The sequence below is a fragment of the Ochotona princeps genome, chromosome 29 (genome assembly GCF_030435755.1).
Source record: "Ochotona princeps isolate mOchPri1 chromosome 29, mOchPri1.hap1, whole genome shotgun sequence".
Taxonomy (NCBI): domain Eukaryota; kingdom Metazoa; phylum Chordata; class Mammalia; order Lagomorpha; family Ochotonidae; genus Ochotona; species Ochotona princeps.
In genome coordinates, this window is record NC_080860.1 from 6,730,015 (window position 1) to 6,873,678 (window position 143,664).

Sequence of the window (143,664 nt, forward strand, 5' to 3'; positions counted from 1 at the left end):
AGAGTTAAGCCTTTTTAGCCCTTACACTTGGCAATAAATCCTGCATGAGCCTACAGCGACCCTCCCAGTCTTGTCTTGAACTCTTTACTTAAATCTCTTTGTGTTTACCTTTCAACATCCATTTTTGTCCCTTCTAGGAGAATATGCACACATTTTCTGCCTGCGAATTGCAGGATGTAGAGAGGAGTGGTTTGCTCTTGTTGCATGCTACAGTCAGCTTTCCACACAACCTTCAGTGATCTAAGATACACCTGACCCCATCTCTTTCCCCACCGGAGCCTCAAATGACTGGCAACTCAGAGTCAAATCCAGGATTCTGTTTCTTGCTGACTTTGCTCCTGCAACCCCCACTCACGTCATGCCATGCTAGGAACATCGGCCTCTGTTCTTCCTCTAGCATGTTACTTATGCTCCCCTCTCAGGGCCTCGGCACTTGCTGTTCACTCGGCCTGGTATGTCCTGACTCAGATGCCGATGTGGTTCATTCACTGAATTTCTGTGAGTGCTTGCTCAATATCACCTTCTTTCAGAGACCACCCTTGACACCGAATGCCCTTGTCACACTGTTTATCCTGCTCTTTACAGCCCCTGTGGTTACCAGTAGACCTATTGATGTCCTTCTGGTCTGTGTCCCCTACTATCCCAATACCCAGGCCTGCTTCCTTAGAAACCATGTCTGTTCTATTCATCACTCTAACACTAGCAACTGAAACTGAACCTGACGCATAGTGGGTGACCAATGGGTATAAGTGGAGTTGATTTAACAAATTTTCCCTCTGGGTAATGACTGAGCATCTACATGAACTGGTCTCAGTGTCAATGAATCCTGCCCTTGAGAAACTGAAAGCTGGAGAGTGGGGCGAGATAAACAGAAACCACATAATGGTCTGTAAGTGTGTTGAGCAGAGTACAAGATCTGCACACAATGATGGGTTCCCCTAGGGGCCTGAGGGTCAATTCTGTCTGTTCTAGTGAGCTTGTAGAAGAGGCAATGCTTGGGCCTGGCGCGGTAGCCTAGTAGCTAAAGTCCTCACCTTGCATGCACAGAGATCTCATATGGGTGCCGGTTCATATCCCAATATTCCAATAGTTGACTCAACTATTGGAAGTTTCCATAAGCTTTCTATTTGCTGTGGATCCACAGGTCAGTTTTGCTTTTAAGTCACTAACATAAGATATGTCCTTGTATTGCATTTGACTGAGTTACCAGGTGGTGTGATGCAAGTTCACATTCGTTTGATGTGAGTCAAGTTGCTACTATAGCGTCTACATGATTATCACCCAGTGCCTTGCCTTAAAGACAGAACGCTGTAAGGAAAGGGATCTAATGTAAGTTACTCACCATAGAGGTGTGTTAAAGACAAACAGGGCATGGATACAACTCAGATTTGCCAGAGCAGGAAATTTCTGTGATACTCAAATAAGCAGGACCAAGGAAGGAAGTAATGATTTTTTTTTAGTATTGGGGAGGATGTTCACAGACATGAAAATATTGCCACATGTATTTCAAATGAAAATGCAGGCAGAAAAATAACATATGCTATGCTATGCTTCTCTAACTCAATATTTATTTCTGAAATAAAGTACTTCTAATTCACATTACAGTCAAGGGTTTAATGCTCCAGTAATCAAAGAGTTCAACAGATGAGAATTAAAATTTCATAGTCCAGTGTGCAAATAAATAGGCAATGGCCATAAGCCATAATCAAATGAAAAGATGTTCAACTTCACTCATACATTCTCAAAGTTACAAAATCATCGAAACTTTTGTGTACATAATTCCTAGAAATTTGACAAAGATTTGGAATGAACTTGGGTGTGCACCCAAGCTCAGCAGCTGGGTATCACCCATGAGGGCAGAAGGCATGGAGGAACATAAAACTGTAACCACACAGGAAACACAGCCACTACTGGGCTCTCCACTGTTCCCAGAGAGACCCCACCCATGTAAGAGCCTGTGGAAAGTGGCAGAACAGTCTTCACATCTCCCATCATTCCATGCTTCTCTCCAGCATCCCTCTCTAGAGCCTCCCCTGAACAGAGCCTAGCTGGAAGCAAAGGATGCTGGGAACTGTAGTTTGCAGATTCAACCATCTGCTACACAGAAGAGAGCAGAGGCCAGACTGGTAATACAGTGGAGAAAGAAGGCAATACACTGGTGGAAAAGGAGTGAGGGGTTCCTCTCTATAAGGAACTTCCCCTCTGCCGTGGTTAACCTCCAACATGGCGACTGAAGTGTCCAACTTTGTAGGGTTTTTGACCCCAAATGTGGCAGCAACCTCAATTCTTGTCTCACAGGAAAGAATTTTCATGTGAACACAGTTTAGTTTTAAAGCAAGATTTATTAGAAAAGCCGAGAAAAGAGCCTGCCCTCCTAGTGACAGAAAGGGGCTTTGAGATAGAACCCGTGCATGGGAGCGGGAGGGGGGTTGGGATCTTTTAAAGCTTTACTTCAAAGGGGTTTCTCCAAAGAGAAATTCCTGATTCCCATGGTACCTGGCTTTGAGACAAAAGGCCAGAAAGGTGTCAGACATGCTACTTCCTTGGTCCCTTTTCAATGATGAGACCAGTGTGAGGCTGTCCCCAACAATTGCAGGAGACAATGACTGATGCTTCAGGTGGGGAATTGGTACATTAATGTCACCCTTGTCCCTTGGAAGAAATGTGCTCAGGTGAATCTAAGACATGGTGGGGAAAATGCCATTTTATCTTGGAGAAGAAAATGGCTCGGGAACCCAGAATGCCCTAATTGCCTACTATCCAGTCTAACTCCTCACACACAACCTCAGGCAAACGGGGAAAATACGGTCTTCCTCGGCACTCACCTGATGCCATTCTGGCTTCTTCCAGGAAGTCCATATAGGCTTTTTTATGATGCTCAATCTGAGGCCCCCGACTATCCATCCAGTGCATGAAGTCCACTGATAATCAGCCACTTGGTTTTGTCGATGTCCCAAATAACCAGAGGTGACTTCTCTCAGAACTCTGTGCAGTGCCAAGGCAGCCAAGCGCCAAGCCCTTCTCCGTCTGGTGGTTGATGACTCCTATAATGGTCGCTTCCACCCTCAGAATAAAAAGCTAGTGTTTGTGCAGACTAGCCCATTAGCATGCTTCCCTGGTGACGGAGCCTTCTCCGCCTCCGCCCCAGGCCCGCCTTCCCCAGGCCCAGCTAGAGAGCTGGCTAGCCTGTACTCTGAAGGGCATTTTGGAGTAGAAATGAGGAAGTGGGGCCAAAGCTCACTTTGTGGAAAGATTTTATTTCCATCTGAGTCCACTTCAAGGAACAGCCAGGGATTAGTTTTGTTAGCTTTTTTTTTTTTTAACCTCGAGAAAACATTGCTGGAGCCTTTCTGAAGCAGATTTATGGAATTGTTCAGCCATCACATTTCAAATTACGGAGCCCGGAAGCCCCTTTTGGGAGGATTCTCCAAAGGGGCTGGCATTGCTCAATTGAAGCCAAATGGAAACCATTCGCTGAGCTTGGCATGGGCGGTCTATTCCAAGACAGGCTTCACAGAACCTCAACTCTGCTAATTCCCTCGATATTGGCTGGATTGAAGACAGCAAGAACTCATCTGCCCTCCAGTGTGATGGAGAAAAGGAAGGCAGATACAGAAAGCCTAAAGTACAAGGCTTTTCTCCATGATCCCGGGTCCAGTGGCTCCAAGTTGAAGGCCACCTGCGGGTTCTGATTCCATTGATCCAGACTGTGGCTGGTTTGGAGTTCCAAATGTGGCTGCAGCTGGTGGTTCAGACAACAGTCTGGGTAGCAAGCACCTAGGCCGTGGGGTCTGGAGCAGAGCGCCCTGAACATTCTTTTGAATTTTTCTTTTCTGGCTCATTCTTTTCATTTCTAACTTTTCAATAAGGTTATAATGTTTTATGTGTGTATATATATTGACACATAGGGACAGAATGGACAGCAACACAGGATAGAACAGTCTCAGTACAGCAACCAGCAATTGCCAATAGGCTCATCCTCATCCTCTCCTTCAGCATAGTCTGCTGCTGCCGCCTCACAATCCTTTTCCATGGCAGCCATGTCCTTGAGAGCCTCGGTGAACTCTCCCTCCTCCATGCCCTCACCCATGTACCAGTGCACAAATGCACGCTTGGCGTACATTCTATCAAACTTACAGTTCAGACGAGTCCAGGCTTGGGCAACGGCTATGGTGTTGCTTAGCAAACATGCAGCTCGTGGAACATTGGCCAGGTCTCCACCAGGCACACAGAGCAAAGTTGGTAATTAATGCCAACCTTGAAGCCAGTTAGGCACCAGTCCACAAAATGGATTCTCCACTTGGTCTTGAGTGTAGCAACTGAGGCATTGACATCTTTGGGTCCTACATCACCACGGTATGACAAGCAGGAAGTCATGTATTTTTTTTAAAAGATTTTATTTTTTATTACAAAGTCAGATATACAGAGGAGAGGAGAGACAGAGGGGAAGATCTTCCATCCGATGATTCACTCCCCAAGTGAGCCGCAACGGGCCGGTGTGCGCCAAACCAAAGCCGGGAACCAAGAACCTCTTCCGGGTCTCGCATGCGGGTGTAGGGTCCCAAAGCTTTGGGCCGTCCTCGACTGCTTTCCCAGGCCACAAGCAGGGAGCTGGATGGGAAGTGGAGCTGCCGGGATTAGAACTGGCGCCCATATGGGATCCCGGGGCTTTCAAGGCAAGGACTTTAGCCACTATGCCACGCCGCCAGGCCCAGGAAGTCATGTATTTACTGTAGTGAGGGTCACATTTTACCATCTGATTGGTAAATCAGTATACAAAGATATATAAATGTGTGTATATAAGATACTTGAAAGTTCAGAATGACAGACATGGGGAGACAGAAAAATTTTCCATCCACTGGTTCATTCCCCAAATGGCCACAACAGCCAGAGCTGGCCTGGGTTGATGTTAGGAGCTTGGAGCATCTTCCAGGTCCACCAAGGCCTTGGGCCATCCTCTGCTGCTTTCTCAGACCATTAGCAGGGTACTGGATCAGAAGTGGAGCATCTGGGGCCGGAATCAGCACTATATGGGATGCCAGTGCCAAAGCAGATTAGCATACAACACCACCGTGCCAGCCTCAATTTAAAAAAAAACATTCATATATTGATTTGCTTATATTTGAAGGGCAGAGATATAAAGAAACAGGTCTTATAGACACTGTCTCGCCAAAGGCTAACAGCCAACACTGGAACCAGCCGAAGTCAGAACCCCTGAACTCAAGGTGCCCCATGCAGGTGTTCCAAGTCATCCCTGCTGCTTACTGGGCACACAATAGAAGGAAGCCAAAGAGACAGGTCACCGGTGCTTAAACCATGAGTCATGAACTTGAGGGGAGTGGACTTCCTGGATATTCCCAGGCCCCCATCCTCCCACACTGGAACCATCATTCTGTGACAGGAAACCGGTCATCAGGCACGTGCTATATGCCTGACACTGTGGCAGGTAATTTATTTTCTTATCCTGCCAAGCAAAACAGTATTCCACCCATTTTACAGGTAAGGAGAGTGAGGCCCTGACAGAGGAAGGAGCTGATCTAAGCTCCCTTCTCTGACAACTAGTAGGACATCAAAGATGATTTCATTCAAGCAGCAGATGGCAGCCTGGGCAGAACGCTGTGATCTCCAGCTGGCCCCTACTAAGGAAGGGTGATGAGAAGAGCCCACATTGTGGTGCTTCTCTGGCTTATCCATGTCCATCAAACAAAGCAGCCCAGAGGACCTGTCCTTGACACGCCTGAACAGCTTCTCGAGGTGAATTCCCACTCTCACAAAGCAGCCAGGTATTGAGACTGAGAGCTTGTCTCACTGATAGCTATTCTAGCCAAACACCCAGGTGGTGTCTGCATGGATCCTGTGGCCAGTAAAGCAGGTATTCTGCCTTCATGAGCACTGTGATGGCTTCTTTGGAACCAGAAGGAATATAAAGCTTGGAGAAACCAGCAGAACCAGGGTGCCTAAAGTGAATGAGTATGCGTGAGGGAATTAGATGGGTGTGAACACTTCTAAGCGTGGCTGGCAGAGTCGCAGTGTGAGAATAGCAGCGAGAGGACAAGGTGCCCACATGGCCACATGAGGTGTGAACACACCTGAGCAGCTGATGCACCTGAGGAATGGGAGACTTCCATATTGACGACTGAATGCTTCTCCCATCCCACCAGACAAGCGACGGGAAGTAAGCAATGCCTGATCTAGAACACTTCCTGTTCTCATGTGAACAGGCTACATGTTGAACTTTTCAAAAATGATCTTAAACTTTTAAATATGAATTTCTTTTTCCAGAACAAGTTTTCAAGTGTGCGGTTTCAAAAGCTGCATGACTTGTCAGAGCCTTTCCTGTAGCAGTGAGATTTCTAAGCCTTCAATACATGGGTTCTGCCTGCAATAGGTTCTCATTATATTGCTGAAGGTGGACATTTAGCCTGGCTAGGAAGGGAGCAATGGAAGGACTGTGTGTGCTGTGGTTATGCTCAGGGAAAACACATGTTTACGTGAAATGCACCCTCCAGGATGTAGTGAGCCCCAAGTCCCCATGAGGAGGACAGAAGGAAGGAGAAGAATCCATGGGCAAGTCCAATTTGGAGATGCGAGGGACAGGGTAGGATGGACCCCAACATCAGCTAAGGCAGAACTGGAAAGGGAGTATGAACTCTGCAGCAAGGGGGATGTCAGCCTTCATGGCTCAAAAAAACTAGACTAAGCAGAAGCCAAGCAAGCATGGAAATTCCCCTCACTGTGTCTGCAAGGGCGCCCATAGCTGTTTGTGTGGCTTATCTGCTAGCCGCATGCTCACCTCTTCCCAAGTTCCCCTAAGCTGTCGTCCTCCACGGTGTCACCCCGACTTCAAAAGTGTCTCCACCCTTGGGTGTGACTAGTGGACAACCCCGGGCTCGTGTCTCTTGTCCAAGAAAGGAAGCACAGGCCAAAGGCCAGAATTTTTCCAGTGAGCCAGCAGAATGGCCTGTACCCATGGTGTAGAGCTCCACACAGGCAGGCCTCCCTGTCCTGAGGGTCATTGTCCCTGAGCCACATTTGCCAAGTTGACAGAAGTGAGACGGTGGGCTCTGAGAGAGATAGCCGAGTTTGAATCCAAGGAATCCAGGGTTCTCTTCCCTCAGGCATCCTTGTCCTCACTGGGGAAGACAGAAATAAAGATCTCTGCCAGTCCATTTTAAGGTCCCAAAGGAAAAGATAATGCCAGGTACCAAAAAAAGCATGGTGCACTAAGAGGCACACAAAAGCAGGGCACACAGTAGGTGCTTCATGGCTGCCAACCTTGATGGATACAATGCCCGTGACGAGTTCTCCAAAAGGCCCCTTAGCTGGTTTCGCTCGCTAACCTTAATTCCATTTTCTTGCTTTCCTCTCCTTGCCTCACGGACGAGAGTAAATAATTCATCCTGCTCCCCTCCCAAATCCTTCCTCGCCTGAAAGGCGCTCTTGGGGTGGGGGTGGGAGAGTCCTTGAGCCCCACTCACCTGGAAAGATCCCAGACACTTCACTTGGAGGCAATGAGGTCTTTCTTTAAGGAAAAGACGGCCATAGCAGAAACACAACAAAAACCACATTGGAAGCCTCTTACATGTGGTCTGACCACTGCTCCCTCAGACCCCAGAACAATGTGCCTTCTATGGAGGCTGCGTCGTAAATATCTTCCTTGCTTATCCTAGGCTGGGAAGTAACTTTCAGGGCCAAGAGATTGCTTTCTTTATTTATGGGGGTGTCTTGGAAAAGCCCACTATTGGGGTCTGCAAAGCCCATTATTGGCATGGGAGGTGGCAAGGTTTGGCAGGGGCAAGTTTTCTTGTGGTGCAATGCTTTACTTTCCTCCTGCTGTCTTGAAGGGTGATTCATAACGAGGCCGCTCGCTATCGTGCATAATAATAGGAAGAGTCACGCAGTGTTTGGTTGCTGGGGGCTGACTAGGATCCAGGGCTGTATTTCACTCATACTACCAATTCATCCCAAGAGGCATAAATCATCTGTATCATTCCCACTCCTCAGATTAGGAAACAGAGGTTCAAACAAGTTACTGCCGTAGAACCTTGGCTCAAGTCATGGGAGATGCAGCCTAATGCATGAACCACCCTAGCAAAACACCACTTGCCACCATGGTCACTGAAGCAATCAAGAATCCAATAAGAAAAACCCATGAGGCCAGAACATAGACCCTTGGGTGACACGCAGTGTGAATTCCCTTCTACTGTTTTGGTTGTAAGATCAGAACACCCTAGCAACTGCCAACCCTAGAGCCCCAACAAGCAGTCACCAGGGCTTGCCGCATGTTGCTATGTTCAGCCGCACCCAAGAGCTAGTCGGGAGCCTTTCCAGGACCCTGCGCTCCCTCAGAGTTCCGAGCAGGCTCATTCCACTCCTAAACACCAACATGGCAAGCTGGCTTTCTGATGTGGAAGCAGGGAAGAGCTCATAGAGCTTATTGGGGAGCCCAGCCTGCTTGGAAATGCCCCGAAACAAGCAACTGGCTCAGGGAAGAGGGGGTCCCAGGAGGACATGTCTCTGTCCTCCCCAGGAAAGCTCTGGAAGAACTAGCAGACAGAGCCTTGCACACTGAGTCAGAGGAGTCCCCATTGCCCCAGTAGCAGTTGGCCTGGGCAGCTGTTGGGCTGGTCATCAGTCTCCACTCCTAGTGTCTCTGCCTGTGGTTAGAGGCTGGCCCCTTCATCAGCAGCCTTATAGCCAGCAGTCTCGCTACCAGGTCTGCCTGTAGATATCCCTCCTCAACCACCAAATCTCAGCTCAGTTGCCACCTTCCCCAGAAAGTCTTCCCTGACTGCCTGAACTAGAGGAGTCTCCATCCAGGTACACTGCATCATCTGCCCCTATCTGTTTCCTTCTCATTAGGAGAAATTACTTTGTTGGTTTAGATATTTGATGGCTTAGTAATCTGTGTCCCCACCACCAGAGGGCAGAGTCCCTATCTGCCTTGGCCTGTAAATAACATACAATGAACAGGTGAATCCAGCAAGTGAATGTGATCCAGTGAAATATGGAAAATGAGCAATATCCATTGCCATTTAGTGTTGAAGGAGGAGGGCTGATGAAGACAACATGACAGTGATCAGTTAGCCAACCCTTGAAACCCATGAGCGCTCAGCTTGCTTCCTCACACGCCATCCTTGGCCCCTTTTTCTGTCTCTATTGAATGTCTAGGTCTCCACCACACTCTAAGCTTCTGGAAATTACCAAGTTGTTTCTCACAGTGAAAATGGAATAGGAAGGTGTTTTGTGGCATTCCTGGAAAGAGGTTACTCTGGGTGGTCATGGAATATTTCTTGGAGGAGATGGTAACTTGAGCTCGATTTGGTGGTTGGGAAGGAAGACATTGCTTCTTGTGGGCCATGTCCCCAAAGCCGACTGAGAGTTAAGCTCAAACAGGGCTGGGATGTCAGACTGTCTGGATTGAAACATCACTTCCTTGCCTGTGACTTTGGACAAGTGACTTATTCTCTGAAATCTGGTAGTAAAGGGTGTTCGTAGCAAACTTCCCTCCTAGGCTCATGTGAAGATTAAACAAGACAGCTGGGTAGAATTTAGACCCAGCTCAATAATTACAATTATAGTGATAATTATCGCTAAATGTCTTGATGTCATGAAGCTTAATAACTAAGTGATTTAATGCACCTAAATGTGATGTAGATGTTTTAAATGTATTATCAAGTGTTTCATGTTATAAATGCATTGTCATGAAATGTTTTCATGTCAAACATTTCATGAATGGTTTGACTGTTGAAAATGTCTTGCTATTGTCACAATGTTTTTGATGCATTATTTTTAAACGTTTGATGATTAAATTTCTTTCCATGAATCCCTTCATTTCTCGCTGTTGTGTCCCCACTCCAGCTCCCTTCCCCTCTAGAAACGGAAGACTTGGCCTCCCAGACTTGAACCACAAAGTCTCTGTTTCTGATTTTATTCTTGGGCTTACATTCTTTTTCTGGCAAAAATAGTTAAAATGGGCAGTCTTTTAAATATATACAAAATCTAAAAGGCAGAGAGGATCAAAGAGGCATGGGGTGTCCATCTGCAGGTTTACTTCCTAAATGCCAGGAACCAGGGCCCAGCTGAATTCAGGAGTCAGGAGATCCACCTGGGTCTCCCACGCGGGTGGCAGGAAGCCAACCATTTTAAGCCATCACCTGCCGCCTCCCAGGTCTGTGTCGGAGAAACCTGGAAGCAAGATTGAAGGCAGGACTCCAGCCCAGGCACCCTCATGTGAAAGTTCCAGGGGGCATGGGAACCACCACACCTAGCATGAGCATTCTTATCTTCACAGTCTGGCCAAGGGCACTGACCACAGACTGAAGTTACGTCCTGCTTCTGCCATTTGTCTTTTCTGAGCTTCTCTCACAGTATTCGCTGAAAGAGGCTCAGGAAATCTACCTGCCACACAGTCCGTGTCGAGGGTTGAATGTGAAAATCTCTAAGACGGGGATCAGGTACATCTACACATGTTGACTGATCACCTAGACTAGGTGCTGGCTGAAGGACTGGACACTGGGGATGGCCAGGAAACAAAAGGAACAGAATCCCTGCCCTCGGAGACCTCCATGGAGGACATGGGTACTGTCTGCCTGAGCATTTGCCTTCACATTCCAGAGAAGCTCAGGATGTTCAAGTTCTTGTGTGATCCACATGCTGTTTGCCGCCTCTTGCGTTCTTGTCTCCCTCCATCTCTCAGTCCTGTCCTCTTCTTGATCCATCAAGAGGCAGACACTTAAGGAACAAGCAAAACAGAGCCTGTCAGGTGCTGAAAACTACAAAGATTTTTAGGGGCATGGTTTGGCACACCAGGTGAGATGCTGCTTGGCATGCCCACATCCCACAGTGGTGTGACTGGGTTCAAATCCTGCCTCTGCTCCAGATTCCAGTTTCTAGGCCAATGTGTAGAAGGCAGCAGGTGAAGTTTCAAGTAAGCAGATTCTTGCCTTTCACACAGGAGAGCTGGATTGAGTTTCCAGTTCCTGGCTTCAGCCTGGCTCAGCCCCAAACATCCCAGGCATTTAGGGAGTGAACCAGTGCGTGAGGCAAGAACCTTACTGTGTTCATTCCCGTTGACCTTGACAGGTAGATATTGGGGCCAACACTGTGGCACAGTGGGTTAAGCTTCTGTTTGTGACATCCACATTCTATACCAGAGTACTATTTCCAGGCTGGCCACTCCATTTCCAACCCAGTTCCCTGCTAATGCACCTGAGAGGACAGCAGATGACAGTTTCAGTACTTGAGTCCTTGCCATTCATGTGGGAGGCCCAGACTGAGCTGCTATCTCCCAGCTTTGCAGGCACTGAGAGAGCAAACTAGTGAATGGAAGGGGTGTGTGTGTGTGTGTGTGTGTGTGTGTGTGTGTGTGTGTGTGATCTTTTTCCCTCCATCCCTTCTTCCCTCTCTCCCTCTATTTCTCTGACTGATTTTCAAGTAAATAAGTAAATGTTTAGAATAGAGGCATTTGTGATGTTTTTCACAGACGAGTAAGCTGAGCCTCCCTCAGAGAGGTTAAGTAACTTATGGCTACACATGGCTATACAGCTAACAAGAAGTGCAGCCAGGGCTCACCTTCATGTCTGTTCAGCTCCAAGACCCTTGACCTTCAGCATTAAGCTAGTACTGTGCACGTCAACTTTGCAAAGCTTTGCAAGCCAAGGCCAAGGCCAGCTTATCTCCATTTTGCAGATGAGAACCTGAGGTATGGATAGCAGCAGGGAAATTTATCACAAGTCACAATGTGTTCAAACAGGCCATGAGGATCAGCCAATCTCCTGTACCAACATATGTTCACTAATTCATAAAAGTTGGGCATGGTGCAGAAAGCAACAAGCCTAAGGGATGGTTGCTCCTCCCAGAGATGTCTGGGTTCAGATGAATGTGTGTGTGTGAATGAAGCACTTGGCACAAAACGGACGCTGGATCCGAGTGAGTTGAAGCCCGAGTGATGGACGCTGGCAACCTTGGAGGGCTCCTGGGAGGTGCAGGATTGCATGTGGGACCATTCATCCATGTGGTGAACGGGAGGCAGCAAGCCTGAACCATGGAATTCCTAGAAGCCAGCATCTTGGGGAAATCCATGTCCCACAGCTCCCCATTCCAACTGCATTTGGAGCCGCACCCCCAGCTGTCAGACTCTCCTACCCCTTCAAAAACCATGCCCCACTGTGGACCCTTATCATGCATTACCTGACCCCTGCAGGACGGTCCTCACATCTCCTGGGCTCAGCCTACCTTCCCCCACAGCCTGCACACACCTTGACTTCACCATCTCCTCCTCATAAATCACACAGCCACAGAAACTGTCTCTCAATCAATCTCTTCCAGGTGTTGGCTCAGACAGTCTCTCTCAAGGAGAGTGTCTCCCCCTCGGGGCTTAGGCGCTAAGAGCCTTCTCGTCTGGGAACAGTTTAAAGCCAGATAATATCTCTTCCTTTTCGGGGTCTCTTGGTTCAAACATGAGCCTCCTCCCCGCCAACTCCACCCCACCCCCGTCTCCCCAGAATGTATAGGCTGCCGAGAGCTTTGAAAAGCCTGGGAGAGGCTCCAACAGACTCAGGCAGCAATGAGACAATGGTCTTTGTCAAGACTCAAAGGCTTGGTAAATACTGCAGCACCTGAGTTTCACCCCAGCATATGTTTCACGTGGAGGATCTAAGCCCCAAAGCTGAGGCTTAAAGCTGGAAGTGTTGGGTCTTCCAAATAACACAGCAAACATGACTTTCCTTTCAAGCGTTGTTGTCTCACACATCCACTCTATTTATTAGACACTTGGCCATCTGTGGCAGAGATAGTTCATGCTCATAAAAGTGTATGTCAATCTTTCATATCCCAATATCCCCTGTTAGGATGAAAACAGTAGACTAGCTCATGACCAGTGGAAGGCAGACAGATGCAGGTCCACTACTCTGAGGTTTGGCCACAAAACCCTTGCCTTTTGCCCAATGGTCTTGGGATGTGTGTGTTCAACATGGAATCTCCATTTGGAGAAATGCTGGGGGTGACTGCAGAACCCGCATTAGACTATGATGATGGAAAGAGTGTGAACCTGTTGGGTTTGGGGTTTGAAGCTACAGCATTCTCTAGCCTACCCTCTGTACAAGCAGACTCCAAAGGCTGTCCATGTGTGAGGTGGGACTGCAGCCTACTACCCTTTCACTCCTCTTCACTTGCAAATACCACGGCAACCTTAAGCAGCAGACCATCCAGAGGCAATGAGCTTCAGCTGTCAGTGTCACACTTACTGCAAAATTGGACTGTTTTCTCCACACTTGGACTTGCAGTGTCATCGGGGAACCCGAGAGCCATGGTTAAGACTTGGGTTTGAAGTGGCGTGATCACACACCTAAGTGCAGACTTGGGCAAGGCAGGGCCTTGGACGTCCTCATCCTCAGAGGGGGTCCTCATCCATCCTTGCAGAGGTGTTCATGGCTGCACACTGGTGCAGTGGCTGTGTTCGGGAGAAAGATGGACTCCCCAGCAGAGAGACTGTTAGTGTACATCCCTCAGCTGTCAGAAATAACTCATTAGCTGAAACCCTCCTGGAAGATCACAGTCGCCTCCCAGTGTAGCCCTTATCCTGTAATGCATGATAGAGTTAGGGGAAATCCTTTGGCCTCCTTGCTCTTTTCCAGCTTCAGGGTTTGTGGTGTACACACTCTAGGATGGGCATGTGATTCTCATATCCTTGTCTACTCCTCTTATGAACCTCGCTAGGACCTGTGCTTACCTCCAGCCAATAGAACAGAAAAGGAGAAAGATGTCTGCTATGTGCTTATGTCCCACCAAATTGTCCCTTGTTGGTTTTGATTAAGTAAATGGCCATGATGAGGAAGCTCCAGGGACAAGAAGTTAAGTGCAGCCTCCTGTTAACAGGCAACAATCTAAAGCCCTTGGTACTATGAGTTACAAGACACTGAATTCCTCCAACACTGAGAACTTAGCAGAAGCTGTTTCCCTGGCAGAGCCTTGAGTGACACCCCAGTCCTGACCAACACCTTGATTGCTCCTTTTGAAGCCCCGAATCAGAGGACAAGTGAAGCTATACCCAGACTTCTGCCCTCTAAAGCTGTGAGATCCAATGTGTGCCGAGTCCGTGATTTACTAGATAGAAATTGGCAACAAGATCACATTCACAGCCCTTTTCCTTACTGCTTTCACTGTCTGTTTGCTTTACTTATTTTCATGATTGTTAATCCCAAGAACACTCCCCCAATGAACCTCTTGTACATTCAATTCCATCTTGGGGTCTGGTTCTCGAAAGTCTGAACTGACACCTATTCAACAGTCAGTAGGCCCCTTTTCTATTTTGCTGAAGGAACTCTGATTTTGTTTGTTCTCTTCAAAATAACCTTAAGCTTCCAGAAAAACAGGTTCCAATGCCTGATTCACCTAATGAATTGATCAATTGACTCATGGACTCATGAATGAATGGATGGGTGGTTGAAGGATGGATGGATGGATGGAGGAACGGCTAGTTGGCTGGCTGGATGGATGGATGGTATTGCATGAATGGGTGAATGGATGGATTAAGGAGTGATGGATTGCAGCATGAATGAATACATGGAAGGAAGGATGAATGGATGAATTGATGGATGGACAGATGGATGCATGTATGCATGCATGGATTATAGACATGGATGGTATGTGAGTAGATTTATAGATGAATGGATAGTTGAATGAGATGTGCATGTATGGATGAATGGGTTAAAGGATGGATTGATGGATGGATTAATGAATGGACAGATTGACAGACGGATGACGATATTTTCTTGCTTGCTACCTAATGTCTTTACTCATAGATCTGAGACATGTCAAAACCTGGGCTATAGGCCTAGTTAATCTGCATGGCTACTTTGAAGACTATATATTTCCTCTATGTCAATGACAACACAAAACATAGGATCTCATTGTTGCCAGAAGCAAAATGGAATGATTAAAAGCAAAGGCTTTAGGACCATGCTACATGGGCTCAATTGCAACTATACCACATGCTAGCTATGTGACTTTGAGCAGGCTCCTTAATCTCCTTGTGCCTCACTCTCCTCCTGTGTGTAAAGGTAAGAATTAAAGCTACTTCATGAGGTTGCTGTGAAGATTACAAATGGACAGGTATGTGGTGCCATGGTTAAGCTGCTACTTGGGATGTCCCAACCCACATCAGAGTGCCTAGTTCAAATTCCAGCTACTCTGCTTCCTGCTAATGCACATGCTGGGAGGCGACCAGTTACGGCTGAAGCACACACAGGAGACCTGGATTGAGTTCCATGGTCCTGACTTCCATTTAACCCAATCCTGGTTATTGTGGCCATTTGGGGAGTGATCCAGGAGATAGAAAATCTCTCTCAGGTGCTTAGAGAACTCCAAATAAACCTGCCATGTGACCCAGCTATCCTGCTCCTACAAATATATCCAAAGGAAATTAAAACTGCATATGAGAAATGGATCTGTATTCATATATTCACGGCAGCACAATCTACAATAGCAAAGACATGGAAAACCACCAAGATACCCTTCCAAAGAGGACTGTTCAAAGAAAGTGTGGTACACCTACTACATGGAATACTATTCAGCCATTAAAAAGACTTAAATTATACCATTTGCAACTAGATGGCCCCCAACTAGAGACCAGCATGCTCAATAAAGTAAGTTAACCCCAAAGGAAAAATATTGTATGTTCTCTCTGTAAGCCAGCTTCGTGTGCATGCAAATTGTAAGATCAATAACCCTTTCCATACTGTTTTTTGCTGCAACCCATTGGCTTTGATATTTTTTTTATTTTTATTTCTTCCATTTTCTTATCAAATTCTTCACACAGTAGCATCATTTTATCCAAGAAGTCTTTGTATTTTCTTTTTGTTTCTTCATCGATGCATTGGTTATTTAGTAGCATGTAACTTAATTCCATGGTGCTATAAATTTTTGTTTCAACTTCATTCCTGTTGTTGACTTTGTTTCATGGCTTCTCATTTAAGAGACTGCATAGTGATGGCGTAATAGAGACTATCGTATCCAGATGTGAAGACACAATGCAGTGTGCATCCCTACTTCCAGATCAAAGATGGACTCCCAATGAAACTGTTGGATATATCTTGACAATAGGATGCTGGACTGTCTGGTATTGTCTGTACCAGCAATATTAGAACACACTTAAATAACAGACTGATTGCTTATTGTAATAATATGGGAAAAATTAGTCAGGGGAAGGGAGTGTGGGGAGGAGGTAGAGAAATCCCAGACACCATGGAATTGTACCATAAAATTCAAAATTTCAAAAATGTAGCAACAAAAATAAATAAGCCTTAAAGAATCTCAGGGACCAGCATGGTAGCCTATTGGCTAAAGTCCTCGCCTTGTAACTGCCAGGATCCCATGTTGGCTCTGGTTCATGTCCCAGTGGCCCTGCTTCCTATCCAGCTCCTTGCCTGTGGCCTGGGAAAGCAGTGGAGCACGGGTCAAAATCTTGGGACCCTGAACCTGCGTGGGAGACCTGGAGGACACTCCTGGCTCATAGCTTCAGATCAGCGCTGCTCCAGCCATTGCAGATACTTGATGAAGGACCTTTCTCTCTCTCCTCTCTGTATATCTGCATTTCCAATAAAAAAATAAAATAAAATTTAAAAATAAGGAAAATCTCCATCTGTCTCTGCCTTTCAAACAAAAATATGAAAATAAAAAACCTTTCTAAAGGCTTTTTTAAAAGCAAGTGAATGTATAAATTTCATGTATTGCCATAGGATATGTAAGTATTATATTAATGTATAGTTAATTGTTAATAATATATCAAGAATCATGAATCATTACATGTTATATAACAAATAGTATATTAATCATTACATTATGAATACCTTCCAATGCCCTGTACCTAGCAGGTATTGGCACACTATGTGCACAATAAATACCTGTGAAATAGACCTATGGTTGTCTCAGGTAGTTGCACCTGCTTGCTTGCTCATCTGCATCCCTTGGAGCAGGACATGGCCCGTAGCAGGTGTGCAGTACCTAGGGATGGATGCATGCAGGACAGTCAGAGTTATCCCCCACATTGCTGACAACTTTGAGCTCTTCCCATTTCCTCCTCCACCAGTCCAAGTGGAGCTTTGCAGCCTCCCAGCCCAGGGCAGAGCCAGGACCCCAGCGTAGCCTTCATCACTGCCTGGAGCCGCCTTATAAGAAACAAAGCGGGGTGGCCTGGCAATGGAAGTGCTCTGGACAGGGCACTCACAGCACGCACTTCTGTCAGCCTCCGCTTCCATCAGCTATCCACTGCTTTGGGACTGTCAGATGGCACAGAGCAGTGGTGCCCGAAGAGATGGCAGGCTGGGGGGAAAGTCACTACCTCCGAACAGGAAACATGCCCCTGCCCAGGCCCTCAGCACACCTGGATCCCCACTTTTCTGCTCTCTTCCTATTAACTTTTAATTAGGCAGCTGATTCAAGTATCAGAACATGGTACTCCAAAAATATGTACACTTTTTATGTGTGAAAGCTTTTTTAAAATTAAAAAATCTGAAAATTTTTAAAATCTGGGGGCTGGCACGGTGGCATGGTGCCAGCATCCCATATGAGCACCTGTTCATGTCCCAGCTGTTCCATTTCCAATCCAGCTAGCTGCTTATGACATGTGAAAGCAGCAAAGGTTGGCTCTAGGCCTTGAACCCCTGCACCCACATGAGAGATGCGGAAGAAGCTCCTGGCTTTGGATCAGCCCAGCGCTGGCTGTTGCAGGTACCCGGCTATGGAGGATGCGCACGGTGCACTGGAGCAAACACTGCCCTGAGGTGCCTGTGTTGACTTGCAGTCCCTACATTTCCAAGCCCGACTGAACAACGTTCTGTCTTGTTACTGCTGTGGGAAGAGAAGGAACTGAATCGGTGACCTTCGTTTCATCTCCCTGCAATAGTGCAAATATTTGGATTCCTACCACCCATTGGGAGACCTGAACTGAGTTCCAGACACCTGGCTTCACCTTGGCCTGCCCCAGCCAATGTGGACATCAGGGAGTGAACTAACAGGTCACGGATCTATTAAATAAAATTGTTTTGAAAAACTTAATAAAAACTAGCATCTGTACACTTCACAGAGCTTTACTGACAATCTCGTGACTGTGTGGATCTCTTTCTGTTCTGGCTTCCAGAAAGTTCAAAGGCAAATTCCAGGCCCACGCATGATGAGCACATAAAACACCTGACATGCAACAAGCAGGCTTGGGAGGCACCCTAGGTCTTGGGCCCCAGACTGAGATGATGCCAAAGGGAGTGAAGTCATTGGCCTTTCCTCTATGGCTCTGGCCACAGCAGCCTCAAGGCCTTGCGGTAGGAACTGTGAGTTGGCTATGTGAAGCATGAGTGGAGATCTCCCTAAATACCCTCTTTTTGTAAGACCCTGGATCCCCCAAATCAAGAAGTTTGGGCCAAGCATCTTCCAAGTCTTCAGCTCATGGTCACCAAGCCCAGAGGCTGAGCCCCACTGCTGTGCACATGGTTGAGGGCTGTTGGATGACAAAGGCGGGAAGGGCATCTTGGGGGAAGAGTACCAGACACAAGCTGTAAGAACCAGGCCTTGCTTTCCTTCCCTTGGATCACTTAGCACCAAGTTGGGCTCTTCTGTTTAGGATGGGATATGGCCAGTGAGTTGAGAGGAAGAGAGAGCCTCATATTTGCTCTTTGCTTGCTCTTGGAAATATCAAGAATACTTGGCCCTCCAAACAAACTCCGGCTCTGAGGCTGAAAGCTAAATCCAGATATGTTATATATTTATTCAAGGCAGCAATTGGCCAGGAAACGACTATAAAACACACATTTTGAATAAAAGAGGGAGATTTATGGTGCATTTGCGAAGCTGAGTCATATCTCTCTGCCTCCCCGGGCCAGGATCCCTTAATCACTAACATACCCCCAGCTTGTACACTCGGTGGGCACAGAATTGCTTCCTTCTGGGCCCGTCCCAGTGAAAGATGGGATGGGGATTGCGCTGCTTTATCTGACAGTCGGTAAATGAATTACCAATTCATTCCGAGCTTAGGTGGGGGCGGGTTCTTTCCTGGGGAAGGAAAAAAGAGAAAGAGTGGGGTCCTTTCATATGTATCTTTGATCAGTCGGAACTTGACAAATTATTTTCCTAGGAATTTCTCTATCCTTAATGCCACAGGGGGAAAAATGGATTTAGTCTAAAAGAATCGCTTTTATGTTTCAGAAATTAAAGCAACAGAAAAGTGTGCCTTGGTTCCTTTCTTTCTTTCCTTCCCTCTCTTCCACATATCTCTCTCCAAAGAGACAGGGGCACAGACATCTGGAAAGAGCTGCTGGTGATAGCTGGGCTTCTTGCTGGTAATCTTTACATTTTACTTAAAAAAAAAAAAAACTTGTCCTGAGTTTATTCTTATTCATTGGAAAGGTAGAGTGAGTGGACAACAGAGAGAGGGGTTTGGAGAGAGATCTTCCATCTGCTGATTCACTCTCTAAATGTCCACAAAAGCCAGGGTTGGACCGAGCTGAAGCCAGAAACATGTAACTTCATTTGGGTCTCATAGGTGAATGGCAGGGACCCTAGTGCTCAAGCCTTTACTAGCAGGGAGCTGGACTGGAGCAGAGCAATCAGGATTCGAGCCAAACACTCTGATACAGGATGCAGACATCCCAGGTGGTGGTTCAACCGGGGCATCATGACACCGTCCTTTGGCTGGCTGTTAAAATGCATTGAAGTCACAGGAACAATAAATTGAACTCCCTGTAACACTATTGGCATGTGAAATGCAAAGCCAAATGTGTCCTAAGTTCATGTGGTGATAACCAGTCTTTTTCCTACTTTGACTTCTCTGCAGAAGCAAGCTAAAACCTGAATGTGTGGCAAAATCCAACTGCAGCACTACTACCCCAGGTCTGTGTCTCAGGTGATCACCTACCTGAGGCAGGAGGACTGAGACAGGATGTCACAGTTGGCTTCCTCCATTAAAGTTCTTAGCAGTTACAGTACAACTTGAAAGGAAGGAATACACTGGAAGTATAATATTGACTCAGAGCCTCCATGAACATTCTACAATTCTAACAGGCACCGATCAAGTGGACTGTTCATGTGGATGGCTTAGCCTCAGAGTCATGTCTTCTGTGCACCAGACCACCAAGGGTGGCAACTTTGAGAGGAAATTCAAAGAAGAATCCTAACAAGGGGCTTCTCTTGGAGATCTAAGTGGAAGGAACACAGAAACAAGTGTTTTAGGAACTCGATTGAATGAGCTCCGAGTTCTAGCTCCTTGATTCCTGCACTCAAGACTGGAGTCAAGAAGACTCCTGTGGGAAACTCTCTCTAGGGAGCTGCTTCACTCTCTCAGCAAGCAAATCTCAGGACAAGGCTTGGGTGTAGGCATTTATTTGCCTGGGTGATGGAGTGGGAGGGAGAGGAAACCGGTGTGTTAATGTCTTCACAAATGTGTCACTTCCATTGGCCACAGGAGCTTAATCCTACTGGGATCTCTGGGACACTGGGACTTCAAATTGTCCCAGTGAGGAGTAAGAGGCTGAGGATCCATTTACCAGCTCCTATCCCTGCTTGTTCAGTAGAATCTCTTCTCTCTCGCACCCCTGGCTCACCCTGAATAGGAGTACGCAGAAATGAGAGCTTGTGAGGATTGAACAAGGAGGCAGCTCTGCATCCATAATGCAGGGAGAGAAACCTGTGAGGCTGACAAGGTAGACTATTCAGAGACGGTCAAGACCTAGACTTGCTTGGGGCTCACCCTGAACCTGGGGGTTGGGAAGGTTCAGAAGGGCCAGGTAATGGGTGGTTGACATGATCAGTACTGCGGACAACCAGGGCACAAGTCCTTCCAACACCTTCTGAAGAATTGTGTAGCGTGCACTTCCTGTTACCTCTCCAAATGACTAGGGGCTGGAGCCTTTGTGCCCACTCTGGAAGATGTCCCTGGAGTTGTTATGTAGGGGCTATGCCTACATTTAGGGTAAGGGGAGTCCCCACTTCCAGAAAAGCTGGAAGGCAGTGGATGCCCGAGGCGGGACATGGTCAACACACATTGAAGTGTCCACCTTAATCATGTCTGAAATCAAGAGGGAGCAGAGCAGGGGGCACACAAGGTGCAGTAGCACGAGGATCATCAACTCTGGAGCCCTGGAAATCCAAGCAAATAAAACAAGAACAGCATTGCATTGCCTCAAACTCCTGTCCCTCCTGCTATTGGCAGTAGGACAGCAGTCAAACCTTGAAACTTGCCTTGCACCAGGCTGCTTCCCCTCTGTCCAGCTCACAGTTCTAGGAACAGGGACCGAGGATGAACACATAAAGGCAGAATTTGCAGGCATGGCAATTCTTTGAAGAAGAAAAACATGCATTGTGAGATCAGGAAAGAAAAGGGATTGAATAGTCAGCCTTTGGGAGCATAAACATCATTCTCACCTCTTGTCTGATTTAAAGTGAGCGATTGAAATTGCATGCAAGATATTACTGGCCCAGGAAAGCTGTGTTGTACTTATTGTTGAAGATGATGAGGATGGTGGTGACGACAATCTCTTCCTAACTCCCCACCAGGCTCTGTTCTGATATAAAACAATACATCACAGGGCTGAGCTTCCCAAAAAGAAAGGGAGGAAAAGAGGAGGAAGACAGAGGAGAATGGAAAATAACACATGATGATGAACCTTTTGAACAGTGACTGGTTTCTGAGCCTTTTCTCCAAACCAGGCTCTCTGTGTGAAGAGCTTCGAGCCCCTTGTCTCACCCAGCTCTTTCTCCCTAGGCCTAGAGCTCCCCTGGGGTAAGTCCTCACTTCACAGTGGATTCAATGCAAGGTACCAAAGGTTACAGAAGCTGCAAGCAACAGGTCAGTTAGGGAACAGAGGCAAGACAAGACAGTACCTGATTCGTGTGTGTGAGCGTGTGTGTGTGTGTGTGTGTTACAGTTCTTTACAAGGAAATGACAGCTCAGCCTTGGACAGCAGCCAAATATCCAAAGAACCGAGGCTGCAAACAAGCGGCAACCCCAGGAAGCGACAACAGACACAAACACCGAGGCACCTCTTTTTTTTTCTTTTCATTGGCGAGACACACAAAGAACATTCCTGTTCACACCTTGATGGTGACTGGCAGTGGGCAAGGGCAAAAGCAGGACCTGCAAACACAGAGTAGGTCTCCCACGTAGGGTGGCGGGAAGCCAGTCACTTGCACCGTCACTGCTGCCTCCCAGTGTCTGTATTAGCACGAAGCAGGAGTGAGAAGCAGCTAGTGCCTGGCAATGAAGTAAGGCTCTCTGGTGCAGGATGTGGGTACCTTAGTTAGCATCTTAATCCCAGGCAAACGCCTGTCTACTCGCCTTGTTTCTGCGCTGAGGGGCAGTTGGATGACTAGCACTGGTCCTGGTTTGGTCACTGACAGGACCGTTGTCACTCATTACAGGATCTGCCTCCAATGTTTCCTTCCTCATGAACATTGTTCCAGTAGATGGGAAACAATTTTATTTGACTAGTTCTATTCCTAATTACAAAGATCATCATCACACAACATGGAAACTCCCGAAAGCACAAAGAGAACACATCACTCCCAATGACATGACTGTCATTATCATGCTCACATCCTAACAGCATCTTTCCTCTAAGTGTGAGTGAATGAGGTTGGGCACATCTCATAAGACTGAGAAACTGCAAATGACCTGCAGCTGCTTCTTGCACTTACAATGCACTCCAAGTATCTTCTTTTGCTCTTCTTCACCAACGTGTTTCCAAATGACCATGTGGCAGTCTATCCTGCGGGCATACTCTAATTTCTTTAACCAATCCCATATTCGTAAACATTAATACTAACTCTAATTGTGCGTGATTAGAAAAAAAAATCACAATGGTTTCCCAGAAAACACTTAAACATAGCCCTAGTTATTTCCTTAGGACCAATTGCTCACAGCAGAATGATCTGATTAAGTGATTAGCACGTTTTGAAGGCTTTTATATAGTTTGCCAAACTTTCCTCCCAAAAATATTATCTAATTTTTATTTCAATCAACAGCTTATGAGGTCGTTTCCTATTTCCTCATTAACAATAAGCATTTGCCAAATCAATGAACACAAACACTGTTTTCCACTTGCATCTCATGGACAGAAGTCTTTCTTTCCCAGTGTCTGTGGAGTCTCTGAGGGATTGAATACTTTAAAAGTCTCCAGTGTATTCTCTCAGTGGAACTCACAGCAACCCTTTTAAGCAGCAGGTGGAAGACTTTGCTTCAACAGAGGAAGAAACTAAGACTTGGACAAACCCAAGCTCTGTGCTGAGCTACCACCTGTGGGACCTCTGGGGACATTCCCAACCTCCCTGAGCTCAAGAGTACTCATGACCTGACTTTTGGAATGTTCTAGAATTCTCTCTGCTCCCATCACATGCAGTCCCACACTCTAGTGAACCAGGAAGCTAGAGGGATGCTATAATATCTCCCCCAAATACAATGAAGTCTGCAGTCTACACTTCCAGGGTCGGCTCTCCACTGCAGTGGGAACTTGCTGGAAAGGGGCTGGATACAACTGATGGCACCTCAGAAACCACACACACACAATAGGGCCTCCATATGTGCTCGTGGATTCGATGTATGAATACACACTGGCTGGAGAGACCACTCCTCTCTGAACCCATTGCTCATATACCCATTCCAATGTTTGCTTCAGGACCTTTACATAAGCTATTTTTCTTCCTGAAATTGTTTTCCTCCTAAATTTTTTGGGCATGGAGCCCTCAGCACTGGGGCTCAGGTCAAAGGTCACCTTGCTCAGACAAGGCAAGGAACCCTGTCTTGTGCTTTTAGGATATTGTGCCGGTTGCCTTCATAGCTCTTGCCACCATTGCGATCCATAGATGATGCAGAAATTCAAGGCCTGTTTCTGCCATTAAGCTGCAAACACGAAGAAGACAAAAGCCCTATATTGGTCATATGATGGTCTTGTCTGTCCCTGTCACTTACATGTCCAGCCCATGTGCTCACCAAACACAGCGTAGGAATCCAGCAATGTGTGCTGTGCCTTTTGATACCAACCAAATGACAAAACCCCATGAGCACTTGAATATTGCATCCTTAATCCTACCAATACAGTAAAATGATTCATCACACCATTGTCTGGAACCCGTTGTGAACCCATGTTTCTGTGATTTTTCCCAGTGGTGACAAATGTTGCAATGGTGGAATTAAGATGTTTTGGATAAGGACACTGCATGTGTATTTGAACTATGTTTTTCTGAAAGAATAGAACTAATCAACTCCATGATTGATAAAAATCCGTTTGGGAGATAATTTCTTCAAAGGCAATCTATTTTTTTAACTAAACCCATCAAACTAAATTTCTGTATCATCAGAACTCATTCGATGGAACTTCATTAATTCAATCCCTTGAGGCAGGAAGGTCACTGACCTGGTTTTTCCATTGCACTTGAAAGCAACTGAATTGTCATTTCTTTATAATTAATTCACACTTTGCGGAGGTCTTTGCCTAGGCAAGATCTCCAGGGATGCAAATCCGATGAATAATTTGCAACCAACAAGCTAACTGTCTCTGCTTCGAGGGAAAGGGGTATGTTGGTTGGCTTTTGATAACTAAGGGAAGAACTGCAGTACTGATGTCCTCACCGTTTGCTAACCCAGAGGTGTACCACAGGAGGAACATACATCCTAAACCCCTGGCCCTAGTTGTTTGCACTGCCATCCCTCAAACACATCATTCTTACAAGGGAGTCAGAGAAAGAGATTCATGGGAGAACAAAGCACTGGGTGCTCTAGTACAAGGGCCCTCACTTGTGAATCAGTTGCTTTGCCAGAGCATTTTCCTTTGCCAAGGCCCACGCACACTCAGTTCAGATAAGTAGTTATATTCCAGGGACAAAAGCCATGGGGTCACTGGTGGTTGTTTGCAGGCTCTCCTGCAGATGCCCAAACAGTCAGGCACTGAACTCTCTCCTAAGAAGGTGGTGTTTGCAGCAACGACACACATGCCCCATGTACCTGAGATCACCCCTAAATAACAGGATGAATTCTCATAACTAACATGATGCATGTGCTGGGTACACAGTTCCATACTGTGTCGTTCAGTGGGCAACATCATGTTCAGTACAGGTGCAAATTCATGTCTGTGTATATCCTTGTATATATATATATATATATATATATATATATATATATATATATGTGTGTGTGTGTGTGTATGTACAAATTTACATATGTAAATTTGGTCTACGGTTGGTTGAACCTGTGGATGCAGGGCTCACAGACATGGAGGCCACTTGTATTGGGCTCCATCACTTTCAAGTGCAATGGAGCCTGCAGAGCCCTGAGTTGAGTGGGAGGAAGCTACGTAAGGTTAAACACTGGCAGTTCTTTTTTTCTCCACCTAACATCCTCACCCTTCTGTCAGCAGAAAGAGCAGGGGGAAAAAGAGGGCATTTAGGTCCCTTGGACTTTTTTCAGCACATGGTTTTTATTAGGCATTAATTGGCACACAAATATAAGGAACAAGTACTTAATACTGTCCCTCCCCCCACCCGCCCCTTAGCAACATAAAAGGACATAATCGTGTAAGGACACTCACGAACAAACATACTCACACTCACACGTACGTGGACAGACTCGGCCTCACATATTACCCTGTTCTCTTTTTAGGGTCAGTTAATTTTTTTTTTAATAATCAAAAAAGCAAAGCACATTCAGAAGGAAGAAAGAAAAACACAAACTTGGTTTTGAGTATCAATAAAATTAAAGAGCTCTTGGCCAGCTCCCATGCTGGATTGCATTCCACATTATTACTTAATTAGAATTCCTATTTATAAATAAATAGTACCAGTAAAATATTACATCTGAAGAATCCTACAATAATGTTTTACTTACACGCTTTTTTCTTTTTTTTTTTTAATACTGTTTTCTGCTTTCGATAAGCATAGTCCTCATTGGCATCGTATTGGCGTGACTTCTTCGGAGAGAAATCCACGGTGAGCAGGTAGGTCTTGCCTTTTCTCCAGCAACTGTGGATTTGGGTTTGCATCCCACTGGGTCATTGGCAGTGGAAGATTGGAAGCTTGGAGCTGGCTTTGTTTTTGTTTTTGTTTTTATCAGGAAGAATATTTGTTTTGACTTTTTTTTTCACAGCCCTTGTCAGCAACAGAGCTTGCTCCCCACTTATCACAGTCTGGCCCTACATGTACAGCAGGGCCTTTTATGTTGTTCCAAGCAAGCTTTCCGGACAGGAAGCTATAGGCCACGCTGGAGCAACAGACAGCTGGAAAGACCCGAAGCCATAGGGCCGGCTAAGATAGGACACCAGATGCAACCCCTTGTTATCCAGACTCTAACAGAGGGGACAAAACTGGGCGCCATGGTGATGTGGAGTGCAGGACGGGAGGAACAGGCAGCGAGGGGCCTTTCCAGAAACATCCCCCAGCAGAGGTAGGTGCTCTTGGGAGAGGGGTGGCAATCACCAAGGGGAACCCCACAAGTACAGATTTGGAAACCTACTTGCCTCAAGACCTCCCCTCCCCGCGCTCCCCAGTAAGGGACTGGGTCCCATCAAGAAAATGGAAAGAAAAAAATATATTATGATTTATTATATAACAAAGTCAACATCAATGCCAAGACATGGAAGCTTCAACTATGCACTAAGAGACCCTTGATGAGACAAAGTGTTTGGATCCCTCAGGAGGCCACCAGGAGGGCATCTGGGCCTGGCTGGTAAGTGGTGGCCCAGGAAGAGTGCACTGTGGGTGGAGGATTCATCCAATCTCATTTGCTTGTTGAGTTTGAAGACAAAGCAATGAAGTTACATGGTTCAAACCGTGGTTTTGAGCAACAGATTGGATCCACGTCCAACAGCCTAAAGGGCAGAGGTGGTCTTGGGGGCACACGAAGTCTCTTGTCCACGGAGTTCTCTTTGTCACTGTTTCTCTCCTTCTGTCTCTTTTTCTTTCTCTTTCTCTCTCTCTGGTAGGTGTCTATGGTGATGCAGGTTCCACTTTAGCTGTTCTCACTCCACTCTGGCACCATACCAACTCCATGCACAGAGTGGTACTGGTGTGGGGACAGGGTCCTAGGCACGCCGTGAGAGTAGAGGAACTCGGGGGGCTGCAGACTGCCTGGGGACTGCAGGCCAGTCTGGGGCCCACACTGCCTGACCACAGGTTGGTGGGCCACAGAGGTCTGGTGCTGAAACATTCCCTCTCCAAGCTGTGCAGAACCGTGGTTGGCCATGCCAGCTAGCCGAGGGACCAGGGGCCCCGAGGTGAAGTGGGCGGAGAAGTGCTGGTAGGGCAACCGGTCCATGGGCTGCACAGTGGTGACCGTGCAGCTGCTGTAGGAGGGCATGCTGGGCCATGTGTTGCAGCTGATATCCTCCAAGTTGGGCACCGGCTCACTAGGGGGTGCAGAGCTGGCGTACATGCAGGCCTGCCGCTGGGCGGACTCTGTCCTGTAGGAGGCGCTCAGGCCCTGCTGCTGAGGGTAGCTGGGGCGGTAAAAAGGGTCCTCATCACTGGGAGAGGTCTCCATGTAGGGTTTTTTATATGGATGGTCTGTGGTGGAACACTCTTCATCTGCTAAGACAAAAGAAGGGACACCAATGAGGTCAGGACCACCACGCCAGAGGTCAGGGCAGGCTGGCCAAGGCACTGAAGAACTAAGTCAGGCAGACTGTTAGCTACAAGCCCTGTTTGATAAAAACAGGAGGGCTGTGATGGTTAAGATCTTGAGCCACAGGACCATTCTATGCTGAGCGTCTTCATCTATGGAAGGGAACTGGGAGGCAACAGTGAAGAGGTCCCTTGGGATACTCATATCTCATATCTGAGAATCCATGTCCTGGGTCCACTTCCAGTTCCAGACTCCTGCCACTGTACATTCTGGCAGTAGCATGGACAGAGAGGCAGATGGACAGAAGGACATGAGTCCCTGTCGCCACTTGAGAAACTCACATTGCTACGCTAGGCACCTGGGCACTGAACCACTAGACACATCTCGCTTTTTCTGTCTGCCACACCCAGCCCTCCAAGCCTTAATAAATAAATAAATAATTTTGAAGTGCAAATGGAAAGGGTAATAAAGGTGTCCCCACACCATGAGGATGAAATATGGAAATCTGTAGTAAGCATTCCGTCCAAAGCCTGGCACAAGGAAACACTCCATAAATAGCTGTGACTATCATCTTCCATGTAGGCAAATTCCCTGAATTCTGTCTTAGACATCACTGTAGATCCTGAACCTGGTACATACCTAATAATTAACCAAAATAACAGCATCAACAATCACAGTAAAAACAGTGTTGACTTCACATAGCGCTGTTGTCAACATTTGCCATAAACTAACCCACTTGATCCTCATAACAATCCGATGAGGTGAGTTCCACCACTGCCCTCATTCATAGATGAAATTAAAAGAAGCACACAGAGGTTGAGAAGCCCTCCCGGGCTCTAACTGCTGCAGCCAGAGTTAGAGTCCAAATAGTCCAACCATAAAGACCTTGCTCTTCAATGTCCGCTCCATGGAGAAGAGAGAAACATTTGTACAGTTCATGAATGCACAAATACGTTGATGGATAGACAAATGGATAGATGGATGGCCAGGTGGATGGAGCTTTAAATGAACCCCCAAATCCTTTCCTAGCACCAACTGCTAACAGGTACCCAGTCAGCATTTGTTGATGATGTGCTGCTGTCTCCTGACAGAGCCAGTCACGTCCCTGCTCTGTGCACTGGTGATTTTCTAATGCCAAGCAGTTCTGTCCCTGAAGGAAGACCTACTTTAACCACTTCAGAGCCATTGGCCCCGCTGAGAACTAACAAAATTGTCAGGCTGCCTCCTCGAGAGCACACTGTGAAAGCTGCACATGCACTTCAAGTCCTGCACGCCACTGTAAGCAGTTCAAGGATGCCCTAAAACTCAGACTCCAGCTGAAGAAGTTTATGTTTGGATTTGGGCTTGCATGGTATTTTCACAATAGGCAAGACCCCCTTATGTGCATGATTTTAAAAATATTTTTGTACTAAAACAAACCTCTTTTAAATGCCATCTTCCATGAAGGTTTTGAAGTAGCATCACACTTATTTCCTAGGAGAGCTAAGAACTAAAGACCGCACATGCAGACCTCCCAATCATCATTCTCAAGAGCAGCTCTTACTTCAAGGCTAACACCACCCATCCATCTCATGACAGATCTAATCTGCAACAACGCCTTCCAGCTGTTTCCCTCAGAGGAGGCACTAGTTAGAAATACTCACTAAGGTGTAAACCTGAACATGGATTCATTCCTTAGCTGGCATCCTACCCTCCATACGGATGACTTTCTTGACTCCTCTCCCAATCTTTTCCTAATCAATCAATGATGAGAAATGGTGTCTTGCCTTTAGGGTGGTTAGCAAGAAAGATGAAACAACAGCGGTATCCATGCAAACTGCTGTGCTGGCCAAGGGCCATGAGGGCAGAGCACTAGGATAAGTTATAAGTAAGAAATGATAAAGAGCTATTACATATAGTGTACCTGCTAAGGAACCTTATTCCAATCTTGTCCATTGCAAAACCTCAAAGTATCTGCTCTCATTTCTCTTCTATAGAGGCAAAAATGGAAACCCACAGAGTGACTTGCCCAAGGTCACACAGCTGGGAAGGAGCGGAGGCTGAAATCCGATGTGATTTCCAGTTTCATCCTGCTTTCAGTTCTGTGGATTTCTCAGGTTTGATGTCCCCACCCCTGTCCCCCAATAGGGCTTTACTCAGCCCCTTCTAAGTGCCAGAGACTGGGGTGGGCACTGTAGGTAAGGAGTGGACGGTTGGATAGGATCCTGTGCTGCACCTGAGGTCCCACTGCATGCTGCCTGGAACATGAGAAAGGCACTCTAGAATGGCACATCCTTTGTCCTGGACTGCCTCTACAGCCACTCTACAGCCCCGATGGTGTACGTTGGGCTTAGGTTCCACCAAACACCTCTATTCGCATCTTTGTCCACGGGACACCCATGGGTAAGTCAAAACTTTCTCCAAAGTACATTTATGTTAAGGTTCTACCCATGTAACATAGCCAGCATGTTTATTTTTAGCTACACTCTTTCTGGAACACATCTGGGACCCATAGGACTCCCAAAATGTTGTACAAAAAAATAATAATAATAAAATAAAAGTGAAACATGCAGTCGCTCTTCCAGGTGTTCTATCTGCAGCATGCCAGCCATCCAGATGCTTGAAGCCCTCCAGATGATCACGCAACCACATTATTCTCCTTTCGACTGGGCATACTTTTGGAGTCTCAAAACCGTCACTACACTGGACTTGTTTTTGTCCCTGCCACCTCCTCTCTTGGTTCCTTCTCTCTCATTCTTCCTCCTACTCCACCTCCCCTGCCAGATCCATAAATCTGAATGTTTCCATTGTTGCTGGAATCATAACCTTTGGGATTTTTATTTAACCGGGGCGTTCCCCTTTTCAATAATAGAAAGTACAGCTGCAGGGTACCCTTGGCAAGAGAAAAAAAAAAGAAAAACAAGGCAAGCTAACCATTCCCCACTTTCTGATCCCCTTCCAAATTGGTTACAAGTAAAAAGGAGAATAATAGGGAAAGGGCCGGAACACATTTTGGAAAATCGTAAAATTATACATTCCAGTCTTTAATACCCCAAAGATCTAATGCAGAGCCCTAAGAAAAACTCAGCGCTGGCTTGGTAATGAAAGCAGGTCTCAGATTCTCTAGATCTTATCACATTGTAAAGAAATTCCAAAGCGGGGATCCAAATCGCAGGTCAGTCATGACATACGTTCTGAACCTAACCTCCCTGTTTATTTTGGTTATGGTTTGGTTCCTTTCTTGTTACTGGGAGTCTAATAACTGTTTCCCCAGAAGGATTGTCTGCAGCCAAGTCGTGCCCAGCTTCCCTGGCTGGTGAATGGGCAGCAGTCCAGTGTCTGTCTCTTGCTGACTTGAGTCATAATCGTGTGCTAAGAGTTGTCGAGCCCATTCTGACGATCCTGACCCCAGTGGTGGCTCTTGGATAAGTGACCCTCTCCTTGGCTCTGGTGACCCATTCAGGGACAGGTAGCACTGTGAAACCCTGGTCCCTGGGATTTTTCTGAATTTTGATACTGGATATGGTGACGAGTAATGAGTTCAGGACACAGACTCAGAAGGCATAGAACTGGGGCTCTGGGGCTCACTGGCTATGAGATCATAAATGAATCCCAATCCTGTAATCTTAGTTCCTGATGATAAATGGGATAATACCTAAATTGCTGTGAGATTCAACTGAAATAATGCTCTCTGCAATCTAATTTCTATCTTCCTTACCCATAAAATCAGCACAGAGCTTTTAAAAATCCCTTAGTCCAATGATCATCTGTGTAGAAAATGTTAATAGAATCTACCAAAAAAGACCCACAACCCTATAGATTTTAATGAGTCCTACCTCTTGATTCAAATGTTCATTGTCCAAATCACCCAGTCCTTCTCTTCTCTTCCACCCCCTTCTCTATCTCTGTTCTGTTTCGGAAGCCTGAACAGATGGCTCTCTGAAGGTCATCCAATACTTGAAGGTATTTGGGTGGGTTCCAGAGCTGGAAAGCTCACAGAGCAGCTTGCAAATCACTAATCCTATTGAGCAAATATTGTCACAACTCCCAAATGGGTCGTTTTCTTTGGCTAGGAGTTGGTTCAGATGAAAACCCAGTGCAGATTACACACACACACACACACACACACACTCTGAAACCCAGAGTGGCCACAGGCCTTTACCTGGCTGAGTGACCTTCAGCAGGTCAAAGTGGGAACAGAACTGAGGCCTCTCACAAAACACAGTTCTTCCTCTATTTGTACCCAACATGGCTTAGCCAATATGGATGGATGGACAGGTGGAAGAACGGGTGGACTCATCTGTGTGTGTGTGCGTGTGTGTATGTGTGTGTGTGTATATACATGTGTATGCATGTGTTGCTACACCTGTCCAGATTCTTAGGGACTCTGAGAAGCTGCTAAACTAGGAACCAAAGGATTTAGCCTCTAAGCTCACTTAGTCACTCTGCAACCATGAAATCTTTCAACAGGCTAAATCTCCAGCTTGCCTGGTGTAAGCAGCCCTTACTCTTTAGTGTGTGCTCAGCCCCAAACACAATGAGCATGACACAACAATGAGTATTCATATGATGACTCCATCCCACATCTACCTCTGGTCGACCACGTAATCTGACTAAAGCTCAGGCTCCTAGTGCTCTGTTTGTCCCCTGCAAAGTAGGAGTGGCAGATCCAGGGAAGGAAAGGGTGTGAGCCTGCTTTAAAAAAAAAAAAGACAGAGGGAAGAATGTTTGCCACAGTAGTTAAGACCCCACTTGGCATGCCCACATCCCATAACAAGAGTACAGAGTAGTGGCTAAAAGTCCTCGCCTTGCACATGCTGGGATCCCATATGGGCACCCGTTCCAATCCCTGTGGCCCAGCTTCTCATCCAGCTCTGTGCTTGCAGCCTGGGAAAGCAGTCAAGGACAGCCCAAAGTCTTGGGGACCCTGCACCCATGTGGAAAACCTGGAAGAAACTCCTGACTCCTGGCTTCAGATCGACTCAGCTCCAACCGTTGCGGCCACTTGGGGGAATGAATCATTAGACGAAAGATCTAATGATCCTCTCTGTCTCTCCTCCTCTCTCTATATCTGACTTTCCAATTAAAAAAAATAAATAGATCTTAAAAAAAAAAGAGTGCAGAGTTGCCTGGATCCTTGGCTTCTGATCCAGCTTCCTGCCAATGCGTATCTTGGGAGGCAGCAGTGCTGACACAAACAACAGGGTCCCTGCCACCCACATGGAGACTAAGAAAGACTTCTAGATCCTGGGCTCCAGCCCTATAATGAGCATTTGGGAAAGCAGCCAGCAAACGGAAGATATTCTTTCTTTGTCTCTCTGTCTCTCTGTCTCTCTCTCTGTCTCTCTGTCTCTCTCTCTGTCTCTCTGTCTCTCTCTCACACACACACACACACCACCACGACCACCAAGAAAATGCATCCTGCAAAACCCTTCACAATATCCAATCCCAACTCTATTCAATCTTTAGCTTCCCTTTGGATTCAGCAAAGGGTACTGCTACAATCTTTGTGTTGCATTTGGTTTCTGATGGGAAGAGAGTGACAGTCTGGGTGGGAGGGGATAAGAAAGGCAGACAAGTGCTCTCCCAGGCCCTGGAGTCCTAGGTTTGATTGAGTGGCATTGATAAAAGACCTTCCCAGCTTTTTTGGCTCAATCCATTGGGAGAGATAGTTTGGAGACAGCCAGGTCCAAACACAAGGGAGCCCCCGTGGCCTGCCCGGCCCTTTGACATTTCACTGGGCCTGCCTGAGGGCTGCTTGGAAAGCAGACAGACAATGAGGGGAAGTCAGATAGCAGGGCAGGCAGGGGCCAGCAGGGAAAACCACCCATGGAGTTATCACTTAACGAGAATCCCAAACTGGAAGGAAACCTGGCCGATTCCTTATCACTCTGCAGTGTGGAGACTGATGATGAATTGCCATATGCTGTCTCCCAGGCAAGACAGACAGAGCTCAGCTGGAATGCTCCTTGTCACTGAGGAACCCCCTTGAAGGGGTGGAGAGAGAGATGAGAAGGACAGAGAGTTCTGCAAAGGGAAAGGGACTTCTGCAGGGTGCACATCCCATGCACCCCGAGTTCACAGGCCTTAGCTTGGCATATCTTAGGCTGCCCTAAGATGACTGGGTGGATGACTTCTGAGCAAGCACCCAACCTCCCCACGCTTTGGTTTCCGAACCCGTGAGAAAGGGGCCATTTTTCACCTTGTTATCTTCTATCAGTCACTAAGTCCTGGCTCAACCCCCGTCTCCAGCTTCTCATCACACCTCGGCCTCTCTAGAGGTCACTGGTGTCAGTCCTTGTCCCCTCCTGTAACAGTGACTTCAGGGCATAAGCCCCTCCAAGATTGTCTGTTAGTGTGAGAGAAAAATCTGAAGTCTTGATTGAAATGGTGTGCAAAGGGTTGATGCCAGCCCTAGCCCTGCTGTTGTCTTTGGCTTCCTTTCCCACCACCTTCCTCGTGCTCAGGCTCTTGAATCCTGGCCTTTTGTTTGCTCTCTGGAAAGGAGACAGCTGCTGGCTTACCCAAGGGCGTCATGTCATCCTTCTCTCTATGCTTGATACCCACTCATCTCCCCTTCCTCCTAGCCAACTCCTTCTATCACCAGATCCCAGCTTCCATTCTTCCTCCATCGACAGTACTCTAATATGGTAGTTGTTGGCACTCTTTGCCCATTTCCTTGATAGCATTCAATCACAACTCTATCACAGCAATCATATATACAATCGTTAGGGTAACACTTGGCTTGTTTGCAACCAGGTGTGATCCACAAGAAAGCTATAGCGGTCACCCAGTTCTCACCTCTGCCAACACTGTTCCAGGAATACCTCAGATGTTATCATCTAATTTCCTACCATCTCATTCCTAGGAAGCAGGTGTCATTGCTGTCCCCACTTTGAACACAAGGTCGCAACACCCGCAAAGGGGCAGTAATGTGTCCATACAACACAGCTACAGAGCATTGGCTTCTTCTTCCTGAAATGACCCAGCCTCCAACTCCTGCTCCACCAGAGGCCACCCCAAGTTGATGTGAAGTTCACTTGAGGGCCATGTGATGATCTGTGAAACTCAACTACCCATATGGTCCAAGAAGTTGACCCAAACCTCCCATTGGGAGCCTTCCCTTACACCCTTCCAGAATGCATTTATAAGGATGCTATTCTAAATATTAAGCCTTTTTTTAAAAGTGCCTTGATTTTTTTTTAACTTCTTCCTTCCCTGCTTTTGGTCTGGTATTAATTTAATCGACAGAACTCCCTAATTCAAACCTGGTGGGCTCTTCATCTGCCTGAATGACCTGGTCTCCAAAGCACCTTTCCAGTTGGAGGTGAAATTTTGAACGTGTAGCTGAGAAGAAAAGCAGAATTGAGTGGTGGCTTCAGAAATGCTGGCTATAGCATCTGTGGAACAGCAAATGTGAATTTGAATTCCACTCTCAACAACTATGGGAACATTTTCTTATAAGAAAAAAATAAAAAATGCTTTGTGAGCCTCAGTTTCTCTGTGTATAGACTGGGTTAAGAAAAGCACCAAGTAAATGGCCTTGTTGGAAAGGCCTGGGTGGAAGCGAAGAACTACAACATGAAACAGACAGTCTGTGCTGGGACCTGCACTCCATGTGATGCCCTGAACCTCTTGCCTGAGCCGGGAGGCCGACACGTTTGCAAGCATCTGGTCTCCAGCCCATCCGGCAGCGGACGTGCTGGGAGTCAGGCCAGGGGGGTCTGTTGGGCTGATATTGTTCAGGCCTTCAAGAACCAGGGAGCTTGGATAGACTTCAGGTAAGTTTGGAAGTCAGGCCTCACTGGGGTCAGTTCCTCAGGCCCATGCTCAGATCAAGGACAGCTTTTCAGAAAGTAAGACAGGTGGGTGCATGTCAAACTCGGCTGCTTCCTTTGGGGGGCCCCAAGAATGCTGCCAATGGTTCTTGTGAGCAAGCTGGTTTGTTATTTTTTCCTAAGATTCAGGCACTAGGCACCAGACTTCCAAAGGCAATGCACTGATCCCTCTAGTGTTAACTTCAAAGCCCTTTAGAGTAAAACAGTTGCCACTCACTGAGTCAGCCCTGAGCCCATATGTGACGCCCGTAGTTCCACGACTTCGTGCCAAGCCTAGAAGAAAAGTCCTGCTGTGACCACAAATCCACAGTTTGTTTAAAACACGAGGCTAGTGAGTTGGCTCTGTCCTCAAGTTTCCAAATGGCAAAAGCAGGATTCACCCAAGTTGTTCCAAAGTCCTGCCCAATTCAGATAACATGTCCTCTGAGAAACGGGCTAGAACCAACACAAAGGAGTCAAGGGCACCTTCAGCTTTACCTGCATGGTGGAAACTTGTGTCTGTGCTGCTGACACATCAACAGATGTTGCCGTGCACAACGGGCCACCGCCAGGAAGGGAGGAAGAGGTTGGTGAGGAGGCTGTGTCACTCACCTTTCCTCTTGGTGCAGTGATAGATCTGGCTGTGCTCCTGGGGCAGGGGGTACGGGTTGGGCGGAGGCAGAAGATCCTGTGAGGGGCCGGAGACACCGTTCTCACACTGGTACTGGGACCCCAAATTGGAGGAGGTGGACAGAGCCCGAGGCTCACTGCTGAAAGGGCTGTGGTTGGAGGCTACCTTTTGTCTCACTGTGCTCCTGGGAACCACGGGATACTCTTTACTGAAAGAGAGAAGATGGGAAATAGTGTTTATTAGTACCCTGGAGAGCTGAACCATGGTCATAAAATCTATCAGCGAAGTCACAGAATGAGAAGCCAATGGGGGGTGGTCAGTGATGAGCAAAGAAATGCAGTTCCACTCTTGGAGATCACATGCTGTAGATGTCCATCTAGGCACCAACGTCTCCTGGCTTACAGTCAGGTGAGTAAGTTAATGAAGGTTTCTAAACATGGGCAGAAAGGGAAATGAGCTCCCCTGGGTTAAGAATTCCTTATGGAGGGTCTCAGCCATGGACCACCCACCCAGGTAATGTGGCGCAGCGACAGCATTCTCAATAAAGAAGCACCAGAGACAGTTATGGTGAACTTGTCCATTTATTAGAAGTTAAGCACAAGCTTATACAGGGCGGGTCCAGGGTAGTAACAATTCTTCTATTGGATATAAACACATATTACATGTTATAAGCCTAGCCAATCAGTACAACTGCCATGTACTTTGCCAGGTGGCACTGTGTAGCCCACCACCACATATGTAACTCACCTGCATCCTGGAGTTGTTTATTACAGACGATCACTAGTTTACCACAAGATGGGTATGGGCCAGAAAAGGCAGGAGGAGGTGACCACATTACTGGAAAGTACCTAAATTACCAGAAGAGGTTGAAGGCGAGGGAAACAACTGGAGGGTTCTCAGCTTCTCGACAGCTCCATGGGTCCACAGGGATCTCAAGGTGCAATGTAGACAGAAAGATCTCAAGGCATACGCCAAAACCAAGGGGAGATCTTGAGTCTCTAAACATACACCGCAACCTTGCTCCCGCTGCCCCTTGCATGGGCTTAGTAAGCTGAGACCCCATCCTGGCACTCACTCACGCACAATCCCTCAGGGCAGGCATAGTGGCACAGTGGCTAAGACACCACTCAGGACGCCCATGTCCCATACCAGAACACCTCCTCTTTCTCCTCCTCGTGGCTCAAGCCTGGCTCTGCTGCCACTGACCCAGCTTCCTGCAAATGTGCTTGGGAAGGTAGGAGATGATGGCCGAGTGCTTGGTGCCTGATGGCCACAAGGGAGATGAGAATGATGCTCCTGCCTCTTGATTTTGGCCTGTCCCAGCTCTGGCTCTTGTAGCCATCTGGGAAGTGAATCAGTAGATGGAATACCTGTTTCTTTTTATATGTGTGTGTGTGTGTGTGTGTGTGTGTAATTCTGATTTTCAAATGAATAAATAAATCTTAAAGAAAACAAAAAGTCAGATCAGATGACTGGCTGTCACACTTCACCCTCAGATATCCACCCTTAAGCCAAGGCTGACACTGTTTGTAACACCCAAGAAATGGAATCAACCACGGTGTCCATCATCAGATGGAAAGGACAAAGAAAAGGTGGTTTAAATACAGTGGAATATTATTCAGCCATAAAAAATAAAAGCCTGCCATCTGTAGCCTGCCTTCTGTAGCAGAATGGGTGGAACTGGAGGACATCATATTAAAAGCAATAACCTATACACACTCATGTGTGGAAGCCAAAAAAAAGCAAACAACAAACAAACAAAAAAACCTAGACAACACCTCAGTGTGAACATAGTATGCACAGAATGGTGATCACTCGGCCCTGGGAGAGACAGTTGGGATGTAAGGAGCCAGATAACAGGTGTCAAATTGGACTGGGATCAAATAAATCAGTGCTAATGGTGTAGTGGGGGGACTACAGTCTACAGTAACCTAGGATGTATCTCACAAACAGAAGACACTCCAAGCCTACAGACTGAAAGGAATGTGGAAGAAGCCTGAATCAATGTTTTACTTGCTCTGAAATGAATGGTGCACCATAGCCCCCAAAGGCCGTGATGATTGTGAACTTTTAAGAAGAAACTCTTACATCAGGGCAGAAGTCTTTGTCCACAATTAGTACTGAAAGGCAGCCAGCCACCCAGAATGTTCAGGTGTGCTCTGGGCTACCTTAATCTGAATGCCTGTGCCAGCGCCTGTTCTCTGCTGAGCTGTGATGTCCTGAACTTACCCACACCACCACAGGGATCATATGCATCTTCAGGCCAAAGGACTGTTGTGAGGACAAAATCATGGATGAGATTTGGAAAAGATCCGGCACATGGCAAGCGCATAACAAATGGTAACCTTGGTGATGACTGTCAATCTAGGAGAGTGGAGGGAGGAAAGGATGGGAAAAAAAGACAGTAAGGGGAGGGAGAAGGAAGAGAGAAAACATCATGGGCTCTGAACACAGTAAGAATACAGCCACATCACACCATATGGAACCCCCAACTCTCACGGACAGTCTTCTGCCTTCTCTGACCTTCGGCTCTCCCATTGGCCATGCCCAGGCTTGAGGCACGGTTTCCAACATACAGACTCAACAGCAGCCTCCTCTGGGGGAGTGGGGGTGTCATTCAGTACCAAGAACCCCAGAGGAAACACACGGGGTGGTGGAGGGTGGGTTGTATGAGGCAACAGTAAAGGATGTGAGTGGAGGAGCAGTCCAGAGACAAAACAGACAGCGGGAGTCAGGCATCCGGCCCAGCAGTCAAGATACCACTGGGGATGCCCACATCCACTATCAGAATGCCTAGTTCAAGTCCCAGCTCTGCTTATTCCAGCTTCCTGCTAATGTGCCCCTGGGAGACAACAGAGAATCATGGCTCAAAACCTGGGGTCCCCCCCCTCCCACATGGGAGACCTGAAGTGAATCCTAGCCCCCAGGTTCGATCTGGTCCAGCTCCAGGTGTCACAGGCATATAGGGAATGAAGCGACAGGTGGAAGAGCTCTCTCTACCATTCTGTTTCTGCTTTTTGAATAAAATGCATGCACACATTTCTTTTTTAAGAAGCAAATGAAACCCTTGGGCTCTTCTAGGTATTTTAGAATACATCAAATGATATCCCATAAATATGTATAAATATTATGCATCCATGAAACCATTTTAATTGATAAAATGAAAAGATAGGAGTTAATGGAAATACCCACATGTACAGGAGGAAAACAGATTCAGCTGTTAATATCCTATACCCACGCAGGGCTGGGAGGGGACCTTGAGCGGGGCATTTATAAAGCACATGTATTGCCAGTCCAAAGTCAAGATCCTGCAGCTTCTTCAAATCTCCCACATGGGTTCAGGGATCCAAAGGCTTGAACTGGCCTGTGACACTTTCTCCAGCCATTAGCAGGGGGCTAGATCAGAAATGGAACAGCTGGGACTAGAACTGGCACCTATATGAGATGCTGACCCCATACCTGAGTGCCTGGGTTTGAATCTCCACGTCACTCTCCATTCCAGCTCCTTGCTCATGTGTATGTGCTCGGGTGGATGAGGGGAAAGAAGGCACAACAGGTAACGGTACAAGTACTCATGTAGTAAGTCCCTGCCACGTGTGCGGAAGACCTGGAATGAATGCTTGTGTCCTTGCTTCAGTCCGGCCCAGCCCCAGCTGTTACAGGAACTGGGGAAGTAAACCAGCAGATGGAAGAGTTCTTTCTGTCCCCCTGCCTGTCTCTGTTTCTGTGTTTCTCATTCTCTGGCATTCAAATAAATTATTTTAAAAGATAAATTTTGTGATACATCAGGTTAAACTGCCATAGCCTAATCCTCCATCTGTAGTGTTGGCATCCCATGTGGGCACCAGTTCATGTCCCAGCTGCTTTACTTTTGATCTAGCTCCCTGCTCATGGGCCTTTGGAAAGCAGTGGAAAATGGAGCAAATCCTTGGGCCCCGCACTCACATGAGAAACATGAAGAAGCTCCCAACTTGCAGCTTCGGACCAGTTCAGCTCTGGCCATTGCAGCCATTTGGGACGTGAACTGGCAGATGGAAGACCTCTCTGTTTCTCCTTCTCTCTCTGTAGAATCTGTCTTTCCAATAAAAAATAAATCTACAAGAAATAAACTGCCATTTGTGCTGCCTATATAACAGAATGCCTGAGTCAGAGTCTTGCCTTCACTTTCAAGTTAGCTTCTTGCTAATATACCCAAGAAGCAGGAGGTGATGGCTCAAGTACTTGGGTTCCTTCCACCCATGTGGGAGACCCGTCTGGAGCTCCTGGCTCTTGGCTTCAGGCTAACCCATCCCTAGCTATTGCACGTATTTAGGGAGGGAACCAGTGGATGGAAGCTCCTTTATGCACACTATTTTTATTTGATCTCTCTCTCTCCTTTTCAAGTAAATAAATCCTTTATAAGGTACCTACATTTTGGCATAACTATCTTCCCTAAAACCTGTGCATTCCACGTCATCACTTTCACCACATTGCTCTGAAAAGTCATGCAGCTGCTGCATCCATCAGGTGAGAGGGAAACATCTCAGAAAGTCCCAAAAAGGAGCCAGTTGCAATTTTTGCCCTGACTCAGAACCATCCAGTTTTCATTACATTTTTAGATCATTTTCAGGCCAATAATGTTTTAGAAGGCCAAAACCTGTACGCATCTGAAACATCCAAAAAATTACAAGTTTGTGGTATAAGTTAGAGTCCCTATAATGAAATGAAATAAAAATGGAGTCATTAAAATTGGAGCAAAGCACACTGGAAATGTCCGCACAGAAAGAGCTACATGTGACACATGTCGAAGGATGTCTTAATGGCCCATTTCATCCTTGCCTGTACCCCTGCAAGGTGGGTATTCTTTTGTCCCCATTTCATAGACATGGACATGGAGTCCCAGGGAGATTGCGCCAGTTGCCCAAGGTCACAGAGCTGAAAAAATATACAACCTGAACTCCTGATCCCCTAAACGCTTCTCTAGAGTCCCCTACTCGCTTCCTTGGATTTTTTTTTTCAAATACAAGAAGGAAGAACTGAAGGCTCAAGTCTCCCTTCCCATATCTCCCACCCCTCCTGGGTGTAACCATCTCCACCCTGTGCTCTTGCCTTTGTCTGTCTTGTCAGAGCATGTCAGAGTGGCTAGAAAGGGGACACAGGGCACCTGCCAAGTTTCCATGAAGTTTCAGATGCCCTCATAATACCCAGGGATCCCCTAGCCAGGCTACCCTGTGGCATGTGTCATCTCAGAGCCAAAGCTGGAGCCATCCTCAGCAGCCAGACCAGTGAGAATCTTCCCCCTTGGGCTGGGAGGCTAAAAGGAATGAAATTAGCTTTATGGCTCTGGCTTTGTGGCTCCAGCCATGTAATGGAAAAAGGAGAAGAAGAAATAGAATAATAATAAAACATTAGCCCAAGCTGTCACATCCTGCTCTCCAGCCCCTTTAGATCTGCTAGGTGGCCCACTGGGCTTCATAGCTCCAATAGGAAAGGGGCAAACTCCTTTTAGGTTTTACATTTTTTTAATGAGATGGGTGTTTTCTTTCTTTTTAATTAAAGAAAATAACCCTCCCCCCCAAAAAATGTTGGCTGTGGAAATTTACAACAGAACCTATCAATGGACTCTGGAATTCTCCATTCTAGCACTGCCAAATTGCAAAATTACTCCCTGGAAGGCCAAATCCTGCTTTTGATTACTGACACTCCCAGAAGTGGGAAGGCTGCATGAGCTCGATGACTACTGGTCCCCCACAGCGTAGGCTTCCTTCCACAGAGCTGGAAACATTGCCCCCACCATCCATCAAGGACATCTCTGTTAGTGCTAAAATGCCATGGCCCCAAGCCCCTCGAACAGGTGTTTAGACATGGGAGTTAACAGGTGAAGGAAGTTCTCAATCAGCACTGCAAGAACTGAGACAAAGTGGAGAAGTATCAGAACCAAGCCACACTGGAGCAGTTTTCACTGGGTGCCTCGATGCACCAGTCAAAGGAATCTGATCAGTGTCCGCCTTACACAAACCTCCAAAGTCGCTGGGAGGAGCCACGCAAGGATTGGTCTCTACAGCTGCCAAGCATGAGGGACAGAGCCAGAGCATGAGAGAACGCAAGGGACCGGTGCAATAGCAACAGACAGCTGGCTGTTCGTCGGCATGCTACGCATCCTCCTCCTCTTCTTCCTGATCTCTTGCGGCCTCCTCCTGCTCCATCATTATCCCTCAGGATCCTTCACCATCTCAGGATCCGTTATGTTCAGACACATAATCGGTGGACTCAAACACCTCCCCTTGTTTGATTATGGAAAGAAATTCACTTTATGCACAGGATCAGAATTACTTCAGAGGTAAGAAGATGCAAGCACAAGAGGGATTAAGTATATTGTCCTAGATCACACAGCTCAGAAGAAGTAAAGCTTGGCTTTGCCCCAGGTCATTCCTATTCCAAAGCTGTTGCCGACCAATGTATACTTGATAATGGGGAGGTGACTGCCTGCACACCAAGACAGCCAGCCTATTATGCAAAACAGCATATGGGTGACAGAGGTCAAGACTGGCCAGAACCAAGCAATGTAGCCATCTACCGGCAAAGCCTCAAGCTCACACAACCTTTAGTCTTGCAATGTCACATCCTACTACTACATGCTGCACAGACCAGTTCATCAGGCACAAGCCAGGATCCTAAAACAGCCTACCTTTTCCGTGAGGTTTGGTGCCTGCCCAGCAGCTCCTCCCCAGCCTGGCCCCCTTCTCCTGTTTGGTTCCACGTGAGCGAGTGCCGTGAAGGACGCCATTGTTGACAGGTCTGGTTGTAAAACGTTACAAGGGAATATTGACATCCAGGGCCCGGCCGCACCCTCAGCCCACGGCCAGCCAAGCAGCAACCCCCCTGAGAACGTTTTTCCACCACAACCCACTCAATCGGCCTTTTCACAGGAGCAGGTGGCAGGCGCGCTGGAGTGCTGGCATTTAGTGTTTGCTTTTGTTTTCCCCTGGTGATGCTTATTCAATTCCTGGCGGTCGTTTCCCAACAAGGAGAGTGGTGCACTGGGGCAAAGCCAGGGACTGGAAAATCCAGCTCGTGTGGAGCAAATTCCTCTCCTCACTAGCGCTTTAATCTACAAATTAAAATCTACAAAGTGGCCACACCAACCCCTAGGGAGCGTTCCTGATTTATTAACCTTCTAATACGCTAGGGGAAGTTATTCTAATCTAACCCTGGGTGGACACAGTGGGAGCCTTGGAGGGCATGCCCCACATGGGATGTAGTCCAGTGCAAATAAATAATCGCACACTCTATCGGGTCTACAAAGCACTTTCTAATCATTTTATTACTTATTTCACACCACACCAGCAAGCTGCACAAAACCATGGTATTATCTCGCTAGGGAGAACAAGGAGGCTATATAAATTTCCCAGCATTGATTCCATGGGTGTTGTGTGATTGGAGAGGGGCCAAGGAACACAATGACACCTTTCTCAATGACCCTGAGCACCCATCGTTTGGTACAGCTTTGCTTTGGGGCCCCTTGCTAAATCTACAGGTAATGCCTTGTAGGGTGTAGTTTCAGTTTCAGACTCAGTTGGGCTGATTGAATGAGTCCTACGTCAGTACCCTGCCATGAACTTGGCCACTGGCAGTCTAGTCTCTTTCCTTCTCCAAGCTTCAATCTCATACCTGGGATATGTCCTGAGGTTGTAAAGCGACACAATGCAAGGATAGGCTTAGTGTACACTGAAGGTGTCTTGCACAAAAGCCACAAGTCTGCGGTGGTAGAGCAGCTAATCTTCTACCTGCTGGTGCCAGCATCCCATGCGGGTACCGGTTCATGCCCCAGATGCCCAATTTCCCATGCAGTTATTCACTTATGGCCCACAAAAGCAACAGAGGATGGCCCCAAGCCTTGGGACATCATACCCATGTCAGAAGCCAGGAAGAGGCTCCTGGATCCCAGCTACTGATTGCCTCAGCTCCGGTCACTGAGGCCATTTGGGCAATGAACCAGTAGATGAAAGACCTCTATCTCTCTGTCTCTCCTACTCTTTAAATAAAATCTGTCTTTCAATTAAAAATTAATCATAAAAACAGGAGCTACACAGTAGCCTAGGGGCTAAAAGTCTTCACATGCAAGGGATCTCATGTGGGCACTGTTCGTGTCCTGGTGTCCCTGTTTCCCATCCAGCTCCCTGCTTGCAGCCTGGGAAAGCAGTTGAAGATGGCCCAAAGCCTTGAAACCCTGCACCTATGTGGGAGACCCAGAGGAAACTCCTGGCTCCTAACTTTGGATGGGTTTAGCTCCAGCGATTGCGGCCACTTGGGGAGTGAGACAATGGAGGGAAGAGCTTCCTTTCTGTCTCTCTTCCTCTCTGTATATCAGAATTTCCAATAAAAATAAAATAAATCTTGGGCCCAACATGATAGCCTAGCAGCTAAAGTCCTTGCCTTGCATGCCCTGGGACCCCATATGGCTGCTGGTTTGTGTTCTGGCAACTCTGCTTCCCATTCAGCTGCCTGCTTGTGGCCTGGGAAAGCAGTGGAGGACGGCCCAAAGCCTTGGGACCCTGCGTTGGGGCTCTGGGCTTTGGCTTCAACCAGACCCAGCTGCTGTAAGAATGTGGGAAGTGAAACAGTAGATGCAATCTCTCTCTCTCTCTCTCTCTCTCTCTCTCTCTCTTTCTCTTTCTCTCATTCTCCCTCTCCTAACCTCTCCCCCACAGACTTTCAAAGAAGTAAAAGAAATTTTGAAAAAGAAAATTCAATACCTATAATGAACAAAAGCTGTCTGAGGGGAAGGAGGAGTCAGGCAGTGACTAGAAAAGGGGGAGGAGGGAATTTTCAGGGGGCGGGGTTATGTCCTATGTTTGGACAGGAGCACAAGGTTGTGTATTTGTCAAAAAGCGACAGGTTGGCCCCAGCGTTGTGGCCCAGCAGCTAAAGTCCTCGCCTTGAACATACTGGGATCCCATATGGGTGCCGGTTCTAATACCAGCAGCCCCACTTCCCATCCAGCTCCCTGCTTGTGACCTGGGAAAGCAGTCAAGGACAGCCCAAAGCCTTGGGACCCTGCACCCTCATGGGACACCTGGAAGAAGATCCTGGCTTCTGGCCTCAGATCGGCTCAGCTCTGGGAGCAGGGGTTGGGCACAATGGTTAAGATGCCACTTGAACCACCTGGGTTCATGTTCCAGCTTCACTTCTAATTCCAGCTTCTTGCCAATGTGCACCCTAGGAGGCAGTAGGTTGACAGCTCAAGTACATGGGTCCCGGCCACTCACATGGGAGACCTGGTTTAAGTTTCTGGCTCCTGGTTTTCTCCTGGCCCAGACCATTACTGCAGGCTTCTGGGAGAACAAACTAGCAGATAAGAAATCTGTGTGTGTGTGTGTGTGTGTGAGAGAGAGAGAGAGAGAGAGAGAGAGAGAGAGAGAGAGAGAGATTGTATGTGTGTCTTTCAAATAAAGTAAATGAATAAAACATTTGGAAAAAAATCAATGAAACAAAAGAAATTCTGTCAATTGAAACAACTTGAATGAATCTGAAGGATGTGAAGCCAGACACAGAAAGACCAAGCCTGCCTCACTTCGCTGGCATGTAAAACTGAAAATCGTCGAACTCAGTGGTAGAGAGTAGAAAAGTTGTTGGCAAGGGTTGTGAAGGAGAGGGAGTGGAGCAGTTAGGCAAGAGGTTCAAAGTTTCATTTCTGCAAGATGAATGAGTCATGCAAACACAATCAGTAACCCTGCACCAGGTGCCTGAAATTGGCTAGGAGGGCGGCTCTCACATGTTCTCAACAGAGAGAAATTGCAGGATAAGATGAGGCACCCACTATACTAACAGGTTTCATTGTAAGGTGCATGTCACCAGATGGACACGTTCCTAAACACTCAGGTGTACATCTTAACTCTGTACAACGCTTCTTCCTTAGTAAAGACAGGTGGCATGATGTGAACAAGGGAGCTGCTGGTCACGCTGTGAGGTGGACATGGGAAGACAGGATTGCAGCTAACGCTACAGTTGAACGAGAAGGGCTGTCCTGGGCATCTGTGGGCTTGATGAACAACCATGACTAGAGAGGTACTTCTTCAGACCAACTCAACATCACAGTTTCTCTGCATATGCCGGCTCAGCCAGCCTCCTGCTGGCCCTAAACACTGGCCTCCCTGGAGCCAGGCTGAGCCCTAGAGTGATGGATGCAGCTCACGCCATCCCCAGAAGTGGTCTGGTGAATCGCTTCCCACTCACCAGGCCTGAGAATTCTCTTCAACCACAAGCACAGAGAGGGAGACACTCTGCTTCAGGGTTGAAAAATGAGCATCTGTGGTCAGGAGCTGAGAATGAATTGCAATTCAGGAAGGAGGGAGTTTTATCCTTTTAGGAGTCTCAGACCCATGAATTCCTGAAGTACTTTGAAAAGTTGCCCTTTTCATTTATTGGGATTTTTTTTCTATAGGGCTTCTTGCTCTAAGTGGGTTTGCAAAATGAGTCTTCCACCCATATTAAGAAGCAAGGGGAGAAGAAGAAAGGGGAGGGGATGTGTGGGCAGGTACCCCGAGAGACAGGCGAGATGGTTGGTTTCCAGCGAAGGTGTATGGAATCTTCTGGAGTTTGGGCATCAGGACTGTGTCATAGGTAAGCTCTGGTCCAGCCAAGCCACCATGGCTCCAATGCCCCCCACCTTACTCTGTGGCTGGGTAGTTCGGGATCCAGGCAAACCAACTTCCTCCGCACACCAGCTGCAGGAAGAACAGGCAACTTCCTTCCCTCTCTGAGGTCACCTAGGTCAACAAGCGTGACCCGGTCACATTCGGCCAGCCTCCTCAAAATGCTGTAGAAATTACATGTCTGAGCACCTCCAATGCCAAAATCCACAGTGGGAAATGCTCTGAAATCCAAAGCTTTTGGACCACCAACTTGACAACACTGGTGGGAAATTGCCAACCTGCCTTTAAGCATGAAACTTGTTTCCTGTACAACATTTTTAAAAATAGGGAGTAAAATTCCCTTCAAGCTGTGTGCCTAAGGTGTAGAGGAAATAAGCATAAGCTGATCATCCAAAAACCCCCAAAACTTTGAAATCTGAAACACTTTCTGCTCCCAAGCGCTTCAGATAAGGAATCCTCGGCCTGTGGGATCCTTGCTCAAGCCACGTGGTGTGTGAGAACAAGGAAGAATGCAAAGTGGAAGCTCCGTGCTACTGCTTGTTAGTGTTCTGCAGCTGACAGAAGGCAAGCTGCAGCCTGAGATTATGGGAAAGGGATCTCCTCCATCATCTACATCCCAGGTCCCACCTGAACCAGCCGTGTGACCCTGGGCAGGTCCGTTGGCGTTTGGCTTACCAGAACCCAGACCACGTCTCAACACCCAACAGCAGTGATGGAGCATCGTTCCAGCCCAGATGCTGTGCCGTGTGCTTCTGCACCTGCTGGGCAGCTTTGGAATGTACCAGCTCATGTCTGGACAAAGGAGAGATCCTTTGACTCTGGACACGCCCTAGGGAGTCGCGTTCAGCCAACAGGATGCAGAGAAAGTGACTCCCGAGGTGAGTCAGCAAACCACACCTGGCTTTCACCACTGGGTAGGCACAAGGGTCCCCTAAGTGTACCTGAAGACACAGCACTACACGGATCACATGCAGCGAGCCAGCTGGCCCATGCTGCATCATGTGAGAAGGCCATCCTGGGCATCCAGCCTTGACCTTCCTACTGCCTACAGTCCCAGCAACTGCCAAGTGGGTCCTCCCAAATTCCTGACCCACAAATCACGAGCCAAACAGAAGTGCCTCCTGGTGCTTCTCCCTTCACACGAAACCCACAGGCCACCTACCAGGCCTGTTATTTTCACTGCAGGTGATATGCATAGAGCATTCATGGTGGCTGAGTTTGGGGGGAACTGGCTGCCTGCACGATTGGTTATGAGAGGACTGAGGTTAATGGCCTCTTCTTGTCTCCTTACTAAGCTGAGAAGGCACTGCAGTGAGAGCTGAAGTACCTCACAGTCCCACTTTGGCTGGCCTGGATTTAAAGGTTTGGATGGTGCCCGGCATGGTAGCCTAGTGGCTTAAGTCCTTGCCTTGTATGCACCAGGATCCCATGTATGTGTTCATGTCCATATATGCGTCCAGGATCCCATATATGTCAGTTCATGTCCTGGCTGCTCCACTCCCCTTCCCGCTCCCTGCCTGTAGCCTGGGAAAGCAGTCGAGGGCGGCCCAAAGCCTTGGAACCCTGCACCTGCATGGGAGACCCAAAAGAAGCTCCTGGCTGCTGGCTTTGGATAGACTCAGCTCTGGCTGTGTGGCCACTTGGGGAGTGAAACAATGGACAAAAGATCTTTCTCTTGTCTCTCCTCTTGGTATATCTGCCTTTCCAATAAAATAAATATTTTTATCCTAAATGTCTTAGTCTGGGAAGTTGTTAGGAAATTGGCTATTCTCCGATAAAACAGTATTTTCAATAGCAAAAGCAAAAAAGTTCAGAGAAAGAAACATTCTACGACAAACCAGGAATAAACCATTTCCAGCAGCCAGGGAGCCCCAACTATTTCTTTGCAAACTAAGCTTTCATGCATATTTCTCAAATGTCTGTTATTTGTATATTATCTTGACTACATTCACCAAATCTGGACACCAGTCGTACTATTTTCTTTATGCTCCCCTTCAATTAACCTTAAACTAACTCCCTTTTCCTTCTCCTTTTGTTTCTCTCTCCCCCTTGTTTCATAAAAAATCAACTTCCTTCTAAGCAATGACATCCATGAAGTCATAGGTTCAATGGTTGCCCTTGTGACATAATGAATTAAACCTGTAATCCCAGCATCGCATATAGGTAGGTGCTGGTTCAAGTCTCAGGGGCTTCACTTCCAAACAAGCTCCCTGCTAATGCGCTGGGAAAGCAGAGGATGGCCCAAGTGCTTGGATCTTCGCGTCCACTGTGGAAGACCGGAATGAAGCCTGGGTCCTGCCTTCATTTGGGCCCAACCATTGTGGCCACTTAAGGAACGAACCAGTGGATGGAAGATTTCTCTCTCTCTCTCTCCTGCTTTCTGTAACTCTGGTTTTTAAATTGATTTTTAAAACGCTTTTAAAAATAAAAGAAATCACATTTTCTATGTACCTGCACACCATTAAACCAACTCCTGGGCTAGGCGTTTGGTACAGCTGCCTGAGACATCTGCATCTTGTGTCAGATGGCCTGTCTTCAAGTCCTGACTCTATTCTCCACTCTGGTTTCCCACTAATACACACCCTGGGAACCAGCAGTGATGGCTCAAGTCCGTTGGTCCCTGCCACCCACATGGGAGACACAGATGGAGCTCCTGGCTCCTGCCTTCAATTTGGCAGAGGCCCAGTTGTTGTGGACATAGGCAGAGTGTGCTAGAAGATGGAAGATTTCTCTCTCTATCTCTGACTCTCTGCCTTTCGATTAATTAATTAAAAAGAGATGAGTCTCATCTTACACATCACAGGTCCAATGTGTTCATGAAATCATCTCCTTTGGCCCTGGTCTGGGGGCAACCAAATAATAGAATCTTGAATTTCAGGCTAAGATGTTTTTTAAGTTCCAGATAAACCTTTCCAAATCGCCTTGGCTCATATCTTCCTCAAAGGATGGATGTTTGAATGATTTCATTTTTTTCGCTGTGCTTTGCCATAGCCCTCCCATTTTTATCATACGTAGTGACTGGTTCTATAACCCAAAACCATAAATGAAGGTTGGAAAATGACCAAGACAGCCTCTGCATTTCCTTGCTGGAGAGACGAGATGAGGATCTTAAGGCCACTGACTTATGCTCTTAACTCTGCATTACCCCACCTCCCTCTCGCTTTCTGCATGTTGGAATTAGAGCAAATTTCATCTCTCTGCCCTCCTCCCTGAGCCAGCTGTCACCGGGCGTGTGGGGAACAGGAAACAGCATTACACGATTAGCAGGGAGCCTGGCTGTTATCACACTGACTCGGAGAGCCACTGTCCTCGTATGTCACTACCTGCTGCAACCAGGGGGCTGGGACTGGGCCTCAAATAAACTCTGTGAACAAGAGGGAGAGGCCCAGTTCTGCTGCGCACAGACGTAGCGTTGCCATTCTGTGGGCACTTGCTCCTGTAGCCTCAAAGAGCAGATGAGAACAGTGAGGTTCTGTGAGATGCAATCACTTGCCTCATGTGGGTAATTGAGGCAAAGAGGGGATTAACTTCAGAACCTCTGTAGGCGCCACTCTGCTTCACTGCCTCCCTTTTCCTAAGGACAACTCCAAAGGACTAGGCTGCAGATCCTGCCTGCTCCTACTGATCCGGGTGGCAGTTCAGCCGCTTGGTGGCCCAGCACAATTGCTAACATGGGCTGCAGACACACGAGGCTCTCACATGTACTTCTGACAAACATGCAGGTTACTGGGCACCTACTGGCACCCAATCACCGTCGGCCTCCTTCCTGCCTTTTGGGGACCTGCAGATACTGAGCAACCGGTGAGCTCAGCCAGATCACACCTCCGACTCACCTGCCTAAACAAAAGGCTGTATTCCCAGAAGCTTCTGGAAAGACTCACAGCTGTGCCGCCCCACCCATCTCGCCATCTATCATCTGTCCAATCAGCAACCAGAGCCCAGGACCTGGGACTGACCAGGGGATGTGCCCAAGGGGGAGCCTGGTGAGGGACATAGACTGGGCCTCAATAAATTGGGAAGCCACGGTTGGTGAGGGCATTGGTGGATCCAGGTAGCATGGCAGGAGGAATGCAGTGAGATGTGAGATATGCTAAGAAGGCCAATCAGTAGGGCCTGGCCAGCTAAGTCCTACCATTGCGTCCTTGGACACAGTGGTGCCCACTCTGCCCCTTCTGTACAGTACAGACTTTCCCCTGGAGGATGGGCAAGTGACTGGGCAACAGCATGCCCTGGTGCAAGGAGCCATCAGAACGGCAGGAAGTCTGAAGGCCGCAGGTGCAAGATCCTGGCATGCTCAACTAAGGACCACCTCCGAGCTAAGATGGTATTTTGTCCTCAGTTTTTCCACTCACCATAGGACCCAACTCCGAATCTCAAAAGCAGACACTTACAGCCAAAAACACTACCAGCACCACTTTAAGAATCATGCAATAGGGCCCAGCGCGGTAGCCTAGTGGCTTAAGTCTTTGCCTTGCATGTGCTAGGATCCCATATGTGCATGGGTTCATATCCCGGCTGCTCCACTTCCCCTCCTGCCCTCCGCCTGTAACCTGGGAAAGCAGTCGAGGATGGCCCAAAGCCTTGGGACCCTGTACCTGCATGGGAAGAAGCTCCTGGCTTCAGATCGGCTTAGCTCTGGCCATTGTGGCTGCTTAGGGAGTGAACCAGCAGATGGAAGTTCTTTCTCTGTGTCTCTCCTTCTCTCTGTGTATCTGCCTTTCCAATAAAAATAAACAAATCTTATGCACAGGCACCCCTGAAGCCAACAACCTCTTTCATTGTTAAAAGCAAGAAACATTAGGGTTAGCATTTGGTGCCAAGGTGAGGACCCTGCTTGGGATACCCACATTCCACTATGGAGTGTGTGGGTTCTGGTCCCAGTTGGACTCTCCTTTCTAGCTCCCTGCTAGTAGGCACCCTGGAGGGCAGCAGGTGGTGGATCCCAAGGCAGACCTGGATCAAGCTCTGAGATCCTAGCTTTGGGCTGGCCCAGCTCTGCTTGTTTTGGGCATTTGGACACTGAACCAACAGGTGAAACATTAATCTTTCCGTGTTTGTGCCTTTCAAAAAATTATTTTTGAAGCATGCATAATTGGATGTGGTTGACCCACTATCTAAAAAAAAAAAACAACTTGACATGGCATGTTTTTCTAACCGCCATGTTGAAACCACGAAAGTGCAGCCTTTCTCCAGCCTAGGTCTCTGACTTTCTGTGAGTAAAGATGTCCATTTGCCTGACTCCAGTTTCACATCTTTCCGAATGGATAAGGAGACTCATCCTAAATGACCTCACTTTATTTTTGAAACAGTAACCAAGAAAAATGGGGCAGGGAGAAGAGTAGGAGGAGGAGGAGGGCGGGAACACTTCTTGGTCAAAGGAATCAAGATGTATCTTAATTCTTTTGCCATATGGTTCGTTATTTGGAAGCCCATGAAGAGGTAGAGAGAATGCTTGACAACATTGGCAATGCTTGTACAATCCTTCCCGATCAGACTGAATTCCCACTGTGGACATTTGCTACAACCCTTCTATCTGTCATATCAGCAACTGCGACCACAGGAGATGTAAAAATACCGAGCCATTTTTAGCGCCAGCTTCAAATCCCCCAGGGCCCTGGACACCACATGGTGTCAAGTTTGTATTTCACCCCCAGGAAATCAAGTCATTAACTTCTCTTTCATTTACCACGAGCTGTTGCCAAAAAGAATAGCATTCATCGGCTGTGACTTATGGGAAGAAAGGGGGAAGACTTCAACAGCAGAAAGGCAGCAAAGGAGAAGCAGAATGCGGTAGTTGTTGCTGCCTAGACAGATGGTGAGCCCCGAACCCCCTTGCACCCCTCACACCTTCTCCCCGCTGGAAGATTCACCCTCCAGGTGGCCCACCATGATGTCACCCACCCAAGAGGGTCATCAGAAAGTGGGACTGCAGGAGGCTCATTTTCCCCACGCCTGTCTGTATTCCTGGAGCCCTGTGGGCAGGAAGCTGGGGGTGGGGGACGGTGCAGGCTCACCTGCAGAATTTGGGGGATGCTTGCAGAGGAGGGGATGGGGAGCCCCTACCTTTGCATCCTGGACATTCTGTGCAGCTCCATGTCATCACTGCCCCGGAATCCTTTGGCGAAGGGATTGTTCTCAATCTTCAGTTGCGTGATCTGAGGGAAGGAGAGGGGGCCAGTTGGTTTTCACTGGACTGCCACGAAAGGACCTCGGGACATGTGCTAATGAGAAGTGTCATGGAAACGCAGTCTCCAGCCGCCAAAAGCAGCAAATTAAGCCAGGCCCGTCAACGGACCCAGCACTTCATTCACGAGGAGGCTTTGAAAACATGCCCCACATCAGACTACTTTTTAAAATGGGGAAAAAAACCTGGATTTGGTTTGCCCAATAATTGGAGTCATACTCTGAATCATTCCAGCCTGGGTTTTTTTGAGAGGTTTGTTTTGCTTTTTTTGTTTTTAATCTTGGGCATTTTGTGTTTCAAACATGATCTGAGCCTCCACATTTGGTTCCCCCTCCCTTTGGAGCCTGCGCACACTGGCCCAGCTCCTGAGCATCCGGCTGTAGGGTGGCAACCTCCACGTGGAGAGGCTGGCCCCAGCATGTGTTTCTGGGAAAGCATGACTTAATTATTGCTTTCAAACATTCTCCCCTGCCTCACTGCATGCTCATTTCATGGTTTCGCAGGCAGAACTGGTGAGCTCCAATGGAAAATAGTGCCAATACACCCCAGGGACTTGGTCCTGGCGCAGTAGCCTAGTGGCTAAAATCCTTGCCTTGCATGTTCCAGGATTCAATATGGGCTCCAGTTCATATTTTGGCTGCTCCACTTCCCTCCAGCTCCCTGCTTATGGCCTGGGAATACAGTTGAGTGTGATCCAAAGCCTTGGGATCTTGCGAAGAAGCTCATGGACCATGGCTTCAGATCAGCTCAGCTGTGACTACTGCGGCCACCTGGGGAGTGAACCAGCACATGGAAGATCTCTCTCTCTCTCTCTCTCTCTCTCTCAACCTGACTTTCCAATAAGAAATAAATATTTATTTAAAAAAAAAAACGACTTGGGACACCTGCCTCCTGTATTATAGGAGTCTCAACTACTCCACTTTCAACCCAGCTTCTTGCTCAATGGCATCTCGGCAGGCAGCAGGTGGGGCCCCAGCTACTGCGTTCCCTGCCACTGATGTAGCAGACTCAGATGCAGTCTCGGCTGCCTGGCTTTCGCCTGGCCCAGCCCTGACTGTTTTAGGCACTTGGGGAGTGTGTCAGCAGGTGGACGGTTTCTCCCCTACCCTTTCCTCTCTCTCCCTGTAAAATAAAATGAAATTTATGAATTGTAAAGAAAGTCCATTATGTGATCCATTATAAGCAGATCAATAAACCCCAACCTACCAGAACGATCGCAATCACAAGTACTTCAAAACTTCATGAAAGAATGAAACTAAGAGAAGTTCACTTGAGTGCACAAAGTTTGGAAAGTCTTGTGTGTCTTTTCCTGAATACGCATCACCATGAGCTTTTGGGAGACTCCTTGCAGACAGTAACTATAGGTCCAAGCCCCCTTAACTACCCAGGCAAGAAGACAGAGTATGGCCTTGGAAGTTTGCATTGCCATGTAACCCAGCTGAGTCATTGAACAGGCCTAAACTTTTAATTTAGACGACACATATTGTATCAGTGTGGATACGGAATAGCAGGCCCAGGTGACAGAATGTGTGCATGTGGAGTGTTCTAGAAGCATTTGCAAAATGCTGCCGAGAGGGAAGTGGAGGGGGGGGGGGAGTCTGAATTTTTGCATCAGGAATTTCAATGTGACTCAAACTTGAGTCCTTCCAGGCTGCTCTTCCTTATCATTGCCTACCTGCCAAACACCTGTCCAGGATCAGCCTGACAGCCATATGCAAATCAAACCACTTTTAGGTAAATTCATTTCACCCAGGAATAGGAGATCAATTTGCTGTGTGATGAACTAGAGTCACTTGCAAGTCAACAAAAACAGAAAGCAGTTGTAACACATGCCTTCTTCTGATGGCCATGGAAAGCTCCAAACACAGTGCGGACCTTCTCTTTGCTGCAAAGAGAGGCAGGCACTTTTAGAGGCGTGTTTAACACAAACTAGTCCTCAGCTAAGACCTGGCACTGAAAAGAGAACAACTTTGTAGGACTCCCATATTCAAGTTCCCCTAAAAATCATCTTCGCTGCTTCAGTAGTGTGAATAAACTTTCAGAGTTTCCGTACAAGGATAACTAATGAATGTTATCTCTCATTTGCGCATTTGAGGCATGCTTGTATTTCCTGATTTCTTCACGAGATACCTGTAAGGATTCCTTCTTAGACTCCTGCATAACAAATGTAAAATCATTATATGTACAGTCATAGCAAAATATATGTCCCTAATATTTTTTAAAGATGTATTTATTTCTATTGGAAAGGCAGATCTACAGAGAGAAGTAGAGACAGAGAGAAAAATCTTCCAACTGCTGGTTCTCTTCCCAAGTGACCTCAACAACCAGTGCTGAGTCCATCTGAACCCAGGAGCCAGGAGCCTCTTCCAGGTCTCCCACATGGGTGCAGGGTCCCCCAAGGATTTGGGCTGTTCTCTACTGCAGCTGGAACATAAATTGGTACCCAAATAGGATCCCAGCACTTGCAAGGAGAGAATTTAGCCACTAGTCTATCATGCCAGGCCCACTATTATTTTTTGAAGATTAGTTTATTTTTGCTTGAAAGACAGAGTTACAGGGATGAGGAGAGAGAGAGAGAGAGAGAGAGAGAAATCTTCCATCCACTGATTCACTCCCCAAATGTCTGCAATGGCCAGAGTGGGTTTGGGGTGAAGTCAGAAGCCAGGAGCTTCTTCTGGGTCTCTCATGCAGGTATAAGGGTTTCAAGCATTATATCGAATGCTAGCATTATAGGCAGAAGCCTAGCATGCTACACTACAACACTGGCTCCATCACTAATACTTTTAAATATGTGATCTCAGGAGTTGGTGTTGTGGTGCAGCAAGTTAAGACACTGCCTACAATGCCAGCATTCCACATTGAAGAAGCAATTCGCATCCCAGCAGCTCTACTTCAGATCCCTGCTCCCTGCCAATGCTCCTAGGAAAGTAGCAGAAGATGGTCCAAGTGCTGGGGTCCCTGCACCCACGTGAAAGAACTCAGATATCTGGTATCATCGTAGCCTGTCCTGTTGTTGTGGGTACTGCAAAGTGAATGAGCAAATGCAAGAGTGATATATTTATCTCTCTTTCTGTCACTCTGTTTTTCAAATAATTACAGCTTTAAATACTTTATATTGGGGCTGGCATTGGGGTACAGTGGGCTACATTGCTATTTGTGATGTCACCATTGCATATGAACCCTGGTTCCAATCCTGGCTGTTTCACTTCCCATCCAGTTCTCTGATAATGTGCCTGGGAAAGCAGTGGACAAAAGCCCAGGAGCTAGGCCCCTGGTGCACCCAAGTGGAGGTCCAGGCTCCTGGCCTGCCCCAGTCCTGGCCATTATGGACATCTGGGAAGTGAACAAACAAATGGAAGATTTCTCTTCTCTCTGTCTCTTCCTCTCTTTCTGTCAATCTGCCTTTCAAAAAAAATTTAATCAATCTTTTAAAAAATTAAAAACAGGATTTGAACTAAGTGGCACTGTGGAAGGGGTAGAACTCTGGAGGCAGTGAACAGAGCCCGCAGTTGCCCAGCACCTGGAGGAGAGGATGAGAACAAGAAGAGTCACAGAGGACTTTGAGGACAGTGAGATGACCTGCATAAGACTGCATGTCATATCCTATCGTCCAAACCCACAGAAGCACAAACCAAGAGGGAACCCAACCGCCAACTGTGGAATGTGATAATGATGTGTTAGTGTTGGTTCACTGAGTATGATGAACATCCCTTCTGGTGGGAGATGCTCTGCTTGTGGGGGTTGAATGGCAATGGGACAAATTCTGTTTCCCACTCGGCATTCCGCTGTGAATGCAAAAGGACTCATTTCAAAACCTATCTTTTTTTTTTTTAAATTATTTATTATTTAACTTCAGTAATTACATTGTATTATGTGACACAGTTACATAGATACTTGGGTCAAAACCTATCTTAAAATAGCTTTATGGGTGGGTGCTGTGATGTATGGGCTAAGCTATTGCCTGGGATGCCTGTGTTTCATAGTGGAGTGACTGGAACTGATGGAAGCTGCATTGGAAGCAGCTTCTTATTAACATGTGCCCTGGGAGGCAGCAGGTGATGGCTCAAGTACTTGGGCCCCTGCTACCCAAGGGGGAGACCTGAATAGAGCTTCTGGCTCCCACCTTCAGCCTGGCCCAGTCCCAGCTTTTGCTGACATCTGGGAAGTAAACCAGTGAATGGACAATCGTGTATGAGTGAGTGTGTGTATCACTCTGCCCTTAAAGTAAAATAAGTCTCTAAGAAAATTATTACCCTTGGGAAATGTTAGCATACGGGCTTATGTGCACATGAAAATGTCCGTCTGATTCTGTGTATGTTCTCTCCCACTTACAAAATTCCTCCACCCCTTCTCTCGCAAATACACACCTGGCCTTCCATGTTCTGCCAAAAGCCTTCACTAGGTCTGACCTCTGTGTGCCATACAAATGCACTCTCTCCAAATCAACATAAAACCGGATATCCGGCAAGGGGAGGGAGGGATGGAGCTGGGAGAAACAAATATATAAATGCCAGCTCCAAGGGGTGAGACAGAGGTTGTAAAAATTAATGAGAATAATTGTTGGGAATTCTTGCTTTTGAAACAAAAAATTAAAAAAAAAAAAACCTCATGAGGGCCAAAAATCTTAATTATGTCTCTCCATTAAGGGTTCATTTCCTGGTCCCCACCAGCAAGCTCATACCTCATAAATACAGGCTCCATGCACAATGATTTAAGCAGGAGGAAAATGGCGTTTAATGGCAGAGCAAGTTATATTGGGGGGATAGACCTGTGCGCATACACGGCCATTGTTGCACGAGCCGGGGAAATGAAGCGATCACGTGGCCCGCTTTTTAACACCTAAATATTTCTAGGGCTTGCCCCAGGAGCTGCTGACAACCACCGTGAAAACCTTACAGAAACCTGTTTCACAGAGCGGCTGTCGCTGGGGAAGATGCGGGTTTTGAAATATCTTTTTCAAGCTGTCAACCATCTGGGGAAATAACTCCCAAATCCAGCTTGAGAATCACAGCTGCACTGGGGCGAAAAATGTGTCTGGTTGTTCAGAGCTCTGCCATCTCTGGGAAGGCAAATGTAGACGAGTTCCCTCATGCCTGCTACCCCCACCAGGTACCTGCACCCAGATGCAGAAAAGATGGTTCTGAAGGTACAGAGTTCTCGGGCCCAAAACATCGGTGGTTTGCTTTGTCCCAAACTGTGCCAGTGACTGAATCCCAGGCACTGCTTTTCTTTCCCTGCTCATATATCCAAAGTAAAACGCTAGACAAATAGTCCTTGAATTGGCGACATGATCAGAGAATGAGCCAACCCAACCACAAAGACTAACATTTGTCCTTAGTTCCCAACCACACTCATAAGAACTGACTTAAAATCTAAGTCTTTCAGATGCTAAACAGCCAAGAAATTACATGGAGTAGGCACAGAGTCTGCAATTCGGATTAGGTCGCTTTGTTAAAAGAAAAACGATCAGCTAAGTGGCCCACCAATGGTCTGATCAATCATTACTAGCATTTGGCACCAATTCCATACCAGGCCCTGCACTATACATTTTCTATGGATTATGTCACTTAACTGTCACAACAATCCCATAAGGCAGATGTTCCCATTAGTCCCATTTTACGGATAATGAATGTGTCCCATCCTGTGTCCCCAAAGTCAAATGGGTTTGAACCCAAGCAGTCCGGTCCTCGAGTGCACCCCTATGCCCTAACCAGTGGGGAGTACAAATTCAGCTGGCTTTTACCCATGAAGTCAGAAGTTGCAACAGCCGGTCCAGGTGGGACAATAAAGTAGCGAGACTGAGTCCACAAATCACAGGAAACCCTGGCACGCTTATTTAAATCACACATCATATATCCACACTGGGAGTGTGTGCAGGAGCCATGGGGCTGGCTGGAAAAGCGCACTGCTTGGCCCCACTCCTGACAAAGTAAAGAGGTGCCTCTGCGTAAGAGGCAGGAAGCCCCGCCCAGGGGACAGTCCCAGAAAGGGGCTTCCCATGAGGCCCCTCTTCCAGGAAGACCAGAAAGACTCAGCTCAACCGGCCTCCCTGGCCCAGACAGCAAAGCAGAACACAATCTCTGCATGTGTGGCCACCACATACACACATGAAGACAGACATTTTCACACCCATGCACACACAGTCCTCCCAGCCTGCGGTCAGCAAGCACACGCACAGGCCTCCTTGGACAGATACCCGTATGGCACTGGGGGGAGAAAAATGTTCAAGACAGCAATTGGAGTAGGTGGGGGTGTGGCGCTGGGATCTATTCATGAAGGGCTGTGCTGGCCATATCCTTCCAATGTTGCACAAGATTGTGTGACAATGACGCCTCCATAAAGGCATAAACAAGGCAGAAAAGAGAGCAGGCGCTCACTCTCCCCAAACACACCCACCGTATCTAAGATCCCAGCGACCAGAAACAGAGAAATTGATCCCAAGGATGTAGACACCACGTGTTTTCTTTGGCAGGTCATTTTCATTCATCCACCACTTCCTGTCTTCTCTGTATGAACTTGGCAGGGGGGACTGACATATTGTCGTGTTCCCTCTGTCAGGTGCAGACCCTGGGAGCCTCCAAGCACACACACACACACACACACACACACACACACACACACACCACGTACAGATACAGATCCAAGCTTCCTCCCTGCTCTTTTCCCCATTTATTTTTCCTGTGATCATCACCACAAAGTTAAACACGGGTTTACAGCAGCCGCAGAGGGAACGGCTGTCTGGAAGCCAGACTCCAATTGACCTGAAATAGTTCGTATAACTTCCAGGGCGTTCATTCCTCTTCGCCATTTTGCTCTTGTGGGTTCCACCAGCGGAGGGCAGAGGTGGGGGTGGCCAGGGGTGGGAGGAGGGACGCGACTCTGCCTACTCCTCCTTGTTGGTTCTAAAGTCTCCTGTTTCCGGAAGAGTGAGTTTTCCTCTAGAGGGAAGGAGACTCCCTCCGGATCTGGGTTCCCAGACAGGCCAGTCCTTGTGGCCTGGAAGGGACCATCCATCACAGAGTGGCCTGGTCACTGACAACCTGAATTCGAAGTTCTCCCACAGCATTATGTAACAGCTCCAGCCCCAGTGGAGACCTTATCTGCCACCCAGCCTGCACTGAAATGACCTGCCTGGGTGACTCGAGGCTGTGGGACACTAAGCCTGCTTCTGATCCTTCCCTGTCCTCCACACAGCTCTTCCCCACCCTGGTTTAGCTGGTAGGGACAGGGGCTGTGACAGCAGGGGAACTCCCTGCCCCCACAACATCCATCAGATCAGCTGCCACATGGCTTGTGCTCACCGATCCCTTACCACCACTCCCCTACACACACACACACACACACACACACACACACACACACACACACTTTGCCACCTGCCCCAACGCCATTTGAGATGCCTCTAAAAAACAGCCTGGAGGAAATTCAGATCCTAACTCCAAAAGAGAAGGTGGCCCCATGAGAAGCCATCCCAGGTCCCAAGCACAGAGCCCAGAGCCAAAGGAACACAGTCCATGGGCTTGGCAGGATGCCTTCTTCTAGCATGTCAGTGTTATAGCCATTTACGGATGAACCGGTTTGTTTCTTATGGGTGTGTGTACACAGGGATACTTAAACCAGTCTGTGGAAGATGCAATCAAAAGAGACATCTATTTGGATGTAAACAATACCAAAATTCATGCATACTCAGATGTGTGTGTGCGTGAGAGAGAGAGAGAGAGAGAGAGAGAGAGAGATGTGCTCAAGCTCACCCCACACTTGTGAATCCAATCAAACACTTGCAGCCCGTAATAAAGGCTGCAGCCCAGGGTAGACGTGGGTGCTGCTGCAGCAGCCTGGTGGAGGAATGCACTTGCCCTTGAAGTGCCACGGGAAGAAACCCCTGTGAATGTGTAATGGAGCTGGCAGCCCCAGGCGCTGCTGGCTCCTGCACTTGGGATTTACCTTGTGGTTCTGGTAGGAAGTAACGGCGATAAAGGCTGTCTCGGGAAAGACATGGGTGCAGAACGCGGTGTTTTTTGAGCCAAATCCATTATTTTCGTCCGCCTTCACGATGTGTAATCGGGGCTGGTATTTGTGCATGGAATTGAGGATAATCTAAACAAAATAGAGACAACGAGATTGTAAGAAAATCCAAACTCTCTCTGTTTCCAGATAAAACCCTTGCTCCTCGCTCACACCCACTGACCCTGCTGAAGTAGCCTTGTTGGGAAGCCTCTCAAAAAATATTTTTCCCTCCTCTTTTGAAAAGAGGCCAGTGATTTCATTAAAAAGAAACATTTCAAAAATGACATTTTCCAACTGAAAAATCCAGGGTAATATTCCAGGAATCTACCCAAGGCATATAGAGCAGTAAATCAGAATTTCTTAATAAAGTTCGCTTAATAAATTAACTCCCTGCATCGGGACACAGGAGCCTTGCAGGTCTGGAGTAAGCGGTGGGTGAGGCTTGGAGAGGGAGGGTGAGGAGGGGTCCGCAAGGGAGAAACCTTGAGTGACAATTATGGGTGAAGAGCTAGACATGAATAAACCAAGCCTGTGCCCCCCAAAACTCCGAGGTATGTAAAGGAGTTGTCTGGAAATTGAGGGAAAAAGCACCACACCAGCCAATGGAGACCATTTGCTTTATGAACAGACTGGGTCCAGGGAGTGAACGAAAAGAGAGGCTGGGAAAGAGAGGATGGGGGAAGAGGATCCACCACCAACCAGAGTTAGGCGTGGGGTTGCAGGGGAGGTTGCTTTTGGGGTAGAAAGTTCTCCCTTCTTCCCCCGTTCTCCACAAAGGAGAACCCCAAACTTTGTTATTACAAACAAGATACTTGGTTTGATTAGGAAGGGAAGGAAGCCGACCTCTGGCAGCTGCTCCCTTGCCAACCTGGAGCATTCAAAGAGAAGTGCAGCGACACTGCCACACTGGGGTTCTTGGGCTGCCAGACCCCTGACTTTGGAGGCACCTAATTACCAAAGCGCCTGGTCAGGTCCCTGTCCACCGTACCAGCTGCGCGTCCCCAGGCGCGCACGGCCAGCCAGGACCGTCTCAGTATCTTTGATTGTTTGCATTGATGCCCCGGGGCAGGCCCCTCGAACCAGTCCCAGAGTCCGCCCGGGACGACTACAGCGGTGGGGTATTGGGAGGAGGGGCGAGCGGCTCCCAGGTTGGGGGTGGGGGCCGGCTCTGCGAACCCGGGCAGGGCAGCGAAGCTCTAATCTCGGGCGGCCAAGACCGGTCGCCTCCTCGGGGCCGATAGCGACGCCGACCCGGGCGGTGGTGGCGACAGAGAGACGCAGCGGGGCCTCGCTGGCCGCCACAGCCCCCTACCCCGCGCGGCCGTCGGCCCGGCTTAGCCAAATTTGCTTTGACGGCTGGGGACAGTAGGGAGACAACGGCGAGAGGGCGATCTAATGGCTCCTAATTTCCTCAGAGCAGCTCTGGACCAGAAATCCCGGAGCTGGGGGTAGGAATGCGCAGCAGCTCCGAGCACCTCGGGCCCCATTCACTGGTTGGGAAGGACTCTCCTAGGAAGCCCCAAGCACCTTGCTGTGCGCTTTTCCCAGGCATCCTCCAGAAAAGCTAGAGGGAAATCTAGCAGCAGACATGGGGAGTGCAGAGGGAGGTGGTCACATTGAACACCACACAGGGAACCAAACCATCTCATTTTCCTTATGTTTAAACCAAAGGGTGTTAGCCAGACAGGTATTTATCAAACACTGCCCAACTCCAGGCTTACTTCTACCCTAACAAAAATACTGACTGTGGGGAAGCCTTTCCCTTGGGGAGCCCCCTAGTACCTCCTGGTAGCAGAGCCAGGGAGGGAGTGGACACTGCCTCCTGGGGACCCCTCTTCACCGCCCCTCTGCAGGGAACAGCAGGACCCTCAGCCTAAAGTCCTGCGGTTTCCTGTCTGCCCCAGAGTTCCTGGGTTCAGGACTTCATCTCCAAGCTTCACAGGAGCACACTGTTCGTTTGTTCAAACTATCCTCACCCAGACCCTTCCTCCCCTTAAACTGGGGACCAAGTGCATCCAAGCCGCCTGTCTTGCAACAGACAACCATCCACCCATCAATGGATCATCCCTCTTGGAACCAGAGGGACCTGGTCTGAAACCCCTAATCGCAAATACAGACTGTATGGCTTTGAGCAAGTCATCGCTTTCTGAAGACCTTCCCTGGACCGGAGGAACCTGACATGCAGAAGGTTCCTAATGCTGGATTCAGAGCCTGTGTCCTTTTCCAGTGACCATTCCCAACAAGAAGTGTTGAGGACACTTTTCGCAAAATTCAGTGATTTCCTTGGGAGGAATGGGCGATGCCCAACTGAGAATTCAACCAAAGCTATGCATTTTCTAGGTCAGCCGGCAGCTGCACACAGAGCATAGTGCATGCAGTCTCAGGGACTTCACAGCCTGCCCCCCTTTGGGGGCCAAACTAACTCTGACTTTAGGACCCTGGTCTAAGCTTGCTTCTTTGAGGTACAGTGAGGGGAGGGAGAAAGCCAGCCAGGGGAATAAACAGATCAGCCCCAAAGTGAGGGTGACAGAGCTCACCCCTGTGGACTAGTCCCCATCTGTCAGAACAAGAAGAGCTCACAAGAAAGGTGTCCGGTTGGGCAGGAGGTAGAAGGGAAGGGAGGTGCCTCCTGGGAACCCTGCTGGGCTTCAGTCTCCCCGTCCCAACCACAGGCGTGATTGAGGGCCCAGGTGGGGTACCCAGGCCAGAAAGAAGCAACTTGAGTCCTCTCTCCTTTTACCCTCTGGATAAAAGCAGAGTTGACGCTAGCGGATGCAGCCAGCCCCAGCCAGCCAGTCCCAGCCGGCAGGATTGAGGCACTGTCTCCAAATGTCTAGGAAGGACAGACCCAGAGCAGGAAGGGAGGGCTACCAGAGGTCTGTAGGCCATCAGGCACAGGAGAAGGAAGCAGGCGGAAAAAGAAAGCAAAAGGAGACAGGAAGAGGAAGAAAAGGAAAAAGCGGGGAGACAAGAAAGCGGAATGACATCTAGACTGGAGAGGTAGAGGAAGAAAGACGCCAAAGGGGTGGGGATGGAGCAAGGAACAAATACAGAACTGGGTGCCTCAGTGGGAAGGAGGGAGGGGCCGAGGTACTCACATGCCCAAACGGGTCCAGGTGATTGTTGGTGAGCTTGAGCTTCTGGAAGGATACAAGCTGCCGCATCCAGTGTGCCCCGGTGGCAGGCGAGTCTGGGTGCACGTACAGGCGACCCGGCATGGCAGGCTCGGCTTTGCCGGTCACGGACCTGCACCGAGAGAGACGTGACCTGCGGAGACCCGGCAGGAACCGCCCCACAGCACACCTGCCGGATCAGGGCTGTTCAGGCTGAGCTGGGACTACTCTGAAAGCAGCCTGCCCACCCCCAGCCCCCACGCCACCCCAGCTCCCTTAGCCAGGTGCCCCAGAGCAGTGTGTGGGGCCAGCGCTCTGATCTGCTCTTACTTCCTTCCACCCAAACGGGAGCACCGAGGGTCTCCCACAAACACTCTGCAGGCTCTGGCTGTCTCCTTTAAGGGCTTTCAAAAGGGGCTTCCCCAGTCCCGTCCTGTCCTGGCACTATTGGCAGCGGCCAGAGCAATCCACCCAAAGAATGGGCCTCTCCTCTTTTGCCACGTTAACTACAATACCAGGGGCCGATTTTGCAGTTTCATAAAAAAAAAAAAAAAAGGGCTGCTCAAAGCAGGTTCACTCATTAAAAAAAAAAAATCACTGTAAATGGCTTTATGCTACCCACCCTCCTCCAGAAATACCTCCGGTGCTCAAGAACAATACCCCTTTTAGAAATCCACCACCCCCGGTTCCATCACAGACAGGGGCACCTCATTTCCTCTGAGCCTCAGCTTTCTAGTCTATAAAATGGGGACATAATGGAGAGTTTCCTTCTCAAAGTGATTAGCAGAAGGCAACCGGAGGGACTCAGCTGGGCCTCCTAGGGTGCACAGCAGGTATGCAAAATGCTGCCCTGGGGCCCTGGAGGGCGGCTGCTTCCTCGCTGCCCTCCCCCACCTGCCCTGCTGGAGCTTACCATTTGTTATCTGCAAACTTATATCTGTGGTCATCTGCGGGGACAATGTCCATGAGAAGGATGTATTTTGTTTTAGGGTTCAGGCCGGTTACCTTCACTTTGTAGCTGGGGAACATCCGCCTGAAAGAAAGGGAGCGGAGAAGGTGAAGGGGCCCACAGGGAGGGTGCCGAGGGCAGGAGCAGCACAAAAAAGTTCCGGGGGAGGGGGCGGAGTGTAAGAGAAAGCTGGCCCCACTCCGCTCCCACCCGGATCCATTCCGGGTTTCCCTCTAACCGTGCGGGGCAAGCGGATGCGGAGGCTGATCCCTGGCACCTTAACCGGGTTGGTGCCCCAACAAGGATCCCTAAGCAGGAGTTTAATTTTAAATGTCCACAACTTCTTCCTGTGGCGCCTGGCAGTAATCCGTGGAGAGGCGAAACTCCTTGGCCGTCGGCAAAGAAATGCCAAAGCCGCGTGGATTTAGTTTCGGCCAGAACTGGGACCCGAACTCCCAATCTGTAGGAAGCCAAGGCCACGGTGCTGCGGCGGTGCAGCCACCTCTCTGCTGCCTGGCACATTGCAAGGTCCCAGGCCTTGCAAAGGTCGGGACGGGCCTGGGACGCAAGAAGAAGCTGCTGGAGCCTGCTCACACAGCGCAGGTCGGAAGCGAGAAATCAAAGCGTCCGCCTTCCAGCCACCGCCGGGAGGCCTCGGAGCTTAACCGCCGCCAGGAGAGCGCGCCCGGAGGCGGAGGCGGGGGAGGCCTCGCAGGCCTTTTATAGTGAAATTCTCCGGCCTCCGGAGCGGAGGAAAGGCGGCCACGGTGGGGTCTCTCCCAACTGCAGGACTGGGGAGAGGACCTCGGGTGCTCGTTGGTATAAACAAAACGCGCTGCTCTGGTTGAATTAGGCTTCGGGCCGAGGAGGGGAGCCAACTTTGTTTAATTTCAAATAATAATAAATGTCACTGTTGTCGGTTTATGGCGGGAGGCTTGGGTCTGAGAACAGGGGGCGGTGGAGGGCGGTGGAGGGCGGGCTCCACCCTCCCTGTTCACACACTCGGTGGCATGGGCCTCCCTAGCTTCCCCAGCCTTTCTTTGCGGCAGATCCACGTGGATAACCCAAGCAGCAGGACCCAGGAAGAGGGAGAGGTGTCCCCAGGCGCTGAGAGCCCAAGCTGCCCCCACGCTGCCCTCCCCTCCCCCAGGAGGCCGGCGTGTGTAGTCAAAGCTCCGGCCAGCTTCTAAGGGGAGCGCCGCGGTGAATGCCTTGGCGAAGCTGCCGTGTTTATCGGTGTCTGTATATAGAGCCGGCCCAAGCCCCGGTTCAGTTTCAAAGGCTTCGCCAGAGTTCTATAAACAGTGAGAGAAGGTAGCGCATACATTCAACAATTCTGAGTTTGGCAATCGGGTGGGGTGGGACGCTGGAGCCACTCCAAGGTCAGACAGGGTGGGGATGGGGGTGGGGGCCCAGGATCAAGTCAGGGACCTGTGCAACTTAGAGCCTCGGCTGTGTGCATGTGTGTGTGTGTGTGTGTGTGTGTGTGTACGCGCGCACGCGCGCGCGCGCCTCTCCCTTCCCCTGCCCTCCTTTCTCTCATTGCAAATCCACCCAGAGAGCTCAGCCTCACAAACTTGGCATTCTTTTTATCCAGGAACTGATAGAAATGCAGAGTTCCTGGGATGACAGTCTGGGGACTTTCCCTACATAGCTGGAGACCCCCTCCCCATCAGAATCCCCCCACCCTCTTCCCTACGTCTGTGGCCTTTCCCCAGCCAGCGTCTCCCCTACAGCAGCTCTTGCACCAGGGTTCCTGCTGCTGGTGAAGTGCCTCACCTCCCCGCCTTGGTGATAATCATCTCCGTGCCCACTTCATGGAATTTCAGCCACAGCTCTCTTTCGTGGAGAAACACCTTGATCCCTTCCATGCCCTGCAACAAGGAGAGAAAAGTCACCCACCATGTGACATGCTTCCCCAAACAATCCCCAAAGGCCCCACTGCAGGGTGCCTCTGGTGCCTTGGTGTTCCCAACAGCCTCTTTCCCCTCCTGGACAAGCAAATTTCCAACCACCACCCATTGCCACAGTGCTGAGACACAGCAACAGTGCAGGACTGCGGAGCAGCCGCAGGCTGCAGAACGTCTGGGGACAAGACCCATTGGCTGATTTCAACCCAGAAACATTAAAAAAAAAAAAAACCCTCAACTCAGAAAAAAATCCATTTGGGATATTCTCATCTAGATACTCAGACATCCACGCAAAAAATGAATAAATAAAAACAGATGTGCAACTATGTGCCTGTTGATTCACTACCATGGTGGGTGTGAATAGGATCGTATGAGGAATTTTAAATGCAATAATGTTTACGTTAACCTGTTTCCACAATCCAGAACAAAAATTAATTCTCCGTGGCTGGATGAGTAAACCTCCCTGCAGCCAGCTCGGTCCACTTTTGATTACCCAACGCGGTTGAAACTATTTAATATTTCCGCTGTTAACTAAAAGTTGTTTTACAAAAACGGTACACGATACCGACAAAGCCTTCGTTTGGGAAAGAACTAACGGTCTCAAAAGTGGATTTGCTTTTTCTTAAGAGCCACATTTTCTGGAGGTCTCCGAAATATCAGCATGCGTATACGAATATACACACATTTTCCTGAACGTGGTGAGAGGCTAAGAAAAAGCCAGGACGGGCCAGGAGATCCCAAGGAAGGCTTTTAGCTCCGTCCAGATGCTCTCTTGTGAGAAATCACTCCGCTTCAAGCCGCTCGACACCCATTTAAAATTCTAGGTCGCCCGGAGCGCACCGCCTACCGAGGTTTGGGGCCCTGAGCGCCGGTCCAGGCTCCTCCCTCCGTCCCAGCTTCTGGCCGGGCGAGCCCGCGGCTCTCTGGGGCCTCGCCGGCCTAAGCCCCAAGCGAGAGCACCCCGTGGTGGGCCGGCGAGGGCTCCCCAGCCCGGCAGGCCCTCGGAGCTCAAGACAAATGGTGCAGCGCGCCCAAGTCTAGGCGGCGGCGCGGAGGAGGCGGGCGGAGGCGAAGGCTATGGAAGATCTGAAGAGAGGTCAAACCATCGCTCATGCCGGCCTGAAGCGGCCGCTGACCTGGCCAGTAATAAGGCGCACAGGGCCAGCGCTATACCTACGGCAGCCAAAAAAAAAAAAAAAAAGGCAATGATTGGGGGAGGTTGTCTCAAAGGGCCCGATGACTGCAAGGTCTCTAACAACCTCCAGGCATCCAGAATGCCTCTAGCCCTCAGGATCAGCGTCCCAATAAATTAGGTCGCACAACAGGCTGGCATTTGGGGACAGAGGACAGAGAAAGGTGGAATGCAGTGAGAATTCAAAGGAAAGGAACGAAAACGTTAGGGCGGTTTTAATTCGGACTCCGCAGTTGCGGCACAAAAGTGGCCAGTCTCAGCAAAACACCTCCATGGCCCCGGGGGTCTTCTTACCTGCTGGGTGAAGGCGGCCTGCGGGGAGGATGGCGACTTGCTGGGGGCGCCCAGGGCGCTTTCAGGTTTCGCGTCGCAGGGCAGATCTTTAGAGTCCGGGTCCAGAGGCGTGTGAGCCAGGCCAAAGGCCTCATCGGAGTCAGCCATGGTGTGCCAGGGGCCCTATGCCCGAGCAAGGTTCTGTTCTGAGAACGAAAAGCAGAGAGAGAGAGAGAGAGAGAGAGAGAGCTGTAGAGTGCAGCTGTAGTGCCAGGAGGGTGCAGTTTGGCCTCCCTGCTTCCAACCACCACCCCTAGCTCCCAGCGGAAGGAGGCAAGGAGGCTACCGAAGGTGTTATTATGGTTACTATTACTGCCGGAGCAGCACGCTCGGCCTCCTGCTAAAGACCTGTGTCAGAATCAGAGAGGGCCAGGCCCCCATCTCCGCTGCGCAGGCTCTCCCCCGATAAGCCACTGCCCGTGAGGTTTGTCTGGACTTCTGGAACAGCCAATAAAGATAAGGCGTGGGTATTTTTGGAAGCCGTTGGGTATGAACCAAAAAGAAAACAAAACAAAACCCGAGTGTCCTTTGGAGAATTTTCTTCCGTCTTCATCAAAATACAGGAAGGGCCATCAGAGCTCTTTTTAGGAAATTTCACCAGAGGGAACTTTTTCTGCAACAGGCACACCGCCTGATATAACCCGCCTCTTGCAAAACCAAAAAGGCAGGGCTAGGAAGGTGTGCCCGTGGAGAGTCCGGGTTCCAAAGATAAATCACCCGCCTGTTGGCTCCCTGACGCTACAAATTTCTTCCAAATGAAAAGACGCTCCCTGTCCCAAACTAAGGCAAGATCTCTTAGAAAGTCACAAAGTGGCCCCAACCATAGGCCCAACAAAGCGAGAAGCCAGCGCTGCCTATCGGTGCCAGTGCAGCCAGCCAGAGCTGCGCTTCCCTCCGGTGTTCTCTGCACTCCAGCCCCGGGCCGAGCGGCCGGGCCGAGCGGAGTCGCCGCTCTGAGCCTCAGCCGGGCGCACGGGCGCGCCACGCTCAAACTACAGGCCCAGGCTCTGGCTTGACCAAATCCGGCCGCTTTTGAATCAGCAGGCTGCTGACGTTGAGTCGGCGGTCCTAGGTCGCCGCAGCGCCCTGCACAGCCCGGTTCTGCAAGCCTGAGGGGTTGAAATACGCTGCACAACGGTTGCAGCCCGGGTGCGCCCCCCGGCTCTTGGTCTCGGATCTCTTTCCAGTTTTTGCTGTCCTCTTAAGTAGGGCTCTTCTCCCCTCCTCTCCTCTCCCCCTCAACACCCGGGAAGAGGCAGACGCGGGAGAGACGGTCCTCTACAATCTTCGATACCCCTCAAGCAGAAGGCGAGAGCCCACTCTCCTCTGCCGGCCCGGCCGGGGACTTAGAAACAGGCCAAGCAGGAGCACTCTTGAGGCCCCACTCCCAAGCAACTCCCTTGGTTGCGCCTTTGGAGTCTGGAGGGGGGCAGAGAACGGAGCCCCGCAGTCTGCTCAAAACAAAAGAGAGCAGAGCTGGAGCCCTGCCTGAGCTCTCCCAGGCACCACCGGCCGGCCTCAGGGGTAATCCCACCCCGTGCCCTTGCCAGGGTTCCGGGAGCTCGCGGCTGGAGCAATGCGGTTTGACAGAACCAGGCCGCGCGTCCTTGCAGACCCCTCCGTGGCTCCGCTGGCCGTGGCCGCGCCTCCCGGGCTCCACTCGCCGGCGAGCTCCGGGCCGCGCAACGTCTCTGCTAGCCGCAGCAGCAGCAGCTCTGCACCCGGTAAGGCGAGGCTGGAGTCCGCCATGCGCGCCGCCCCAGCAGCCCCCCGGCTCCCTCCCGAGCCTTCTGGGGGCCCGGTTACCTCGCTCCGCGAAGCCAGTGCATTCACCGAGGCCCCTCTTGCTTCTAGCAATGCAGTCGGCGGCGAGGCGGGGGCGCAGGCATGGTGGGCTCCTGGGTTTAGGCGGGGGAGCTGCTCGCTCTTACTAGCAGTTGCCGCTGCTTGCCTTAACAAGGAGTCCCCACCGCTGCTGCAGCCGCGGCGCGACTGTCTACCTCCAGCCGCGGCGCGACTGTCTACCTCCAGCACACACCTCCTCCGCTCGCTGCTGTCTCCTCCAGCACAGTCAAGTTGTCAGGCGCCAGACAGCTCCGCAGAACGGAATCCCAAGACCCCGGCTCCTCCCTTGCACCCCAGCAGAAACAAAGTTGAGAGGCAGGGAGCAGCAGATCAGAGCACAAGTCGGGAGTCCTTTCTGAGCAAGGCTTTTTGGGTTAAAGATCCAGAATTGTAGGTAAAGTCAGTCTCTCTCTCTCTCTCTCTCTCTCTCTCTTTCTCTCTCACACACAAAAAGAGAGAGAGAGAAACACAAGCCAACTCAGCTAGCTGGAAGCACTGACTCTGAGTTGCGTTAATACTTACAAAATACTGAAATCGCGTATCCAACTAGCTCCCACCTCTCTCTCTCTCTCTCTCTCTCTCTCTCTCTCTCTCTCTCTCTCTCTCTCTCTGTCTCTCTCTCTCTCTCTCTCTTCCTCCCTCCCCCCCCCTCCCTTCCTCCCTCCTCCACCACCTATTCCACTAGCTTTCCCAAACACTCAACTCACAACGGTACTCTCCAATTTAAGACCCCTCTATCACCCCCTTCTAGCCACCCCCTCCTCCCCAGCCCCCATCCATTTCTGCTGCTTTGCACCAGTGTTGGCTGAAAAAAAAATCCTGCAGAAATCCTCAACAACAGGACCAACTTTTCCCTGGGCAGCAGGGTATGAAACCAACTAGTTGTCCTGAGAACAGATGGTACCCCTTGTGTGCACGTGCATACGCTGTGCGCTTCTGCCGGCCTCACCCACATCATCTCTCCAAAGCTGACCTCAGATGAAGAGATGCATGACCCTGCCGGGCCCGCCAAGTCGGCGCTAGCTGCCCTGACATCTCCCCTCCGCCCCCCACTCATCACCCTACTCCCAACAACTCCACAGTAAAGACTGGGATAAAAAATGCTAAGACAGCACTGTGGCGCCCACACCTCGCCCATGGGGCCACCCATCCGTCGGCTCAAGCCGGACGTGGAGGTACACTGCAGGGCAGTACCCAGTTCTATAAAAGTAACCAAAGAACACTGGGCACTGGCTGTGGTTCTCCTCTCATCTTCGATTGGGCTCCTTGACCCGCCCTTCCTTTCTCTGAAATGTATTGCTTAGAGGGTGAGCGGAAACAAGGTCACCAGATGCCTAAACGTGGTTGGAAAGGTCTTAGCCTGAGCAACCCAGGAGCTCAGGAGTCTAGTTCTGCTTTCCACCCTCGCCTCTGGGACCCCTTCATCCTCTTCTCTTTGAGGGTTCTGTTCAGGGAGTTATCCCACAAGACAAAATCTGGATAAAGGGACACAGGGAGGGAGGGAGAAGTGCCCAGAGGAAAACCTGGAGGGCTTTCTATGGTCTGGCCAAGCCCACCAAACCCAAAGGGACTGTCCCAAACCGGGGACAAAACCAATCCTCTTCTGCTCCACTTCTTCCTTCACCTTCCAAGTTTGTTTCCACACACATCTTTTTGCCCATGCGATTCTTTATGTATGGAAGCACCTCACTCTTCCAGACGCGTCCACTTAGAGAGAGGCCTTTTGGGCCCTCAAATCCTGAGGTCCAAACCAGACAGCAAATATGGATGGCATGGAGATGAGCAGGGAGTCTCCACATCTCCTGGAAGGAGGAGGGGGAAATCCAGAAAGACCTCTCCAATCCCTTGAAATACTCAGAGATTTGTGGATAAAATTAATTCCCATAAATAATCCGGAGGGCCCCTTGCGGAAGGCCAAATCCGGTCTCTCCCAAGTTATAGCCCAGCCAGATTCGCTCAGTTCCTGCATTGCCGATGTCCGGGTCACCTAGCAAACTTGGGATGGTTTTAAACCTGGCGGAGGCAGATCCATCCCGACCAGGTGTATTGCTGGCTGCGAGTAGCGCAAAATGCAACAGAATGCTCACTGATTTCGTTGGCGGAACTGCATTTAGGTGGGGTAGGAGAGACGACGAGGAGCCGGGTTGGGGTCAGGTGGAAATCCAGGACCTTGGACCCGCAAAATGCAAAGTGCGGAGGGAAAACAAAACAAAACAAACAAAAAATCCGCTGTTCCTTCTTTGGTTCAACACTCACCTGCACAAAGCCCGCCTCGGCTTTGGGGGGTGGCAGGAACCAGGAGTGGAGCCTCGGCTCTGGAGAGCAGCTTCAGGTGGAGAAATGGGTAGGGAGCCCCCCCCCCAAAGAGACCCCTGCTAGCCCAGGCCTTCTTTCAGCGTCCGTCCAGAGAAGCCCGTACCGCCCAGCTAGAAACCGGCTTGTGGTCTCCGACAAATTAAATATTACTGTTTATTACCAGGCATACCCCCATAAAATAAAGAGGCAACCAGGCGATACCGACTATCTCACTAGCGCTGCACCTATAGGACTCGGAGACGTCACGAGTCACGCAACGCGCCCGTGCTGTCACGCTTGGCTGAGGGGCAGCAGCGGGAGGCTCATTTCTCTTGGTCTGCGCCTGACCGTCTCCCCGGCCTTCTCCGCAACTACTTGTGCTGGACGCTGTGGCCCCTGGGGAATAAAGACAGAAATAAACAAACCCCTGCGCACTCCCTGGGGTGGGGTGGGAGGGTTGGAAACGGGAGTGGAAACCCTCGGCCAAAATGGAATTTTCGAAGGAGGACAGGAGCGCGCGGGTATGTGTTGGGGGTGTGTCAGGGCCCAGTGGGCTTGGGAGCCCGTCTTCAGCCCCTCTGGGAAAGAAATTTAATTTCTCTGAAATATTTCCAGTATGAGAGACAGAAAGAGAGGAAGAAGGAAAGAAAAAAAGAAAGAAAGAAAGAAAGAAAGAAAGAAAGAAAGAAAGAAAAGAAAAGAAAAGAAAAGAAAGAAAAAAAAAAAGAAAAGAAAAAGGTTTTGTTTTGTTTTGCTCCCAATGCCCTGCACTAGGGCGAGTATATATGTTGGAGCGCTTCTCCAGCTGGTTGCACCCGGGGTGCGGGGTCTCCACGTCCGGTTACAGACCTGTAGGGAAGCCTTGACGGGGTTATCGCTGACGCAAAGCCAGGCAGCGACTGGGAGGCAGGAAGAGAACTGCCAGTGAACTTTCCAGCTAAGAGAAAGGCTATTCCGAAAGTGGTCTTCGAGTGGCCTGGCGGGGGCGGGGTGCGAGTAGGTGGTGGCATGGGGGTGGAGAAGGTTGATTTCTGCAGAAAAAAAAATCTTAGCGCCAGGGTGCACCGAGAGAGAAGACATTATTTTGCTCTGCACGATCGATCGTGGCTATTCTTTGTAGTCAGATCACTGGCTGGGATTTCTACAACAGGGCCGCGATGGATGTGCGTAAGCTTTTGCGCGCAGCTGAAAACCCCGCTAGGTTCCATTGCGAAACCAACCACGTAGCTACCTTTGGTGCCCCCCGAGGGGGAGAGCTGGACCTGCCCAGCACAGAACCAGCGAGCGCCCGGGCCTTCCGGAAGGGTAAGTTCCCCGCCTAGGATCCCGGGAGGGAGCCCTCAATCCAGGCTGGCTCCTCGCGGCTTTAGAAGTGGACGTCTGCTTTTGCGCACCCCGGGTCCCAGAGGACTGTCTGAGGCCTGGCCCTGCTCCAGGCCCGGTCCATGCAGGGTCTTAGCGGCTGAGGCCGTGCAGAGGCGCAGTGGGGCCGCGGCAGCTGCCGGAGCCAAGGTCAGGCCAGCGAGGAGGGCGGGCAGCGGCTCCCAGCGGGCTGCCGACGCGCGGGCCAGCGAGGCTGCAAGGCTGCTTCCAGCCGGGAGAAACCAAAGCCCCCAGTGTCTGCCAGGCTGGCTCCCCTGCCGCTTCATTTTCGTTTCCACAAGTCTCAAGTCTCGGAGTAACTAGGTCTCCCCAAGTCCGAGCCCCTGCTGGCTGCGGCATTCACTCCCCCGGCCAAGAACGAGGGACCCGGAATCCCAGACCCAAGCCCCAGTCTGAGGAGCAGAGGCCCGTGAGACCTTAAGGGCAAGGGTGGGTCAGCAACGAAGGCTTAGGCCGCAGCATGGGGGACTCTGCTGGTCTGGCGCCCTTCTCTCGCCCCGCAAATGCGCGCCCCGCAGCAACCACAATCGCTGGGAGCAGCTCCCGAAGAATTCTACAGGCGGCTTCCCAGGCCCCCCGGAATCCGTATCACCAACGGACCCGAGCCCTGTGAGGGGCGAGGAGCTAGCGAGAGGTTGCGGCAGACAGAACCCACGCAGTTCCAAAGCCGCTCACAGCTCACATTTCCGCAGGCCCGCTTCCCTACTTTTGCAAAATCCCTGCATGGATAGCAGAGCAAAGGATTCTTATTTTTTAGAAGTGTGTGTGAGAGAGAGACAAGGGGGCAATGGCTGCTAAGAAAGTCCCATCCCAGATCACTTTGCTTTCCTCCCCAAAGAGGGTCCCCTGAAGAAGGCACCCCTTTCTTTGCATTTCTCGCCAGTGTCCCAGCTTCACCCGGGGCCTCTACTGCGGTGGGAAAGTAGAGGGAATTACAGATGCGGCTGGGAAAGTTCGCGAGCTTTGGGACAATAGCAGTGATGACCAAGAGTCTACAAGGGAGAGGGTGAGTGGGAGGGTGAGAAATTCCCTGGCTTCTCAGGGGGCTACTTTCCCTCTTGCCCAGTGAAATCTGGCCCTGCTGGGCTTTTTCCAGGACCTCGCTCTATCCCTGCTTGAGGTCTTCTTAGCTCCCCCATTGTGACCTGCTGTGTGTAGCAAGCCATTCCATGAGCTCCCCCTACCATGTTTCCACCCGGGGTTACTGTGGCCCATTGTCCCCGTTACGTGCGGGCTGTGGCACAAGCTGTACTTTCCCAATATGGTTGCTTTTTCTGTTTCTTTGGGGTAAGGACCAACATGGGTGCGTTGGTCCTATCAGAAACCCAGATGAGGAAGGAGCTTGGGGCCCACGGAGCCCTGCTTCGCTTCACACCAGCCTTCCCTGTTTGGGCAGTTCTCAGTAAAGAAGGGTAAGGATCTGGAGCGAGGATGTTTGAGGATGTTCATAGAGCTTCCCACATCCCTAGCTTGTCCTTGCATGGTCTACATGGAGCTAAGAACTCCCTTGCTGTCCGTGGCCCAGGACCTGCTGAAAAACCTTGGCGTAGTCCTCTACACCACCACCAAACTCTCAAAGGTGTGGGAAAACACACACCAACTCCCCAGGCTCGGACTCTGTGCGAGACAGCGTCTCAGGTTCCTGCCGGCAGGTCTGGGGTGCAGGCAGGATAGGGGTGGGGGGCCTGTCTGGATACCCCTCTCCCTCTGTGTAAGGGTGTGATAGAAGCTTGGGAGCCCACCGCTTTCTAGGGCTCTGGAAAGACAAATTTTCTTTGGCAAACCGAACAGTGTCACGCTGTCGACACGGCAGACTATTTTTCTTGTTCTCTCACAGGGTTGGGGTGGTGGGGTGGGGTTGGGATAGTGAAGAGGTGGGGGGGGGAGAGAAAAGCAAGCAAGAAAGAAAGGGAAATGAAATCCACACGTGTTAAGCTTGCTCAAAGGGCCAGATTCAAAACCAAAGACAAAACCCCCGACTCCAGTTCTGGCTGCCTGCCTCTTTCCAGCCAGCCTGGCTTCACCCAGCCGGGCATCCCCACTGGGGAGAATTTGATCCAAAGTTGCATAAAGCCCTTTATTTCATGGTGGTGGAGGTGAGGGGGTTGGATCTGTCGAAACTCCCTGCAGCAAAGAAAGCGAAGAGGTAGCTGCACGGGTGAGAGACATTGCCACCCACTCCTGCCCGTGGTGAAAAGTTCAGCTCGTGGTCTCCTCAGTCAATCCAGTACCACCCTGCTATGGCACTTGGGAGCCAGAACCCCAGAGGCCAAGTCCAGTCAGAGAACCAGAAGCGTTCTTTTTTATTGATGTTGGAGGAGCTCATTTAATCTGCAGGGCTAATGGTGGCATCTTTCACTCCAGCTTTTGCGGGAAGAAATCAGAAGAGGCTCGGGGTTCCCAGGGTTGGAGCCCAGTGAAAGGAGCAGTGCGTGGAACTGGAGTGAAAACTCCAGTCGCGACCTTCAAGGACTGCAGAGGGTCAGGCCATGCAGGTGACCATAAAACTGGAAGAAGCCTTCAGCACATCAGTGGCTTGGATGGTTTCTCATTATTCCTCCCCTTTAGTTACTGCCACCAGTGTCCCCCAACTGGTCACCTAGAACGCTTTGATTTTGATTTTTTTGGTCTTTAGGGGTCAGTTCCAAAAGAAAGCTTTGGAAATGGGGACCCCAGAAGTGCTCCAACTCCATATTTTAAAAACCACCCGAAAAAAATAAAACACTGGCTGCAACTGACAGGTTCTGGTAGGGGAAGTTCCTTGTCCTTGTTCGCAAGAGGTTTCCTGGTCACCATGGCAACCTCAGAATTCCCGGAGGAACACTTTCAACAATAGGGCATCTACAGGACCCACATACCCTGTGCCCAGCAGTGGCGGCTACCAGCAGGGTCTAGGGTGCAGAAGGTGCTCTCGGCTTTTCCAGCTTCTGCAAGTCTTCTCCTGGCTTTCTCAGAACACGGATTTGCAAAGCATGGATTTGCTTAGCCTGGGGTAGGCTCTGGTTTTGAGCAAATGCCCCCTTTTCCTCGTTGAGCTCTCAGCATGGATCCCAGAGAAGGGTACACAGACTTTAATGGAACAAATCCTCCTTCACCAAGTTGAAACGTCCCAGCAGGAGGCTGGTACATAAGCCCCCCAGTCTCACTCCCACCCTCTGGGAGCCATTTCCTCAACTAAATCCAAGGCCTGGAGCTAAATTCTCCTAAATGGAAGAAAACTGGCGTGGATGTCCCCAAGGTCTTAGGGAATCAGGGTGGGGGCAGGGATTGTGCTTTTTCCAATTAGAGGGGAAAAAACATTTGATTGCGGATGTCACTGAAATAACATTAAAGCATTATTTTTGAGTTGCGTCGTTTTCTTCTTGACTCTGCAGGGCACGTGGGGATGTGAACCACATAGGCCAAATTTTCTGTGTTTGGTGTGAAGGCAGCAAGCCCAAAAAGAGAGAGAGCCCAGGGTGCTGCCCAGCAGCCAGGGTGAGAGCAGAAAGCAAGAGGGCCTTGGGGGAGAAGATTCCATCCTGGGAAGGCAGGTGGCTAGAGGTCACTGTGTCCTCCTGAACTGTGCAGGAGGAGAGCAGCTCCATCCCCACCATCACTGGCCCTTCCTGTCCTATGGTACTCAAAGTCATCCCTCTACAAACTGATCAGAGAAGACAAAAATTCCCTCTTGTCCCTGATGAGGGCACCTCAGGTCCCCCAAGAGCTCCTGGCAGGCTCTGTCTTTGCCCCACCTACTCCTTCCCCTGCTGAGAACCCACAGGCAGTGTTCAGAGGCTCTATTCCGGAACCCCAGCCAGCATTTTGCATTCCTATTTGTGTCAAAAATCCTACTTGTATCTACACAACTACAAAGAGAAAGTGGAAACTTCAGGCTCACAAATTGAATCTGTGCCACCCTAGCTAAGCATCATAGTCACCAGGTGAGAGGCGCTGCAAGGTGGCTTCACACATTCACTTCCACACAGCTCTAAGAGAAGGGAGCTCCTCAACTGTACCCCCAAGTTTACCACAGAGGTGTTTTTTTATGGGGGAGGGTGTCTGTGGCTGTCATCATACTCTGTTGGGATTTGAACCCCAGGCAGTCTGCTTCCAAAGTCCAGGGGAGTTGCAGAAGTGGCCAACTGGCCTGGGTAAGCGCAAAGGTTCACTCCTCAAGTGTTGAAAACACATTGGGCCTGCAAAGGTAACTGCTGTGGGCCTTGTCTGACTTGTTGCAGGCTGGGACAGGAAAGCTCTCACGTTCTCCTTTCCATCCCCCAGGGTTGAGCTCCCCAGACCCTGGTCTAGGTGCCTTACTGTCTTACCGTCTCAAAGCCAGCACACCCTGTCCCCGGAAGGGAGGCAGATGGGATGCCAGAGATGGAGGGAGGAGAAAGGCAAGGACAAGCTGTGTCTGGCTGCTTCTCTCTCTCTCTCTTTTTTTAAACAAAGTATTGGGCTCAATGAGGGTAAGGACTGGCCCCTGGTTGCACAGCCCGTGCTAGAAATGCCCCAGGCTCCTGGTCTTGCATTTGTCTCCAGTGCCTGAAAGGAATGTCCAGCTCTTCCAGTACCTGGGGACACTGGCTGCATAAGGACCCCACGCCAGCTTGAAGCCTGAAGTGAAGTAAGCCCACCCCTGCCTTCTGGCTCCTGGCAAAGTTCCTGCCTCAGACACTCCTTTCTCCTTGTGGACAGAACTCCCAACCTGGTCCTTGCCTGATCTTTGTTGTGCTTTCTGGGGCCAATGCAGCCAGTCTTGCTGCCTCTAGACCCCAGTGGGGTGAGGGTGGGGGGGCATCACAGGACTGCACTAGACCTTCCAGGATCCTGGAGAGCTGATGATGCTGGAGCCAGTTCTGCAACCTCTCTGACCAAGCCCCTCACTCACTCCTCAGTTTCCTAGGCTCCTCCTCCTCTTGCACCCTGTGTTTGTCAGGCTCACACTGTGTCAAGGGAAGTAATCCAAGGAAGACTTCTTATGGGTGGGATGTGGGGACTCTGAGACTCAAACCTGAGGAGCAGGGGACCCCTACTCTTTCATCTGCTTCCTTTGGCTCCCTTCTTCTGGGGACGGAGCTTCTCTACCCCTACGCTGCTCGGAGGCTGCCGCATCTTGCGGACTCCCAGTCCTGCCTCCCCAGGCTAGCAGACAGCTACATGACCCAGTGTTTGGGGTGACTCCTAGACTTCCTACCTAGCCCAGCTCCCCAACAGCCTCCCTGTGAATCTCCATAAAGTACCCAGGACTCAGGAGCCAACTAAAGGGGTCTCACTGTTCCCTTCCTAGTCCCCATCTTGTGGACTCCCCATTTGATGGCTGGATGTGACATTGTCCTGGAGTTTTTCTATATGACCAAGTATCCTCTGAGCAGGGACTCTGTGTCTCTGTACTGGTAGATGTGTGTGTGTGTGTGCACATATGTGCAGGTGTCATTATCAAATACATGGAACCTGGAGTAAAAAGGCAAGTCTGCTCAGAAGAAAACCTTTTATGAAATTCATACTTTGCATTTCCCAGGAACTTTTTGGAATCCTCTTGTCTGCATGATTTCCAAACATGTTTGCACTGAAATCGACTTACCTCTTGTTCTGCTTTCCACACGTTTTTAAAGTACTCTGGCCCTTTTTTTTTCTGTGAAAACACCTGTGAGCCCTGGATGTACACAGCCTCTTGTTGATGTGTGTGTGCTGGTCTCTGTGTCACTGTGGAAAGCACTGTGTGGGGGCCGCGGGGGCGGTGTACAGAGAGAGCTGGCCCGGGGGTCAGCCACCACCCACGCATCACTGTGGGTTCCACAGTGTCCTGAGCTCATAACCTAGTTAGTGTTCAACCTCCTCCTTTTTTTATTGATCTCTTTTATGATTATTATTTTCTTTTTTACCACCAACTCCAAGTGGAAGCCTGCAGGCCTGGGCCTCCTGGAAGGCGGTTATGAGGTTACAGCTCAGCCTGGGAGGCCACAGGGGCTGGGAAGTGGCAGACTGGACCACCGGAATCTCTATTTGGAAACAGACTCCACAGCTCCTTCCTGGGAATTGGGCAAAAGGTGCCTGGGCGTGTGTGTATGTGTGTGCTGGGAAGAGGAGGCTTGTAAAGGTTACCCCATTCTCACCTCGGGCTCTCAGGGGAAGCCCCTCCTGCCTCGGTTTCCAAGAGTCAGGTGCAAGGTATGCAGTGGAGCTCAAACACCAGCAGATTCACACCCACACTGGCATGTGCTGATACAGGAGGCACCGTGGCGGCCTCTGCAGCCAAAGCTAGCTAAGGGTGTGAGGCATCACAGCAGCCCACCCACCTTCCTCCCATGCTCCCTGCCCAGAGGCTGCTGCTCTGCACACTCCGACTGGGTCCTTCCCCGGTTCTGGGAGGACAGGGGACTTGACCCAGAATCCGCGTCATGTTACTCCTTAGACATTAGTTCTTAAGGTTCAACTACCCCAGTCTGGACACCCCCTAACAACCTTATCCATGGTGGGCTCTGGAAGGCCTTGCTCCCTGCTGCTGTGTGGATGCCGAGGCAAGAGCTCTGGGCAGGCACATTTAGAGATACCTGCTGCCCAAACTCTGCCCTGGGAACCTAGCCTGGGAATCCACCCAGTTGTTGAGCTGGTCCATAAGCCAGTCCAAGGCTAAAAGCAGCAGCTCCACTCCTGGCTTCAGACCCCTCCGGCTTGATGGTTCTGTGAGTAAGATGGCTTTCCTGTCGGCAGTGGTCAGTGACTGCCCTGGCCCTCTGTGTGCAAAAGTTCAAGCAGCTAGATGTTCCAAAGCCAGCCACTTGGGAGTTAGCCACTCACTGCATGTATACATGTGCAGTTTCTCTCTCTCGCTCTTTCTCTCTCTCTCTCTCTCTCTCTCTCGCACACACACACACACACACACACACACACACAGGCAATCATCCACTCCATGTTTATATGCAATGATTTTGTTGCATGCAGCCCTTATTCTCTCTGTCATCACACATTCACATAACAGCATGTGCTATCCCTGTGCGTATAAATACATGTCCACATATGTGCAGTCAACCCTCTGTATCCATGGGTGGAAGTAATTTTTTAAAAACTTGCATCCATATATGAACATGGAGACATGATATTTTCATATCATTGTCCTCTAAACCATATTGGAGAACAACTCTATGTAAGGTGCCCAGAGTGTGTTAGGTGTCAGAAGTAATCAAGGAGATATGCATAGGGCATACAAAAATATTGTGTCATTTATATGAGAAACTTGAGTGACTGCAGATTTAGGTATCCCGGAGGGCTCCTGGACCAATCTCTCAAGGATACTGAGACAATGACTGTATGCCATGTGTGCATAATGACACATACACACACATAAACATGCCTGCTGTATACATGGGCATATACACACATATGTACCCATTCACGTAAGTGTATGCAAACATACATAATATAGCCACAGGAACGTTGCCATACCCAAAGGTATACACACATACACACACGTGTGTGCACGCACACACAAACACTATTAGCCGGATTCCCACAGGCAAATACCCCCCCACAAACACAGACGTAGTCACATCCACAAAGATTCAAGCATTCCTCAGTCCCCAGGGAAAACTGCCTCTGGAACTCCCCAGGGACACTGAAAAAATCCACAGCTTAAATAAAACAACGCGGTGTATACTTATAATCCATGCAAATCAACTTTGTGAAGAAGCTGGAAAGAAAGAGTGAGTTCTTATTGGCTAACTCACCCCCCTCCCCAGATGCCTGCAGAGGCCATAGGACTGGAACTCAGTTCAGATCTCCTGCATGCAGGGCAGAGCCCCGACTGCTAGAGTCCACATTAGCAGGGAACTGGAGAGAAGAGACAGCCCTGGATTGTAGGCACTCCTACACCGACACCTAGATCCAACATCTGTCTTTTCCCCGTGCTTACAGCATCTTGAACAATGCAGAGGCCATGAACCGCTTGTTTGACCTTGCCATTTAGGCAGCAATGACAAGCAAAATCTGCAAACATCATTCCATACTGACACACACACACACACACACACACTTTTTTTTTCATCTTTTAGTCCTCTGCCAATTTAGTGGTGGATATGGAGGGCTGAACACACTCTTGGGCGACTGTCACACAGAGGGTACACTGACCACCCACAGAGCCATCCACAGGCTCCGGCCAACCTTGCACACATCCCTGCTCTGCACAAACAAGCTCACAGTCACCCGTTTTACACATTCCACAGCCACATGCTGCTGCACATCCCTAGCCCAGCACACCCTTCAGAACCAGGTACGGCCCACATGACCGCATATCCAGCTGCTCACACATACGTGGAAGTTATTTATATTCATACTCACACACTCAGCCATGTGCACTGTGGCACTTCTCCACCCGCAAGGAGCCACATGTAGTCTCCGGCCAGTCACAGGTCTGCAAGCAGGCATCCATGTTCCCATTCCTTTCCAGCCCTTGGGATTTGCTTTTAGTCGCTGCATCCAGTTCCACCACACAGTGGCCTTGGACCCTGACATGTGGCCATGCACATGGGTTCACCCAGAGTTTAGGTAGGCACGACCAACCATGGTGAGTGAGGTTCACCTACAGAGAACCTCTTAACTCAACAGCCCCAACCCCAGCTAGGGACCACCACCAATTCAGGAGAAAGGATACTCTAGCCTTCAGTCCACCCCTTGCTGAGCCCATCTATCCATCCCACAGAGACCCTGAGGCTTTGGCAAAGACCCCTCCCAGAGCAATGGATCCCCCACCCCATCCCACCTCAGACTATCAGCAAGCACCCGTCCAACTTGTGGATTTTACAGATGGAGGAGCTGAGAGCTGGAAGTGTGGAGGTAAGGAAGAAAATTGCCCAAGTGTGTCAGGTAGGACTTTGGAGAGGGGAACCAAGACTGACATCCCATCCATTTCTTCAAGTGCAAATCACACATGGCGGCAACTTCTGAAGATGATTGGGCCCCAACCCTACTGCCACTGCCATCACCACCTTCTACCCTTCCATCTGGTGGCCTCACCCAGCCCTGAGGATGCCTGAATTCCCTGCCACTGAGCAAGGGACCGGGTGCCAGGTCAGGTGGCAGCCTGACTCCCAGCTTCCCAAACAGCATCCCAATGCCTGCCTCTCCTTCTCACACCCTTGTGCCCCTCTCTGCCTCTGTACTCTCTCCACCTCTGTCTCTGCTCCTCCTTGCTTCCTACTCCGGGGCTGTTACACAAGCCAACCCCTCTGGTCTCAGCCATCACCTGCTGCCCCCAGGGTGTGTCAGGAGAAAGCTGTATACACTGAGACTTGAACCAAATCTTCCAGTATGGGATGAGGGCATCCCAAGTGGCAGCTTAACTCACTGCACCATCATCTTACCCCCATGACTATTTTTTTTTTCTGTGCTTCAGATTCTAGCCTTCCAGGGACAAGCATTTTGTGTTGAATCAACACTAGGAAAATGTGCACTCAGTGCAGTCCATGATAGTGTGTTAACAGACGCACTCTTACCCCAGGCTATGCAGACAGAGGCAGAATACACAGAAAGCCATCAGGGGCATGGGATGATGGAACACTCTTCCTTCTGTGCAATGTACATCAGTCTCCCCAAAACACACTTTAGGCTCTCTTGGCCTTGCTGCCCCAAGTGGCTTCCTCTGCCCCTGCCACAAGTGCCCCTTCACCCTCTCCCATCGCTCCCTCACCCTGAGCCCTTTCACTTGCCCACCCTCTGTCTCTCCCTAGGAGACTGGAGAAGAAGCCAGCAGAAAAGTGAAAGTGGCATTTTTACTGGCTGATAAGACCACTGCTTATCTAGAAAGCTCTGCCCAGTCTCCTCAAGTGTCCCCAGTTGGCTATTCGCCCAACGACTCTCCACATGGTGGGGAAGGTGCATCGAGTCCCCATGATGGGCTTCCTGCCTCTACTCACCTCCCCCTCTGCCCTTTCCCCTCCGTGGGGACTGCCAGGACAAAGTGAGAAGAGATGGGGAGGGAGACCATGGTGAGCAAGGGCTTCCGATGTCCCCAAGCGGGTTTGCTGTGCCACTATTTAATGACGCCAACTATATTAAATTCTATACGCTTCCAGCCTCTTAAATCCGTTTATGGCCCATACTAGACCCTGAGCTATAATAATAATAAAAATAAAATAAAGGATTTATGCATTCAGGGTGTGGACCGGTTGCCGGCAAAAACAGTTGCTTCTAGCTAATCTTGCTGGTCTGTCGCCTCAGGCTGACCTCTTGCTGTCTGGGCAGGGGGTTCCCAGGAGCAGAGAACAGAAGGGAGATCCTGGAACAAGAAGTGGGGGGAACCCAGACAACAACCAGCACAAAAGGAGCATCTGGGTGCCCTTCTTGGACCAGCTTTCCCAAACCACTCCCCTTCCTGTAGAAAAATGTTCTTGAATTAAAACCAGAGTGGGGCCTGGCATGGTGGTTCAATTGGCTAAATCCTGGGATCCCATATGGGCACTGCTTCGCATCCGGCTATTCCACTTCTCTTCCAGCTCCCTGCTTGTGACCTGGGAAAGCAGAGGAGAATGACCCGAAAGCCTTGGGATTCCCAGAAGAAGCTCCTGGCTCCTGGCTTTGGATCAGCTCAGCTCTGGCCATTGTGGCCATTAGGGAATGGACTAGTGGAAAGAAGATCTTTATGTCTCACCTTCTCTCTATAAATTCAATCTGCCTTTCCAATAAAAAGTAAATGAATCTTTTTAAAAAAAAAAAAAAAAGCAGACTGGATCTGTACATGGAGCAGATAAGCAGAGTGGAGCATGTTGAGGGAGGAAGCCGGGTCTTGCCGTTAAGCTCCTGCACAGGGCTCAGGATTTGAATCCTGGCCCTATTACTTTCTGGTTGTGTAATTGGAGCCTCTTCATTGCTTGCCTCCTCAGTTCAGCAGTCAGTATCATAGGCCTCGTAAGCCCATTAGCCTTGCATGGGACAGAGATGCAGATCACATGTGTAAAGCATCCAGCACAGGCTAAGGGGTGAATGTCAGCTGACTTAAAACAGCACTCAGCAGCCCTTGCGTAACTGGACCCTGGAAAGCACTGGGACCCTTCAAGGAGAAGCTGGGCTTACTCTGGCCTAGGTTTCTGGGGAATGAGAGGTGGTGTGGGGACAGAAGGAGGGGGACCAGGCTCATGTTCCTGGCCCCAGATCTGGGACATGGGAGAAGTGGAAGTTGTGGGGGAGGGAGCTGTTCTTTGCAACCTCATTATTGTGAGACAGCAGCCCTCTCAGGCCACAGTAGGCTTCCCCCAGACTTCCTGCTCAATACTTAGATAGCTAGAGGTCCACTCTCCTCGGACAGGGACTGGGCAACACGAACCATCAAGAAAGGCTCTCGGAGCGAGAGCCTGAATGAGGACAGGCCCCTGGCTGTGCAATCCCAAGCTTCAGTGCTGGTGAGTTGTAAGTGGCCATGATCAGGCTCTGATTGTCCCCTGGTAGGTAATGCAAAGAATCCATTTGAGGCCTAAGGCGGGTTGGCTGCCTCTAAGGACCCAATTTTACATGCTGCCCTATACTGGAGCTGTTGGTTTGGCCTCTGCTACTCACTTTGGCCAGTGGGATCGGGGCAAGCTCAGAGCTTATTGTGTTTCTTCTTTCTTGTCTCTGTCTTCTCCATGTGATTGGAGGTCAAGAGCATTGGCAGCATCTGTCCAGGTGTGCCAGCTCAGGCCCTGAATAAATGAGGAAGAAAGTTGACAAGATCAGTAACGCCACCTTGCCCCGCAGCTGAGCACAAAGACCAGAGTAGGCCCCAGACAGCCTACCCAGACCATGTAAAAGCAGATACCAATTGTTGTAAGATAGTGCTATTGTTTGTTACTACATGCATCATTTTTGGCCACAGATATTTTATGGGAAAGGCAGAGTTACAGAGAAGAAGGAGAGGAGAAAGAGAGAGAGATTCCATCTGCTGGTTCCCAAAATGACTGTAGTACACCAAGGCTGGACCAAGCCAAAGCCAGAAGTCAGGAACTCCATCCAGGTCTCCCAGGTGGGTGCTAGGTATCCAGATGCATCAGCAAGCAGCTGGACTGGAAGCGGAGCAGCCATGACTCAAACAGGCTGGTATGATAGGCAATAGCTTAATCTGCTGTGCCACAATGCAGGCATCAAAACCGTTGACATTCTGAAGTCTCAGGAAGCAGTTTGGGATTTTGACATACAGTTTCAGTGGTGGACACAATAAGGATGTTGAACCATCTGAGTTTGCTCCTAGGGCACATTGGCAGCACCCGGATCATGGAGAGCTGCAGGGCAGGACCAGGGGGATGTCCGAATGGTCGTGGTTATGTGGCAGGACAAGAGCGGATGTCAAGAACTTCATGCTTTGCTTTGGGATCTACTGCCTGCTGTGTGACTGCCTAAGTAACCTGTCTCTGAACTTAAGCTTCCTTGGACATAAATGGGCTGGATCAAAAAAGGGAGGTATGACCAGAATTAAATGAAGTCACAAAGAAGAAGAAATGGAGTCACCTGGAAGAGTGCCTCCCAGCACTCGCAATCACAGATGCAACAACCTTGTTAGGCTAACTCACCTTCTCAGCCTCAGTTTCTTCACATCCACAGTCCAACAAAAGATGGAATCTGAGTGACAATGAGATGTGTCGGGCATGATGCCTGGCACATAGCAAGTGCTGGATAAACGTCACGAATGCCCCCACCTCCTACTCTAATCTCAATTTAAACAAAGGTAAGAGGACTTCAATAATGCGTGGGAACTTCATGGAAGGAACAAGTGATGCATGGATAGTAGATTTCAATTTTTTCCATTAAAATAAAAATTCCTTTTTTAAAAAAAAATTTTGAGAAACAGAGAGAGGGGTCAGATTTCTCATCTACTTGTTCATGTCCCAAAGCTCAAAGGCAGGAACCAGTGTCTCAATTCAGAGTTATCCCCACTGCTTTCCCAGTCTGCATTAGCAGAAAACAGGAGTCAGGACTTAACCCCAGGTCCTCCAATATGGGATTCAAGCACCTTAGCCACTGGGCCAAACACTTGCTCCCAAATTATCCAGGAATTCTATTTTCCAAAAACTTTCAAAACTGCTCTGGTAGACAAGTGCACATGTGCTGTGATGTGTATCTTTGGAGCTGAGAACGGTTGAGCAGAATGAGTCTTTTGAACTTTCTGCTCAGCTCCATGGGAAGCATGAGTGACCTGTCTTTGGAAACAGTTCATGTTGCCCTCCCAGAACAATGCCAGCACGTGACAGCGAGTGAAACAGATTGGAAAGAGTCTGAAGCACCTTGCAGCCCCAACGTAATGGAAATGGGTCCAGCACCTGGAGATAGCTCAGGCATTGCTCGATGATTATGCACCTGCTTCAACCCAACTTGCCCCCACTCCATGGCTTACACAGTAGCCATGCCTTGAAGTGTCAAAGAAACAATGGATGAATGTGTCTTGACCCTTATACGCCAATCAAACATGCTTGCGTGTCAGGTTAAGTGGCCACCTGCGATGGTAGCATCTCATATGGGCACCAGTTCATGGCCTCACTTCTGACCCAGCTTCTTGTTGGATCTAGGAAAGATAGCAGAGAACAACCAAGCATTTGGGCATCCAGAACTCAAATCGGAGGCCCAGAAGAAGCTCCTGGCTCCTGGCTTTGGCTTGGCTCAACACTGTCCACTGTGGCCATCAAGGGTGTAAACCAGCCGATGGAAGATTGCATGCTCACCTACCCCACCCCTGTTTCTGTCTCTGTAACTCTTTCAAATTGAAAAAAAAAATTTTTTAAAGATGTTTGTGCAGCCTACATGGATCATAGAGACAACTTATGCCATAAATGTCGGTGTCCACTGAGTTTTCTCAAAGCATTCTTCCCTGTTGCACACCCACAAAAAAAAAAAAAAAAAAAAAAAAAAAAGGAAATGAAGTGGTATGGGATGAAGAATGCCCCCTGAGAGTTACTAAGCAATCATAAAGCAAGATGTTTCTCAGAGCTGGCTTTTGGTACCTCTTCCACTGGTTCACGAAGGGAACTCAGAGCTTCAGGATTGGGACTCTACAAAAGCACTTCCCTCTCTGGCTGAGAGTCATTGTCCTCTGCGTGGGGCAGCACGGCAGGAAGGCTGAGCTGATGACCACTGACACCAGCTGTGGCAGCCTCCATTTCCCAGTGGCCCTTAGCAGAGTTCTTTGGAAAGGCACATTTAGGTGACCACTCGTGTGTCTGGTGAGTGTTTGTTGAGAATCAGATCGTGCAACATTGCCTGGCAGGAGTATTGTCTGACATCCCATTTTGTTGACAAGAGGAAGAGGAATGGTAAGGCTTTTTAACAATCTCTGTGTCATGTCCCCAAACTCCAGCTCCTCTTTGCTTTTGAGGAGTAGTGGAGACCAGAGAAAGGACCCCCATGGCAAAAGCACACTTCAAAAAAAAAAAAAAGATCTATTTGTCTCCACTGGAAAGGCAGATCTTACAGAGAGAAAGCTCTTCCACCTGCTGGTAACTCCCCAAGTGGTTGCAATGGCTGGAACTGAGCCAATCTGAAGCCAGGAGCCAGGAGCCAGGAGCTTGTTCCTAGTCTCTCATGTGGGTGCAGGATCGCAAGGCCTTGGGTCATCCTTGATTGCCTTCCCAGGCCGTAAGCAGGGAGCTGGAAGGGAAGTGCTGCAGCCAGGACATGAACCGGCACCCATATGGAATCACGGTGTGTGCAAAGTGAGGACGTCTGCCACTAGGCTACTGTGCCAGGCCCCAAAAGCACACTTTGAAGGCAGCTGTGCAGCTGGATTGCTGGCATGAGTGTGCTACGGCTCAGCACATAGACAGGCAGACCTGGGTAACCATGGGTCAGTCAGTGACCCTCTGAAACTCAGTTTCCTCATATGTAAAATGAACCTGATAGCATTAGCCACTTCCTTCTAGAACTGGCAAGGGAATTAAAGATATACATGTGTATATAACCCCTCACTGACAAAGGACTAGTGGATATAGAATATCTGCTGCTCTTTTATGTGGTTCAGCCCTAGAACCAAGAGTGGTTAGCCCACACATGAAGTGGGCATGGAAAAACCAGCCCTGAGTAGGGACTTCCCCAACCTCCACACCTTTTCCTGAAGTTCAGTATCAATCCTTTCTCCCACCTCCTCAACAACCATTCTGGCCCTTTGATAACATCCTACCAGTGTAGGGCAGAGAACAGTACCTTAGATGGAAGGTATTTCATTCTCTACTCCCGCTGTCTTCTAAAATCAATCTATGGGGCAACCAGGCAGAGACCTGTCATTTAAAAGCACACTGGCAAGACCAGTGCCATGCTGACCCCAGCAGCATCTCATATAAGCACTGGTTCTAGTCTCAGCTGCACCATTTTGGTCCAGCTCCCTGGTGATGTGTCTAGAATAGCTGTGGAGGATGACTCAAGTCCTTGGGCCCCTGCACCTATGTGGGAGATGTGGAAGAAACTCCTGACTTCAGAATGACCCAATTCTGGCCATTGCAACTATTTGCAATGGAAGATTGATTCTCTCCTCTCCTCTCCTCTCCTCTCCTCTCCTCTCCTCTCCTCTCCTCTCCTCTCCTCTCCTCTCCTCTCCTCTCCTCTCCTCTCCTCTCTTTCCCTCTCCTCAGTGTATCGCAGTAAATTTGCCTCTCTAGCACAAATAAATAAATCTCAAAAAATAAAATAAATGTACTGGCTATGGACTCTATGCCTGGAACTATTCTTGGTGCTGAAATCATAGCAGTCACCAAAACAAAGGAAGGTCTCCATTACCTATAAGTTCTTATTATTGTGTCATAAAAAAGAATCCAGTGCCAGGAAATGAGCTTAGAACAGTCGTATACCTGAAAATAGCCATGGTTTGATATGACTATCACCACACATCCTTGGCTTTCTCCCAAATGCCATTCTGGAAAGAACCATACCAATCATTTTGTGGTGGTGTTATTTTATTTATTTGAAAGGAAAAGAGACATAGAGGCAGAGTGAGATCTCTCCACTGGTTTGCCCTGCAACAGTTGGGGCTAGGCCATGCCAAAACCAAGAGCTAGGAACTCCTTTGGGGTCTCCAATGTGGAATGCAAGGCCTTGTGTACTTGACCTACACCTGCTTCATCTTCTTGAATAAATCTTAAGAGAGTGAACTAAATCTATGAGCGAAGCACATCTAGCTGAAGGTGACATTGGCAGTGGTCTCGAGGTAGCTCTGAAAAGTTTAACGCTGCCCCTAAGAGCTTGACCTGGGAACTTACTGCAACCACAAGCCAACAGACAGGAAACTGGATGGGCTTTCTCTGAAACCACCTCCATGGTGTTCTTGGAAGCAAAAATTTGGGGTAGTCCCATTTCACAGATTTAATTAGAAAGCCACCCCCTTCCAAAGGGTTAAGTGTGATGCCCACAAGAATGCATGCATAAAAATGGAGGCAAATTCAAACACGAGGAAGTTTTCCAGAGCAATTGGTCTGTACTCTTCCAAGAGGTCAAGGTCTACTCTCCCTCCCCAGCTATCTTTGTGGCTCTTCGTCACTCAGGGAGGATGGTAGCCACAAAGGATATGAATGAGTCACCAGAGTTGATGGATTCTAGACTACAACTTGTCATGAGAATGTCAAGTTCTTGGTCAGGCAAGGCCAAGCAACACTGATCACCCACCCAGCAAATGCCCAACTCTGGGGTAATCCAAGAGGATTGTGCCACATCAACCAAAATGGGTGCCCATCATGACGGTGGCCAGAGCATGGAGAAACATCATGGAATCAATGATCCTGAGATTCCAACATCAGTAGTCACTTTTGACAAGAGACTAGAGAAATAGATGGGTCAAAAGTTTCCTTTAATGATTCTTGCCAGTGTTTACATAAAACACAAATGTGACAATCAAGAAAGACAAGGAAAATCAGGGAGAGAGCTTCCAGATTGAAACAGAAGTACAGAACAATATGACAAGCAAACTGAAGGCATCATTCTGGATTAGGTTTTGAATTGATGAACATGGGTGGGGTCACCATGAGCTCATCATTGGGGCAGTTGATGGAAATGAATGACTCAACCTTAAATTTTCTGATTTGAGTCATTGGGCTAGGATTTCATAAGCTAACATGCTTGTCTTTTTTTTTTTTTAAAGATTTATTCATTTTATTACAGCCAGATATACACAGAGGAGGAGAGACAGAGAGGAAGATCTTCCGTCCGATGATTCACTCCCCAAGTGAGCCGCAACGGGCCGATACGCGCCGATCCGATGCCGGGAACCTGGAACCTCTTCCGGGTCTCCCACGCGGGTGCAGTGTCCCAAAGCATTGGGCCGTCCTCAACTGCTTTCCCAGGCCACAAGCAGGGAGCTGGATGGGAAGTGGAGCTGCCGGGATTAGAACCGGCGCCCATATGGGATCCCGGGGCTTTCAAGGCGAGGACTTTAGCCGCTAGACCACGCCGCCGGGCCCTAACATGCTTGTCTTTACTAAATGCTTGCTGTTGTATTTAAAACGAGGAGGAACAATACCTCTAAATTACTAGATAGCTAACATTACTCCTGTGCACATATATACAGAAATAGATATGAGGATACTTGAAGAGATTATGGAAAATCGAATGTAAAGACAAAGCTATTTTGATACAAATAATTTTGAGATCTATACACAATGTTTTCATTATGCACAATTCTTCATTAATTTTCCTTTTTACATTTTATTCGAAAGGCAGAGAGGCAGATGGCAAAAAGTGTCTATCTGCTGATTCACTCCCCAAATGTTAGCAACTGCAAGAGCTGGGCAAGCCGCAGCCAGGAGCCTGGAACTTCATCTGGGTCATCTCCCACTTGTTTGGCATTTGCAAGAATATGGAATTGGAAGCAGATTAGCTGAAACTCGAGCCAGGCATTCTGACTGGAGTTTGGGGTGTCCTAAACAGCAACTTAAGTGTTGTGCCCAACATGTGTCCCTGATTTTCAACATTTTAAAGACCCCTTGTGTGTGTAAGGAAGAGAGTGCGAAAGAGACTACAATGGACACAGATTCTGTCTGATGGTGAAATATCAGAGAAGGAAACAGGCAAAAGATGAAGCTGCATTGCAGGGCCCTTTGATCCAAACATGCCTGAAGCCAACATACCCCTCAGACGTCTCAATTTCATGAGTCAATAAAATTCTTCCTTAAAAAAATTCTGTTTTGTTGAAGCAAGTTTGAGTTATGTTCCTGAGTGCTGAGTGAAGTCAGTTAAGAAGTCTGGCCCATTATGGCCATATAATATTATATGGCCACCGTGTTATAGGCGCCATGCTGGTGAGCAGGTGTATGGTCTCATGAAGAGATGGACAAACAAGCAAACATCTTATTTTTCTCAACCTCTCCCCCTAGCGTAAAGTAGCCTCCTTTTCCTTACCTTCCAAACTCTTACCCCCTCAAGGGGACAGCCCAAATTCACTCTCCTTCATGAATATTCATTGACCACTGATTGCATGGGGACTGAATTATCAATGAGGGATTAAAAATAACACAACATTGCCAACTGTATTCTCAGCTTTTTGAAAATTGGATAGAGAAACACTAATTAAGAAATGGTTTGGGAATTCATGAAGCCTTCCCCATAATCTTGCTGTTGATTGGATAAAAGGTGTGGGTGGTCTAGGGTTGTGAGGTTAATAACATTTTCTAAGAGAGAGTAGCTTAGAACAGATTCTTAAATGGGTGTTAACTTCTTGGGCCTGACCCATTCTCAGATACAACTTGACAGGAGTTAGAGTTGGGCTCAGCAGTAAGACTCAATTTGGAAAATTCACATTCCATATCTGTAGCTCAAGTACTGGGATCCCTGCCATCCATATGGGAAAACAAAATGGAGTTTCGACCTCCCGGCTTTAGCCTGCCAGTCCCAGCTGTTGTGCAGGTATTTGGGAAGCTCTATGTCTCTATCCTTTAAATAAGAATAATTTTAAAGATCAAGGAAAATGTGTCTGATGAAAAAGCCATGCATACATTTCAATTTTGTTTTTGCATCCAAATAAACTTTGAATTCTCCAACTCCCCCAAACAAAAACACCCCAAGGTACAAAACCAACACAGTTCACCTTGGGTCATCCTGATCTCCACAGAGAATTTATTTATTTAAACGATATTTAATCTGCAGCTAAAACAACAACACAGTCCTCTGCCCAACATGATTTCACTACCCTCTCCCCCACACACACTTGAACACAACTGAGGACATGTAAGCCCTTACTCTACAGGAGAAGATAAACTCTCTTTGTCCTTCAGTCATGACATTCTGATTGCACACACAGAAATACCAATGTCATCATTTCACCTCTTTCTCTCCTTGGACAAGTGAGCCAGCCTTCCTCCCGTGAGGTGGCGAAAGCAGAGCTCCAAGTGTTGGGTAGGTCCCCTCTCTGGATTTCTCCCTCTTCCCAAGGGTCGGTGGCATTGCCTACCCGACACCAGCCAGTATCTCTCATCCGCTCTTCACCACAGACTCTGGGGCTTTATGAGCAAATGAACACGGTCCAACTCCAGCTGACATCAACAGGGTCTCAGCAGCAAGGAGCAGGACCCAGGCATTTCCTGCAGCCAGAGCCTCAGACGAAGCAGTCTGAAGGGAAGCCAACTGGCTTTGCTCAAGCTACCAGTGAGCTATTTTTGACATTAAAAGAAGCTGAATTTCACTGATAACTGATTAAAGAGATTTGAAACACAGCTAATTTGGGTTTTAGTAGCTTAGCAGGGGTGGGAAGATAAACAGAGGAATGAGGTTGCTTTGGTCCAGCAGAATTATTTTGAAAACAGTAAATGAGATCTCATCAAGAAACCAACTGTTTGCAAAACAATTGTCTGAGTTGAATCTGCGCATTCTCCTTTCTCTCCACCCTCCTTCTGGTACTGAAATCTCTGTGGGAAAACAAAGCATGCACATTTTCATGAACCTGAGCTTGGCACAGCAGTGAGAAAAACACACTTCTCTGCTTCTCTAAGGTAAGCTCATTTCAAAAGTTAACATACACTTTCTGAAATGTTTTGGGTCAGAATGTAACACAAAGTAGCTTTTATATGTTTGGATAAATCTAAGGAACAGGAAATAATGTCGGTAAGTCCATTTCTGTTATTTTCTATTCATTAAAATGAATCCACCCGGCTCCCCAAACCAATTCTTCATAACAGCTTTATCTTGCAAGGTGGAAAAAGCATCATTGTTTTCGTCTTGAGATCTGGGGCATGAGGCACCCCAAAAGTCTGAGGGATCTATGTGGAGCCTGCAGTCCTCAGTTGACCTAGAATGGCCCAGTTCTGTTTTTGAACTACAGCTGCTTGATAAAAATATTGAATAGAAGGTCCTGATGCTCATTTTCAAGTCTTTAAAAATGAAACAACTGGGCCCGGCGGCGTGGCCTAGGGGCTAAAGTCCTCGCCTTGAAAGCCCCGGGATCCCACATGGGCACCGGTTCTAATCCCAGCAGCTCCATTTCCCATCCAGCTCCCTGCTTGTGGCCTGGGAAAGCAGTTGAGGACGGCCCAATGCATTGGGACACTGCACCCACGTGGGAGACTCGGAAGAGGTTCCAGGTTCCCGGCTTTGGATCGGTGCGCACCGGCCCATTGCGGCTCACTTGGGGAGTGAATCATCGGACGGAAGATCTTCCTCTCTGTCTCTCCTCCTCTGTGTATATCTGACTGTAATAAAAATGAATAAATCTTTTTAAAAAATGAAACAACTAAGAAGAATCATCCAACTAGATCCTAAAGACCATTTTTCAACTTTGTATCTTTGATCGGGTGTGGCTTACAGGGCCCGGCATAATACAAGGGAAATATTCTTGCTCCTATCTAGAACAGCTACTAGTGTCTGTGTGTTCACCATGTACACTTCCTCCTCCATCTTTAGGAGCTGGCCCTCATGTTCCAATTTTACAAATGAAGAAACTGAGGTTCAGCAAGGTAGGGAAGGAGCTGTGATCATACAGTGCAAGCCTTGACCTTGAAAACATTCAGTAAAGTCTGCAGGGTGCACATGGCAAGTCCTGTAAGTGTACCTTTGGAGATCCACTCTAAAGAAGCTCTTGCACGCAGAGTACCAAGTGCCATGTGTGAGGATGCCAGGGCAAAGATAGTCACCATACCATTGCTTGTAGAGATTAGGAGAAAAGAAAGGGAATGATCCAAGAAATGACCAACTCTGCATGCCTCAATGTGTAATCTGAATGATGACAACAGCAGCAGCAACTATCTCATATGTGTGATGGTTAGGCGAGCTCATTAATCAAGTGTGAGAATGGTGTTTGGCCCTCAGAACGGTCTTTGTGTGTAGTTGCTATGATTATTCTTATGTGCTACATTGCTGGGTAGCAATGAAAATAAATACGTTTATATAAAATTCACAACTGAAATGGATACCTAGGAGCACAAACTGAACTCAGAAATAGGACGCTAAGTGAAAGCAAGTGGTAGAACTGTTATATACAGTGTAAGATTTATGTAAAACTAAAGATACAAAGCCACATTTTGTATTACTTATGGTCCGGTGTATATTTTATAAAAGCATAAGAAGGTGGTCCACAGATAATTTAACCAAAGTATGATTGTGGTTCCCCCAAAGAGAGGAAGAGGAAAATGAGGTCAGAAGAGGAAAAAGCAGTTCAATTTGGCAATATTTTGACTCTGTTATTAAAATTTTTTGAAGCGAATGTGACCACATTTTAATATTTTTAACATATTTTTTCTGAGTGTGAGTACATAGGTATTTGACATCTTAATCTATGTACTTTTCAAGTATAGAGAAAAACCCACAAAGTTTGTTTATGTTGCTATGAGAAGCTCACACTTAACTTATTTACAATCCTGTATTCCTCCCCCTTACCCCGCTTTTTTGGCTTGTTGCCTGGTGTAGGAGAAAGATAGATTTTTATTTGCTAATAACCAAGACAAGAAAAATATTATTTACTATCCAGCTGTGCACAGATCTTTGCAAAGCAACATGAAAGCATCTTCCAAACACATCTCCGGGGAAGGGCCCTGAAGTCATGGCTCTGTCTATAAGGGACAGAGACCTTCAGCCACACCCTGACCCTGACCCTGGGACTCCCCGCCACCCCGCCCCCACCCAGCATGAGAGGGCCACAGAAGAAGGAAGAGAGAATGACCTCTTCCAGGGGCCTCCTTGGAATGTCATACAGAGCAGGGATTCCACTGAAACGGACAGTGCTCCAGCACACCGCTGAAAGGGAATGAAATTTCAGAATGTTTAAGTTTCTTTTTTTGAAAGGCAAAGAAACAGACACACAGAGAGGTTTTGTGTACTGATTCACTCCTCCAAGTGCCTGCGACACCCAGGCTGCAGAGGGATGAAGCTGGGAGGCACACATGTGTAATAAAAAACCCAACAATTTGAGTCATCACCTCTCTTTCACAGGGTCACGAGGCAGGAGTGGGTATTGAACCCAGGGACTCCAGCATAAGATGTGAGTATCCTAACCACTAGGCCCTCTTCAGGGAATGAGTTATATTATTATTATTATTAATCCAGAAGTATTCATTCTAAAGTCCCTAGTTTACAGTTTGTGCATAGCCTTAAATTTGTAAATGATCCTCTACTTTTTTAAAATATGACCACAGACATTTTCAAGTGTAATACAAATCTCCTTCCTTATAGAATTCTGCCCACACACAAAGGGGCCCGGCTCTGTGGTTCAAGTATCTGCTCCAACTGCTGGAGAGAGAGAGAGAGAGAGAGAGAGAGAGAGAGAGAGAGAGAGAGAGAGAGAGAGAGAAATGCTAGTTCCATTTGCATAGCACCACTTCTAATCTCTCAGCTGGGAAGATGGCAGGATTAGAGAATTTTCTGAACGTTACTGATGGGAGAAGCTGAACTCCCTGGCTGTCTAGCAGTGATCTAAGATAAATGTCACCTCTATACCATCAGGAAGGAACTAGTGAGGGAGCCTGGATGGCAGCTCATTAAAAGCATCATGGCTGACTTCCCTGGAGCATTCTCTTCATGATAGACACCAACCCAGATGCCTTGTATGCCATATTCCATGATCCTCATGGAGAAAGTTCAAGACTGATTCTGGAATCATCCGCACTGTGCACGTGAGAGGCCAAGGCAAAGAGGGCAGAAAATGTGCCCAAGATCACAGAAATAAAATGCAAATGGACCAGCTTGTGGATCCAAGTACCTAGGCTCTTATCCACTGGGTCACAGTTAGATCTTGACTCTACAAGGTTATAATTCCAGCAAGAAGAAACCCATCATGCTTAAATTGCATCCAGAAATTACACAAGGAAGGACCCCAGTTGGAGAGGCCGCAGAAGAGGCTGTGGAGAGGGGTGGAGATGGAGACATTTGACTGCATAACTTTTAAAAAGAGACTTTGAATTTAGCTTTTATAAGATAGAAGTATAGATGAAAGGATCACGCATTTTAATGCCGTGGATGTCAACATCCTGCAGGCACAAGAACAGGATTTTGGCCGACTTGGCCTAGAGTTCGTGCCATCTGCAGAGAGAAAGCAGGACCCCTGGCATTCTCCCGGGCGCTTGGTCTGGAAGCCAAGGAATGCATTTGAAGTTCCAAGGTCTCACCTGCAGAAGCCCAGTCCCCAGATAAGAGGAAATTTGGTAACTGCCCCAGCTCCTGTGTTTAAGGGCTCCCCACAGGAATCTTGGCCCCATATCCGGATCTTAACCGAGACTTTTTCCAAAGCCAAATTCTCACACCCCATTACCTTCCAGGGCTTAGCACTGGCTCCGGGAATGAAGAGCTGCGAGGATTTATGGGAACTGCTGTGGGAGCTGAAGAGAGACAGGACCTGGGGGCGCATTCCCCTTAAAGCCCTGAGTCCACGGGTGGGTTTCCCGGGTGCCTGAGGGATGCTGCTCACTTGCATGGGTCTTCATCAGGGTCCCTCTCTCAATTTGCTCTGCTCCCATGAGTCTCAGCAAACAATCTCTGCTGGGTTTGCCCGGGAGTCAGGCGGTGTGCCTCGCCCTGGACTTAGAGGTTCTCTTCTGGGAAGCTTTATTTTCAAAGGGAGTAGAGGGTGCTGGGCGTGGAAAGAAATTGAAGGATGGACGAGGAGTTGGGTGTGCTGGAAGGAAGGGGAGAGGAGAGGGCGCTGTAGAAGGGGTCAGTGAGACTGTAATGAAGCCATGCAGTGAACCGACCAGGCTGGTTTGAAGGCAGTAAGTCTGTGAACTTGCAGGGGAGGCTTGCTTCGGAGAGTCACAGTGCACACCTTTCACGTGAAGCTTAGACTGCCTCCCCTGCATAGCTGAGAGGAGAGTGGTTTTATAGCAGTTGGCATGACCTTTGCCTGTTACTGATATTCATCAGCTGGTAGCTACTCTTCTTAAAACACAGGAGATGACCTAACAAAAAGGAGGACTGCCAGCAAGCATGTATTATTACACTTTCAACGCTTTTTTAAAAATACGTATGTAGGTTAGGCATCTGCTTGAGATCTCTGCATCCCATATCAGAGTGGGTGGTTCAGGTCCTGATTCCTCTCCTGATCTAGTTCCCTGCTGGTGTATCCAGCAGGTGGGAGGGAGCAGCATCCTGCTTTAACTACTCCAGTCCCTGCCAGCCAAGCGGGAGACTTCAATAATGTTCCAGGTTCCTAACCTCCATCTGGCATTTGCAGGCATCGGAGGAGTGAACCAGTGGATGAATGATCACGCTCTCTGTTTCTGCCAACAAGTAGTAAACTCTTAAAAATAGTCATAGCATAGGTAAGACCTTCCCCCTGCCTGGGTGGTAACCATGGTGACAGAGTAACAGTGACTTGTACCTTCTTCTGAGAGTCTTCACACACATAGGGTTGTGTGCTGCACAAATCTGCCCCCTGGCTCTTCATTTTCTTGTTTCCTACTTACTCCTTTGCCATCTGCCTATAGAGAAAGCTTCCTATGTTTTCTACAGCTGTGTACTACTACCCTGCCTTTCCATTTTCATTCCTTGAATCAGATATTCACCAGTATCTGTCAAGTTGTTTCCAAATTTCAGCTGCCCTGGAAGTCCAGCATGGAACTTCCCGTAAAGGCACGTGCTTTTTGCAAATGTGCAGCTGAACCCTTGGAACGAACACCTTGCTCCAAACATCACTGCATCCAAGGCTGGGCTCGGGCTCCCAAATTGTCACCTTCATGGATTTAGCCCAGTGGGAATACCTGTTTCCCCCCACTCTTCATGGTTCCATGTGTTCATTTAGCTTTTCATCTGCACCAAGCTTCCTACTTGGTTCTAAGCTTTCCAAAGAGCTAGACAACCAACGGCTAGAAAGCAGGGTTCTGCGGCTTGCAGCTTGGAACTTTCCAGAAATTCAGACTTCAAGAACATGTGCTCAGAAAAATCATCTGTGATAGCGGCTGCGAGGATTGCCTGCCTGGAGTCATCCCCTTGATTGCCACACGAGAGCACCTGTTTCTTTCCACACCGGCAGCAGGCACTGGTCCTGTCAACCTCTCCCCTCACTAGACTCAATTGCAGGCTGGGCTTAAGGCCTGGGAGGAAATGACCTCTGATTAATAAGGAAGTTTTGGGAAGTTGGATGGGGTGGAGGCTACTCCTGGGGGCAGAGTGGTCAGATGTTAATATTCTCATCACTTAGGAAAAGGGGCAGGGGTGCAGAATTCCTCTCCTCTTTGTCAAACCGGAGAGGTGCAACGCAGGAAGATGGATGTTGGTGGCTCTCAGCAGTGTGTTATTGAACACGAAGCTTTTCATTTGGATGTATTTATGGGTTTATATTTACCTAATAAATATAACAATGGAGGAACAGCTGCTGAGAAGGGGAGACCTGGGCTCAGAAGGAGAAAAAAAAATGGGAATTTGTCATCCGGGAAGGGAGCTAGGTGGTCTCAGCAGAATTTTAACCTTGGGTGGTTTGTTTGTCTTTTGAAAAATTCTTGCTAGCTCTTGGCAAGGGTTTTCTCCGGGCTCCGGAACAAAGATGGGAATCCAGCAGCCAGCTGACATGCACACACCCTGGTATGCACACGTGGGTGATAAGCCTAGGAGGATGCTGATAACTGCACCCTTCGCCCCTTGCAAATGGACAGTGCCGCGGGCTGTGGAAAATTTGAGAATTCATTAATCTTTCAGCCCCCTCTTCTCTCCAGTGCAGGCAACCCTGGAGAGGTGGCTTGGTCCCTGCAGGCAGTCCTGACGAGGTTATCAAAGCGTGCTCCTCTCCGTTCCTTGTCTAAGCTAATGCGATCTGCCTTCCATGGACTGGCCGTAATTAGGACAGCTGAAGTTCAATTGTAGCAATAACGTGGGCTGGAAGTGGAGACCGAATAGTAGAATGGAAGGAGCGAAGAGGGGAGAGAAGAGAGGGATATGAAAGAAGTAATAAAGTGTAAAATGGTGTAAATAAAGGGGACAGAGACACTGGAGACATGCGGGTCTGTGATATCCTACATGCCGGGAGGAAAAAATAAGTCGGGCATCAAGTGGGAAAGAGGGAAGGGGAAGAAGCAACAACTTAAGAAGGAGGAAAGGAAGGAGAGAGACAGAGAAGACTATGCTGAAAGAGTAACTAAGGTAATCAGAAAACTACAGGAGATGAAACCAGAGAAACGCGGACAGGGCTCCCTGAAATGAAGTCACAAGAGCTTCCTGAACTATCGTTTCCGAAATGATTTCCATCGAACCCCGAGGTCGTCCTTCCATCCAACCTCCTTAAAGAATCCGCTCTCTTATCTGAAGGACTTTTGGATTAAACCTAATTAGCAAGCGAGCGGCCAGCCGTGGCAGCCAGAGGCAGCAGACAGGCTGGCAGACCCCGCTCCCACGGCCCGCCTTGCGTTCCGGCAGCAGTGCTGCGTCGGAGGCGGCCAGGATGCCAGGCCTGGCCCCTTTTCCTCTCCAGATAGTAAGGCCACTGCGTTTGCGACAGAGCCCTAGGCTGCGTCTCTGGCCGGGCGTTCCCAGCGCCTCCGCGCCCAGGCTGCCCAAGCCCCGGTCCCCTTCACCCGCACCCTCCCCACCCCCGAAGCCAACCCACAACTCGCATCTCCTGAGCGGTCGGACTTGGGTCTTTTTACAGTATAATCCTGCAATTTACACATTCTGATTCCGCCTGTAATGTTGCTCTCCGTGACCCGACGCCATAAAATCCGTAGGACGTGGGACGTGGGACGTGGGAGAGGTGCCCTTACTCCCCACTCCCCTCCAAGGCCCCAGCTCGCCCAAAGTTTTCTGCTCTACTACAAATAATAGTGTGGAGGGAGGCCAAAAATAACTAGAAAATACACGCAGCTCCCCTGCCATCTGAGCCCAGGCCCGGCTCTCCCCAGGCAGCACCTGGCTGACCCGTCCCGTCCCGGGGAGGCACTGAGGCTCTGTGTACACGCGCGCTCCGCGTTCTTTGTGTTTCTGGTGGCGACCAACAGCCCTGGATCCACTCGGGTCGCTGGGTTCATGCCAGGGCGACACGCTGGCCTTTGCCTTCGCTGCCTTTCCTAGCAAGAACACCGCTAAACTTTCGACCTCTGTTTAAGACACAAAACCACCCAGATCTCCAACCCCCCAGCTTAGACACACAAACAAAAGCCCAGATACTGAGTTCAACTGCTCTTCACTCCACCCCCAGGTGTGCGCGGGTGGGTGAGTGCCACGGGTTTTGCGGATGCGCGGTAGCCGCGAGAGTGAAGCCACCACGGTACAGCATCAAATGAAGGATCGCCCGCGCGCGTGTGCAAATCGGCGTGTGTCTTCAGATTAGTCCTGCATAAATTAGCCGTAGCTCTGAAAATGCGAATGATTACCAAAGTGCGGGTAAGTCCGTGCCCACGTGCCGATCGTTTGCGGTTCGCAAGTACCTCTGTGTGCAGAACTGCTTGTGTGCAACGGACTTAGGGTGCATGCCCAAGAGTCTACCGCGGCGACCACTTGCGTGGCTGTGTTGGGATGCCAGGAGGAAGCGGAAACGAGGCCCCTAGAATCCGTTTCTCTACGGCCGGTCAACGAGTGCGTTTAAGGCACTTGGTGAAATCCCGGGAGGCGGCGCGTAAACTCCACGGTGCCTGGCTTCCAATCGCTCTCACCAAGCGGTGACCGCCCGCCTTCTCCCGGCGCCACGGAAGGCAAAGCAGACAGTACGCAAGGGGCGGGGGGCCAAGGAGTTGGGGGTGGGGAGGGGACGGACGGACCCGGGTCGTCGGATCCTCTCTCCCGCTCCGTGAAGGTCGCGAGCTGCAGACCAGGCACGTCGTCTTTCCGCACAGCAAGGCGCCACGCTCCGGACTCCCCCCGCCTCGTCTCCTCCTCGCCGCCCTGTAGACTCCTCACCACCTCCCTCGAAGGGCCGAACTCTGCCAGGGTCTCCCCGTGCCCGAGACTCCAAGAACTTCCCCCGGTCGGACGCAACGGAGCCGCGCAGCTGAGAGAAAGCGAAACTTCGCGCATTTTGCCCTGCTGCTTCGTTGGCTTGGGTTGCAGCTTAGACGGAAGCCGACCGCGGCCAGCCGGAGGGGAAAAGGTGGGAAGCACGAGAGAGACCATGCGTCCCCCCACGGGCACTGAAATGGCAAGGGCGGCAGTCGGTCCCTCCCAGCGCGCACACGTGTGCCCAGAATTATAATACAATATAACACATCGTAATATCGGATATTACACCGCTTTTACTTTCCAGCAGCGTGTGAGTGTCTTGAGGCTGTGCTTATGCGTTTGTTACGATGTGTGGCGGTTTTGTATCTCTCAGTCCCCCCAGTGCGGGCCACCACCACACCGACTCCCCCGTTTGATCCTCACAGCGACCCTTTCAGGAAGGCAGGATTCGCTTCTCCCACCTAGTGTTCTAATCTCAGGGAGGGGCAGGCGGTGGCCCCAAGCTGCCCAGCCAGAAAGGGGCAGGGCTTGGATGGGAACCCTTGGCCCTGGAGTAGCCTAGGGGTGAAAAAACAGGCAGTTCCAGCCCCACTGCGGCTGGACGGTACCTTTGGCCTCACACTGGCTGCTGTGGCCCTAACCAACAATGTATCATTGGTTTTACTACCTTCTCATTCTGTGGCTAGGAAGGGCAGCTGCCAGGCTGCAGTCCTCGCTGGCTGAGAACCTGGTGTGGCCAGGTCTCTAACTCCTTGGAGCAGCTCAGATTAAATTTCATCTTTCCTAACCTGCCTCTGGGGGTAAAGATTTGTTATCAGCTTCCCCACCCCCACTGCATCCCCGCCCCGCCAGAATCAGAAAAGTCAAAACGCTTGGTGAGATCACCCAGCAAGCAGGACCAAAACCAGTTGTGCTCCAGCACTGAGAATCCAGAGCCTTTGATTTCGAAACATTACATTCCCCATACCACCCCTCATAGAGGCTTGCCCTGGAAAGTGCGGTGCAAGGAAGGTTCTAGGGAGGGTCTTATTAATGTTTGGAACTGAAGAACGCCCTGGGCAGGCCCTGGAGTACTGGCTGTTTTCTCTAACAGGGAGGTGGCTCTGGAGTGCGGGTTCAAGTCCACGGAACTGGCACGGGAGCGCAGGGCCCTGCCTGTAACTTGGCTGTAGAACTGCAGCTTTCTGGAAGAGGACGGCAGAGGTTGCCTCAAATTTCCCAGTGTGCCCTTCCTGCAGGGCCTGGAGGAAGAGCCAGGGGTGCCTGCTGGGACATTGCCACAGGATGCTGGAGTGGCAGAAGCCTGGGGTCCCTGCAGCCTTCGTGGAACCTCCAGGAGCTGCAGGACTAAACCCAACCACAAAGGAACTCCTAGAAGGGGGTTTCTTAGCAGATTCTGCTACCTTTATGCAGAACTCTAGGCTGGCAAAATCAAAGTATGTGAGAGACAGAGGCTCAGAATCCAGCCCCATTGGTCTATCCAGCTTCCAGGTGACTGTAGCTTTCTTCCCAAATCCCCAAGGGGTGTGTGTCGTACAGAGCTGGGTAGACGCTGTCACTGGTTCTCTGTACAGAGAGCATCCCTATCCCCGACCTCTGACATGAGTCCCGTGATGTGGGAGAAAGATCCTCTCCCCAGTGTCCCTCCTAAAGCCCAGAGGAAACACAAGGATCTGGAATTTAGAAACTGGTTCTGGTTGGCAGTGATGGTTGCATCAACCGGGCTCCAGATCCAGCTGGCAGGATTTAGCTTTTAAAATATCCCATGAAATCCTTCCAGACTTCAGTCCCATTTTGCCTGGCTACCTCGGCGTGCTCTGAGTTCCACAGCGGCTAAGACCAGGGCAGAGCTGAGAACAGAGTCTCTTCCTTCCCGCCTTTGGCGTGCTGTGCTGGGGCGTTGAAGTGGTGTGTGTGTGTTTGTTTTGCATCTAAAGCATCCACATTTGCACCTTTCATGAGTGAATGGAGACAGAAGAAAGGAGAGGGAGAGAGAGAGAGAGAGAGAGAGAGAGAGAGAGAGAGAGAGAGAGAGAGAGAGATCTGGAAATGTTGGCCTAGCTTCCCCTCACACCTCCCCCTCCGGATGATCTGGGCATTTGGGGGCAGTTTGGAGAGCCCATGTCCAGACACCCCAGAAGGCTGCTGCTTTTTCTCCATTTCTGCAAGTATCTTGGGAGGCGACAAGAGGCAGTCCCTTTGGGAAAACTGCTGGGAGGTGGCCTTTGGACTTCTTAATCCCTGAGAGCACCTGGGAGCCCAGGAGGAGGGGGAGGGGCTCCTCACCTGCCACTCTCACCATCACACCCGTCCCTCCTCCCTCAGGGGCTTGGGCGAATTTGGCCAGAAGGATCTGGAGTGCCCAGGAGAAAGAGTGGAACCCTGGGAGCCACAGCTGGAGGAGGGGGTGTTTCTTTTGTGCTAACAGCATCTGGACAGTTGCCCCCCAGCCCCACCCTCCCCAGAGCAGGTTGTGGGACATTCTGGATAATTCTGGATAAGTTTATAGAACATCTGGGTAGCTGGCAATTTCAGCTAGACACTTCTAGAGCCCTGTGATGAGAGGATGTGTGACTACCAGGAGCACAAATCCAAACCACGGTAAAGGAGTTGAGTTTGACTGACTTTTTCGTTGTACTTTAATTCAAAAGGCCCTCAAGTCGGGACTGAACTCTCCCCAGGGCCACACTCAGGGACAGCAGCCCGCTCTTCTCTGCCAAAGCCCAAAGCAAACCCTTGGGGGCTCGACGTGGGTCACAGAGGAGGCCACTCTGATTGCAGGGTTAAATCATGAGTGCGTTCCCCACCCGCACCCAGAAACGGATGGCATAAGTGGGGCGCTGAAGAGCGCATCCCAGCGAGAGCGCGACTCTAGAAAGGGTCCGCCCGCAGCGTGGGCCGCAGGGATTGCCTCACACTCTGGAATGGATTCCAAGACTTTTGAGATGGATGCCTGCCCCAGCGAGAGCCACGGTGGCAGGACCCGCATCCCAGGCGTAGCTGCGCTGTGCGGATCTCTAACAGGCGCTGAGCCGCAGCCCCAGCGGGAGATCTCTGCCCCTCTGGCTGCACTCTCTCCCCACCTCCCTTCCCATGGGTGGATCTCCTGGGACAAGTGATGTTTGTACTGCCGGAGAGGGGAGCGTGCGGGCTGGAATACGGCCTGATGAGGCGCCCGGCTGCTGGGAGCTCCTCCAAGGAGCAGACGACCCTCGGGCCAACAGCCAGGGTTCCAGGACCCACCAGAATCGGAGACGCAAGAACTAGTCGTGAATCAATGAACGAATCCTGGAACCAGGCTTTCAGCCCTAGTTTTGTGGATCCCCTATCTCCAGGGCTCAGTGTCTTCTGGCTACTGCGTTGAACAACAGAAGAGTCCTGTGTTTCCGCCAAGGAATTACCGTTCAGTCTCAATAAATGAAGACTCCCAAAACCTCCAAGTGACTGCCTACAACTTCCCATGAGCCTAAAATGCATGGAATCTCCAGTCATTCCAGACTGGGGCCTCTACAGCTCCATTTTGCAGATGTGTCAACTGGAGCTCCGACACAGGGCCTGCCTCCCGGCCAGTATTCACAGCGGCGCACTCCTGCGCTGGAAGTGCCGCCGGGCTCTAGCGCACTGAGGCGCGCTGAGTCCCAAGCCCCCGTTTCTCCAGATTTAACAACTCTGCCGGCAATTCCTGCCAAGAGCAGGGAAGGGCAGCCTTACTTAGCCTTCGTTTCTCCCCTTCCCGCGCATCCGGCCAGATCTGGGAGGAACGGGTCACAGACTCTCAATTCAGGTCGGGAGGCTTGGGCATCTGCGCTCCTGCGCTAGCTTACGAGAGGCTGTGGCTCACCTGGGACCCTGCCCTCAGCAGCGCTTAACTACCTCGCTGGGGGATTCCTGCTGTGTCGAAGGGGGACCAGCAGGAAGCGTGCAAAGAAAGGCCCTTCCCAGGGGCTTATGTGTTGGACCTGAGCCCCGAGGCATCTCCGCGCTCTGCCAACTACGCTCTGGTGCGTGGGCACTAAGCCGGATGCTGCCCCCGGGTAAAACCGCACTTCAGCGCTGTGGCTGCGCGCCGCAGTCAATGTAAAGGATGGAGCACGGAGAAAAAGAGGTGCAGAGGAAAGGGGAGTTGGGAAAGGGGTGGAATATCTTGGAAAACCATACACCAAGATGGGAGAAATATGGACAACAGTTTATCAGCATCCCAGCCCCCCATGCCCGCATGTTTAAAACCCATAAGTAATTTTAGATTGTGTCTTCAGTTAATATATCTCCCTCATTCCCGCGGGCTGACAGGGAAGCGCCCTGGCCCAAGACGTCTGTAGCAAGGAGACTTTAAAAGTTTCCACATTGTTTAGCTACACAAACGTGTTTGTGGTTCCCGGGTCCCCCTCCCCCACGCGCCTCCGAATCTCATTCCACTTTATGACTCCAATTGTTTGAGGATGCCCGCGCCACATAAATCCTGCTTGAAGATTAATCTCCCTGCTCTCTCGCGAGGGGCGCAGTGCTTTTTTTTTTTTTTAAGTTCTTTAAAAGAGGGCGCCGGTCAGAGATTTATTAACAAGGAAAAATAGTTTATTTTTATAGCTGACCTCAGAAAGGTGGGGGTGGGAGCGGGCCAGGGAAGGGGAGAGCTGGTTCAAATGGATAAACAGTGAGTCTGAGAAGGCGGCTGGTGTTGAAGGCCATTTCTGGCGGCAAGTTGGGCTTTTCTCCAGGTTACCCTCTTTTTTTTTTTTTTTTTTTTGGTGGTGACTGCACAGCCAGGGGGTCTCTGGGCTATCGTACTGTAGGATCTGCCGTAGGATCCTGTGTGCTGAAAGCTTCCTCACATTTCTAGAGACAGAGACCAGGGCAGCCTCCCTGGAGTCTTCCCTTCCCCGTGGTTACAACTTCGAGGTTGTTCAAGGGGAGGGTTTTTTTCTTTTCAGATTTATTTATTTTTATTGAAAAGGTGGATTTACAGAGAGAAGCAGAGACAGAGAGGAAGACCTTCCATCCACTGGCTCACTGCCCAAGTAGCCAAAACAGCCAGAGCCGAGCTGATCCAAAGCCAGGAAGCCAGAATCTCCTTCTGGGTCTCCCAAAAGGGTGCAGGGTCCCCAGGCTTTGGGCTGTCCCAGGTCACAAGCAGAGAGCTGGATGGGAAGTGGGGCCGCTGGGGCATGATCTGGCGCGCCAATGGGATCCCGGTGCACCAGGCCCAACCGGAGGTTCTTAACAGGACTTCATGGATGTCCACCCCCAGAGTCCGTCTGCTACCCACTACATTTCTGAAATCCATGGACTCTTCCAGGGAAGGTCTATAGTTCTTGGGCTACCTTTTCATCCAAAAACACCTCAAACAAACAAACAAAAAGTCTCACTGATTAAGAGGCAAGCTGAGCATTCACCTTTCCGCGTCAATGGCAGCCTGCACCCCCACACTCAAGTTTCTGTCTTTGAGATCCTTGTGGTGTATGCCACTAATGAGTAAAAACAACCAGAAGCCTTCATTTAGAGCTTTTGGGGGGCATGATACCCTTAGGGTGTTAAGGAGTCTGGATCTAGGACCAAAGCCCATTCCTCCTTCCCTGCATGACTTTCAACCTCTGACCTTGAACCAATGGCACTTCCTGCTTGAGTCTCAGTTTCCCTTCAGACTCTTGGAAGGGGCATTTTAGAGGGATGCCTGGTCCCTGGTACAGCCTAGGTCTTACATGTACAAGCAGGAGCAGGGCACGGAATCTTGCACCCAGGGTAGCTCCTGGTGGAGAAAGGGGCAAAAGACCTCTCAGAACCAAAGCACAGAAATAAGTGATTTTGCCTGCAGTGATCCTGGCCACCGAACAGGTAAATGCGCCCCCAGTTTAATGGGAAGAATTGGAGAGTGCATTCTGGGCAGTGCCCTGGGAAAGGGAGCCAGCTATCCAAGGGTTCCCTTCTGTGGAAGTTAGGTGACCCAAGCCAGCAAATCCGGGGTGGGAGAAGAGATGAGAGCAGGACACCGAAGCTCACCAAGGTCACCTGGCACCTGGGTGTCCTTCTGTCTGGTGCCTGCTCCCAAGGTTCCTGGCTGCCTGGAGGGAATTCTAGATGAGCTGAGCGCGCGGTGATCTGGTGTCCCTCACTAGAGGGGACTCACTGGAAACTGAATGCGGACTGGCAAGAATTTCCCAGGGCTCCAGCCCTGAAGCGTTGGTCTGGGGTACTGGGGATACAGCTTCAAGGGAGCACCCTTTTTACGCCTGCAACCCTGGGTCGCTGATTCCCAGCTGCTCTCGCTGCCTGCCGAAGTCGCTGGGGGCCCCCCAAGGACACCTGCTCAGGCCCCACCTTCGCCACTCGCAGGAGTCAGCCTAGTTGCTAGCTGACTGCAAACGGTACCCAGATTCTCCAATTGATCGCCCCAAATAAGGCTTTTTGTGTTTTAGAACGACCTTGTTATTTCCCGTCTTAATAAACAGCACTCCACTTAGCTGCTGTGGGAATTTGTCCAAGTAAGGACTCTGGGTCCAGAGAGGTTATGTTGGTGGTTCAATGGAGAGACCAGACCCAAACTCAGACTCAATCTGTCATTCTCAGCTGCAGCATCATTCTCAGCTGCTTTACAACCGGTCCGCCTAGGCCGCCGCAAACCACAAACTACCTTGTGCGCCTGCTGGCACTGCGGTGGAGTAGAGCCCACGGCAGTCACAGACACGTTACCCTAGCGAAGTGACTCCAAGGCATGGGAAGGAGAAGGCGCGCACAGGAGGTTGGGAGCGCCTCGCCGGCAGACCCTGAGCGACAGCTTGGGGTGCCCAACATGCTTGCGGTGCCTCCTTGCTCCAGCGCTCGCACTATTCTCCCATCCACTGACCCCTGGCATCCCTACCTTGGCTTCAACTTATACTCTCCTTCCCACGTTGGCGGCTTCCGGGAAATATCAGCCTCTCACCGCCCGTAGCCAACGAATGGAGGGCAGAGGCGCATCCACATGATGGTCTTACCTGGGTACCAAAAGATGGATGAAGACCGTCCCGCTTGGAGCCTAAGCGTTGGAGTGTGCGTCCCGTGGATGCTCCATCCAGCATCCACTGGCTTCCAGCCGCGTTTCCGGTTGTAGCACCGGGCGCCCCCCGAGTGGATCCGATAAGCTATCGGTCCAGGCCAGGGAGGGGCGGTCAGCAGCGAGCCAGGGCACCTCCGGCTGCCGGCTGCCGCTCCGGGCTCCCGGCCCGGCTGCCAGCCAGCGACGGCTCGGGACCTCGGTGAGATGCCTGCGAGGCGTTTCTGGTTACAATCACCTCACACACGGGGCCTGCATTCCGCCCCCGCCCTTACCACTGAATCTAAAGTCACACCTTCTCTTCGACCGGCTGGGGAGCCCAGGCGGCATGGGGGCGATGAGTGCTGGGCCGCGGCTGCTAATCTATAGCGCTCCAGCAGGTCCGTATAGAGGAGTATTTTTGGTGATGGGAAGAAACGATCGCCAGTAGGTATCTCTCCCCTCCTCTATCAGCCAGCAATTAATTTCCAACCCATTGAGCCGGGTCGACTGCTTGTTTCTGAGTACTTTTTGGAAGCCCCAAAGCCTACATTTTCACAACCAATTCCTTCCGTTTCAGAGAATGAGGCTCTTTGGGGTTACGAATGGTTTCTCAGGAGAAGGTGAACCTTGGTGATTTTAGCCTAAAAGGTAATCGTGGGATGGTAGCTGCCGTTTATGGAGTGTTCTCAGTCAGGAACTTCTTGCTCCCAGTTGAGCAGATGCATAACCAGTCTAGGACAGATGCGGGGACACCCACCCCAATCGCTCCCACAGGTTAACCAGCTGCAGACACCATCTGTGGTACTCCCCATCATGGAGAAAGAGGATTCCCCCTCTGGCTAGTCCAGGGAAGAACTGGCCATTCAACGGGCAAGCCACAAGACCTTGAAGGGACCTCCTTGCCCTATGCAATGTTATGAATTCTGCCAGCATGGCTGTGAACCTGCCCTGACTTTCTGGGCACAAAGTGAGATGCTTTTTCTCTCCCAGTTCGGGTAAGAATCAGAAGGAAATTGCTCAGCCCCGGGTCCAGAAGGCCCAAACTGTGGCCCCAGGCACGATTGCCCCCTCTCCTCTTGGCAAGTCTCCCTTCTCCGTTTGGAGAGGCCTCTGGGGTCACACAAGCTTCGTTAAGTCTCCCCTCATCTGGAGCCCAGGGCCGCCCAGCATCCATAGAGCAATTAACCTCACCCACCCTCTCCCTACCAGCTTCCTTAAAATAAATGTGACAAGCGTTCCCCTAATGATCTGCAGGGGAAGATGTATGCGTGTGGGGCTGCGTGCACATGGTTCCCCTCCCCAGGTCGAGCAGGCAGCCCAACTTCAAAGAGTAGCCCCGTTGGTGATCTTGCAGAGTTTCCTGGCTTCCGGGAAACAACAAACAATCAGCCAGGTTATTTGGGTCAGAACGATATCCCCAGGCAGCAGTACTGATGATGGTGATGATGATGATGATGATGATGGTGATGGTGCCTAATATTTATTGACCTCATGTGTTAGGATCTGTGCTAAGCTGTTCTCTGAGACCCTGCAGGAAGGCAATGGATTGCCCCACTTTACAACCATACAGACAACCGTACACTGCTTGAAGTCTCGTGCCTACAAACCCCAGAGCGAGTAGCTGGTGGAGTAAGATTTGAACCAGATCCACCAAACTTTAAAAAGCAATAACAAGATTTAAAAAAAATGATAAATGCACATGATGAAAAAAAAATCAAGCAGGAAGAGTTTGCAACGACTTCTGACCCCAACTCTCCTCACTCGCCCTCCCCCAGCCCTAATATCAAAGCTCGTGTTTTCTGTATGAGGAGGGGGTCTTCAAAAAACTCGTGGAAAATGCATCTTCCAAGGATCTCGGCATACATTCCAAAATTTTTATGCACCGAAAGGAATTTTTCATTCCATCTCCCCCAGGCACTTTTTGAAGTCTCCATCCCACCCCTGCATAAATATGTATGGCAAACCCTTCTGCTCAGTTGCAAATGAAGCCCAAAGAGCAGACTCTACTGCACGCATTTTGATTACTGGGTTAACTTTAGAACATATTTTCAAAACCCGGGTTTCTCATTGCTACCTCCTAGGCAGAGAAGATTGTTTTGGCCGAACCAAAAGAAGTGGGCATAGGTGAAATTGGTTTGTTAGAGATGGTATGGGGTCAAGTTTTGCTCAGGGTCATTGTGGTTGCTTAGGGACAGAAAGGGGGGGGGGGCAGCACAGGCAGGGGAGAGATAGGGAACCAGAGGAGCAGAGAGGACCCCAGGCAGCCCAGACATCTGTTGCATTCCAGCCAGAGATAGCAGATGTCCCGGGAACACAACATGCTCATCTGCTGTTGGCACTGGGGGTGTCACTCAACTTGCGTTTCCAAGCAGGAGACTTTCAAAGCCTTAAATGGTCTCCCCACAGCCATAGGCACTCCGAGTTTGGTGCCGAGGAGCAGGCACGCCTGTGGGTGGAACCTTGAGCAACACCAGGCTCGCTTGGACAGCAGGAGCTGGGGGATGAGCTGGGACTATTTTGGTCCTGGCTTTCCCTGCCGTGCTCCCTGCCAGGGTAAAGGGAGGATTAAGACATATCCTGAGAGGAGGACTCACAGCCAGTCTGCATTCAAGCCTGCCTTCAACACAGCCACCACTGGATTTTGTGAATTTTTTTTCCTTTGTAGCTTTTGATGTCAGAATCTCACATGGAGGCATTTGTGGTTTTTATATTATTATTATTATTATTCATAAGGGTTTTAAATCCAACTTTGTTTTTTAAATCATGAAGTTCCCTAGGAAGGTCATGGCCTGAGGGACAAATGGGGAAACTCAGCCCAGACCTGGGGGACTCCATGGAGAGGTTTGGGGTTGGGGGAGTACAAGGGGCTGGTGGCCAGAACAGGAACAAAAGAAAAGTTTCTGCATCTAGAGCATCTCAACCTTCGCTCGGAGTACCCGGAGCACCCGTTGCCAACAGTGCCCTCACTGCCATCCGCACTCCATGTTAGTTCTCCAGTAGGTGATAATATCCTTCCCTTTTCTCATAGGCTCCTCTATTTCCACTTTTTTTAAAAAGGTATTTTATTTGAAAGTCATGGTCAAAAGATGCAGAGAGAGAGAGAGAGATATTTTTTTCAACCACTGGCCCACTTCCCCAAGTGTCCCTCCCAGAACAGGCTGCAGGTGAGAATGAAAAATGCCATCTGGGTCTTCCATACAGGTGGCAGAGGCCCAAGCATTCAAGCCATCATCTGCTGCCTCCCAGGATGCCCACCAGCAGGAAACTGGCTTGAACATTCAGGGTAGAAGGGACTGGACCCAGCTCTCTGATAGACAATGTGGGCACCTCAAGTGGCCGCTGAAGCCTGGCAGCACAGCACCCTCCGTCACGTGTTCTCTTCCCTCACCCTGGTCCCTCTTCCTCTGGCCCCGTGGCCTCCTGCCTCTCCCTGTCTTCTTTTTCCACCTGCTCTTTCATCATCTTTTTTCTCTTCTTTCCCACAGAGCTCCCTCATTGTTCAAGAGTCTTAGAGAGCGGGATGTCGACTGGCACAAGGAGTCCCTTTGCCAACGAGGGGTATGCATTGAGACCCTTATACTAAAGCTGCTCGGGCACTATGTGCTTTAAAATTTTGGATGCGTATTTGTAGCTGTCTTATTCCTGGAAAAGTTTTCCTTAAAAAACCCATCAGAAATGTAGGCAGATATTTATAACAATGCCCATGGCAGGGAAATATGAAATAGCAACATGATCAGGAATTTAGAGGTCCAAAATAGGTGATAATAAAATCATGTTTTTATTTAGCTATAAAATATCATGCAGCTGTTAAAAAAAATTCTATTTGGGGCCTGGCACAGTAGCCCATTGAGGCTAAAGTTCTCACTTTACACCTGCTGGGATCCCATATGAGTGCCAGCTCTAATCCCAGTGGCCCCGCTTCCCATTCAGCTCCTTGTTTGTGGCCTGGGAAAGCAGTCGAGGACGGCCCAAAGACTCTGAGATCCTGCACTTGCATGGGAGACCTGGAAGAGGCTCCTGGCTCCTGTCTTCGGATCGGCTTAGCTCCAACTGTTGCAGTCACTTGGGGGAGTGAATCAGCAGACAGAGATCTTCCTCTCTGCCTCTCCTCCTCTCTGTATACCTCACTTTCCAATAAAAGTAAATCTTTTTTAAAAATTCAGTTTGGGAAAAAGTGTTGCAGTTCAGTGGGAGAGAGTATTGTGGTTCAGTGGGTTAAGCTTCCACTCGAGAGGCACACATCTTATATCAGAGAACAGATCTGACTCCTTGCTACTCTATTCCCTGCTAATGTGACTGAAAGGCAGTAGATGATGGATGGAATACTCGAGTTCCTGACAGCCAGATGGAGTACTAGGCCCTGACTTGGGTGTGCCCAGCTCTGACTGTTGTAAGCCTTTGAGGAGGAGACGAGGCTCTCTGTGTTAAGCAAATATGTATTTCAAGTAAATAAAAAATTAGATCTTAAAATTTAATTTCAAGTGAGGTTATTTACCCACGTGTACTTCCGTGTGTATGCTGTAAACGCATTGAGAAGATGATATGCTAACATCAGTACATTCACACTGGAATGTAGGATTACAGAAGATGGGAATTGGGGGTGTGTCTTCCATCACTAAATGTCAGCATTTGAGGCTGATGATAAGAACCTGTTGGTTCATGAGCTTGTCTTTGTCCTTCTGTATACAGCCAAAACTTAGTCACCAGAAAGGCTGCCTGCAGGCCCCAAGGTGGAGCCGCCTGCAGGGTTTGTGTGGTCAGCTGCCCTGCAGTGCCCATCACACATGAGGCTTCTACCACTACTCAATGTATCAACAGCTCAGACCATTCATTCATCTGTTTTGCCCTCTTGTCAAATGGCCCCATCTTTATCGCAGATTTAGAGTTGGTTCCCAAGTCCCACAGAAACCTCACTGAGTCAGAGTCTCCAGTCTGAACCATTTACAATTTTAGCGATCACCCCACGCTGTCTGCATGATGGCCTTCACAGTTACAGAGTGACCCTAAACATCATCACTGCTCATGCCTACAAGATCCTGAAACAACTCATGTCACATGCTGGTGCCACCATTTGCCTCTGTGATACCATAGATGGTCTATAGCTACCTTTAGATATAGATGCTACATCTTCCATTGGTCACAGCCACTGTGTCACACACTGCTTAGGTACAGATGACCTTCATTTAAATTCTCAACACAACTTCTTCATGTCAACAGTGCACCCAGTATACAGGAAGGACTCCCAGAAGCCTAGAAATGGGGCTTAGGAGCATAGGATGCCAAAACTATGAATTAGTCATGGAAACCGAAGCCTAAAAGGTTACCCAGATGGCTAAAGTCATGATGCCTTGGTATCAGTTGGGATTTAACCAACATTCTTGTCTCTTGATGTACAGGGATCAGAACAGGGCTTGTCCAAAGTCATGTACAAGGGTATTGCAAAAAGTCCAAGGTGAGTTTACATTGGTGTGAAAATATTTTGCAATTCCTACACAGGTTTTTCATTGTATGGATTTTGAAAGCTCTTTGTAGGTGTGGATTTCGAAAATGTTGCCCCAAAGCATTTTTAAACTTCAGGCGATTTTTTTTTTTTTACTATAGTAAAATATGGACGTGGTATCTGAGGTTTCTAGGGAGGAGGGATAATGCTGCCTTCTAGGAGTGGACATTCGGCAGTAGTTAAGACATCTCTTGGGACCCTTGTGCTCCCAATCTAAGTGCCTGGGTTCGATTCCTGGTCCCACTTGTGATTCAAGATTTCTGCTAGCGCACACCTTACGAGGGCACAGGGAACAGCTCTAACACATGGAGAGACCTAGCTTGAAATCCAGGCTCCCTACTTCCTGCCAGGCTCAGCTCAGCCCTAGTTGTTGTGGACATTTGGGAAAATGAACCAGGGAAGGGAAAATCACTGCCTCTCTTTGCTTCTCTGATTTTTAAGTAATAAGTCAAATACATGAAAATTGCCAAAAAATGAAGCATTCTCCAGTTTGAATTGAGCTTTTGTGGGGCCATCTCTTACTTAGCTTGTCCACCTGCTAAACTGGAAGATGAACTCTGGAGAGTGGTCCAACAAGAGTTGAACAGGAGAAGACTCAAAGAACCATGAGCAGAGAGTGCAATGCACTAAGCGCCAAGAAACTTGGATCTTTATCCAGGAAGCAACACCAGTTCATTGCCTGGCTCGCCCCTGGGTCGCTCTCAGCACCTCAGTCTCCCTGCTGGCTCAGTTTCCCTGGATTCCTGAGCCCCCGTGTCCCCAACTTTCCAGCTGAAGCTGTTCCCTGTGAATCCTAGAAGCCCAGTTCTTGAAACTGAAGAATTTGGGAACAGGCGCTCCAACGTGTAAGTGGACTTGGGAGAGTTTTCCCAGGTCATTAAAAAGGGAAAATTGGTCTCCCTAAGAAAACAAATTCTCCTCTCACTGTAAGTGTGGGTTATCAATTGGAATTCTGATGACTTTGGGGTTGACAATTTTAACAACCACTTAAGTCTCACCCTGTGCCTTTTATCTGAGTGCTACACAAACATTGTTAAACACACAGGCGGAGGCCAGCGAAAATGGTATCATCCCAGAGAGGGGAGAGGATCCAGGGAACTAACACGCTCCCCGTCCACCCCCTCCCACTCTCCCCTCAGCAGGGCTAATCAATGGCCTGGTCAGCCTTAGCATTAATAAGTCTGGACTCTTGCACTTTTGACCTAGCTGTTAGATAACAATTCCTTTAGCTGGGCCTAGGGTTATTAGGCATGAAGAGTCAACTTGATAAATAGATGACATTTTATTTATCTACATTTCTGGAGGAATGGTGTTTCTTTTAAAAGAGAGGAATGCAATTTATAAAGAATTTATTTGCTCAGGATGGATTAAAACATGGACTCTGTACTGGAAAAAAAAAAACCTTTATTGACTGGCAAAAAGCAATGCTGATTCCTTATACCTGAATATTTCTTATTCATTGTTCTACTGCTGTATCTTCAACTTCACAGTTGAAAATGTCTTTCTCATTTGTCACGGAGAAGATGCTATGCTGCAATAACTTATAATTCCACAACGGTGTAAAAAGCCTAATCATACAAAAATTGAGGACACATTACATAAAGAATTGTATTTCTGCCAAACTGAATATGATTTGGTATCTCTCTCTCAGCACACTTGAAACAAAGAAATGGTCTCAAAATAGTTTGATTGCATTTTCTACTAAATATACAGGAGTTTTATTAAAATATCAAGTGGACATGCCCTTTTCCCAGAAATTCTGTTTGCACATGCACTTTCAAATATGCACAGTAACACACCTACAAAGGTAGTCAGACCACGTCATTCGGAATAAGAGCAAAAGCCGCTTAGGGAGTAAGAATTTAGCCTAGCAGTTAAGATGCACACATGCCCCATCAGAGTGGCTGGGTTCACTTCTTGGACCTGACCCCTGATCCCAAGCCTTTTGCAGATTCTGGGAAGCAGCCACGAAGGCTCTAGTCGCTGGGTCTTTGTCACCCACGTGGGTGGACCTGAATTGGGTTCCTGGCTCCCAGCTTTGTCCAGGGCCCCGCCTTGGCTGATGTGGGCAGTTGGAAAGTGGAGCAGTAAATGAGAATGTTCTCCACAATCCCCATCCCTGTCAAGTAAGCATTTTTTCAAGTTTAAAAATAAGCAAAAATTGAGGCAGTCCCTGACATTCAGCATTTCTATGCCACTCAGAGGATAGCATAGACTTAGGGTTCCAAGTCACGCTTGCCTAAAGCTTGGTGTGACAAATATTTAGGAACAGCTTAGATCTAGGCAAAAACTTTAGCTTTTGATTCCCTGGGAAATCCCTGGCGGGAACGGCCAAGCATGGTGAGCTCAGAGCTGTGTAAGAGGAGTGAGGTGGGTTGGCCCAGCAACATCTCTCAATACGGTGATGCTGCTCCCTCGGAGTGGTACCTTCCCCAACAGGAGGGCTATGGTCCCATTCCCCATCCATGTGAGTGTGGCAAAGACCTGTGGTCCAGTTCTGGCCAATGACAGAGAGGGAGAGACTTGGGGGCAGCTGACCAACTGATTTCCAAGCACATCCCCTCACCAGTGAACCAGACTTCCCTGTGCACATGCCTCTGTGCTGTGTTCCCTCAGTGGATCTGAACTGGCCCTGGAACCTACTCATAGCACATTGAATACAGCAACACTGAGGCTGTGTGGCTTCTGGGGTCAGGTTATTCCAGCTCCCATCCAGATCTCCTGGCATGCTTCCTCCAGGGGGAGCCAGTCACCATGTGAGAAGTCCAATTGCTCTGACGTTACGTTGCTGGGAAAAAGTCCAAACTAGCCAGCAGAAGAGAGTGCGTGGGAAAAGAAAGACAGCTGGCCGACCACTAGCCATGTTGGTTACCTCAGTTGGAAAACCATCTTGGACATGAAGTTCAGCTGAGGTGCAAATGGCTGTACCCCCAACTTGTCCTCTGACTGCAGGTAAATGAGAGACCCCAGACAGGAACTGACCAACTAACCTAGCAACCCGAAGAACCATGGGAAATCAGAGAGAATGCTGACTTACTTCTTCTTTCTTCAACATTTCAGATTCAGAGGCAGCCACAGGACATGGAAGATCCAGATGAAAGCCAAATCTACACCCACCTAGGATGGCATAGCACAACAAATAAGATGCCCATGAGTGTTTTAGGGTATTGTTCCACTGCTGACTTGGTCAGCCCTGGAACACATGCCTCTTCACGTGCAGAAACAGGTTGAGTCTGGGCTTATTTGAGCCAAAGTTTTCCTCTCTGGTCATGCATCACAAAATGCTGCTTAGCTCAATGACAGATCTCATAGCTGATGGTTCCCTGAGATTATAATGGAACTGAAAATTCCCATTGCCCACTGCGCTGTTACAAGGTCACTTGTGTGTTTATGGTGATGCTGGCGTAAACAAACCTGCTGCTCTTTTAGTCATATGAATGTGTAGCACAGCAGTGGGGGTGTTGGGTGTAGCAGATAAGGAAGGAGCTAGTTGGGACACCCACATCCCACATCGGAGTACCTGGGTTCCAGCTCCATGTCCAACTCCAACTTCCTGCGATGAGCATGTTGGGAGGTGCCAGGGACAGCTCCAGGGATGACGAGGCATCTGCCAGAATGCACTCCTTTGTTCAGCCACGCATAATTGCAATTCATCCCCAGAGTAAGGAAACCAGCTTGGGCGAGGTGGAGGTAGAGAGGTAAAAAGATGTCAGGTCGGGATTCCAGCACAGACTGTGTTACTTCCCAGCTGCTCAGCCTCAACCAGAGGCTGACCCCTTCTCTGAGCCTCAACTTCCTTCTCTGTAAGGTGGGGAGAAGGACATTGCCTGCCTAGTAAGATTGACTGTAAGAGAACTATGAGTCCCAAATGCCTGGCCCTCTTGGGTTCTATGAGGTGCAATTGCAAACAAGGGGTCCTGCAGACAAGGTCTTCAGTTCCCTTGGACTCCAACACTTCTTTAGAGAGGGAGCTGAGCTTGGGGCTGCACCAGGGACCATCAAATGTAAGATGACACAGACAATGATTTCCCATAATCACCCTGGGGTTTGTGGAATTTCAAGTCCATCTGGGCTTGATTTGAATTCCAGCTACTCTGCTTCTCAGCCAGGTTCCTGTGAATGTGTATCCTGCGAGGTAGTACAGGATGGTTGCACTAAGTACTTGGGAACCTTCTTGGCTTTTGGGTTCAGTCTTGTCCAGCCTTGGATGTTGCAGACATTTGGGAAGAAAACCAATGGATGGAAGATCTCTCTGCATCACTATGCCTTGCAAATTTCAAAATAAACGAATTAAAAACCAAATGCCAGCTTTTCTGTGTGTGCAGTACTCTACTATATTCTCTGCTTGTATTCATCTACTATAATCTGTATTCATGCAATGAGTATTTGCAATAACATAAACTGATCTTTTACTTTCTATCCATGAAATTTTGCACTGCTCTCAAAAGGCAAAAGAAAAAGAAAGAAAGAAAGAAAGAAAGAAAGAAAGAAAGAAAGAAAGAAAGAAAGAAAGAAAGAAAGAAAGAAAGAAAGAGAAAGAAAGAAAGAAACAAGTGGAGGTGTGGGTCCAGCATTATGGTACAACAAATGAAGCTGCCGTTATGATTCCAGCAGCCCCAAGCATAGTGCCAGTTTGCGTCCCAGCTACTCTGATTTGATCCATCTCCCTGCTAATGCACCTGCCTGGGAAAGCACCAAAAGATGGCCAAAGTACCTGGGTCCTTACCGTTGACGTGGGAAACTTCAATGGAGTTTCAGGATTCCGGCTCCAGACTATCCTGATCCTGGTCACGGCAACCATCTGGGGGAGAAAACTCCTGGATGGAAGATCTTTCCCTTTTCATCTCTTTTTTTTTCTCTCCAATTGAAATGAAACATCTTAAAAAAAGAAAACTATGGAGAGTAGAGTTTAAATGTTCTCTTCACACACAAAGAATGGCAAATAGGCATGGTAATGCATATGTTAAGGAGCTCGATTTAGTCATTTCCAATCGAGACCTTTTAACATGTGGTACAAGATGATATACACAATGCTAATTTTCCCATTAAAATAAGTAAAAATTTTAAATAGGAAAAATAGAGACTTTGATTCAATTTGAAATAACCAAAGGAGTGAGAAAAACATACTATTTTTCTGTTATTCAGTGTTTATTATTTTTTCAGTGTTTATTATTTTTAAGATTTATTTATTTTAACTGGAAAGGCAGATTTACAGAGAGGAGAAACAGAAAGATCTTCTGTTCACTGATTCATTCCCCAAGTGGCAGCAGTGGCCTGAGCTGAGTTGTTCCAAAGTCAGGAGCCAAGAGCTTCTTCTGGGTATCCCATGTGGGTGCAGGGTCCCAAGGTTTTGAGTTTCCCCAACTGCTTTCCTAGGCCACAAGCAGGGTACTGGAAGGGAAGTGGAGCAGCTGGAATATGGGTTCCTGGTGCATGCAAGGCAAGGACTTTAGCCACTAGGCTACCTTGCCTGGCCCAAAATATAAATACATCTTTAAAAAAACCAACAAAACAAAACAAAAACCCACCCCAGCTGTCTATCAGAAATGGACCAAGTTGAGTTCAGCATCACCATCAATCCAGTGGGTGTAACTGCTGTGTGTAGCCTACTCCTCCCTGAACACACATGCTTCTCGAATGTACACAGAACGTCCACCAAAACAGACCACATTCTGAGCAATAAAGTATACTTAATATGTTTAACAGAATAGAAACCACATAATAAATGCCCTCAGACCACAGTGAAATTAAACCAGAACTCAATAGGAAAACAGTTGAAAAGTGCCAACAATATTGGAGAGTAAACGATACGCTTTTACATAACACAGGGCTCAAAGAAGTCTCAAGAGAAGTATTAAAATACTTCAGCAAAACAAACATGACGGGGCTGGTGTCGCCACATGGCATGCTGAGCCGCTGGCTCTAACACTAGTATCCCGTAAGGACGCCACCAGTTTGAGTTCTGCTTGCTCTGCTTCTGGTCCGGTTCCCTGCTAAGGCACCCTGGAAGCAGCAGAAAATGGCCCAAGTGCTTGGGCCCCTGTCCCTCCTGCAGGAGCCCTAGAAGGAGCTCCTTGCTTGTGCCTGGCTCAGCCGCAGCCATTGCAATCACCTGGGGAGTGAGCCAGCAGATGAAACATCTCTCCTTTCCTATTTCTCCCTCCCCCTGTAACTCGACTTTTTTAATGGATGGATGGCTGGATGGATAAAGTCTTTTTAGAAAATGAAAATCCCAACATTTTAGGATGCATTCAAAGGCCATGCTTACAGAGAAACTTAAGACATCGAGCGCAAGTAGCAGAATGATGAAATATACAAAATCAGTGGTCTAAATTCCCACATTAGGAAGCTAGCAAAAGAAGAGCATAATAGAAGGTAAATAGAAAGATGGAAATCAGGAAGTCGATAGAAAAAAATTACAGGAAACTATATGACATGAGAAGAGGTCGAAGACAAATCTGCAACCTGGGACGTTCAATATGACTTGTTTTGACTTCAAGTCAATGTCAGGAGAAAAAGAAGAGACAGGTGAAAAAGATCTGAAATGAGTCTATGTCATCGTGTACACTTTGCACCCGGAAAGGACAGACTAACCACAGAAGATCTTCTGTTCGGACGACGCAGAGATTGTGAGCTTAAGGTGAGCAGTGGGTGCAAGCGGCACACTCCGACTCGGTCTGGGATAAAAGCCTGCAGAAACAGTGAAAAGCACCTGTGCTAGCTGAAGATGCCCCGTGACCCAGCACCACAGATCGAATTTCTCTAAAATCTCTTCAGCCATCATTTTGAATGAAGCAAAGTCATCACCTTGTACCTGGACCCTAGGCCTGCACCTGTATCGTCTGATGTCTATTTCAAGTTGGAAGAATATTCAAGAGGACAGATCAGTTTTTGCATGAATTTTGACTTTCAAAAAATACTCCTTTCGAATATGATGAACTTAATGGCTAGGTGTTTGGTTTTGTTTGTTTATTTTGGTGCCCACGTATGTTTCTGTGTTGGAAACAGGGGTCTCACTCCCTGCAACTTTCTAAACATTCTGTTAACACTCCTTCATGCTCATCTCATCAGCATAGCCAAGTAACACACTAACTGAACTTCTAGCATTCTCTTGCTCAAGAATATAAATCAGGACTGGTGTTCAGGCGTAGCGGCCTAAGCCTCTGCCTCTAGTGTGGGCATCCTATACGAGTGTTGCTTCGAGTCCCGGCTGCTCCACTTCTGATCCAACCTGCTGAGAAAAGCCGGGAAGATGGCCCAAGTCCTTGGGTCCCTGCACTCACATATGAGACCTCGAAAAAACTGGCTCCAGCCTGATTCCGCCTTTGTAGTCATCTAGGGAGTCCATCAGACAATGTACGATCTTTCTATATAACTCTGCCTTTCAAATTCAAAAAAAAAAAACTTAAAAAAAATGTAAATCTACTGGCACCTTAACCGTCCAGGAAGCCATGTCGCTTCTCTCTCTCTTTCTTTCTTTGCTTTCTTTCTCTCTTTCTCTCTCTCTTTCTTAAGATTTATTTATTTTTATTGGAAAGGCATATTTCACAGAGAAAAGGAGAAAGATCTTTGCTGGTTCACTCCCCAAGTGGCTTCCATGGCCAGAGCTGAGCCAATCTGAAGCCAGGAGTCAGGAGCTTCTTCTGGGTCTCCCACGCGGGTGCAGGGTCCCAAGGCTTTGAGCCATCCTTGACTGCCCAGGCCGTAAGCAGGGAGCTGCAAGGAAGTGGAGCAGCTGGGATATGAATCGGTGCCCATATGGAATCCCGATGTGTGCAAGGCGAGGACTTTAGCCACAAGGGTACCGCGCCAGGCCCAAGCATGCAGTTTTGTTTTTTTTTAACCTAAGCACAGGCCCTTCAGAGCAAGCACTGTTTAACCTCAGATGTTGATGTCTGTCTCTAAGATCTTATTTGTGTCTTTGGAAAGCACTATTGAAATGCCATGTAAGGAGGAACTTTTCCCTTTTCATGCAAGGCCTCTCTCTCTGCCCGGTTCTGCTTTCTCCCTGCTGTTACGCAGGTGAGAGACAAGACCAAAGCTGAAGCTAGCAATCTGCCTTTTCCAGGCGCAGACTTGGCTTCTTGTCCCTTCTTTGCCATGGAGTCGTTTGTCCTTGGAGCCCCGGGAAGATCGGGTTATGCGTGCGCATGGATTCATTCGTGGTGTGTGAGGACTGAAACCCTCAGGGGTAAACCTGGAAAATGACTGAATTAATCACGGAGGATCTGCATTTGGTGCACATTATCATAATATTGATATAATACATACACTGTTCCTTGCTTATTTCTATATTGAGCGAGGCCCTGTAGCAATTTCGAAGAAATTTGAGACTCACGCACCTGGCTAAACGCTCGCTCTCCTCTCTCTCTCTCTAAATAATCCAAGGTCACCCAGTTTTTGAGGATCAGCCTAAAATGAGTTATAGTCACCAGAACATTTTTAAGTAGGGAAATAAATTAGAGTGGTAATAATCATAACAATTATATAATAAATGTTAAGAATCGTTAAGTTCCCCAGTGTACTTAATAACTTTATTTTGGCGGCCATGGTGGCGGGGTGGGGAATATGGAAATTCCATAGTCCGCATCTGGTGACATCATTAAGCTGAAGGACCAGGACCGGGTTCTAAATTCCAAATGTCACCAGGGTGCCGAATGAAGTGGCACTTCAGCTTTCTCAGCTGAGTTTCCCGGACTTGGATTATTAAAGTCATCATTTGCAAAACGGATTGAGGACTTCATGAAAATGTCTAGATTGACCATCTCTTCCTCTGCCTTTTCTCTCTCTTTTTCTGTCTCTCCCACCCCACTCCCCACCAAGGCAGCCCCAGCTGGAAAAGCCATCTAGACGCCCCCCCACCCCAGTAGTCTCCCCACATGTAGCCGTAACGCTGAAGAAAAAGATGGAACTGAAGAAAGAGATGATAAATCATCCCCAAATAAGGAACCTTCCAGGAAATTCTACTGATCGGAAGGCATAATTAGCATCCCTGCATGTCGGGGGAGTTGGGGGGCAGCAGGGCTTGGTCTGGAATCCTTCCATTCAAGACATAGGAAAGAAGTGGCCTCAATCCTAGGCAGATCACACACCATCCGTCACACAACACTCACCGGAAGTTCCCGTGTGAGGGGTTGCCTTATCTCTTATCACCTGTGATAGGGCACCCATCCTACAGTCATGAAGACTGAGACCCAGGGAGCATAAATCGCTCACTACCCAAGGTTACAGCAGCTTTGAGCAGGAGAAACAGAGGACCAAACCTGGATTTTATTTTTTAGTTTTGGAATTATTTTATTTTTATAATCTTTACATAGTTGATTAGGACACAAAGGGTCAAGGGCTACAGGAAAGTGTACACCCACATTCTTGAGGCTGTTACTAGGGCAAGCTGTAGCCTTGCAATATGGAAAGACTTTTCTAGCCAGACACAGGGACTAGAGCCGCGCACAATGCAGGCAGGTTTTGAATACAACAAGAGTATGGTTAGAGACCTGACACATTGGTTAAAATCCTCATCTTGCAAGTGCCGGGATCCCATTTGGGTGCCAGTTAGCGCCCCAGCTGTTCTAGTTCCTATCCAGTCTCCCGATATGGTCTAGGAAAGCAGTGGAGGATGACCCAAAGCCTTGGGACCCTGCACCCATGTGAGAGATCTGGAATAAGCTCCTGGCTCCTGGCTCCTGGCTTTGGATTGGCTCAGCTCCAACTGTTCAGGCCACTTGGAAAGTGAACCAATGGAGAGAAGATCTTTCTCTGTCTCTCCTTCACTTCTGTAAATCTGTCTTTTCAATAAAAAATAATTAAAAATCTTTTAAAAGGTGAGGAGTAATTATGGTCACAATGGGATTCGACCTAGACACACTAAATGCAAAGTGAGTTTTCTTTTACACCAGAAACCCCTGAAGTTGCAGGTTGCGGCTGCCTCCATGACCAGGCTTGGAGCTCACACTTGGACCAGACACTCCCCATTCCCTTCCAGAATAGGGCAACTAGATCATCATGGAAGTGACCATCTGCTGTGTATTTTACAGCTTATTGGGTTAACCACCTGGGATTCCTAATACAACAAGCCTATGGTTAGATAGTCCTATTTTTTTGGTTTTTAAAGATGCATTTATCTATTTTAAAGATAGAGTGACAGAGAGAAAGGAAGGGAAAAAAAAAATCTTTCATCCACTGGTTGGTTTCCCCAAACGGCCTCCAAAGCCAAGTGTGAACCAGACTGAGGCCAGGAGCCAGGAACTCCACCTGAGTCTCCCGCATGGGGTTGGCAGACGCCCACGCACTTGGGTCATCTCGCTTTGCCTTCCCTGGGTGTGTTAGCAGGAAGCTGGGTGTGAAGCAGGGCAACTGGGACTTAAGCTGGCGCTCCAGGATAAGCTGCAAGTGCAGGAAGTCCCTGGCTTACCTTCTCAGCAGCAAGCTGGTCCTGAGCTAGGAACTGCACAGTTCTGCATCTGAGCGTCCCCATGTCTGAATGATGAAAGCCAGGTTTGCTGCTAGCTCACGCTGTGCCTGTGGGCAAGTAGCAAGAGACAGTGCTTCCTCCAGATCCACGGGGGGTAATCTGGCATGAATGCCTGAATTTCATGAAAGCAAGACACTCTACTGCCATCTTCTGGATAAGTGCTGTAGCGCAGTTACAAAACTTATCGGAAATTAAGCAAACGAACGTGTGGTTGTCACCCACCCCTTTCTTTTGTGTGGTGCATGACCCGTGCAACTGTATGTGGTTTCCCTGATGATTCCTCCCTAGGCTGCTAGAAACCGAGAAATTGGATGCTGCCTGCCAAGGGTTTGCTCTTTACCTTGGTAGACATCGCACACACATCCTCAGCAAATGTTAGTTGCTCCACTAAGTTCTCACATAGCATCCAGGTATGGGGATGGTGTCTCGGCTCATCTCTCCCGCGTCCTGCAGGCATGCATGCACTCAGGCTGTCCTGGGCAATGTCTCAGCTCCTGCATGTGTCTCCCTACATCCTGGCCGGGAGAACAAAACTGAGAGAACTCGCTGAATGGGCTCCAAACCCCTGCGGCATTTCTTTGACATTTCGAGTTTCAGAGCCTCCTTGGACAGCTTTGCAAGTGTTCACCACGCACCAGCTATGCCTGGCCACAAGTGCCTGCGGTGGGTGGGGAGCACAGTTTTGAGGGTTCAACAACACCTTCCTGGAATCCTCGCTCTGTGACCCGGGGGGTGTTACTTGGCTTTGCTGTGCTTCTGTTTCCTCCTTGGTGAAAAGGAGAGACTTACAAATCTATCACACAGATATGCGGAAAGGAGACACAAGGAGAAAACACAATGACATCCTTCAAGAACAAACCCTCTCTGAATGAACGTTACTAGTATCACTAGCAGCAAGGGACAAAAATCCAACTTCAAGAATTATCTATTGGGGCTGGCGCCATGGCGTCGTAGGCTAAGCCTCTGCCTGTGGTGCCAACATCCTATACAGTTCCTGACTGTTACACTTTCAGCCCAGCTCCATGTTTAATACCTGGGAAAGCACCAGAGGCTGACTCAAAGCCATGGGACCCTGCACCCATGTGGGAGGCCTAGATGAGGCTCTTGGCTCCCAGCTTTTGATGGGCTCAGCTCCAGCCTTTGGGGATATCTGGGGAGTGACCCAGCAGATGGAAGAGTGTCTTCTTCTCTCTGTCACTCTGTCTTTCAAATAAAAATGAATAAATCGTTTAAAAAAGTGGTTGATAAGAAAGGCAATGCGCCAGAGAGAGGGAGAGACAGAAAGATGTTTTCCATCTGTTGGCTCACTCCCTAAATACTATATAGGCCAGAGCTGGCCCGAGCAGAAGCCAGCAGCTGCCTCTGAGTTTCCCTGACGTGAGTGGCAGGGATCCAGGTCCTCAGGCTATCACCTGCTGCCTTCTTAAGTGCATCCGTAGGAAGATGGATTGGAAACAGAGCAGAAGCCAGCACCCTGGTCTGGGAGGCCATGCTGTGAGGAGTGCCTTAGTCTGCAGTTCCACCTGCCAGCCTCAGTAGTTCTGTTTTTAAATGGTTTTTTTTTATCGTTAGAATATGTCTGATTTCTCACGACCTTGCTTCTTGAGCCCAAGCAGTAAGCTAACTGATCTTTCCCGAAGTGACCTCCCTAAGAAGTTTGTGGGAGAAGCTGGAAGTCCCATCAAGAGGGCTTGTGCATTTCAGGCTTCACAAACTTGGGCATGGCCCAGCTGTTGTGGGATGGAGGATTGCCTCTCACAGGTAACAGCTGTAGGGTCACAACCCAGAGACATGAGTAAGAGACCACAGGCCCACATACAAAGCCGCTTCAGTACCCTCTGCACTTACATCCACTGCACCCCCTTTCGCTGGAAGTTCAGGCAGACTCAGGACTTGCCTGTTTCCCAGTTGTACCTCTCAGGCTTTCTGCCTGTTCTCCACACCCCGCCCCCGCCCCAGCTCTGCACTTGCCGAATCTCCTCAGGCTGCAGTTTTTGTGGCACACGGAACCCACTCTGGTACACACAGTCCATGCCTGGGTTGTTGCTGGCCATCGAGCAGCTGTTTTTGGATGCTTCTGTGGTTCATGCTGGAGTTGTGGGAGGGCAGTAGTGACCAAGGCGTTGAAGGCTGCTTTAAAGGAGGGAGGATTTGGCACAGTGGCCTCACCTCTCTGAACACCTCCAGGTGCCCACGGTACTTCCATGCCTTGGAAGTGCAAATACACAAACATTGACACAAACCTGCTCCGGCTGCTGGCTATGAATGACAGTTCCTCCCAGGCCTTGGTTCTCCTGTCTGTAAAATGGGAACAAAAGGTCAGGGCTTTGCTGGCTGGTGTCTGCCTTGGCATGAACCCTGCAGGTCTCTTAGTCCTGAATTAGGTGCCATTGCATCAAACTGAGTTATTTCTGGGGTGAGAAGGGACCCACTCACAAGCGGAGATGCCTTTGGGAAATCTGCTTTACTAAAGATGTTCTAGATGATTCTGATTCTTTTCTGAGAAAGGAAGAAGAAATCTCCCACAAAGGTACTGTACAGCTGCCCCTGGGCCACAAAAGAAGTGGGACCTGGGCTCCCAGGAACAAGATGGAGACCCCCGACCCTGTAACAGATGCCCCAGCCTTCCTGTTCTCCATCACAGCTGCGTATGTTGTTGTGAGCCATGGGGCATCCAAGGCCAGGGACGTGAAAGTTCTCTCTTGTCTCCATCTGACTTGAGGCATTCCTAGACAAAACCCCTCAATGCCCTTCACATCTCTCCTCTTTCCCTTGCAGTTCCTATGCCCTCCAGTCCTCAGCGGTACTACGACCTGCCAGGCTTCCAAGTCAGGCGTTGGGGTTTGAGAGTCCAAGGGGGCAGGGAGCAGAACTAGGCTTTGGCTGCCCGTTTAAGATGGGCCACCGTTTGTCTCAGTCATGGAGACAAATGGTATATGAATGCCATTGAATAGTTCAGAACTGCTGTGTAAGGAAGCCCAGGAGAAGACAAATGCCCATTTTTTTTAAATCAGAGATGGATCAGTAGCCAGGAGAGCCCCTGGTCATGGCCGTAGCCACCCACGCTGCGATCTTCCCCTCCCCACGGAGGTGAGCTGGGGTGAACTGCGTTTGCGGGCTTGGAGGGCTGAAACCAGCGGAAGGGAACCGGAATGGGAGCTGCCAACTTCCCTCCGTGTTCCCAAACTGCTTCATCAATAAAACAGGAATCAAGTCTCCGCTCCAAGGGTTCTTGTCTGTCTTCCAGTTTATGGCCTTGGCCACCTCACAGCCGATTGCAGCTGCCAGCACAGCTTCTTCAAATACCTGAGGCGGCAGCATCAGGTCGTGAACAGATCCAGGTGCTGCCCGCTGCCAGGTGCCCCACTGGCCGACCGAGCTCCCCAGCAGCCTAGACCCCTGCCCAAGCGCTCTGTGGTGTGCACTGCCCTGTGCTGGAATGCTCCCTGCTTCTTCTTCAATACTCCCATTGGGAAGGAAAAAGCCAGGAGAGGCAATCAAGGAGGAGGGGAAGATGCCAGGCAAAACCTTCTGCCAGTCCGCCTTTCCTCTCCGGCTCCAGCTCCACCCTGACCAAAGAGGAAGGACTTTGAATTCCAGACTCTAAAAAAACCCCTTCTCCCACCCCCACCTTTTCTAATCCATGGTTTTGAAATTGATCGATTCTATGGAGGTGGGGGCTTCCAATGGAAACCAGAAGGGGGCTTTGAAATGTCATAGAAAAGTTGGAAAAGGCAAAAAGGGTGGTGTGAGGAGGAGAAGGGAGAAGAAGATAAAATATAAGGGGTTGGGCAGAATAATGAGCACCAAACAGGCTACCTGCCTTTGTCATGCTCCTTAATCTTTGCAGTTTTCTCGCAAGCGCTGGTGGGCTCCTCGCAGCTCTCCGAACATCTGAGCTACCGATCAGATCCTCTTCCTGCCAAAATGCCCTCCAAGGACATGCAAAAGTTGGCATCCAGTTTCAGGGAGGCTCCAGTTGAACTGTTTTTGCACAACTTGAAACTGTATTTTGTAAAACTCTTAGCCATTTGTATTGGAATGGAACCAATTTTAATTTTGTGATTTTAATTTTGGAGAAGCCCTGTTTGCCTGGAGTCATCCTGACCAAATATTTCTACACAAACAAGATGAATTCAGCTACGTTCTGGAGATGACAAGAGTCAGCAGACGGCTGGCCAGCTGGAGGGGCATCGGGATGGCTTTGGACAAGGGGGCTCAGGTGTGCTGGAAAGTGCACCTGTGGCCTGATGCCAGCCCAGTCCGCCTGGTCACACACAGGACGTGAGCCCCCTGCCCAGTCCTTTCTGTCTGGGTTCCAACACTTGGCACTCTGCAGTGGGTTTCTCGGCTCTCCATCTTCCTTTCCATTATGACAAGGTGTTCAACTGGGAAGACCCCAAACTGGTATGGGAAGATGCCTCCTTAGGCCACTGGTCACATGGAAGGACTGAGAAATGAAGGGGGCTTCCAATCTCCCCATGCTGGGCCCCGAGGGATGGAAATGAAAGTTCCAGAATTCATGGCACGTTTAGTGCCCAGAAACCACACCACAGTTTTTCTCCGCTTTTTCTTCCCTGCTTGCCTCACTGCTGGTGAATCCCTTTCCTGAGAATCTTTGCCTTGGTTCTGGTCTTCCAGACTCTGATCAGAGACAACAGCTGAGCCAGAACTAGATGTGGGTACTCTAGACACCCCTTCCCTGTTGGCCCCTCCCCTTTCCTTCACCTTCCCCCCAGAAACCCCACCATCTCTCCCAGGCCTTCAGAGATGAAAGAGCTATGTTCCCACGACAGGGAGGGTTACAGAACTCACCTGAGTTTGGCAGGTTGGCATCTTTCATTAAAACACCTGCCAGGGCTTCCAAGGGAGGCAGAAGGCTTAGTTCAGCCTATACACTTGGAGCTCTGCAGGCCAAGACAGGGCAGCCCCAGGGGTCTGATATCCTAAGAGGGCAGTGGAGGGAGGGGTCCCCTGGTGAGCAGAAAGCATGCTCTGCTTGTCTAACCAATCCTCCCTTGGAAATCTACCTTCCAATGGAGACCTTTAGAACCTCAGGGTCCTTCCCCTGGGTCCACCTCCTAGACAACCATGAGTAAATCAACCTTGCACTTTTAAGCCCTTTACCGTTAATTTTTATCAAAAGACAGAGGAATAAGCCCAGGCCCCATGCAAGGCCTTGGGTGAGTATGCAACCCATCATCCCAGCAATTACAGGTGAGATCAGAAGCTACTTTTAAGGGTGTTCTTTGCCTTTAATGTCCTAAGTCAAGCCTCCCAGGAAAAGAATGAAGGACCTGCAGGGAGGCAGCTCTACCTGGTAGACTTGGCTCTTGCATTGGGCTGTGGGGCTGGGGAGGGCAGGCACAAGAGCTCAAATTCAGGTCCACACACTTGGTCTGAGCACTCCAATTGTATCATTCAGACTGTTAAAGCATGAGGAAAAACATGTTCCAGCAACTGACTTGGATGCGTGGACCATTCCAGAAACCTGAAGACCAAGGCTGACTTGGAATCCTCAGTTCCAAAGAGCTTCTCCCCAAGTCTTGCGACACAAGGGAGTGTGATCCCCAGCCTACAGGCGGTTCTTCTTATCCCCCCACTTTGCTCTCTCCTTGCCGTAAGGGGGACTCTGCGCACCTCCTGCTTGGGAACCCAAGTCCCAGTCACCATTCCCTCTGGCAGATGGCTACCTCTTGGCCAAGCCCCAGGTTCAGGGCTGAGCGTGAGGATAGGGTGAGGTTCGCCCTCTAGGGACAGACCCAGGGAACAGACCATATAGGGGCTGAATGCAGGCGTGGCTCCCTTTGGGAAGAAGTCTATTTGTAGGTGTCAAGAGCATGGAGGTACCGACTATTGGGGGAGATAAGCCCCTGCTGACTACTTCCTTTAGGAGAGCCACAGTTGGAAGAGAGCCAGTGCAAGACCCCTTAAAACTGAGCTCCCACCCAAGACCAAGGCCAGCTCTTGAGGGCGAAGGTACACCTTTGAGCCCATTTGTACTTATACATCCTGCTCTGGGTAACTTTCCTGACTCCCAGAAACTCACCACTTGGGTCTGGCATGATGGCCCAATGACTAAATCCTCACCTTGCAAGTGTCAGAATCCCATATGGGCACTGGTTTGTGTCCCAAGTACTCCATTTCCTATCCAACTCCCCACTTAGGGCCTGGGAAAGCAGAAGAGGATGGTCCAAAGCCTTGGGACCCTGCACCTGCCTTGGAGAGATCCGGAATAAGCACAAACAAAACAGAAAACCCAACAACCTCACCACTCTCCAGGTCCTGCCATTGTTGAGCTTCCTCCAGGAGAAAATTCTTCAAGAAACTCAAAAATTCAAACTACTGTGTTTCGCGTTATGGTCATTTTTGGCAACTTCTTTGTCCTTGCCATGGTGCAAACACAGACCTTCCTAAGCAGAGCATGGCCGGCTGTGCGGGAGTGAGCGCCACAGGCCTTAGGACTGTGCCCTGGGGAACTGGACCATGCCCTGGGGAATTGGATCATGCCCTGGGGAATTGGACAGTGCCCTGTCCCACTCTGGCAGTCTGAAAACCTCCCAGGTTCCAGGAGGAAAAACTGAGCATACAGGAGCAGTGCTGTAGGAAAACCTGTCTTCCTCCTTCCCACCAAAGTGCCCAGGGTGCTCAGAAGCCCTCCCTGCCTCCATTGCCAGGCCGGGACTGAGCTGGACTTCTTGCACATCTGAGTCTAAAACAATAATAATATTCACCATCCAGATATGGAACAGATAAACACGTTTCCCTGGGCACCTTGACTTGCTCTTGCAACCCTGTGGAGAGTGAGCCAGCAGATGGAAGATTCTTTCTCTCCTCCTCACTGTCATTCTCTTTCAAATAAATAAATCAATACGGCTTTTAAAAAATAAAATACTACGCTGCCAGGAAAATGAATGGACTATTTACAGCCACCTGCAATAATGGAGGTGAATGTGCCAAACCTAACATTTCATGAAGAATGCAAGACACACGAAGGCACCTGTAGTTAGGACTCATTTTACATTTGAACTCGAACCTTGTCTTACCTTTTCCAACTCCTGAGGGCTAAGCTCTTAACTCCGCTGTAATCAGGGGAGGTCTTGGGATGTCCTCCAGAAGGTATAATGAGAGGCAAGAACAGAGTTAAGTGGGGGCAGTATACCTGGTGTGGGGACTTAACTGGACCACAGACAGCACAGACAATAGATAAAAGAGCTCTGTGCTTTAAAAAAGACTCATTTCCAGTCTATTATTGTCCCTGGGGACCTGTTATGGTTGAAGCTCTATCCCAACCATTCCAAGACGACTATTTGAGACTTTGGCTCCCCCACCATGAGTTTCTTCCTTTTAAAACTGATTTTAAAGCAACATAAACAGAACCCTTACAATTCCCAACCCGCCTCCAGGTCCTTCAAGAAAGCCGGCAATGAGAAGATGCAGGCAGCATTGTTGGAACACAGCTTTCCCAGAGCGCTTCCCTTAGTAAACCTTTGAAGTGAGGCTCTGCTTTCAACCTTTCCAAACACGCCCCATGGTTACATGGTCCTCCCCCTTCTGTGTTCTCTCCCATTAAAGTCCTCAGCTGCAGGAGCCAGAGGAAGCTTCATGTGCAACCAAATTATCTGTGGGCCACATGTCTGCTCTTGAATAACAAAATAAAAGAGAAGGGAACCCACAGAGCACAAATTTCCCGACCGGGTTTTTATTGCCTGCCTGGAGCATATGGCTCAGTCACACGTAGAATGCAGCGGGCTGGGCGGCAAGGGCAGGCTTCCACCCGGAACTAACCGGGGAAAGCCCTCCTTTTGTCTCCTGGTCCAAAGCCACTCTGAAGTGTCCGTCAACTGCGTCCTGTCTCTGGAAGAGCCTCTGCCAAAGGCTCTAAGTCCAGAAATAGCTCCATCCAGGCTTCAAAAGCAAGTATTCCTGCAGGTCTCCTCACTGCACCTGCTTGCTCCACCCCCTGGCTTCCCTATCAGCTCAAGGCATGTTGGTCATGTGTCACTCAACGTTCAGGAGCCAGGGCTAGGACAGCAAACAGGAGTACTCTAATCCCTACTGAGAGTTAACCTTACCAGAGGAGGAGACAAGCCACCATCAGCTTTTGGCTCAGACCTTCTAAGAGGTCCCGTGAGGGTGTGACCTAGTGAGTTTAGGTACAAACTGATTTGGCACAGCAGTGAGAACGTGTATCAATGCATTTTTCAGAGTGTGTGTCCTCATGGCTAAGCCATGTGTCATTCTGCATGTCCATGTGTACACAGGCAAGAAAGCTTTGCTACATTGGTAGGAAAATGGAACCAAAAGATATGTTGATTTCGGTATGAAAAATTTTTTTGAAATCCATGCATGAGAGGGTTTCCAAAAACTCTTAAGAAATGCATATTATTACAGAAAAAATATGCATGAGTTCACAGAAAGTTTTTGCAACAAAATAAGCTAGTCTTTCTATTTTCCCACATATTCTTTGAAGGACTCTTAATGAATTTTTATCATTAGATAGGTATGCATGCACTTGCATAAACTTTCAGAAGTTGTTAAATATGATGCTGAAAAAAATAAAGGCATGTGTAACACGGTGTGGAGGGGGAACACGTTATCTCAATAAAATGGGACTCAACAGGTTAATCCTCCACCTGCTAATTCCAACATCCCACATGGATACCAGTTCTTCCAGCTGCTGCACTTCCCGTCTAGCTCTCTACATGTGGCCTGGGAAAGCAGCAGAGGGTGGCTTAAGTCCTTGGCCTCTGCACCCACATAGCGGACCCAAAAGAGGCTCTTGTCTCCTGGCTTCAGATTGGCTCACTTTCGACCCTGTGGACACTTGTGGAATAAAGCAGCAGATGGAAGATCTTTCTGTCTCTCCTTCTCTCTATTGGTCTGCCTTTCAAATAAAAACAAATAAAAGATAGATAGGTAGATAGATAGATAGATAAATGGAGCCAGAGAAATTCTCTCTAAAGAAATAATTTTTTAAAAGGTACGTTCATTGGGATATCATTTGCATACTTTAAAATTCTTCCGGAACAAACAGTTCTTTGTATTGTAATTTTTTAGCTTCATTTCCTCTTTTCTTATTCTCTTCTTTTTTATGGTTTTTAAAAACTATTTACTTATTTAATTTGAAAGGTAGAAAAACAGACAGACACAGAGATCTTCCATCTGCTGCTTCATTCCCCAAATGCCTGAAACAGATGGAGGCTTGGAACCGGAAACTCAAAGCAGGTCTCTGACATGGGGGCCCGGACCCCAACCATTGGAACCACCACCTCATGCCTCGTAGGGTGCACATCAGCTAGAAGTTGCATCGCTGTAGGATACAGGTGTCCCCAAGTGGTGGCTTAACTTTTCCACCAAATGCCCACCTTGTGACCAGGGAGTTTGGACAGATGAACTCAGTGGCCTACCATCCCCCCGCCCCCACTGAGGCACAGCACATCCACCAAGCTCCCCAGGATCTCTCCAGAGTCAAGCTCTTTTTCGTCTCCCATCCCCCAGCCACCCAGGTCTGCTTTCTGTCTTGTAGCCTTGCTTGTGATCGGATGTAGAAGCCTTTTGTGCCTGGCTTGGATCACATCGCTCAGGGCAGGATTCCCTAGTCTGATCCTTTCCGGATCTGAGTAGGGGTTGTTCCATGGTTGCTGGCTGTTTGAGCTATTTCCAGTTTGGGACCCTTGGACATGTGCTTTCGGCTGTCTTGAGCAGAGACTTGGGAGAATTGTCGGCTCATGTGATAACTTTATAGAAAACGGTCCAGCTGTTTTCCAAGGTGGCTCAACTGCTTCGTACTCTTTTCAGCTCTGAGTGAGCATCTTGCATTTGCCACACTCTGGTCGGTCCTTGCTCTTGTCTGCATCTTTTCTTCTGGCTGTTTCAGGTGCACAGCACAGATGGCCAATGAGCAGAGATTCATGGAGCTTATCAGCCATTGTTACATTAAGCATGCAACTTAAAAAAAAAAAGACTTACTTATTTGAAAGGCATAGTTATAGAAGGGGAGCTGTGAGGGGGAGACAGGGAGAAGGAGAGAGAGGGAGAAAGCAGGGAGAGAGAGAAAGAGAGAGCGAGAGAGAGAGAGATCTAGCATTCATTGGTTCACTTCCCAAATGGCCACAATGGCTGTAGCTGATCTAGGCCTAAGCCAGGAGCCAGGATCTTCCCAGTCTCCCACATGAGTACAGAAGCCCAAGCACTTGAGCCTACCTCTGTGGCTTTGACAGGTGCGTTAGCAAGGAGCTGTATCAGAAACAGAGTGGCCAAGACTCAAATTGATTCTCATATGGGATGCTGATACTGCAGGCCATGGCTTAGCCTGATATGCCACAATACTGGTCCAATCAAATGTGTAGCTTTAATAGGATGTGTTTCACATATATTATAATAATCTATTGTGAAAATGTGATTATAATGTAGGTATGTAGTACTTCTGTGGCATAAAAAAAAAGTACTTTGGGACGTCTAGGCTTCACATAGCACCTCTTTCTTTATGGCTCATGGGTTCTGCAGGTTGGGAATTTAGATGGAGCATGTTCAAGGTGGCTCATTTGCTACTCCACAACAGCTGTGGTTTGTGCTGGGAAGGTTCCAGAGACGGGAAGAGCAACAGTTGGAGCTGGAATCTTCTGGAAGGTTTTCTACCTGTAACTCCAGTGCCCAGGTGAGAGTCACCTGGAAGCTGGGCTCTTCTGGGCCAGTCACTATGTGACGGGATACGGGGTGATAGCACCCCATAGCAGTGGGCAGATGTAATTCCATTTTGGTTCCTTAACTGTTTCAAGCTATTTGCTTCTAGAAACACGCTTGCTAGCTGATTGGCTTAAAGTGTGGTCTGAGTTTTAAGTTACAGCTGATTGGATGATGTGTAATGCCCACCACCTAACCTGATTGGATGATTTGTAATGCACATCAATGGGGACTTAAAAACTCCTGACTTCAGCCATGCAGTGTGGTGGTTCCTAAAGTGCAGCAGGAGCTGCCGTCACCAAGTTTGACTAATAAAGGCTTCTCCTGACATCCCACACTTGTGTCCGGCATGGTCTCTCTCACATAACAATCAGAGCATTCCATGTGGCCTCCTCACGTAGCGTGACTTCTTTTTGACTTGGTGACCCCAAGGTTGTCAGACTTTGCCCATGGAGGCTTCCAGATGTAAACTCTGTGCTCCAAACCTGACGTGGAATCAGCTTCAAGGGCTCTGTTTTGGAAACCGCACAGCATCCTTTGTGCCCTCATTCTGTTGTTAGAAATAATACAATCGTTGCCCAGATGCAGGAAGAAGGAAATGGAGTTCTGAATGGGGGTATGGCAAGACTGTGCTGGAGAAGAAGATGTGGGATGGGAGATATTGTTGTGACAGCCTTTGGAATATAGAATCTGAGACAAATACAGCTTGTTCTGCTCAGCCAGTGCTTCTGGGGGTGATGAACAAGCATGTAGATGAATAAGACCCAGTCCTTGAACTTGAGGAATCCCCAAGGCAACTAGGGGAGACGAGCCAGTAAATAAAAACCATACTGTCCTTCCTTTCTACAGCATGTATCTTATTAAGCAATGAAGTCCCCAGGAAGCAAGGCACATTGCCTGGGAGGTGAATGGTAGGGGCGGGAGGAAGGCTTAGACTCTGGGGGCTACACAGAAGTTTACCAACTTGGCAGGAGCAGAGAAGGGACTGGAAAGCAGGATGTTTGTTGAGGTGGGAGAGGAGACTGGAAAGGCAGGCTGAGCCCAGGTAGGAGGGCATTCTCCCTGAAGGCTGGGGAGCTGGACTCATTCACATAGGCCGTGGGAAAACCAGGAAAGGCTTCCACGCTGTGAGATGCATGTCGTGGAAGGAACACTTGGGGCACTGGGGTGGTGGGTGGATTGCTGGTTGACAAGGGGTGCACTGTGAGTGCTGGAGCCAGTAGAGTAGCTTATGATGTATCCATCTGAGAGGAACATGCCCAGCATAACCACTGAACCTAAGCACAGGGAGAAAGTGGACAGAGTCAAGCTTGTGTCCATAGCAGGGTTCTCCAAGAGAGGGGAGGGGCTAAGGGAACGGAGTGTGTTTTCCTCCTGGGTAGCCAGAACCTCATCAGTTCCCAACTTTGGCTGAGGCGCCTGGGGATGCTTTTCCAAGATGAAGAAGTTTAAGCTTCAAGCTAAACCAAACCAGGCGAAGAATGGGGATCTTTGGGATGGGCACAGGCAGCTCTTCAAGGGTCAGGTGAGGCTGGACTCTGCGGGGATCACTGATGGATTTCCAAAAGTTCAGAGCATCCCTTGGGGAATGCTGATGTGGACAGAACAAGAAAATGATTGGCACAGAGATGCAGCATGCTAATCCTGCTCCCCAGGCACTGGCATATCATGTGGGCACCGGTTCACATCCCGGCTGCTCCACTTCCGATCTAGCTTCCTGCTTGCGGCCTGGGAAAGCAGCCGAGGACAGCCTTCCTGGAAGAAGCGCCTGAATTCCAGGTTTGGGTCAGCTCAGGTCTGGCCATTGTGGCTATTTGGAAGTGGACTTGTATATAGAAGACCTTCTTTCCATGTAGATCTCCTTCTTTTTCTATAAAAATCTGTCTTCCAAACAAAAGCAAATACATCTTTAAAACAAGAAAACCACTCTGATTTTGGATGCGTTAGGCTCGTAACAGGTATCTGAATGCTTCCTTGGGACATGCTCCTACCACGTGGTTACATGGCAGCTTCGTGACACTCATTGCAAGGAAAAGGGACCCGACCGGTTCTCCTGCCTCTTCTTCATAGAGGGTGCACGATGCTGGAAAATCCACCAAGCATCCAGGCAGCGACAGGCCCACAGACTTTCTATGACTCTCACAGCCATCCTCCAAGTAAGTAGTTATGCTCATACCCAGTAGAAAGTGACTGGGTGTTCAGAAAGCCCAAGGAACAGGTCCACAGTTACCCAGGGGGAGGGATACGTGACAGGGCCCAGAGTCACGCCTGACAGTCTGGTCTCCGAGATGGACCAAGGAGTGCCTGGATACTAACGTGTCCGTGGGGCCTGTGAAAGGGGTCGATGTGACCCTAGCAACTGTGTGATGAGCACTGCCACCATTAGTGCCTGCCTTAAAACAGCCCATCTTGCTATTTCCATAGCCTCGGATTCTAACAGGGACCACACTGACTCCCTGTCCTCAGGAACCCCACCATAAGCCCTCATAAACCATCACCATTGCCTTTTCCTTTGCACGGCGCTCCAGGCCTGGAGGCCTCTGAGAACAGAGCAGAGCCTCCACCGCGTATCATAAAACAAAACCAAATGCTCCCTCCCCTCCGTCTCCCTGAGTATCTGTCAAAGCCGGTGGAGAAATAAAAACCAGAATCGCCAAACAATACACTTCCCCACAGATAATAAATAAAATCTCCAAAGAGAGGGAGGGGGAGAAAAAGAGCAAACAGTCCCACAAAGACCGGGGGCTTGGGTGAGCCCATTGGGCCAAACAGCTACCAGCAGACAGCGAGTAAGGAACCAATTGAGATAAAAAATGGACGTGTGCGTTACATGTGCCGTGTGCATGTGAAGTGTGCGGATGCGAGCAGGGAATACGGGCCTTGTCTGCTCCCCTTCGCTCTTTGGCGCACAAATTAACACACATTTTTGCCCCACATGGAGCCCCTGTGCAAAAAAATTCTGTGATGTGACACGTTCGAGTGCCAAACATTCATTTGTGAATTTTTCAAGGCCCCACATTTATAGGCAATCGTTTCTCTTCTCTCTCAATGACGGAAGGAAGGCTTTTTAAAAAGCTTTCGCGTTTATTATGTGCACGCTGTCCAGCTTTCCTGTGTGCTGTGTGAGGAGGCAGGGTCCGGAATTAACCAGTCCAAGCGGCAAACAGGGGGACCTTAAACAGGGGGACCTTACTGGGGAACACCAAGAGGAGAAAATGTGGAGTTTTAGCTTATATTTTTCCCCCATTTTTAGACTGATAAAAACTTTCTGGGTGGGAAGTTTAACTTCTTTTAGTCCAAGTAATTTAGTGAAACTCTGCGTGAAGTTGATGGTAACTTTGGGTCACACTTCCACTTGCACAATTTCACTCCTAGACTTGGACACCAAGGTCCCTGCTTGAAGACCAGGCCTCAGGCTCCAGACTGTGCTTCCTTCAACCATGGCCTCTGTATAGCTTAAGAAGACCCTTGGTCTACCTAGAGACCCCGTAACAATGCACACTGTGTTCTCTGTGGGGTGTACCCTGAGCCCCTCCAAATGAAATCCTCCTGACCCCTCGGGGGTGCTGCCCCTCTCTCTGGTGAAGAGAGCATGTTAGTGGGTCGTTCTCTTTCTTTTGAACCAACAATTACTGGGACATGGATCAGAGGTATTCATGGATGAGCAGAGCCGGGAATGGGGGCAGAAAGTCTCGGGGTCACTATTCAAGGAAGGGGAGAGTTGAGAGCCTGGAGTTATGGCTGTCCTATGACTTTGTTTTCATTTAGTTTGATTAAGGCAGAGAGCCAAAGATGTGTGAGATTGCCCATCCTGTGGCTCACTTCTCAAATGGCTTCAAAAGCCAGAGCTGTGCCCAGGCCCAAGCCAGGAGCCAGGACTCCAACACGGCCTCCCATGTGGGTGACAGGAAGCCAGGTTGTTGACCCATCACCACTGCCTCCCCGCCCCCAGTAGGCATTAACAGGAAGCTGGCATTAGAAGCAGAGCTGGGACTTGAACCCAGAAACTCCAAAATGGGAAGTGATGGCCCAAATGGTATCTCCGCCATTATAACAGACAGCCGGGGCCCCAGTCCACGGTCAGAGCCCCAGAGCTGCAGGCCTGTCTTATCAGAAGCTTCCGTGACATCTCCACATGGTAATGACTCAGCTGCCGGAAGTTCAACACATCCCAAGAAGAATTCATTCTCTTCCCTCCAAACCTAGGAGTCTTCAGGGTACTTCACCTCAGCCAACGACCACTCTATGGGCCAAACTTTTCCATTTCCCATGTTTTTTCTTTCTCCATCAAACTCATGGCAATGACAAGAACGGGACATTGCCATTGGCTGAGCATCTGAGTGGTTTTGGCAGCGGACTCCATCTTCAGGCATGGCCTATCACTTCCTCCTCCGGGTCATGATGCATTCGATGCTGTTATTATCCAACTGTATGGAGAAGACACTGGAGGCTCAGTCCATGAGACAGCTTTCTGAGGATGCAGTGTGACAAAACCCAGTTTCACCTAGTTGGTTGGACCTCTTCCTTCTCCCTCTGTGGCTCTCTGTCCCTCATATGTCTGCGACTGAATAGGACTGATTTTCGGGGGGACAACACCCTGGGTGACATCTCTGCCCAGTCCGGCTGGAAGCTGTGGCTGACACAGATCCTCCTCGCAGGGCAAAGGGAGTGATCTCACAGAGGGGGAGAGAATGGATGGGGAGACTTCAAAGGAGAGGAAAACAATTACTGGGAAGTCTGTTTATAGAGTCAGTGAGTGATGGGGAGGCGCCAAAGAGCCCGGGAGGGCGGGCAGAGCCCGGTGCCCGAATCCATCATCGGTCCTGCTGCAGAGCTGGCCCAGCCACAAGCCCTGTCCCTTTGACCATCTTCTCATTCTCATCCTTGACCAGCATTCAGCACCAAACCGCGTGTCGTCAAGGAGACCCTAGCAGTCCGACGCTCCGGCATCGCTGGAAGCATCGGTACTGAGCACCTTTGTGCCAAGCACCAAGTTTTCCTGAGTATTGAAGTTTTGTTCTTTGAAAAACAGAGACACAAAGAGAGAGAGACATGCACACCATAGCCAGGGATAACACAGGCCGAAGCCAGGAGTCTGGAACTCAATTCAGGTCTCCCATGAGGGTGCCAGGAACTGACCACCTGAGCATCTCCTTCTGCCTTCCAGGGTGCACAGCAGCAGGTGCTTGGAATCAGGAGTGAGCAAGGACCAGGCTCTCCTCCGTTGGTACAGATGTGTCAGTCAGCATTTCCTCTGCTACACCAAGCACCCAGCTTCTTTAACCCTCATGACAACCCCAGGTGCAAGCTACTAGACTCTGCCCCACTTTGTAGATGAACAAACTGAGGCCAGAGAGGCAAGGCTGCTGAAGGTCACACAGCCACAAGGGGGTGCAGCAGAGCAGCCGAGCTGAGCCTTTTACTGCCTGCCTCTAGACCCCCTTAGGAAAGAGGTTCTGGGTTGTAAGTTCAGATCCAGGTACCCTGGTGCTCTCTGATGGCGAGACATCTGCAAACTGCTCCCTCTGGGAGCCTTGACGGTTGCATCCGTGAATAGGGACAACAGTCGTATCTGCCCCCAGAGATGCTTCATGCAGTGGGGCAGTTGGGTTTAGCAGTTAATATACTGTTTGGGACATCTGCATCTCACAGCAGAATTCCTGACTTCAGCTTCCAGCTCATACACACCCTGGGAGGCAGTGGTGATGGCTCAAGGGATTGGGCGCCTGCCACCCACGTGGGAGATCCAGATTAAGTTCTTGGCTTCAGCCCTGGCTGCGTGGGAGTTTGATCTCGCAGGACACAAATACACAATCTCTCTCTCTCTGTCCATGCCTGTCCAATAATTAATTAATTAGAAGCAATTAATTCCAAATAAGCAACTAGTTAATTTAAAATATTAAAAAGAAGGGGAGCTCCTCATTGGCTACTGTTAGTATTTCCCCAAGTTTTGTTTTGTTTTGTTTTGTTTTGTTTTGTTTGTATCTTAGGAGGTTTATTCCAGCAGGGCCTTTCCCCAAGTTTTGAGAGCGCCCCTTGCCCACACTCCAAGCTGCATAGAAAGTTGAAAAGGCTTGGCTGGGGTGGGGGGGGTGCAGCTTGCCTCCCCACTTCTGTCTTGTACAAGCAGCAAAGCACCATGTGCGGATGTAGCAGTGTTTTTTAATTTGTGCCCTGAACTATTTCAGGCACATAAAAGTGTAGAAAATAATATAATAAACACCCTGTCTTTAATGCCTGACTTAAAGAGTCAAACTTTCAGCAGGTGTTGGCGCCTCCTAAGTAGCTCTGCTTAATTGCTTTCCTTTCCCTCCCTCTCCTGGGGCAGCAACTGTCCCGATGGTGAACTGGACCGTGCATCTCCACACCTTCACCTTGTGTGTGCGTGTGCACCCTTGGAGCCTCTGTGTAACAGGCACCTGCAGACAATGGCATGGGGCGATGCTTTAGGTGGGTAAGAATTCGGCCAGCAGCAGCACTGTCTGGGGATGGAGTGGCCAACAGCTTGCAGGGCAACTTATGCACATTTCGTTGTGGCTTTTGTGATACACGCCTTGCCCATGACTCCCCGGAGAAAGCAGGCTCCTAGGATGACTTACAAAAAGACACCTGCGACTCCACTTTCTGCTCCTGCAGGGGTGACGATCCCCAGTCTCCTAGCTGCTCCCCCCTCAACCTACACCCATGAGGCAGTTCCCCATTCTCCACCTCCAGGATGCCAAATCCTGGTTTCTCCCCTCCTAGGACAATGCCTGTGGGACCTGCTGCAGAAATGAGCTCACCAATGGGAGTCCACATGCCAGCAACAGCTGGGCAATCTAGGATGATACCTCCTGCCCAGGGCCATTCTGGTGCCCATTGACTCAGGCATGGCTTGTGCAGGCAGACAAGGCAAGAGGGGAGGCCTCTGTACCAACCGTGTATACTTTGTTCTGCTTAACTAGGAGATGGTGGTACCTTGGACTCTTCTCTGACGCGTCACAAGGGAGACTTGCACCTGCCTCCTAAGGCAGAGAGAATTGTTTTGGAACAAAGAAGTGGAGTTATAGAAAGTGCAATTTTCATTTGCATTGTGAAATGTGAACATAAAATTGTTAACTCCAGAAGGGTTTTGAGGTCAATGTTGACATGTGAGCATTCCACCGAGTACATGCGCCAGCATGCATTCCTTTGGTGTCCTGGAGATGACCATTCTGGGAGTACTCCAAGTTTTCAGTAGCTCGTCCCACATTGCCATGAATATTGTTGTGCCTGGTTCCCCATACACATCTGTAAGGGCTTCACTAAGGGCCATAGCAGGTGGTGAATTGCTGGGTTGAAATGTCTGTGCATCTTAGCATCCACTGGCGCTGTTCATGTGTTCTGCAACATAGCATGTCAACCATAGCTGGGTAGCTTCCCATTGCATCTCGTCCTTAGAATCCCTGACTTTGGCCCAATGGCAGCACTTTGACAAACGGGAGGCATTCTTTGGTAGGGATGACCTGCAATCAAGTTGTCAGTGTTGACAACTGAGCCGCAGAGATGGTCTAAACGCCTCCTGAAGAAGGTCAACTGGAAACCTCAATCTTTTCCTCTCTTCTAAAAAACCCTCCAGGACTGAGCCTGGACTCCTTTGGTCCCAAGTCAAAGATGATCGCAGAAAAGGGAAGACGACCCCACCTGAGAGTGAGAGGCAGCCACGTCTCCCCCTGCATCCTCCCCTCCCTGCCCTCTCCCTACCATCGCCTTCCATTCTTCGATCTGTCCAAGAGGTTGAGTTTGGTTGATGGATTCATAAATGCTTGCTTTTCAGTTTCCCTCAAAGCCACAAGCTCAGTGTCATGCAGGTGTGAGGTAGGGGGCCTAGAGAGGTCCATGAGGAGGTTTGCTTC

General features: G+C 49.1%; 1 protein-coding gene across 7 annotated transcripts; it reads right to left on the minus strand.

The window, feature by feature from the left end:
• Positions 1-26,097: 26,097 nt before the first annotated feature.
• Positions 26,098-109,287, minus strand: TBX5 (T-box transcription factor 5). 7 transcript variants are annotated; one of them, XM_058656836.1, is made up of 10 exons: positions 70,151-70,344; positions 68,306-68,490; positions 66,689-66,783; positions 64,874-64,993; positions 63,946-64,093; positions 60,785-60,937; positions 52,720-52,811; positions 36,188-36,230; positions 36,004-36,079; positions 26,098-27,558 (listed from the first exon to the last, which is right to left on the minus strand). In XM_058656836.1, exons 2-10 carry the CDS (start codon positions 68,450-68,452, stop codon positions 26,984-26,986), a joined length of 1,449 nt encoding a protein of 482 aa, XP_058512819.1. In that variant the 5' UTR covers positions 68,453-68,490; positions 70,151-70,344; the 3' UTR covers positions 26,098-26,983. The 7 variants fall into 7 exon arrangements, with proteins under 7 accessions (XP_058512819.1, XP_058512818.1, XP_058512816.1 ...); XM_058656835.1 differs by having other exon boundaries at positions 26,098-27,561; XM_058656833.1 differs by adding an exon at positions 68,631-68,782 and having other exon boundaries at positions 26,098-27,561; positions 36,004-36,230.
• Between the last annotated feature and the right edge of the window lie 34,377 nt (positions 109,288-143,664).

Bases quoted from the DNA above. Each gene is read 5' to 3' on its own strand.
- TBX5 (XM_058656834.1), bottom strand. From the start codon at position 68,452: ATGGCTGACTCCGATGAGGCCTTTGGCCTGGCTCACACGCCTCTGGAC. The intron at 64,994-66,688 runs GTGAGGCACTTC...CCTTTCTTTCAG, and splicing joins ATTATCACCAAGGCGGGGAG to GCGGATGTTCCCCAGCTACA. The intron at 27,562-36,003 runs GTGAGTGACACA...CTTTTGTCTTAG, and splicing joins TCACTGCACCAAGAGGAAAG to CAGATGAAGAGTGTTCCACC.